The following is a 136,655-nucleotide window of genomic DNA, read 5'->3' as shown; positions in this document are numbered from 1 at the left end:
AGAATCTCCTCTCCTCCACAGAGTGCATGGGTGCTCGTGTGTATGTGTGTGCGTGTGTGTGGACATTCATCTAAGGGACACTATTCAGTGCTAAGCATTTTGACCTTTGCGGCGCAGCCAATCAAACGCCTGAGGAGCACATTCTCTGGCCTTCCTCACAGTTCTGGAGCTTTCTCTCTCTCGCTCACACGTCTCAAAGTTCAAACAGGAGGCCCCAGGCGAGGACCTTTCAACACAACTGATTGACTTGTAAGTGGCCTGGTTGCCTGGGGTGGGGTGTTGATGCGCTAACCGCTCTTCTCCTAAAAGTTAGGGCAATACTGGCAGTTAATTCACACATAGCATCTGTGGTCTTCCTGCACCAGTCAAAGAACCATCTTTTAAAACACTAGGAGTGACCATCAGGTCAGCACTGCAAATGAGCACCGAAAGGAGCACTGAGAGGATGGATAACTGATCCACACAACCCCCCACAGCCTCATTGAAATGCTGTTCTCAGGGAGAGTTTAACGAAGGGATTTGGCCTGTGAACTTGGTAAACAAAAGTTTAGCACTGAGGAGCCAAAACCTAAAGAGGACTTCCTTATTGACCATCACCGCAGGCGTGTTTAAAATACTGGCCCGGGTAACAATCAGAGACATTCCTGGGCTTAACCAAACCTTGTCAGTCTTAATTAGGGGTCCACTCTGAAGCTAGGGCTTTTTGTGTGGACTCACTGCAAGCTCCATAATGGTGTTAATGAGAGGAGGGTCTGTTCTGGGCAGATTAGGCTTCAGAAATGTGTGGAATGGGCAAACTCTCCCTCCTGGCACCCAGAGGACTGGCCTAAGCCCACCAACCCCCCCTCCCCACCTACCCCCCACCCCGTTGCCCAGCAATTACCTCCCCCACTGACAGATAGATAAAGGACGCTGGAGCATTTCCACGTTCGTTCAAAGAACTACAAACATGGAAACCAACACCATTCACACAGACATACACCAACACACAGATGCACACACACACACACACATAAATGTATATTGTGCAAATAGCAGGAGGATGTCCACACACAAAAATATTTCAAGTTCAAACACACTACGCCACCATCGGATAGTTCCCACCTTCCCACCACTGGCAGTTAGCACTGGAATGCTGGTCTGGTCCAGATGAGGGCCCGAGCCGGCCCCGAGTCAGCCACCAGCTGATGAAGCCTGGGAGCTCCCAGTGAGGACTTTGGTTTCCCGTCACTGCCATCGCTTGCTTTTTCACCTTTGACCCGGCAGGCTGTGGGGACGCGTGGGTCTGGCCAGCGTTGGTTACATGTCAAGCTATGTTAGCGGAGGTTGGAGAGGCCATTGGAAATCAATCGCTTCCTCCCCCGGTCCTGACTGAAACTATGGGATTTTTCTTTATGCCTTTTTCCCATCCGAATGATACCATGCCCACAATTGTTCCCATGTCCGGATCCACACAACAAAGACCTAGACCACTGGCCGTGACAGGACGTGAAATCAATCACGTGTCCACCAGGCGTCCACTACGCTCAACAGCCACAACACAGAAGTTTGATCATGCTCCAAATAAGCCTTGCCATACAGCCATACAGAGTAACATTCATTTTAATGGGTAAAACCGCTCACGAAAGAGTAAAAACTAATACAGAAACACAATGAACAATGACTTTGAACCATAAAACTGAGTGGCAACAGTCCCATATGCAGATGAGAATTCATTTCTTAAAAGCAGATTGTATTGTGTTTAGGGGGTGGAGGGCGCTGTGGGGCCATTAGCATTTGCATCAGAGTGGGGTCTGTATGACACTGGATCCGGTTAGCCGTGTTGAGTTTGCATAGTGATGACCTGGGCACACTCCTCTGAGGATGCCCCTATTGTGTTCATCTGATTTCATATTCCTGTGCCGATCCCCCAGCTAGTCTTCTCCATCTGTTGATCAACAACCAGAGCAGCTGGTCTGACACCCCGTCCCCATCAAAAAAAAAAAAACTCACTGTAATTTTATTCCTGTGTGTGTGTGTGTGTGTGTGTGTGTGTGTGTGTGTGTGCGCATGTGTTGGTGTTTCTGTGTTTGTGTGTATGTGTGTGAGCCAGTGCGGTAATCAGGGCTGCTCATCTGATAGCCTTGGCTTGGTCATTGTCTGCAGAGAGGAGGGACGTAGGGGAGGTGTGGTGTGGTGGGAGGAGGGGCGAGAGAGTGAGAGGGGACTATCAGACTGTGACTTAATGAGATGACATCATGGTCAGGCACGATTAAATGGCCTCGTTGTCATTCAGCGTGATATCAGACTGGCTAATCTGGACCAGCCTTATCAGCAGGGGGACGAGTGATGCTCTCCGTGCCAGACGTCGCTGCTGCTGCTGTGGGAACCTAGCGCGCGCACCCATCCACCCCCCCCCTCCCCCAATTCCCCACAATCCACAGCCCCCACAGCCTGCTATAGATAGTGCTATGTGCTCCATCAATAGCAATCTTGGTGCTTCCCCAAATTTCCCCGTGAAATATGTTTTTCTGTGAATATAACAGGGTGGTTAACCAGCACAGAAGCAGATGTGCCTTGGGTGTGCTGCTATGGGACATCTGGCATTAAACCACAGCACGCCCATGTCTAAACCTACACCCATCTTTCCAAATATACCATTGAAGATATGAAGAATGTGGACATCGACACTATAATTTAAAGTCTTATCAAATTAGTAACATTTCTTATGTGACATACCACACATTTGGAGAAAGAGTAGAGAGGGGGAGGGAATGAAAGAGGGAGAGAAACAGAACTAATCGTATTGGAGTTGCAGTTCAATTATTTGTTTCACTATTCAGGGAAGGGGGCAAAAGAGAAGAGAGAGAGAAACAGTCAGCAGTAGACCCCTGACAATGCAGGAGTGGATGGGTGAGGAGGGGAGAGAGGAGAAAGGGAACCCTAATCCCATTTCGGAGGGGGTCCTCCCTCTCTGTTCCGCTACTTCAGTGGGGTCCAAGTGGACACTCTGTGCTCAGTGGCTGCTCGCAAACCAGGCTTGGTGCTGTCGCCCCCGAGTAGGGCAAATAGGGCCCTGCACAATGCCACTGACCAGAGTTTAATTGCTTCCTGTGGTAAAATGAAGGAGGGCCTGAGCTTAGGCCTGTGTGTGAACAACAAAAGGAGACAGACAGACAGCCAGAGAGTTACAATGTGTGTGGGAGAGGGAGAGAGAGAAAGGGAGAAAGAGTAAGAGTGAGAGAGAGAGTGTGTGAGAGAGGGAGAGTATGAATGGACAGAGCCTTTGACTTGACTCTCATTAAGCCTCATTTGTGCAGACCAGAACACCCACGTCCTCAACACGATACTGTGCACGTCTCCTCACTTTCACCAAATTCCTCCTCACTTAATCCCATTTAACTCAGATTAAAGAGAAGAAAAAAACACTACATAAAAACGACACCACAGTCCATTCAACTCCATTTAACAACACGCCCACTGTTAACTGCACCAAGTTCATAAACCTGCCGTGTTTCTCCAGCAACAACAACAAGAGAAACCAAGGAGCTCTGGGGGAGTATAATGCCAGAGATTATCCTCTCTCCATACCGCAGGGCTGACTCACAGTTGTTCTACAGCCATGTTTCAGAAAGTGGGTCACAGAGGTGTGTTGAGAGAGAGAGGGGAAAGTGAGTGATGAGCGTCGGTTGGGGGGGGGCGTCTAGTTGACTCTTCACAATGCGAGTGCACTCACAAAGGCCGTTCTGTGCGAGGATGCTCACTATAGATTGGCCGTGGGGGAGGGTGGCTTGTAGTACTGTTCCTACCCAACAGCCCTTGTGGCAGCACGGGCTCAGGAGGTAAAGGGGTCAGCTGTCAGTCAGCAGGTTTCTGGTTCAAACCTGCGAGTGACACCAGCCACCCCGCACACAGTCTGTTCAGCCTCCTACCCTCTGGAAGAAGGTATAGGAGCCTCCGTTGCCGCACCACCAGACTCAGAAATAGCTTTATACACCAAGCTGTCAGGAAGCTAAACTCTCTCCCCTCACTCCCCCCAGCCATATCCGTCAGTCTGATACGAGGCTGAAATCCCCCCCCCCCCCCCCCCCCCCCCCCCCCCCCCCCCCCCCCCCCCCCCCCCCCCCCCCCCTCCCCTACAATAACTCAGGACTCTGCAACAAAACTGTCCCTTGCACTTTTATCACTTTACCACTTACTGGTATACTTGCACTGCCAATGTAACAAATACATCTCACAGGATGTCTTTTTGCTGCCTTTTTTTTTTCACTACCATAACCTCACTTTAAAGGAAACTTATGCTGCTGTACATGTATCTGAATGTTTATAACTATATGTATATGTATATCTATATGTCTTGTCTTATCTGTTGTTGTGCGTGTGCACTTATATGTTTCACCGTGGGAGAGTGGGAAACGTTTTTTTCGATTCCTTTGTATGTCTTAACATGCAAAATAATTGACAATAAAGCTACTTTGACTTTGACCTTGCCTGATTAGTCCTGGAGCAACAAACTGCGTCAAGTTGGTGTGTGTTTAGAGACTTTCCTTTGCATAGTGCTATTTGATGCTGCTGTATAGCCAGGCATCAGCAGTTTGGTTTAAGGCATCCCTTGTAAAGAGCTTGATGCGATCAATTATTTCTGCAGAGCTATGAAGAGCTACGAAGCACAAGCTTTGACTAACCTCAGATATGAGAATATATGGAGGGACTTACAGCTATATAAGATAGTTGAATGTAAGTCTGAATGCTAAGATAAAAAAACATGAGACTTGTCCTACCTTTGAACCAGAGCTGTTATTCCACCTATTCCACAGATCTCCAAGTCAGTAAAAGCCCAGCTAAGCAAGAGGACACACCTGGAGAGGGATACAAAAAAGAACCTAATTAGACGGCATCATGCACAGCTATTTACTTCCAATGAGATCTTGTGATCCTGTAAAGTGATATTGCTGTTGGTATTACTCTTACTCCATCAAAAGATGTTTTAATTGTAGTTCGGGAACGAGTCATTATGTAAACAAGAAGACTCTTATCTCAACTGAGGAAGTAAATGTGGCAGTTATGCTCTGCCACTGCGGGCCTAAGTGACCATTAAGCTGATCCAGTGCCTAGACTGGAAGTAGCTGCTCTGATAACAAGGAGTCTCCAACTATGCCAAAAGGCATTACACAAAACTGAATGGACTTCAGGTAAGCTGGATCCTTCCTGCTTCCCAGAGATAAAAGACACACAGAAAGGATTCTTTAAGATGGAAACACGTATGCTGTGTCGGTGTTTAAGCCATAATTGATAATGACGGTTATGACTGCTCCTCAAGGGTCTTGGTACTTGGTGTTCATGTCATCCTTTCTGAGGCCCCACAACACACACACACACACACACACACACACACACACACACACACACACACACACACACACACACACACACACACACACACACACACACACACACACACACACACACACACACACACACACACACACACACACACACAGAATAGCATTATACTGTATACTAGCATTCATATAAAGAAACTTACACAAATAAATTGTGTTCTTCACACTAACCATCAAGAAAGCAAAGCAATTTCACTCTATGCATAGCTTGCAAAGTGATGGACTGAGCCGTGGTTAATCTATCTGCATCTCCCTGGCCAATCAAGTCCAGGCAACATTTCTTAAAAGATTAGCGGGCATGAAGGGAGTCGGGAGCGCTGTACAAAGGAAGTCAGATGAGTATGAACAATCACAAAGACAGGAACTGGCCTTTTCCACAGGTATTATTCTCCACGCACTGACAAAAACTGAACAAAGGGGGGGGCTATGATCTAAAGTGACACCGAGAGTCATGGAGAATCGTTAGACAAGTTCAGCTTCCCAAATGAAGCATGGAGAGAGGGGAGGGGTTGGTGGTGATAATGCTTCACACTTCAGTGCGCAACATCCTGAACACACAGAGGAGCCAGTCATGGAAGAAACACATACCCTCACTAACACACACACACACACACACACACACACACACACACACACACCCCCAACAGCAACATCCATACGACAAAGTGGAAGGTATTTTGAGGCCCAAAACAACCCTGACTGCTGCCGGATGTGTGTGATGAGACGGGGTGTGTGGGGGTCAAAAGGCCATGTTGCTATGCTATCATTAGTCTGCCCCTCTAAGGGTTAAATGTGTTTTACTGTGGTGGTATAGAAACATCATACACACACAGCAGGGAAGCTGCTCGCTTACAGTCGACTGTCCTCCGGGGGGGAACAGACATGGGCATTGTGGCTCTGTGTCAATGTTCTCCCTCATCAAAGCCAGAAGCCTGCATCTGATCCTTAACACCAATTATGCTGCGGAGGAAACCGATCGCACAAAAGAAACTTAACCTCAGGGGGCCAAATTGCATCCGATGCATAAAAAGGGGCTCAGAGTGCTGGGGGAACACGCAGCAATTTTTGGCCAAATTGTAGGGAGGACAAAAAAAAAGTTGGACTCTGGGGTTAGGAGTTTAGGCAGAGGACACGGGGGCCTGTAGGGCACGGAGCGGGGAGTCCAACGTTTTCAAAAGATGAGCTCACTGGACGCGGCGTCCTGAGTGGGCAGCTCCAGCCGGAGAGGAAGCAGCGCTCGACCTTCATGCCACAGGAACGCCTGGGAATGGGTTCAGTGTGTGCAGGCACTGATCAATTTGGCCGTAACACAACCCAAATGCAAATGGTGGAACCGTCCTCCCAGGCAGTGTGTGTGTGCCAAGGCCTGCAGCGGCTCCAGAGTTAGGGGGCGTCTTGCTGTGTTTTCATCAGGTTTGCAAACATTACCTCACACTTGGAGAGTGATGTGCATCACTGGGGCAGGCTCTCCTGGCAAGGGCCGAGGTGGAAGAATTTTTAATTAAGCCATCTCACGGCGGGGGCTGTCAGAGGTCTCAGGTCCCGTCCACTCCAGCTCCAGAACAGGATATTCAGTTAAACACATGGGGAGCTGGGACCCCACAATGCAGCAGTTTCTAGTCCGGGCTAACAACTTCAAGATAAAACCACAATCTGACTGAGGTCAGATAATGACACTTCATGCATACTGCAATATGCACATTGATGAATGTTCATCGGGGCACTTTCTGTCCAAACCGTTTTGCAGTGTGTAACATATGGATGTGCACAGACACACCCTAAGTGTGCATGGATAGAAGCCACTGAACCATGCCGTCTACAACATCTGTATTACGTGCTGCCCCAGCTTCATTTTACTTAAAGCTCTTAAATAATAGTTTCTGCTTCAACAGCTCTTCCTTGATCCTACAAATATCAGATGGCTTAGTGATAGTGTATTCTTCACAAACTTTAGTTAAAGGTGCATTATGGAGTTTTTGTCTAGCAAACTAAGCAGTTAAAAGCCAACAGACTTGGCTTGGCAAACACCAACAGCAGCACAATTGGCTCTGATAAAAGCTAGCCACCTAAGTAATTTGGCAATATATTCATTAACATCGGGCTGCAAAAGCTATTCAACAGTTTTCCAATCTACACAGTGAAGAGCCGGGATGGCTAGATGGACGGACAGATGCGTTTATCTGTCCTTTACCAACATTTCAGGATGCTATAAAAACGAATTCCCTATAAAAACCTACACAGGTAAAAGTATAATATGGCCTTAAATTGAAAGGCTATTCCAGATAACCATTTCTCAAACAGATATTTAATTGTATAATTTATTGTGTGTAGGCCTGCATCTCTAAGGCCCAAGAAAAGGGTGTATGGAAAATGGAGCCGTCATCGGGCACAGCTGAATGTGTCAGCACCCCCTCATCACACCTCGAGGACCAGCGCATTTGAATAAACAAAGTAGGCAGATCTCAGAAAGATACCTTGGAGCAGTAGCTGCCTTTGTTTTCTTTTCCCCTCCACTCTGAGGAAAGGTGGTGACATTTCTCAGTAAACACAAATATGCGTTGAAGACAGCACGCCAAGAAGTGCATCCACACGGAAACTAGTTGCCTAGGTGAACCCGTCCCCTATTCTTCAAACAGAAATATGAGAAGGTCTTGAATTACGGCCTAGGCATAGTCGACAGCACCAGTCAGCTCAAGCTGACACGCACGCACGAACAAACACACAGACACACACACACACACCTATGCTGCCGAAGGACTCGCATGTAGTCATGCATTTTCATCTGGTCCCAAACAGTGACAAGAAAAGTCATGTAAAGATGAATATTGGAAGCCTCATGAATTCCATGCTGAACAGATAAGAATCAGAAAATCCATTTTTGCAGAAAGAAACAGAGGCACAAGCACAGGAAGCATTTGGGTAGATAGAGATCAAGGGGTGGAACGCCAAGGCCTTAGGCAAGTAGGCAAATGTCCATTAACGGCAGGCAATGAAAAAGACTTTCCATTCTTCTGCTCTGCCCTACGTCTTCATACGCTCTAGGCTTATACGAGTTGGCTCGCAGCCAAAATCATCCACACCTGCTACATTTTCTAAAACACGCACGCAGGCATTCCATATGTGTCTTGGTGAGATGCGTGCCGAGGCAGGATTTCACAAGAGTACAGCAAAAGCAAGACCTCAATGTCACTGGGAAGTCAATGCCTGACTGTAAACAAGGAAAGCCCAAACCACAGCAGGAAGCAATTTACGTGCCCTAATTATAAGAGGAGTCACAGTATGGTGAAAAGCTTGGCCCCTATAGAGGAGACTGTTGTGAAAATAAAATTAAGTAAAAGCATGTCAGCCTACTGAGCTGGATAAAACACATTCAGATCCCATTTTTTAACAGGACCAGCCACTGGAAATATAGGCCAGGGGCATCCTTGCACTCTAGATCTTGATCAATGCCATGCCTGCACCACTGACATCCATCATCAAACCCCATGGCTCATTCTATGAACAAGGGTTTACTTCAGCAACCCCTTACAATAGAGACTTTCCATCCGTGCTGTCCTCGTACTGCACAGCATTCATACTGTGGTTCAATTGTCGTTCAAATCCCTGAGAGAAATTCCCTGGAACATGTAAACACCATTAGCTCCCCCAAACCCAGCCAACAGCTGCACACAGCCATGCAGAGCCCCAAACAGGAGTTGGAGGACACGCATCCAGAGGCCGTCGCATTCTCCATCCTCCTACAGCTCGTTTCAGTTTGAGTTCAGCCCCACATGGCACATTTTACAAGTGGCCTTTATGATCGGCGGGGGAAATGTGCAGGGCACCCGTGAAACAAAGGGGGCGAGACCGAGGGCCTCCACTGGGAGTGAGACTAAATGAGGTATCAGCAGGAGGCAGAGGCTGCTCCAGGGAGCTAAAGGCTGCAAAGGAATAATAAGAAGGAGCATCTCGGGCACACACATGCATTTTTTATGGTTTATGTGTTTGCTCTGCTCATGGTCCTTGTATTACACATTAAAATACACAGCATACAAACACAAGCATAAAAATGAAGTAAAATTTAATTCACAAAACAAATTCACAGACATAAGTAAAAATACTAAAACCCAACAACTCAACATTTCTCAAGAACAAATCCCTAGGTGTGTCTACGACCAGCATAACAAAAAAAACACTTATTAGTAAAATACCGTAGATTAGCTCAATTAGCTGAACTGAATTAGCTCAAGATGCGCTCTCCTCTCCCTTCAGCTCAAGCTTAAGATTTCTTTGTAACAAAAGCAGAAACAGGAGCGGTAGAGACCGCTGAGGCTGGGCAGTAACCCACCATTACAGAGCGCCACCACCACACCACACTCAGAGGGGTAACCTGAGCAGGGCAGTGGGGACTGAGAGACACTTCCATTTGAAATGTGAGGAGGCCAGTGGGCCGAGCCCTCAGTGCAGAACTTGGCTGACTGAATTAAAGCCATGTTCATTCTGCAGAGGCCACACCTCAGAGAGAGAGACAGAGAGAGAGACCGACAGACAGACAGACAAAGACGACAACAGATAATTTCACTGGAAGGCATTCACTTTCTAAAATGTATTCATTCAGTAAATGTCATGAGGCAGAATTTGGACCTGTTTGATCTTGCATAAATTATGCACACTGGATTCCATAGCAAATGTGACTTACAGTTGCCTAGCCTTCCAACATTGTGGAAGAATACATTTTCATAACTGGCTTAGTAAAAAAATAAGAGAAGGAGTTCCTCATTCCTCATAACCTCATTTTTGACAAGGAGGATCAGAACGGGTCTTCTAAAATGTGAAAGACTGACAAGGGACCCTTCTTTGTCTTACTCTTAAGCCATTTCTCCATTGCACTCTGCCTCAAAGAGCTATCAAAACACTCAATTATAACAAGCCTAGTCAAGCAGAGCACTCCAAACTTTCCCAGGAGGCATCTTTTCATGCTGGAACTGAAAAGCAGTTGATTTTCTGTGGTCCTCACAGCAGTCCTGATTAGCCTGGGCAGAGACCCACAAGGCCTACAGTGTGTGCCCCTGCCAAACACACACACAAACACACACACACACACACACCATGGGAATGGCACAGCTGTACAACAGTGGGGCATTTCTCCTTGAGAAAGATACGCTATTAAAAGCTCCTTAGCTTCTCTTCTCCACTTGCCCATCACCAACACATATCCGCTCCACCACTTACTGATGAATAAATCAAGCGCGCAAATAATGACTTAACTGTGTACGTCGACAATGAGGGATGGTCTTTCAAAAGCCTACAGGTCAGAGGGCAACGCACACATCCCACAGGCCTCGGGCTGTTTGCTCTGGTTAGACAGGCACAGGGAAGCAAGATACACCTTCATGAGTCATAGGTGGAGGATGCAGACTTAGAGAGGCCGTAAACACATTTAACACTCACTAACAACTTTAATAGGGGCTACAGGCGTTACAAGATGAAAATGTCAACAGTGCAAATACGGTACACATCCCATTAATTACAGAGACAGACAGACCGACTATCAGGCATTCTTTTATACACACCAATGTTTTGGAGGACCATTGCATGACATTCAGCAATTATTGTGACCAACGCAGAAACCTAACACTACACAAGATGCGTGCAACTCTGCAGCTGAAGTGCAGGCAATGTGAAAGGGGATGAGGTGCTAAAACCTAGCATTGAAAGAGTTAACCTCCATCACGGCGAAAAAATGAATGGCACGTGATTCAACTTTCAGAAGTCTCCAGAAGTAAAGGCTTAACATTATGAAGAACAAAAAGCCTCTGTGAGTGGTCCCAACACATTGACAGGGTGGGTGTTTTCTGCGCTGTGGTAATCCCGGCTGCAAAATGAGAAGGCTTCACTCATTCAACCTCTGCAGTCCATCTTCAAGTTTAAACATGTGCACCTCAATCAAGTCCAAAACCCTTCAACATGCCCAGTAAAAAGTAACTAGGTCAGGATAGAAAAAAAGTAGTCATGAAACATATAGAGCCACACACTGGAATCATTGTTGCAAGTGGTAGAGATGAAGCCAATCTGCTCTCCTTACGTTCGTTGGAACAATGTTGTTGTTGTGTACAACATAAGGAGGTTTCCGATGGAGTTAAATGTAACTCTACATTCACTTCGGCTTACAAATCCCTAATGCACCAATTTTGTAGATCCACAAAAAAAAATATAAAAGCAGAAATAGTAACAAAAACAGAGAGGGAGACTGAACGTGTGTGTGTGTGTGAGAGAGAGAGATAGAACGCTCTCATGTCAACAGATGTGACTGACAGGGACTTCTCTCATTAAGTACTACCACTTCGACTTCAAAGGCAGCTGGGCCAACAGGCCCCTATTAGGCTAACAAAGGGGATGTCCCCTTGAGCAGAGGAGCATGGTGGGCCGAGCCTGACGTCACCATCAGGGGACACGGGGTCAGGTCAGAGCAGCGGCTTTAACATCAGCTCCAGGCTCGTGACAAGGACAAAGATGGGTAAAATATAACACACACACCACAGTAATGGTGGGACCACCAAGTCTTCAGCCCTAGAAGACCAGGCCTGATGAAAACTGATGAGCTGACTGACGTTTTGTACTTGTGCCAGATTCCTATTGCCCCAAGCCTCTAGCAAGTGGCTACATGAAGAGACATTGAGAGCAGACAAGGAAAACAAGTTTGAGAGGCACCCCAAAGTGAAACTCAATGCCCAGATTAAAACGGTCACTTCCACACCTCCTTTTCCTGGAGAGCAGCCAAATAATGCTCCAAGTAGACTACATTCAGAAGCATACACACGCTTCACGACATAGAGGCCCCTGTCTAGTTCTAGTATCTGGGAGTCGAAAACATAAGAGCTTAATACTGTCTGGTCCTACATTTCATCAGAACCCCTATTAGCATTCAAAAATGCAATCCACCAAGTGCATAAAATAGGACTGCATTTCAAAACATAGCCATGTTAAAGCTCACATGGTCAGTAATGTAAAGATGGTTCGCCCAGTCCTTCGTCTAATGTCCATGCCTGTCTTACGAGGGGACAAAAAAAAAAGTTTGCCTTGTGAGGGCAGCGCAGCCTGTGCCCTGAGAAACCCGAGTCAAGCTGGTGAGTGAAGGCCCGCTGCTGAGAAACAATGGAAGCAATTGGAACTCAGGCTCTGGGTCTGTGATTCTAGAGAGGCCCTGTTTCCAGGAAAGTCATATCTGATCTTTCATGGCTAATTTGGCAGGCAATTACCAATTTGCCAAATTTCAATGAACTATTCCTTATGTATGAAAATCTCTTGATTGATTCCTCTGATGAATAACTTGGAGGACCAAATATTTAACTCGTGGAGGACCAAATGTTTACAGCCTGCACAATTAATCTGATGTTATACTTGAAAAGGCTGTATATGTGCATTTTTTATTTTACAGACATCCCTAACTAAAAATCCCAACACATTTCCCTCCTCCTCCCTGTCTTGGAGGATTTTTTTCTGCCCATTTGCAATCTTCTACATCTTGCAAACATTATTTTAACAAGATGTTTAAGAATCGTGCCAGGGCTTTCATCTCTAAATAATCGCTTCCGAGTAATTCTGTAAATACTCCACAGTGAGACTGGCCCCCATCCCAATGAGCTTGGACTCATTTCCAGCCCTGCAGGCCCATGCTGCTGCTACCACTTCCACCGCGCCATCCAGACCAGCTTTGATTTTTTTCCCCCTCTTCAGCACTCTCTGCTTAATCTGAAGCTATTAGGTCTGAAGGGAGTCGAACTGAGCTGATCATAGCGCTAGCTTTCTTAACCCTAATGGGTGATAATGCCACTTTATCATTAGAGCGTTCCACTAAGATACAGCCAAAAGGGATATAACCAGTAATGGGCCAGCCAGCCTTGAAGAAGCAAATCAACACCTACTAATGGCAGTAGTAAAAACAATGCCAAAAGGCTCTTCCTAATTCAACTAAGTGTTAACAAACGGGCTCTGTTCAAATGCATTCAATATGGCCTTTCATAAGTGTTGATGACAAATCAGTACATACAACTATATCATTTCCATGTACATTTTTGTGATCGCTAAGATGACTGTGGGCTCAAATGTCTCTCCAACGCCTGACATTTTAAAACAGTTGTTTCCTTCCATCCAGTCCCTACCAGTTATCCTCCTACTACTCTGGATCCAAATCCCCCCGCATGAAAACATTTGCCCAAATTTGCCTCTGTGTTCAAGGGATTACTGGGGTTGTGGGGATGACCAGGGGCAGATTTGCAAACAGTTCAAACCAAGCAGCAAAGTGGAAGTAATTTCCTAAAAACAAACAGGGAGCATTCAGGTCGGATTTTTACAGCCTGGGAGAGACGGAGAGGGGGAGAGATAGAGAGAGAGGTGGAAGATGTGACGGGTTCCTCCAGAGGAAACTGGGCTTTGATCACTCAGCATAATGTGGTTTCTCAATTAGGTGTAAATTGTGAGGCGTCAGCCATATGCCAAACTCAAAACACATGCATGACTGGCCGGCAAAGTCCTGGCGAAGCCTAGCAACTATTAGCCTGTCCTCTCCATTTTTAAACACACACTCAACTTAACACCTGCCACCTACACCCGTCAAGTACAGAACTGTCCTCTCTTACACCCCTGAAAGCAACTTGATATCCATGTTTAGCACCATCATCCAGGTTAAAACATGTTTACATTTACAAATAAAGATGGTTTTACAAACACAAATGCTTTTACCCAGAACCAGATTTAGTACTGCTAAGATATACATTTAGTCAGTGTGGGCATGAACATGGTATTGCCTTGGTCTGTGTTCTAGTGTAGTTGGATGAGCACACATGCTGCCATCAGACCAACAACAAACACAAAAATTGACAGATCTCTTTTAGACACAAGGCTTATTAAGGTAATGTCACTCCATCAGATCATACGATAGAACTATGCCATAACTGCACACTTAATGTTGTCCCCTACGGCCATGCACTTTTTCCTTACTTGACATGTAGGCATATGAACTTTTAGAAGTGAGCATGTAGCCCACATCACTGGCTTAGATCTTTCAAGGCCACCCAATGACAGCCACAACTTGCAGAGGTCCAACCCAGAAGTACCTCATGCAAATCTCCACAAAAGTGGAAGCAAGATTAAGGAGAGAGCCCTATTGAAAAACCCAACATCTCTTCTGTGGCCTTGCATTGTCCATCAAAAGTGAGTCCTCAGGCAAAACCATTTTTCAACATTGCAAAAAAAGCCTTCAAACCAGTCTTCACTGTACAAGAACAAGAACCTTTCTCAGACGGCGACTACAAAATCAACACCTTGCACTGTGGCCAAATCCAACGCTGACCCTTCACATCAGATGTCCACCCTTCACATATTTTCAACAGCTCTCTCCTCCTTGCCAATAGATGGTCTCAGTTTAAACTTGCGCATAAAAAGGGGATTGCTGGGTAGAAAACTGTGGGAGCACAGCCTGAAATTATGTCCTGTTGAAATGCTTCACGGGCACATGCCAGAGGAATGCCCTCTACAAAGCAGCCCATTCCTAGGCGTCTGATACAGTGGCTTTATTTTCACCTGGGATGATATCTGAGGGTTGTTGAAAATCCCTTTTTACTGGGACATAATGAGGCTTTTGTTATTGTCTCGGATATTTAATTTGAGTCCATGTACAAGCTCCCTGGGATGCGCAGGGACAGTGGCGGTGCCCAAAACAATGTGAGGTTATAACGCATAAACTTTGGGATATAAACCAAAAAATAACCCTTAGCTTTAGTCTCATGGGTTACTGTGTCTTGGGAGAGCACAGTGAAGTCACTTACTCATAAATCAGTATAATAATTATAATTACAACAAAACAGTTCTTCATATTGGGATAAAGGTCTATACAATGAAAACCTATTACAAACACAAATAGATCATTAAAGCATCAGTGACAGACAAATTAAAGTTTCTAGACCAAAGATGAGGATCAGGACTTTAAACAAGGTGCAGCTGCCCAAAACGTGTCGTGCAAATCAAACCAAATGGCCTTGTACAAGTCATTATTGCTACTATGATACGGCAGAAGTGAAACAAAAATGACGCACGGGCCCTAGCGCGCCGTTTCTCACCGGAGTGGATAAAGGCAGCTCGCAGCTTACTCTCAAGAGAATATCATGGCGGTGCCAGGTCAAGTAAAACTACAATGAAGTCGTGTGTATGTAGTTCACCCACCTGTAGTTTCTTTGTAAAAGTATACGTCGCTCAAAAATATCCAAGCAGCAATGTAGATTAGCGGGAGCATTGTTTGGCAGCTAAAATGCGTTTATATATTTGTTTTAACATGCAGGCTATGACAAATTAAAGTTTTCGACCAACCCGTAGGCTAACATATGTTCCCAGAAAGACTAACGTTACCATCGTCCAATGTAGAACACACCGCAGAGGTAACGTTAGACTATGTTGCAGTGTTGTCGATGTGCAATGTACAAGTTACCAATACGTGAAGCTTCAAGTCAAGCTTACAAGTTACCGATGAGTTTTTCTGCCGCGCAGGTGAATTTAGGCTAGCTAGAAGCCAGAGTCATATCGCTCATTAAAAATATTGTCCATTACGACCGCCAGCGAGAGCTGACACAGTGCTGCCAAAGACAATAAATAGGGATTTTTTTCCTTTCGCTTCTTACGTGACACAAGCCTTGCAACTCGTGTGAATTAATAATATTGCCGATTCACTACCGTGAATAGCCACATGTGCCACTCCATGATCAACATATCTTATTTAGCTTGTAATATGCCCACGACAAATACAAAAAACAATGTAATGATTGGTTTAGCTACGTAACAAAACATTTCACTGAACATTAGAAAGACCTTAACTTACCTCCAATTACAATTATACCAACTCTGCAGAACTGTGGAGAATAGTTGACGCAGCTTTCTTCTCCAACTTTACAGCCTTTTCAAGAGGCGCAGTAGCCCTCTAGTATAGTGCTAACAGGCTTTCATGAACAATGTAATGTTCGTAATCTCACCAAACTTGGTTATTGCCCTGCTATCTAACTATCTTACCCTTCGTGATTCCCCGGATTCTTCACTAACTAGAAGCTCCTCCACTATACGGTCATGCGCACACAACACGCATGGATGGCTTTCAGTGGAACACAATGGATGTTCCCTGACGCAAAAACGTGACGTGCTAGCAGGCACACAGGTAAGGTATACACCACCGTGCATCTGGGCTGTCAAGTTGACAGTGCATGTACCTAGTGGGAGACTCATAATTTCTTAAAGTTTATAAATGTGTTAATTTATTAGTTTATTTTACCAGACTTGGGTATTTTTATGCCCACTTTTTATGCATTAAATAATGCAGTACTGACTATGTGGAGATTTGTCTGTTGCCCTATCTATCAGTTGAGGCAACTAGACAGTTAAAGAGTAAAATGATCACAGTAGCATTGCATGTTGATCTTTTGTATGACACACACAACCCCCACCCCACCCCACCCCCCAACATCTTACTCTATTTGTATTAGTCAAACAAGATATGATCTAGAATGCCGCACCCTTCTGTGACAAACACACATGAAAACTCCAATGCAGTGGCTGTGCATATGATCTGTTTCAGACTTTGTATGTATACCACTTATGTGCAGAAAGTACGGTGGCACTGGAATGCAAAACATAAAAACAAAAAGAAAACGTGATAACAAAGCCCTTTAAGCCCTTGCAGCCTCTTGCTCTTACCAAGTGACGCTAATTAAGTATGTGAGGGTTCAGGGCTTAGGCCTGGGGGGGACATTGGGATTGGGCCTTTGTGTCTGTATGTTGCATCTGCACCTTAGGAACAAACACAGGTTTTTGTATACTGTATCTGCACTTCAGGGCTGCAAGTTTTTTTTGCCACTGTAAATGATCCTAAATAAATCTTCATATTTTGTTGTCATGTTTTTCTCAATCAGAGGTCTTTACATGTCTCTGACATTCTTCATCTTCCTTCTGCACATACCAACGTAGTCCCTCACACATCATCTGTTACTACATTACTGTAGCACTACCTGAAAAAAAAACATTATAGCTGAATGAAGAAAGCTCTGGTTCCCATAATAGCTGATTATGTTAACAGATATTATTCAAAACAGAAGGATTCATTTTTAGGATCCCAAACCAAATCTACACACCACACCATTGAAGTCAAGGTGAAGCATCTGGTGAAAGATCCAACTAAACATAGCACAAAAAGTAAGGAAATTTGTGTTTGGTAGATTATTTCTTTGTTGTAACAATGCTTCTTGGCAATAAATCTTATACCGTTGGAAAGCCTGTTTATTTCCCTTTTAAATGGTGCCACATTTGTAAGGAACATGCATTTGTGGGATGAGCAGCACAGCTGAGTATGTGGGTAGCGCCCAAGCAAAATGTGCCAAAATTCTCCTATTCTTCTGTTAGTATTCACTCTTGTTTTGAGTTGTTTGGTGGATTGGATGATTGAACTCTCGATCAGTAACAAGGAACAAACATGACATATTGGCAATTTTACACTTTATTTATGTAATACACCATCAGGGAGAGATTGGAATAGCCTGCCATGAGTCCAGACCTCAACCCAATTGAACACTTGTGGGATCAGCTTGGGCGTGCTGTACGTGTTAGTGACCAACACAACCACGATGGCTGACCTGCAACGACTCCTGGTTGAGGAATTGAATGCCATCCCACAGCAACGTGTGACCAGGTTGGTGACCAGCATGAGGAGGAGGTGCCAGGCTGTTGTGGCTGCGTATGGATCTTCAACCCGCTCCTGAGGCTCCTGAGGGTGTATTAAATTAATAAAGTGTGAATTGCCAATATGTCTTGTTTGTTCCTTGTTACTGATCGAGAGTTCAACCATCCAATCCACCAAACAATTCAAAACAAGAGTGAATACCAACATGAGAATAAACTGTTTAGCATTGGCAGAGAATTTGGGCACATTTTGCTTGGGCACTACCCACATAAACAGCTGTGCTGCTCATCCCACAAATGCATGTTCCTTACAAATGTGGCACCATTTAAAAGGGAAATAAACAGGCTTTCCAACGGTATAATATTTATTGCCAAGAAGCATTGTTACAACAAAGAAATAATCTACCAAACACAAATGTCCCTACTTTTTGTGCTATGTTTACTTTACAAACCTAGAGACACATGAGGTTATGTCTGGCATGTCAATAAACTGAAACTTCTGGGCTGAAACAAAAATTTCAACAGACTGCATACCTACTTACACTTCAGTTCTGGACTAACCTTAATCCTTGCCAGGGAAACCAGATCACTGTGTCAGGAGGCCGCCTGACTCCATTCCTGGAGGGCAACAGTGTATGAGTCTTGGTCACACCTTGGCACTTAATTAGCAGGTAAAGTAGGATAATTGAGAGAACTGAACTAACACCCAACTGGTTTTCCGGCTCCTAAGCGGCACTACGTTGTGCATTGTTTCACAAAAATAGTATGCTGTCAATTCAACATTGCAATTACATTGCGTTAATCACTAATATTGAAGTGGATTGTTGTTCAGGTCACATTCTCATATAGCATGGTTGGAATGTATGCGCTTGGTGGAACGAAGTTGTGAAATTGTAGCACAGATTCATATCTTTGATGATGATTATGACAACCATCGTTGGTACTTGATGAAATATCTTACAATTTTAGTGGGATGACTGGCTACAAAGAGTACATAACTAGGAAAGCGGATTTTTCTCGAATCAGGTGTTTCCGTTATTGGTATGTACTGCCTCCTTGTGCTTACAAGTGGTAACTATAAGTTAACCGGACAAACTTGCTAAATCAAACCCAGTCATTTTAGGGCTAAGTTATTCAGCATTTGCCCCAGAGTAGCCTATTAATTTCTGACAACACAGTTTCATTAATAAAATCTTTTACAATTATATGAATTAATGATGTCAGATCGTCAAGAAAAGTATGTAAACATCATCTAAGGACAACACGCTCAGTCTTCCGCATTAGCATTAAAAGACAATCAAGTCCAGAGTACTTAGGTGTTTAATATTGTTCACAGCGATGTAACTGTGATGTTGGGAATTCACACCATAATAGTGCTTTAAAATCATCCAAAATATTGAACTTCAACACACCATAACCTAGGTGGCCACGGGCCTCGCGCTCACACGTGGGCTTAAGTTATTTACATGCGAATGATGACACAGCAAAATGCTTGCTCACACGCTCGGACGTGCCAGCCTTTTTACTTAGCTAATTACAAGCCTGAGAGAACCCATTATACGTGCACGACCCCAGCCCCGCTACAGTATCGGTTCTATCACAGACCATGGTTACTCGCTGCAGGGCAAGCTGGAGCTGCAACTTTCCACCGGCCACACCTCTACCGCACGGGAATCTGGAACCTTGATTGGTCCAGCGTTTTGATACCGCACCCCCACCCCCCATCCGTTAACAAGTTCCGTGTTACTAGTATTTCCAAACTCAATGACAGAAATCGTCTTCCTTTTTGTAGACTTTGTGAAGACAGCAGCACCGTGCCCAACTTGTGTCCAAGATGTCAGACAGGGGGTCTTTTGATACCAATGTGGTAACTCTAACACGATTCGTATTAGAGGAGGGAAGGAAAGCTAAAGGTACGGGAGAATTGACAACACTCCTGAATTCAATGTGCACAGCCATCAAAGCCATCTCCAGTGCAGTCAGGAAGGCGGGGATCGCTAATCTGTAAGTATTACTTTAACCACAAACAAGCACTCAGGACAACATGATCCTCTACCACTTTTCTGTTGGTTTAAACTATTTTGCAAATACATCTGCAAAACTCGACCAAAGAAAACCCCGTGCACGACGAACGATTTATCTTCGCATTTCACGTAGTGTTGTCTTTGATCAAAAGTGAACCAAGTTTGTACGTTTGGGTTAGACTGATTAGTCACGGTGCTGCTGTGTTCCACCCACTCTTGTCATCCTTAGTTATGGCATCGCTGGAACCACAAATGTGACAGGGGACCAGGTGAAGAAGCTCGACATCCTCTCTAACGACCTGGTTATTAACATGATCAAGTCGTCCTTCACCTCATGTGTGCTTGTTACAGAGGAGAATGAGGAAGCCATCATCATAGAGCCTGAAAGCAGGGTAGGACTCAGGAGGGGATCTCAATGGATCAAGTACATGGGAAGAGTAAAATAACTTCATTGTGAGAATGCTTTGATTCTTAATTAATGCTACGGTCCATTTGGTGGTTCATAGGGCAAATATGTGGTCTGCTTCGATCCTCTCGATGGCTCTTCAAACATTGACTGCCTTGCTTCAATCGGTACCATCTTTGCAATCTACAGGAAGGTAAAGGCCATGCATTTATTTCTCTAACTGCAAAAGATTAAATCTGCTAACAGTGGTCTGATGCATTAATACGGACGCCCTCCATGATTTCCCCAGAGCTCTGATGATGAGCCCTGTGAAAACGATGCCCTGCAACCTGGCAGGAACATTGTGGCGGCGGGGTATGCACTCTTCGGCAGTGCCACCATGATGGTGCTCTCTACTGGCCAAGGAGTCAACTGCTTCATGCTGGATCCAGTAAGTCCTTCTGGTGGTCTGCGGTGGGGTTATGTGTTTTGGGATGATTTTTACTTACTGTGCATTTTAAAACAATCTTTCTTTACAATGCTAACACTTATTTTATGCAGAGATGTGTGTTTCTTTTTTCTTCGGCTGTTTTCATAATGGTGACTCGAAATGCTTTTGCAGGCTATTGGAGAGTTCATTCTGGTGGACAAAGATGTGAGAGTCAAGAAGAAGGGAAATATATACAGCCTGAATGAAGGATACGCCCAGTACTTTGACCCGGCAGTCAAAGAGTATTTACAAAGGAAAAAGTTCCCTGAGGTAGGCTGTTAAACAAGCATACTGTATTGTTTGAAGGACCTATCCCTATCATTATACTAGCTCCATGTCAATTTTTTATAAGTATTTTTTGATTGATTGGTGAGTGGTTTCTTGTATTTAGTGCATGTATAGTGCTCTGTGACTTGACACTGCTCCTCTCATTGACATGCTGCTGTTCAGGATGGGAGTGCTCCATATGGAGCACGGTATGTGGGCTCCATGGTAGCCGATGTTCACCGCACTCTGGTATACGGAGGAATCTTCCTGTACCCAGCCAATATGAAGAGCCCAAAAGGAAAGGTATGAGGAACAGGAAGTGGTTGTCCTCAGCAATCTTTTGTTTTTGTTCCTTTTTATTCTTTCGCAAGTCATGTTTGAATGGAAGGTGAACGGGATGTTCAGGAAAGGTTGTTGGCAGAAATCAGTTTCCTTGTTCTTTGCTGTTCTTGAATGACCGGACTCTCAGAAACTATGACTGAAACCTCACCTGTTTTTGTTGTGTATTCCAGATCTATCTAGTGTGACCCTAGTCCCATGTGAAGAAATCAGAATTTAAGGTTCAGAGTTAATAAGGATATGCCTTAGTCAATATTCAATGTATCTTATACCTAGTTGTAAATGTTACTTTTATTTGGAGATGTGTAAAATGTAAAACTTCTGATGTGTATTCTGGACCTGCCCTGCGTGAGGCGTGAAATAGCTATCACTTCCTCCCCGGCCAGGTCATAGTATCTGAGGTGCCTCTGCCTCATGAATAGACAGCTTTTGAGTTCTTTGATCATGGCTGGAGATCTTACACCCATTTGCTCTGTGTGGGCAAATGGGTCCTAGACTTCATGACTCCCAGGTAATAATTTGATACATATTCATGAAGGGATGGAGCTTATGGGGTGACACCCCTTGTTTTAGGAAAAGGATAAAGTCTGTATTGTCACAATGGCTGACAGAAGAGAGTAAGGTGAATCCTTGGAGTGAAATCTAAGTCTCTCTCCTCTGGTGTACATCATTGCAAGATTAAACCTGAATCTTTGGCTGATCATACCTCAGACTGTCTCTGATATATGGTATAAAATTAATACTATCACATGTCACTCAGTGGTACAGTATTTCCTAGTCAGCCAGCAGAGGGCTCAGTGTGCCATGAAAGCTCTTAACAGGTTTGTCTCTCTCTCTCTCTCTCTCTCTATCTCTATCTAGCTGAGGCTGCTGTATGAGTGTAACCCCATGGCCTTCATCATTGAGCAGGCCGGAGGCATGGCCACCATCGGGGACATGGATGTGCTGGACATCCAGCCTGTGAGCATTCACCAGCGGGTGCCTGTTGTGCTGGGCTCCCCTGACGATGTGAAGGAGTACATCAACATCTACAAGAAACACTACCCTTAATGAGTGGCCGCATTGAAAACGCTGACACCAGAGACCAATAGGAAATCGACTGAAGAAAAGGCCAACCGACCCACACTCCACCTCACACACAACACACACTGGAGACCAACAAGCTAACTCCAAGCATTATTGACCAGACCAAAGATAATAACTCAGCCTGGACCAGCACCTTGGAGTCAACTGGAAGGGCACTGTGAAATGTTTATTATTATAACCATTCCATCGGAATCAGGCTGTAAGAGTTGACCACAAAAAAGTCTTCAAAACTAAATTACATCTTAAAATGATGAGGATTGCACACATTAAAGCCTGAAAGTCTTTATACGACATGTGTTGTGGCTTTGACTTGATTTTCCACTTCACACCAGCAGGATTGAGTTAGTGAGTGTCATTTGAGCAATTCTATTTGTGATTTGTATCTTTATGTAGTAACATTCCAGGCATTTCCTTCAGCATTGTTATGGTAACACAATACCCCACGTTCTCCCTTCTCCTATGTCTTTACTGTTGTTCACACACTCCTGCTAAACACCCCTCCCGGAACAGCCAGTCTACGCATTTCAAGAAACACAGGTTTCTTCAGTGATATTGATCTGCTAAAGGCTGATTTCATGAATTTCAGGGGCTTCAGGGACCCAAACAAAGAGGGAGTGGTCATTCCTGGTGCAGCTTGTTTTTGTGTTGAAATAGAGCAAGTTGCTATGCTCTGTTCTACATGTAGTTCATAGTTCATCATGTTGCAAATATAGCTGACAGCATTCTCATGAACATAAACGCAGTGGGTTCCCTAGTATCATATTGCATGCACAAAAAGACATGAAAAAGCCAACCTTGTAAAATTTGCAATAACTATAGTAACAAGGTAGTGTTATTCCGTAAACCAAGTTTCTCCAAAACCCTTACTTAGCTAGCATGTGTAGTTATATTAACTTGCTGATGTAAGTTTTGCACAGAGCCTAGAGGGTGACCAGTGTGGCATGTGACAAATGCAAGTGCGATGGAACAAATGAGAAAACAACATAACAGTATTTGAAGCAACACTGAAATTGATTGAAATAATGATGAGCCTGTATGGCAGTAGCACTACTGAGTAACCCATGAACTTTTTGCTGATAGTGATCCCTGAGTTGTTTAATATAAGTCTTTAAACTTAGTCTAAAGCACACCTTGTCTATACGAATGTGGACAAAGACTTCTGGTTGTTTACTGTAAACCCTTCATGAAATTCTTGTTTTTATGTGTTTGTCTTCCGCATCTCTGATCTTTCACCTACTAGCAAGCTGTCAGGAGAGAGATAGTATGTTACTGCTTATGTCCCTGAATCCGCTTACGGAGGTTTTATGTAGGACATATCGTCTGGCGTTTTATCAACAAAGCCACCATCCAAGAACCACTTAAAGCTATAAAAACTCTTTAGCTCTACAAGACACCATTTACAGTCACAAGGACGCTTCAGAAAGTCTCTGACAGCCTTCTTTATGAAAGTGTATGGAAAAATGGGTCATTCAGTGCCATTTTCAGTGCAATACAGATGACCTTATGTATGGTGCCCATTTAGATCCCATGTTGGACATAATCTAGTCAAGAAAGATGTACATTTGAGTGTGTTGTTTTCATTGGCAACGGTCTTTGTGAAGCAAAGGTGTGTTTTGTGAAAAATGTCTAAATCTTCTTTCTGCGATCAGTGTGGACCATCACTAGGAAGGAAAGTAAAATGGTGGCCGATACAGAGAAATGTTCTGTCCTTTGAGAAAATAACATCTGACTGCGCTTAGTAAGTTCTGTTGATATACTTGACATCTATAATATGTAATCATATTTGCTTTAAATTGTTTAGATTTTACACGATGATCTTTATTACACAGGAGGCTACAGTGCACTTCATAGTGTGGATGGTCTTTATGTAGAGAAGGTGACCTTTTCTTAAAGGTCACGAGAAGTACATGAAGGTCCTTTGACATTTGAGGCACATTTGGAATGCTTGGAGCTGTCTTTGTGTGTTCTGTTTTAAAGTCTTTATAATTGATCCAGCATGAGAAATGTTGTTTATTGCAAAATTCAATTAGGCATTTAGTTGGAATGTTTATACCCACATTAATAATGTTGTATACTAGAAAATCTCATCTGTTTTTGCAAAGTTACATGGATGAAATCATTTCTCCAAGACATATACCGTATCTGTTTTCTGGTCAGCTGGTTAGTGTCGGCTGCAGGTTATTTTTTTATGACAGTGTTTGGCTTCCAGGTTGCAGATCAAATCCATTCTCAACAACTGGAACCGATGAATTTCCCTAAACTACCTTTCGTTTCATGGTACCAGCCACACACGTAGTAGAATCTCCCAGGCTGACATACCCTGGTTGTGTCTCATTGGTGGGCACTGCCAGCTCTGAATCTGTTACCCGATCCTCCCCAGTTCTCAAATATAACCCTTGGCCTTTCTCCATATGCTATGCCTGTGCCTCAGATACTAGCTCTCTTCCAGTTGCCTTCCCTCTCTCACTCACTCACGCCTCGCTCAGAGACCCACTCACACATTCTCTCCAGGCCTACGGACACTGTCTCGGGCAAACCAACACCAAAATGACGGATCAGTCTATGTTTGATACGGACGTGTGGACCCTGACCCGGTTCGTCATGGAGACGGGACGAAAGGTTAAGGGTTCGACTGGAGAGCTCACCCAGCTGATCAACTCCATGCTGACGGCCATCAAAGCCATCTCTTGTGCGGTGAGGAAAGCGGGCCTGGCTCACCTGTAAGTCTTGCTGGATGGGGTCAATCGGCTCAGGGGTCAGGAGGAGTGGGCAAGTACAGGAAAGAGAGCTATGGAAGAATTTACAAGTCCATGTGTGCATGCATACTCTTTGGCACGTAATGTACACTTGCTCATACACTTGATTTCACATGCTGTGCAATATGGCGTGTTAGTAAAAGGGTAGAGATTGGGTGTGTGCTCACTTAATATGGCCTGCAGTCCTTGGTGCACTATCGCAAAACAGCGTAAGAGTCTTGTCATTATGTAACTGGAATGACTGTAGAAGAATGATCCACCCCTTCATGCTTGTAGTCCAGGCAAAATAGCGTTTTACGACAGACTAATTGTAAAATATTTTTTTTCAGCATAGATCATTTCTATGAGGTGTCCAGAACAACATACTAAAAGTCCTAAGAAATCCTAGTTGAGGAAATATGTTTAATTCTCATCAATCTGAGATGTGTGCTAATAATGCATGGCAAAAATACACCTCAAAAATGTATTTTTTTTCCTTTACTCCTATCAAAATGAAACTTTACACAATGAAAGTACCCATGAAAAGTAAAACAATTTGTATTACAAGTTTCTTTTGAAATTAATTTGTATATGCAAATGAGCTATACACTAATCGAATATGCCCAAAATAGCTTAGGCTTATTTTTTTCCTTTACTCCTACCACAATAAAACTTTACATAGTAAAAGTATACATGAAAAGTAACTTTTTTTGTATTACAAGTTTCTTTTGAAATTAATTTGAATATGCACATGAGCTCCACACTTATTGAATATGTCCATAGGCAGAAACACCTTCATATGTATGACAAATACATCGGCCCAATCTTCATCCAATCATCCTACTGCCAATGGGAGATGGCAATGCTGCTTTTAGACTGGCCTCTAACCTGAAAACTGCCTGGCTTGGTAGTACCTGCCAGGGGTATGGTGTTTCTGCCTATGCAATTAGGACATATTCAATAAGTGTGATGCTCATGTGCATATTTAAATTCATTTAAAAAGAAACTTGTAATACAAAAAAAGTTACTTTTCATGTATACTTTTACTATGTAAAGTTTTATTGTGGTAGGAGTAAAGGAAAAAAATAAGCCTATTTGGATGTATTTTGGGCATATTCGATTAGTGTATAGCTCATTTGCATATTAAAATTCATTTTCAAAGAAACTTGTAATACAAAATTTTTTACTTTTCATGGGTACTTTCATTGTGTAAAGTTTCATTTTGATAGGAGTAAAGGAAAAAAATTACATTTTTGAGGTGTATTTTTGCCATGCATTATTAGCACACATCTCAGATTGATGAGAATTAAACATATTTCCTCAACTAGGATTTCTTAGGACTTTTAGTATGTTGTTCTGGACACCTCATAGAAATGATCTATGCTGAAAAAAATTATTTTACAATTAATTCTATTATTGGCTCCAAAAAGGGTTAATTTGCCTGGCCTATTGTTGGAATACAGTATACAACAATGTCAACAGAGAGAGTACACCCCTGTGCAATATCACTTAAATGTCAAATGATTAAAAATTGTTTCAGCTCTCAAAAACATTTCTAAGTTGAAAAGTAGTTTATTTAAATACAGGCCTCAAAGTTGAAACTCAATGCAACAAAAGTGAATGCAGCTGTGATTCAGTTAGAAAACCTGTGATCTTTGAAACAAAAATTGAGTACACCTGTGATTTCTAATTAGCCTAATTGACCGATCGCCAGGGCCCCGCCCCCTTAGTTACTGTTGCTATGTCCGACACAATTCCCGGAACTGTCAAGCCAAAAGCCATGGCGAGTACGGGGACAAGCGCTATAGCCGTCAGTGTGAGTGATGATTTTTGGAGTAATACCTCCACGATATCCTCCAGATCAAGGCAAAAGGGACTGCAATATGCAGTGGAAGGATATACCCAAAATATTAAGATCAACAACGAAGTGGACACAACAATAATCGAAGCAAATGCATACAGGTCTCAATGAAAAAAATGAGAAACCCCACGACCTCTTCATTAAATGCAACCAGCACAGCCTTGTAGACTAGTCATGTTATTTCACCACTGGGTAAGATCTGTATATAATATTTCAAGCTAGCTAATAACCTACAACGATTCTTTATTCTTATTATTTATTCCGTCTCTGGCGAGAGACTCTGGAGGTAGCTAGCTAGGATGGTGACAATCTAGAGAACGGTACAGTAACGTACCAGTGTGTAGTGATAACTTGCTTGTAAAATGATGATCCTGATGTAATGCTATGGCTTTGTATCAGATCGCCAGGTTATTGCTCTCAGGTTGTGCCTTATGCATACCTTGGGATACTCAGGAGTAGGTTGCCCATTCACAAAATGCTACAAAGATTAAAATAAAAAAAACTTCATAATGGCCTTTTGTTCAACATTGATACAGTATGTTAAGCTCGAGCTAGTCTCTCCAACTATAGTGTTAATGTTAAAATCAAAATGTTAATGTTACCGTCTGTAAAATTGCAAGCTGAGCTATCCTAGCTAGCGATGTTAATGTTACGTCTGTAAAGTTGCACGCTGAGCTATCCTAGCTAGCGATAGCAAACGCCAGCAGCATAAATACAAAGTGTTAGATAAAAGTTCTGTTTAATGTTGTATCAAGCATAAATACAAAGTGTTCGTTAAAAGTTCTGTTCAATGCTGGCGTTTGCTATCGCTAGCTAGGATAGATCAGCGTGCAATTTTACAGACGGTAACATTAACATTTTGATTTTAACATTAACACTTTAGTTGGAGAGACTAGTTATGTACGTGTAGTGGTAATAATACAAGTTGTCATGAACCATAACTGTTTGGGGATGTTCGCTCAACTAGATAGTTAGTTATCATACCTAGCGATAGCGTAGTTCGCTAGATAGATAGCTATCTGCAAGCAGCTTCATTTACTTTGGAGCAGACATATGTGTGTTTTTCGGTATATTGAGTTGGGAGTGGGGCCTCCCACACTGTTTAATCCACCGCCGGCACCTTTCCTCCTGTGTTTTGGGCTTTGGAAATGCGGGGGGAAAACGACGCATCCCTCTAATCTCTGTATCAGAGCTACAAGTCCCGTAGGCACACTGTTTCACCATGCTGCTCAGACCTCAAAGTTGTCGGACCTTCTTCTCTTAGTAGCGGTTGCTAAGGTATGATTGGATGAGGGCCGTTCTAGGGAGGAGTTTCGCGATCGGTCAATTGCATGAACATGATTATAAAATGACCTGTGAACACCAGAACTCTCAGTTTTGGACCTATGAGCTGTCTACCTAAATCATAGTTCTACATGTAGAAGATTTTTCTGGAACTGAATAAAATCTGATTGTGAATCTTCGCAAAGATAGAAATGGGTACAGGCAGATCAGTGACCAACTGAAAATCTGTTGAAACACAGTTGCAGCTGTAATCAGGAAGTATAGCATGACGCAGTGTGCTTCCTCTACAATCTAGCTCTGAAAAACTTGCTGTTTCTGTGACTGCTCAGACAGTGCGAGGGACATGCATAACGTCCACCTCTATGGATAGCATCCAAGTGAAAAAAAACCCTGCTTGCTTCAGCACAAAACTGCAAGATTGCGAAAGAACATGAAAAGTCTGATTAATATAGGAAGCACGTTCTTTGGCCAGATGAGGCCAAGATAAATTTGTTCGGCTCAAATGGGGTTCAGCATGTTTGGTATGAACTTGGCCAGGGCTACCACAGTGAATGCCTAGTCCTGACAGTGAAGCACAGAGGTGGGAGTGTGATCTGGGACTGCATGCACTAGAAGACGGAATGCCGGAATTATCCTTATCCTTTTTTCAGTGGGAAACTAACAGCAGACTAACTTTACAGTACTTTTACACATACTGTATAATATTCCTAAATATATAATATGCAGTGATAAAAGTACGGCAGTAAGGAGTTTTGGTCAAAAACTAGTTATTTAAAAACTTAACCCTCCTATTATGTTCAAATTTTACTCACATCTATTATGCTTGGGGTCAATTTGACCCCAGCAATTTAAACCTCCAAAAAATGATTATAATATTTTTTACCCAAGTTTATGTGTCAGGTACTTTAGGTTTGTTTGTTGACTACCTAAATAGCCCTGAAAAATAAAACAATACCCCCACCCACCCCCCCTTATACATCCAGAATACATGTTACGCTACTATGGAGAAATATGCAGATCACTATCAAATCTCACTGATTGACTTAAAATTGGAAAGAGATATCCTTCTGGTGTTTTATGGCTTCATATTATTTCTAAATACATTTTGTTGTTGTCTATAACATATGGAATAGAAAACTATTTCTGTTATCAAGAATAATAACAATGTGATGAAAATGTTTTATACAATCAAAACAGCCTGGGGTCAAATTGACCCCAAACAACACCTATGCGTAAAGCATGTGTACAGGACATTGAAAACATATCATCATGTTCATTTTGTGTTTACCCAGTTGTTCCCATTAGATTAGGAAAAGTCATTAAATATGAAGCAAAATAAACGATGCCAATCATTTATTTAGAGACGTTAAACATTGAAAAGGGTCAAATTGACCCCAAACATAATACGAGGGAAAAAACCTTGCGAATACCTCCAACAGCCAAGCTGGAACTGTTTAAAGCTTGCTTACGTGCAAGCTGGTGTCCTTTGGCGATGTCGTGCTGTGAGAGCGTGCATTTCAAAACACGTCAATATCCGACAATACTTTAGCTCTAGTGTTCATTTGTATGTTTGTATACATTGTGTCTGTGTGTATACATATATGTGCAAAAAGAGTTCACACTAATTAGGCTATGCATGGTCAACACAGGCCTTTTGAATTGGGCCTAAGCGTATTTTAAGTGTGGGGGAAATTACGTCTATACCATTAATGCTTGTGGATATACCAAAATACAGGCTGACAAGATTACTCCCAGTCTCCAGAAGCTTGGCAGAAGAATATCCAGCATAACAGTCCATAGCACACTGCCAAAATCAGTGAAAACTATGACCTGTCTAAGTATGTCACCTAACTTGAATCGAATAGAACACCTTTGGGAAATTTTAAAGAGAAAGGTAGACCTCCAGCAAAGAGCTCCTGAAAATAATTGTGTCTGAAGAATGGCAAAATATCTCTTCAGATTTTGTGTGCAACACTGGTATCCTCCATGCTGAGGAGGATTTCCTGTCATCAAAAATAAAGGTGGACAAACAACGTTTTGAAAAAAAAAAAATATTTGAATCTCAGTTCCTAAAAAGGTTCCTACTGCAGGGCCTCTATTTTTAATATAGTAAATCTAAACTGTTTTTACAAAAGAGCAAATACCCTACTGTTCAATTTTGAAGTAATGTAATCACTGTAAGGTGATACTATTTTGAATAATTTGACATTTAAGTGGTGTGCACTCTCTTCTGGAGGTACTCACTTCTGTTGTATTCTGTATGAGCACGAGTGTGGTCTATTCTTTGTGTCAGATTCCTCAGGCAATAGCCAAGCTAAGATGGCCGAAATAGAAAATATACAAGTACACATAACTGGCTACACTCACGGACGATGGAAACCCTGAGGGGGTGCTTCTCTGCAGACAGGTTTTGAGACCTGACACAGGCTCTATTAGTGTCCATCACTGGCCCTGCTGTTGTGCAGACGTCTGCTCTGTGTCTCCCGCTCACCGCATCTCCCCAGGCAAGGCATCGCCGGCAAGACAAACGTGACGGGCGACGAGGTGAAGAAGCTGGACGTCCTGTCCAACGACCTGGTCATCAACATGCTCCGGGCATCTTACAGCACCTGCGCGCTGGTCTCCGAGGAGGACAAGGATGTTATCATCATTCCAGCCGAGAAGAGAGTAGGTTAAAGACTGCATGGCCAAATGCTGGGGTTGAATGTATGCACTGTATTGCATATAACCTTGTGTATATTTATGAATAAAAGTGGGCTGTTAATGAATGAGTAAATGTGGTTAGTTCTGAGGAAAATACGTAAACAGGTTTTGGAACTGAAACAGTAGGCAGTGTATTTTGTTGATTGTTCTAAATAATTTTTTGTTATTGATTTGGCACCCTTCATGGTGCACGGTGAGGGCTGATTCCTCTCTAAAGCTCTTTCTCACACACAGGGTAAATATGTGGTCTGCTTTGACCCACTGGATGGCTCTTCTAACATTGACTGCCTGGCATCAATTGGCACCATTTTCGCCATCTACAAAAAGGCGAGTGTGTTGTGCGGACACATTCTTATCACATCACAGTTTAAGAAGGGCTTCATCTCGTGCTGATGCCAGATGTTCACATATGATCCTACACTAAATCATTTACACCACAACGAAAACCATGGCTCAAACTGAAAGCAATATTTGCATTTTGCAAGATGTAAAAAAATTACTTGTTGAGTTAACGTTGGCCATTGTTGTGCTATTGTCTCATGCAGATTGACGAGGTAGATGTCCTGCTATCCAGCAAAAAAGCATCCAGACTGCTGGATAAGCACTGTTCTATCATTGATTGATTGTATTACTTTGTAGTAGTTTTCTTTTCTAAGAATCTTCTTAACAAGATGAAACACACAATACGTTTTAAATGTTGGCCATGCCTGGATTTTGTTTCATCGTATAGCAGTATATGACTACTATAACTGTGTACCTGGGGCCAGGGTCTGTTAGAACGGTTTCTCTGCATGGGATAGAGTGGGATGGAATTTGGCTCTTGGGTCTGAATTTACTACAGAATGAACTCTACATTGCAGTAACTTTTACTGACACTGGATGGCGATATTACTTTAACAATGGCGTGTTCCTCATGATCCTTAACACAATGGCAATATAGTCTTCATTTTCTTAACAAATTCAGTCGTAAAAACAAAAGTGTAAAAACCACAAAGAATGCACCTTTGGTGAACAGTAACTGTGCTATGAAAATGTAGTGTGCTTTGTACTATTGGTTGGTTCACTTTATCTGTATTATACCTCCAGGCTTCAGAAGGAGAGCCCACTGTGAAGGACGCCTTGCAGCCTGGCAACCAGATAGTGTGTGCTGGCTATGCCCTCTATGGCAGCGCCACTCTGGTCGCCCTAAGCACTGGGGCAGGGGTCAATTTCTTCATGCTGGATCCTGTAAGTATACATTCGGAAATTAACAAAACCATCTCGCCTGTAGTGTAAAATCTCTGTTGACAAGGCATTAACGTGGGACTGGGCAGAGTTTCTTGAGTGCCCTATTTTAAAAGAAATCAATCATTTACAGTTTACACAGGCCAGAAAAACTTGGACTGACCTGAAATAACAAAGCGGCCTTATTAAGCGTGAGTGCGGTTGTAAAACAATTATGAACAGTACGGTGACGCACATTTTAAGGAAGTTGTAAAAGGAAAAGTCAGTTTAGCTGAATATATCTTTCCTTTGGCTTATACTGTATATCCAGATAACTGAGTGCTCTGTACAGGTCCAACACAGATCAATGGAATCGCATCACATTTGGGCCAGAACTATTTCACTGGCAGCAGCGAGTGAGGAAGTTCTTGTTCCTACATAGAGTGTGTAACTGTGCCTTGTTCTGTCTCACAGGCTGTGGGTGAGTTTATTCTCACTGACAGGAATGTTAAGATCAAGAAGAAGGGAAAGACCTACAGTGTCAATGAAGGTTATGCCAAGTATATGGAGCCTGCTGTGAACGAGTACATACAGCAAAAGAAATATCCACAGGTATGATCCCAATCTCCCTCTTACAGTCACAAACACACACACACACACAGAGGTCAAGCTCTTGTTTTTGATGTGTAATCATAGTGTGTTAACTCAAAAACTAGCTCTCAGCCTGCTGACACTAAATCATGGATGTCCTCCTGTAGCAGATGTCACATGACTCACTATGAGTAGTTGACAAAGCAGTTGTTTTGCTAAGCTGCAGATACAGTGCAAACTCCTTTAATGCACTGGATGGCTAATTCTTCACGTAAGCAGAATTAGCCAATAGTGACAAATATATAAGCTAAACCTCACATGACAGGTTCTTCAGACAGACTGACCTCGGCAGGATCAGGCAGGTACATGGTCAGCTGACCAGAGGAGTGGTGACAGCCTCGAAAACCAGTCACAGTCCTGTCATTGACTTCCTTCCTCAGGAAGTCTGCTGCCGACGGCAGAAGTGGAGGGTGGGGGCTCAGACTGTGATCAATATGGAATCTATAGGCTCAGCTAATCCTGCAAACTTGCACAAACCAGTTCTGTCACATGTGGCTGAACCCACGCAAAAGGGAGGCCAGGCTGCTAATTTACAGCAACTAACAAAGACTGATGGTCCATTGCACTTATCAGCTGTAACAGATTCTTAATTGTATGGTTGTATTTGTGATTCACTAATAGAAGAGGACAGACTGTTAGTGAATACCGACTCCCCAAAAGCATCTGTCTGGCATTTTTTTTTGTTTATTTATTGTTTTGATTGAGCATTTTGTTTTTGTCTGACGTGAAAAGCAATAACTGATTGGCCTATTTTTTTTTAGATTGCAATGCAGTTACACAAACAAACCCAGCCACCCACCTACCTACATACACACACACACACACACACACACAGAAGCCAGAGGAACCACATGACATCGTCACCATGACTAAGCAGCACATGACTCAAGCTCCAGCCAGTGTTCCTGTCACGCTCTGACTGATTCCCACAAATCCCTCACAAATGAATCTACTGAGTACACACTTGCTTATCAATCTTCACACTTATCACACACACCTGTATACATACTATAGAATACTTTGGTTTCGCTGCTGTAGCAACTATATGTTTTGTTTAGTTACTTTTTTTTTTCCGAAAGCAGTTCCTTGAACCTTGATCCCAGAGTTATTTGTCTTTCCTGGAGGATTAGATTGAAGTGTCTTATCTGTCATGTCAGCCTGTTGATACCTTTTACCACAGCCATGCTAATGTTGCATGGTGCTGCCTTATGCCCTTGGGCACTGTCTGTACTGTGAGCTAAATGTATTCAAAGAAGAAATAGAACTTTCTAGAACTAAATAGAACTAGATTTATAGATTGGCACATGATTGGGACTGACAATGCGCAATTTCAATGATGTCTGCCTGTATTGCGAAACATCGCAGAGGAAAACATGGCACTCTTGGTCAATTTAAATTCAGTGCATAATAATGCAGTGCTTTAAATATTGTGTGTGAATCAGAAAAATAGTCATATTGAGGCAGACTTTAATGCATGTAGACTTCTAACCATGCTTCTGCCACTCCTAGGATGGCGGTGCCCCATATGGCGCCAGGTATGTGGGGTCTATGGTGTCGGACATTCATCGCACAATCTGCTATGGAGGCATCTTCATGTACCCTGCCAATGAGAAGAGCCCTAAGGGAAAGGTGAGACTGAGATTCCTGTTCATCATCCATTATGTATGGTTATAATGAGTGGTTTGTGGAATCTGTTGTGCTATGCAAGCTAATGCGACATGACACTGCACCCCACCCCCCTGTCTTTGAGCAGCCTTTCTTTGTGCTTTACTAGTGGCATGAATACGTAACCAAGTATAGCCAAGAAGAACATCCCTATGACATGATGCCTTTGTCAACCAATCCAGTTCTTCAATTTAGTTTCAATGTAGTTCTGACCAAAACAAAATCTGTTACACACCAGTGTGACCAGCATTAGCGACGGAAGCTGATGTGTTACCTCAGCAGTTAATTACTAGGTCACTCAGCAGAATGACTGGAAACAGGGATTTGAATATCTCACTTTTAAATCTCCAGATTTTCTGTTTGTGTGTGTGTGTGTGTGTTGAAGGAAGGACCTTTATGATTTCATTGTGTTAAATATTTCACTTAAACAAAGCAAAAACAAACAAAATTAAAAAAGAAACAAAGGATACTAGCAGACTTTAAACTGGAGACACCTACCTTCAATTAGAATTTAACTTTATTAGAGGATGACATTTGGGATAACTACTGGATCCACAGTATTCACTTGATCCTCCAACATTCAGATACCGTATACTTACAGTGCCTTGCATAAGTATTCACCCCCTTGGATTGTTTTACCCTTTTATTGGTCTTATAAATCAATCATCAATATAAGTTGGCTTTTTTGACAAAAAAAAAAAAAGAAAAAAAGCCTTCTTTAATGTCAAAGTGAAAACAGATTTCTACACAGTAAAGTCAATTAAATAAAAATATGTAATGTAAAATAAGTGATTGCATAAGTATTCACCCCCTTTAAAGTGACTGACCTAATTCAACAGAGGTCCAGCCAATTGGTGCTAGAAGTCTCACAATTAGTGAAATGGCGATCAGTGTGCAGTGAATGTGTCTCAAGTGATTGTAGTATAACGACACCTGTGTCTGGAAGGTCCATTCACTGGTCAGTATTCAGTAATCAGTATTCCTGGCTACCGTTACACCATGAAGACAAAAGAACACTCCGAGAAACTCAGAGAAAAGGTTATTGAAAAGTATAAGTCAGGGGAAGGATACAAAAAAATGTCCAAGGCACTAAACATCCCCTGGAATTCTGTTAAATCCATCATCAAGAAATGGAAGGAATATGGCACATGTGTAAATCTGCCTAGAGCAGGCCGTCCTCTCAAACTGAGTGACTGTGCAAGAAGGAGACTAGTGAGAGAGGCCACCAAGACACCTATGACTACTCTGAAGGAGTTACAAGCTTCAGCAGCTAAGATGATAGAGACTATGCATACAACAACTGTTGCCCAGGTTCTTCACCAATCAAAGCTTTATTGAAGAGAGCCACTGTTGAAAAAAACCTCATATCAAATATCGACTAGAGTTCGCCAAAAGGCATGTGGGAGACTCCATGGTCAAGCGGAAGAAGGTTCTGTGGTCTGATGAGACCAAAGTGGAGCTTTTTTTCAACAGTGGCTCTCTTCCATAATATTGTATAATACTGTATATTATACTTATATGTTTACAGTATACAGTATACTTTAGCTTTAGATTTGTTTACAACAAAGTTTCCTTTAACAGTGGAATGTATTAGGCAGGTGTACATTTTTTGGAAAAAATATTTGAAATGGGAAATATGATAGGGGTAGTATTTTTAAGTTAATGACTGAATCTAGTGTAATTGGGAAACATTGACTAGGTTTAAGTTGAAATTGAGGAACCGCACTGAAATAGAAGAATTCGAGACTGAATTGACATTTCTCATTATTTTAGGTATTCATATTTTATATATCATACATACTTATGCATCATACTTTATAGTAACAGAGTTACAACAGAAAAAAACACTGTTGTAGAGCTACAAACTGATTACCTAATTGACTTGGAAATAATTGTTGAATAGAATTCTACAAATTTGAAGTTGATTATAATACGCAATAGTAGTTCTGGCTTTCAATTTCCTCTTAGTGACAAGTATGCAAGGCTATCTGAGTGGGTTTGTTTGTTGGTCGAGTTGTCCTTACTGACCTCACAGTGCCCATCAAATGAGAATATGATGCAATACAGTCTAGCTTGGAAAAAACAAAACAAAACCCAGGTTTTAGTGTAATAGTTAACGTTTGGTAAATGAATGTAATTTTTGTTCGAACAAAATTGTAATCACAAATTTGGCTCACCAGAATGTGACATTGTTGCAATAGTTTGTTTGTCTGTTTATCAACAGGATTACGCGAAAAATGTGACATTGTTGCAATAGTTTGTTTGTCTGTTTGTTAACAGGATTACGTGAAAAAAACTACCAGGCCAATCCCTTGGCGGGGGTCTGCTAGTGCCCTTCTAGTTGGCTAATATTTTGCACCATTGTGAAGTATTCATGCGTGTGCTGGATAGCTGAAATACAACAGTATAAAAAAGTATAAAACATTTATATTTATAATAAAAATACAACCAACAAGCTTTAATGTTTAGAGCTATCTCACAGCATATCAGGGATACTAATGCACTACACTGTTTAAATGTTAAATGGGTTTTAAATGTTAAATGTTTATTTACACTGTTCCTCAAAAAAGTAAACATTTCAATTACATATTTTGTTTCTTTATTGTCTGTCTTTAGTTTTGTTCATAACCCTGTAGACAAGTAGACATATTTTCTGTACATCAAGATGAAGCAGCCATAGTTAATAACCTGTAGGCTACATAGCTTTATACACTGAAAACCAAATGTGGTGCTCTGGAATTAGCAGCAAGTTTATTATTGACCGTAGGCTATGGTTGTCAGCTTATCTATTCCACAACTTATCTCCTCAGCAGCAGAAGGCTGATTGCGTGGGCTGAACTTGCAATGTACAGTTGTACTTTCTCTCTGTGACACTTCTCCTCAATGTGCTCTCCTCCTTTCAGCTGAGGCTACTGTACGAATGTAACCCCATAGCCTTCCTCATCGAGCAGGCGGGAGGCATGGCCACCACAGGGACCCAGAGGGTGCTGGACGTCCAGCCCGAGTCCATCCACCAGCGGGTGCCCTTCGTGGTGGGCTCCCCGGATGATGTGGAGGAGTACCTGGCCATCGTCAAGAAGCACCAGAAGTAGGGAGGTGGAAGTGGCAGTGTGCGCATGCCCCCTGCGCCTCAGGCCCCAGTCAACTCAGCTTAGGTTTCATTTCAGCTCATCTTGTCACGTGCCAGTAAATGCTACATCAGGGACAATGTCTGCTTTTCAACCAGAAGACCAAAATGATCATAAACGTGGGAAGTCATGAAAAACACATTTTTAAGTGTTAAAAAAAGGATGCACGTTTTATGTCAGGTCAGGAATCGGTAAGGTGATGGCAGCCAAGATTAGACCAGACTGACTGTCAACATCAACAGTCTTGTTTTGTGTCTGATTATTCATGAGTTGTCATATGCAGAAGCATTAATAAAAGATTCCAATTAACAAATATATGGAAGGGGTCATGATGAGCAAAATGAAGCTGAACACTCAAAGGTGTTAGTAGGTTTCCCAATCACTGATTTCTAGCCACAAATATTTTTTACACTGAAAGCACTGCTGCACTACTGAATGTAAAACAGAAGTAGGTACAACAAAGTTATGTAAAATGAGGTCACTTTAAATTAATGTTCTTCACGTAGCTGCATTTTTTTTTATGAACGGCTCATTGTGAACTGGGGCAATGTGGGTGGGTACTTTTAGTCTCTTAGAACACGGAGTGCCCTCGCACTAGATGTTTTTGCCTCTCCCTCCCTTTTTAAGTAGATCTGGGTGGTATTCCAAGTACGTGGTTTAGTGACAAACCTGGGTAAGTTCACTCAGAGTAGATAGTTAACCTGAGAGAAGAGCCCTGTGGCTTTGTTTTGCTAGGAGAATGAAGCCATAGGGCTCTTCTAGTTTTTTTTAAGAGGGGGGTGTTGTGTCAGCTGACTGCTGAGTCAGCGTTGGCCTTGAAGCAGACACGAGGCTGAGAGTAAACACAGGATCTCCTTCCTGTCCAAGAGCCCACCCACCCACACTCCAGGCCTATCGGACATTGTACATTAAAAAAAAACCAGGAAGTCCTTGCCAAAAGGCCGGGACTGTGGTCACACCGTTTCCTATAAGCTGCAGCCTGGCCCCTAGAGATTGTAGTCAGGTACACAGCTGGCCAACCACAATTTTTGGAAAGAACACTTGAGGAAATGATCTGGCCTGGGTAATTGAAATATCTGAAACAACTAGAAAGGTACTGAAAGATCTTCTTGACAAATGCTAAAGAACACACACATTTTCAGGTTTTATTCGATCTTTAAAACATGATCCTCTAGCATGATCATTTTAAAATATTCATACCTTTCATCTTCAATGCTGATATTCATCTGATATTTCCATTTCTAAATTTGAGTGGAGAAAGTAGTCCACAAGGACATTTACGCGTTCATAAAACCACAGACAAAGAGGACTGAAGTTTTTAAAACTTTTAATCGACCGTGCTAGGAGGTAGAAAAAAAAAAAAATCAAGTCATACACAGGCCTAAGACAGATAAAAGACACTTCTGAAATATGAAGTACACATATTTACACAAACAATTTATAAAACCTAAAATTCAATGTAGCAGAAAATGATCGAAAAGAATGTGAATTCCCTCAATAAACAGAGTTTTTTTTTCAGATATCAACCCTCACAGTAACCTGCAGGGCTTTGACTCAAACAGCAGCCTTCAAGGCTGTAGCACAAAACATGTAGTTCACATCTCAAATGGTCTGCTATTCCCTTACATAGTGCACCTCAGTCCAACACCTTTGAACAGAACTCCCATATATATCCACTTAAAAAAAATGTCAAACACTGATCTTCATGAGCAAGCCAGGCAGGACACATTAGGGGTCCTTAAAAATTGGTAAAAGGTGGCGGTGTGATCCGTGAACTCTCTACATGAGTGGGTAGCTGGCTGCCGTGGCGATGCCGCAGTGGTTTTTCCGGTCCTTGGCCATGTAGATGTAGCCCGCGTCACCCCACTTCTCACTCCAACTGCAAGGTAAAAGAAACACAACCAAAATCCAATGAGATGCATGACCAGGGCAATTTTCACAATTGGATTTTAAGTTAAAAACATATGATAACTGAAATACAAATGCATTTCTAAAGTGCTTGTTATACCTGTTCTTAACAATCCAGTACTTCTTGCCATCGACATCTTCACCCTCAAAACCATAGCCAACTACCAAAACACCATGGTCAAGCTCAGTGCTGCTGCACTCCTTGTCATAGTAAATACCTGCAAAAGCACACAGTACACATACAAATATATCATTACACATAACTTCACTGACATTTACAGAAGTTTAATCAAAGCACAAATATATTCATGGATAAGAGTTGTGTCTTATGAAAGACACCAGGCAGCTGTGTGCGCCAGGAAGCTGTGACGGTCACAGTGACTTCATGCTGTGCATGTTGCTGAAGATAGAAATGTGAGAGTTCCTCACCGGAGTGGTAGAACTGGAAGGACTCGTGACCAGCGTCAATGGCCACGGACACAGGCCCAACGGCAGCGACGGCCTTCATCAGTGCCCGCTCCTTGCCACTGGGCACATCCACAAAGCCAGTGTCGTTGGCAGAGTTGTACTTGGCATCATAGTGGCAGGGCTGATCATCCTACAGCAAACACAAAAAAAAGCAGGTAATTTAGCAATAGTAGTACTATTTGGCATCTTCTAAACCAGTTTAATACCCTGATCTTTTACATTGCATTTATCCTGCTATATTGTAAGATATAATAGGATTTAGTAATGTAGTTACCAGATATGATGAAACTAAATGAAACACTTACAGTGCCAAGGTAGGGGTAGCCATCCTCAGAGTCCAGGCCACCGTTGTCCTTGACGTACTGGAAGGCTTGGTCCATGAGCCCGCCATTGCAGCCCTCGTTGCCCTCCGGCCGGGAGCAGTCCACCAGGTTCTGCTCGCTCAGGGACACTAGCGTGCCAGACTTCCTGAAGAGCTGGCCCTCCATGGCTCCGGTGGTGCTGAAGGCCCAGCAAGAGCCACACTCTCCCTGAAGAACAAATGTGAATGATTAATGCACTTGCTAAACATGGGTGTGGTTCTGCAACAACGTAGGCCTAGAAAGGAATGAAGATCTGGGTTTCTTTATGTTCCAATGTACCTTGATATCAGAGTTTCATAGTATGCACAGTTATTGGTACAAGGCCTATGCAGCCGCCCCGATCAAACGCTAACAACAACAAAAAATGACCTTTAAAGCTTTGACCCCACTATGGGTCTTACGTGCAATATCAGTGTTGCACGGCGGGTTAAACATTTAACGCTGTTGTATACATTTTGTTTCCGTGAACAGACTGGCCAGACCGGTTTAGTCATAGAGACTGCCATAAACACGGCTGAGCTCTGAACCTGTTGACTGGTGTGCTTTATGTCCCCGTTTAAATTTAGCTGGGGGAGGAGCTTAGTATGCTCTCTCTGTATGGTAGGGACACAGAGATAAACAGTAAAACATTGCAGTGTAGAAGTGCGTGTCGGCTGGCCTTACCTGATCCTTCACTGGAGTCACGTATCCCAGATCCCTGTAGTCAATCTTTTTGGGGAGTTCAATAAAGTTGGGCTCCAAGAACAGGGATCCCCTGGGCTTTGTCTGTGCCTTCTGTTTATAGCCGTTCATGACCTGCCTGAACTCCTCGTGGGTCTGCAGTAACAACAGTCAACTTCTTGAGCAACTTACATTCCACAACTAAAAATGTCAACATATCAACGCAATATGGATTTGATTAAGACAATTATAACAGTAAAACTATAATATGGCACAGATCTGTCTTATAGTCAACTGTTGCAAAGGAAGTTATTCAGCTTTCTTACCATGTCACCGAAATGGTTCATTCCTAGACGGTAAGAATGTTTGCCCATGGAGTGGTCAAGGTTGTGCATTTCAATCTTTCTCAGGTTCTTCTCCCACACCATGCGCCTCCATCCTTCTTCCTTCTGTAGGGAAGATGTGACACTTGGCAACCAAGTTCTCAAAAACAACTCATATCACACTTGATAACACATAAAAAAAAAAAACGTATTTCCTACCACATGATATCCTTTAGTGTGGTAAGACTTCCATAGGTCCCAATGCTCATCAAGTTCCCGATCAAAGCTAGGGGCAGCCAAAACGGCGCTGAGGCACAACGTGAACACCGCCAAGTACATTCTTACAGATCTGATGAAGTAAAGGAACAGGTCAAGATTTTCTGCTGAATCACACTACAGGGTGTAGATGTTCCTTTCAAACATATGTTAAGCCAACCATACATTTTCAATCTAGCTAAAATGGTGTTTTCGCAAAGGATTAATTTGTGCTTATTTGACTACTTCAACAGAACTTAATTCAGCGTCAACTCAATTTGTAATGAGGACAAACTGTACTGCATTCCTGGCCAGGGAAAACAAATGGAAGCCTACTGCAGCAGACGGGAAGTCGGCTAGCCTAGAACAAATATAATATTGGCTAACATAACGTTAAAAACAACACAGCAGTCAGATAATTGCCTGGCAAAAACAATAGCAGCGTAGGACCGTTATTCATCAAAACACTTTGTAAACTATTCTAAAATAAGATCAATGTAACGCAATAGGCAGCGAGCAAGATGGTGTGCTTTGTTTCTCCCAGTCACGGGATCCGGGCGGATCCAGCCATACAGCTGAAACGCTTCCAAGAAACAAAACAAGGCCAGGAATTCGGAAGACTAGGAAATCGAAAATAAAAGTGATACCACGACAATTAATAGGCCTACATTACTGACTCCAGGTTCCTGAAATTACTAAATGGGCAACGACAGGCGGCCACAGTCACAGAATTGACTGTTGTTTTGGCGAAGTCTTCGAAACAAGTATGACGACAAACCAAATTATAATCCTAATAAAACACATATTTTTTTGCATTTTAAAAGCATTTTAGAGATTGTGATAATGTTTGTTATGTGTCCGACTAGATGCACGGCGACGGATTAAATACTGAAGTAAATGCAAATATGTTTACCCTAAAATACAAAAGTGGACGACAAAAAATACAACTCCGGAATGTAGCCACAACATAAATGTAAAACTAGGTTTGGTAAATAGTACGACAATGCAGTGTCTGATGCTACTCACCTCCAAGCTGAGAAGTCAACAATATTTGAAATGGCAGAAAATACACATTTATAAAGCTGTTCTCACGAATAAATAATCTGAAATATTCTCATTGGTTGGCTATTGCTTTGTTGGTCCCGCCCCTGTGACGTCATACTAGCATGTGATCAGGTAGCACGTGATGCTGCTCCAGTATCACAGCAGCACAAAGAGTTATCAAACTTCCCGTGTCGGTCTTATTTGCATTCTGCTGATTTAATTTTTTCTCAGGCTTACTTGTTTAGGCATAATGAGTCCCATGGTTCATCAATTCCCTTTCAGAATTAAAAAAAACAATGATCAAAAAAGTTCTGCCATGTTTTTGTTGTTCAATCAATAAGTTACTTACATAAAGGCAGTTACAAAACAAGCCTGTTGTCAGGAATGTGAATCAATTCAACATATTCTTGATCTTTAAAAAAACAAAAAAAATCAATCCTGACCACAAAACAAAGCATTAAAGTGAGTGCCGAACTTTAGTGGTGGGTGTGGGATAGGTACAAAGGTTTAGCAGCCATTTACCTGTGCTGTACAAGTCTCGGCAGTCACCTGACAATCATATAACTTGTCTAGTACCGCTTTCAAACTGAGGTCCAACCAGGGATTATACCCACATAGATTTTGTGGGTTCCTAACAGCCAGGGAGGAACAAATTAATCTTACTGGTTGCAAGTGACTAGTGATGGGAATTCTGGGTCTTTTTAGTGAGCCGGTACATTTGGCTCTGCACAGCAATAAGAACCAGCTCTTTCAGCTCCCAAAAGGCTCTGCATTTAGTACCACTTCTCGCTTTCATAATTCAGGCAAATTTAGCAATGTCTTGAGCTACGATTGGTATGCGTGCATGTACATCTCTTAAAGTAACACTATTCAACAATTTGACCCTTTATGCGGTATGGTTTTATAGGCAACTAGTTTTGGTACCATCCTCAAATTCATTTTGATAGCATATGGTCATGTGAATGACAGATCAATCCCTGTCTCTTTCCCAATAGCCATCCAGCATATGCCCTTTGTAGTTCTGTGTTCCAGGCTGGAACACCCTGCAAAAAATGGAAGAAAAGATTTCACAGCATTACATTGCCAGCTATACTGCCAAAAAGACATCAGTTAGTGTGTTGGCAAGCTTCTATCAGTGTCAACTGGGCGGTTGGTGGTATTTGCAAGGTTTTTGCATGCCTTTTAGGTAGTGACCTTGCTAGGTTTGGAACAGAACTCCTTATTGCTGCTTTAAATGATTCAATTAAGTTATACTAAAGCTTATAACTTCCAAAATACCATTATTTTACATAACGTTTGGTATTTAAACATTAATGTAAAAATATCAAACACTCTTACACATCTGTTGAACGTTTTATTTATTATACTGAATGTTGGTGGCACTCACATCAACACAACATTTAGTCAGTGCATGGAGTGCCAGAGCAGTGTGGCGAAGAGATCATTCCATTATTCTGTCTTCTATTACTTCACAAAAAAATAAAGACAAAAATAAGAAATGGGCTCTCAGATGGGAGCCGGCTAATAGAGCTGATCTGTTCGCGACAGACACATCACTAGGATGCATACAGGGTCTTGACATAATTGACACAGGTTTGCCATTGCCAATAAACAAAGGTGAGATGCTGACATTAATGTTTTCAATGGTAGTAAACCACGATTGGATCAACATGGAAATCTGGCAAGAATAAATGTGTGGGAGCTCTTGGCTGTGTGTGGTGAGGAAGAGATTGTGATGCAGATGACTGAACGGTGAGGGACAGCATTGTCCATGCAAACATAACAAGGCTGCTGAATCAGAGAGGCATCTGCCGATCACAAAAAAACAATCTCAAACAAACTAAAGACACTCAAGAACGAGCAGGGCAGGTACCAGAGCTACGAGGAGCTTCCGAGCTACCAGCTGCTAACAAGATATACTGATCAAACAAGATACTTAGCCCACCGTGAAAACATAACCTTTACTTTCTAAATGTTTCAAATAATTTGGCAAAATTCACATTTGTCATGTGCAGCTTCTTATAATCAAGATCATTCTGTATAATGTTCTTTTTTAATTGCCTTCTTTGCAGGATTTTCATAATCCTCATATTCGGTCCTGACAAATATAAACAGCACAGTTCTGCTGCCATTTCATTGTTTTCGATGTGCCTAAAGGCCTTATTTGCCTCTTATTGAATCCTTCACACTTGATTATGAAATTAGTCTTTGATGGGTACATTCTGAGTCAAACATAGTTTGACCAAAAGAAGAGAAAGGTAAACTAATGACTGTAGAAACAGTCATTTTCTACAGTTTACTTATAGTTAATGAGGTAAGCAGACACAGGTCTATCTCTATAGGGATCTTTTCCAAATGGAGTCATCTGATGCCATGTTTCTGCCTGATGAGATGGTGTCTTTATTCACATAGAGAAAAATGAGTGTCAGAGTGAAAGAAATTCATCAGGCCATCCTCTGGCCACTGTGGGAGGACAACAAATCATATTACAGACAACATCTGAAGATTGTCCTCCTCATTTGTTGTGTTGTAGACACTGAATATGACGTGTCAAAACCCACCGCCCATTTCCAGCCTGTGAGTTAATTGTTATGCATCTCTACTGGGTTGTGACCCAATTGAATTGTCATGACCGGGGATTAACCCGTGTTCACCGACTTGGTTTGAATTGACAAAAGAAGGCTTGAATGTTGGTCAAATAGCCCCGGTTCAAAAGAGGTATATCATAGGGGTGTCAGAAAGGCCTGCCTTCCCTCCTACCTGTATTTGATTTTGCCCCTCCCGTGATTAGGTCTGAGAGAACAGTGGGCCTGATTACATCCTTCAGATGGGTTTAGGTAGGATCATTTCTATTGTTTTAATGAATCACAAAGATATTATATTGTTTTCCTCCCTATTGAAATAGGTCCCAATTGCTGTAGAATTATAGAAAAAGGGTACATTTTAAATAATTGAGAAAGGAAGCATCTTCATTGGTCTTGATTACATAATCTGGTATTTCCAGTCAATCAGTTCTGTAAAATTGCGTTAAATCAAACCAGCGATGCTGTTTGAGCTCATCTCAATGTGACTGCTGTGAGTAGTTGTCACACAGACATTAGATGAGTCAGAATAGTCTGATGAGGCAACATTTGTGAAATAGCACGTGGAAGAACCCTATAGACCCTATAGACACTTTCAAAAGGCAGCTATCTTTTTACCAAAGCATTTTATTAATTTTATTTGGCACTATTTATTTCTCTGTAACTTGAATTTTATCTTGCACTATTTTTACTATTTCTCTGTAAAATTGTTTTAAGGGTACCATATCACTGTCAGAAACAACATTGTGGCTTCAATCTATCTCCTGTTTTTCTCAAAGATATTTCGCTAACGAATTTTCGAAAGTTGGTGAGAGAACTATGAGAAATGAGAGATAAACCGGCAGGAGGTGTCAAGAAAGGGGACAGATTAAGAGAAGAGTTTGTTTTGCTGCGCTGTGTCCAAACATGTGCTGACTTGCACAAACCCGGGGGCTGGGGAGAGGACAAGACATGCGAGGGTCACCCATATCCATAGAATGTGCTTTGCTGTGTTTGTTTCCTGCAGTGTAAACTCTTGCAAAAGCCAAAGATATTGCTATGACTAAGGGGGCTATTGATGAATAACACTGGTTGGTACATCTCTCGCTCACACACACACACACACACACAGAGAATTGACTATGTAGCATTTTTTGACTTCATGAACACTTTTAGATTTTGGGGTCATTAGATATGCTTATATCATGAACATATTCTAAACGGATACAAATATTTAGTGATACGTCATATTTTATATGTTAGTCTTTGAATCAAGGAGAAAAATGTGATGTAAAGAATTTATTATAAAAATGTACTACACGTAAGGAAGTATTAAGGAAATGACATTCTGAGACATGCTTTAAGAACATAATATAAATAGAACAAAAGGTCATGTGCAAAGAGATGACTGTACAAAGACTTTTCAAATACAATGCCCTCTTTTCCCTAAAAAGGACATCATATGGCATATGAGCCTCGCAAGGGGAAACAGTGAGAGAACCACGGCTGGACAAAGAGGGGGGGGGGGAAACCAGACACGAAGCAAGAAAGCTCAGTAATAACATGTATACTCAATCACAATACAAAAATGTGCCTTTTGGAATGAGAAAACACCATTCGTTTAGTTCCCTTTAAGATACATCTTTTTTTTCCCCAGCTTGGCTGCAGGTCAACCAGATGGACAGTGGCCTCCCTCTGTAGAGCTACCCAAATTCATGGGTTACTTTCAGGTTAATCTTCACAACCAACCTCCACCTGGTTAAACGTTCTTTATGACAAGAACTCGTGGCATTTGGGTTTTGCCAAGTTCTTTTTGCGGCTCAGTCCAACTGTCCGAATCTTCGGCTGAAGTACATTCAATTTATACATTTTCATTAAGACTACTCATATGGAATGATGGGAGGATCTGGGCTTCACGGAGCACTGTGCAGAGGATCATGGAGAGGTGAAACAACTGGAGAAGGCCACAAGTTAGTCACTGAACAATAAGCTGAAGGATCATTCTCCCCTGGAAACTTCAGGAAACCGTTTCCTCTGACTATGGATCTGCTATGGATCCCCTCTCCACAACCCCCATCTTGCATGTAACCGACGGATGTCCATTTGATCCGTGCACACAACAGTATCACTCTCCGCTACTTCCTTAAATATATGACAACATCTGAACGCTGCTCTAATTCTCATGCTCTCAATATAAAAAGGGCTTAGTTTGGTTTATGTCCCATCGCAAAAAAACACAAACACAGACACAAAGGTTTGTTAGCTGTTGAGTCCTGAAAGAGATGCAACAGCTATTTCTACCATGGACAACCTTTTGAAGTTTTTGTTGTAAAAGAACAATAATCCCTCTAAACCCACGATAATTACGTTATTCCGAGGGAACAGTAAATAGATAATCTTTACTAATCCTCTTAATCGTTTATTTCAGCGGTTTTAATTAATTTGTCTTCTGGACCTGAAAACTTCATCTGGCTGGCACATGGCTTTACATCATTATTGTTGGTATAGAAGCAGTTTCATAATTTTTTCAACAATCAAAAGTACAAACTACCCCTTTAAAATTTCTGAGAAAATAGCTAGATGTTATTCAGAACATGCTTCTTTAGACACCCAAGTCAATGGAAAGTTTCATGTTTTCTTGGTGACAGAATGGCTTCATTTTTCTGGTAAGAGTCCAGTTGTGGTGAAGGACAAGAGTAGGCACGTGAGCATAAACTGTTGAATAGTTAGCAAGTCCAAAAGCCACTCGAATCACTTTGCAAAAACACTGATCCAGGGAAATGCAGTCACTGGAGCATTTCATTAATATTTGATGTTCTAACAGGAATCAAGGATCAATCATTGAGGAACGCCCAGGCTCACACTGGGATGAGCTACTTGCATGCTCTGACGCATCAGTAAATGTGGCAATGCCTTGCTGACACTTAAGCCTGAGCATGACCTGCTCACATCACATGATATCACTGTACTGTTGAGCTCTCCTGAGTCACGAAAACTCTTTTTTTTTCTAGAGATAGCTGAGTACATTTCTTTGAGGTGTTCAAACGCACAGAGATGCAAGATGGCAAGTGTTGATTTCTGCCCTTTATGTTTTGTCACGCCCTGTGCTATAACTGGGATGTGCTTATGATGTTACCCTCACTACTCTGCCAGAGAGAAACGCGGTAACAGTCTGGCCCAGTTGTCTCTCAGTCCCGGGAGAAACAGATATTGTTTACTTCATGTTCAACAGCTAATTGTTTTTTACAGAACAGAATAGTTTTCCTCTCCACATCTATCAGCTTCTGAGTTTCTTTCCGAGCTAGCTGAGCATGAGAGCACATTTATACAGGGCCAACATTCTGATTCCAGAACTGGATTCCTGTACAATAACATTATGGATCATTATGGATCATGATGTGTCACAGATCTTTAACTCTCTTGGCTTCTGATAGCACTTCTGCAAACACAGCTAAGTGTGTCACCTGGGCTAATTCTCTTGTTATAGAGATAAACTAGTAATGAGGTTTTGTTGCATGGGCACAAGTAACAGCCATTCTATGCAGAGTAATACAAATAGCTAGCTGTTTTGTGGAGGTAGAGGGTGGGTCCAATTCGTAGTCTAAAAAGGTGGTCCTTTGACAACAGCTTGCCATTGAAAAGGCACTCAAATGTCATTCTATTTCACATCTCATCTAGCCTCGGCTAGTGCTCTCAAGCATTTCATTTGCCATCGTTTTTATTATTAGTACACACTTACAAGAAGGTAAATTGTGAAAATAAAGTTCATTTTTAAAATGTATGGGATAAATTGAGCTTGTCAGAAATCCTTTGGGAATACAGTTAAAGTTTTTTTTTTTGCTTTTTATAGTTTTAAAAGTATATTTAGAAATATAACTTGATGAGATGAATATATTGATAGAAATGACAAGAATAGAGGGGATCAACAGATGTGCACATCCTCTCTATGAGATGTGTTAGCCAACAAACATTTAAAAACAGTAAGGGCAGCAGTTTGAATGAATACAAAGCATGGAGAGTCTTCACATACTCATTCCTTCATTTATAAGAGAGCCAGGATGATGGAGGCCTTAAGAAGTCCCTATCCTGCTCCATTTTAATTGCACATTTTGCTCCGACTTTTCTCCGTCACACTCCTTTCCTCCATCTCTCTACCGTGATATGACGGAGCTGATGGAGTTGTAAGAGGTTCCGCCACCGTTGCAGACGGGTCCATAGCCATTGGGTATGGCCAGCGTTTCGGGGCTGACCCTGAACACGGGCGCCCCCTTGAGCAGGAAGTCAGCTGCGTCACGGCGACCCAGCTCCCGCAGCTTGGTCATCAGGACGCCCACTGTGCTTTCAGGCCTGCGACCCCACTCCTGCAGCAGCGCAGAGGTGGGGCTAGGGGACGGTGGCGAGGATGAAGAGGCTCCATTAGGAAGACCGTTAGCCATCGCCATGCTAACAGTAGGACTGGAACCGTTCCCGGACGAGACCCCACTGTATTTAGCTACTAGCTCGCTTAGGCCCAGGTTCATAGCTAGCAGGCACCAGTCTTTGCCGAGTGCATCGGGTGGGTCCAGCATGCGGCACAGCTTCCGACGAGCCAGCAAGCACACGTCCAAGATGTGCACGTTGGCCCCCAAGCTTCCCTGCCGGAGGACGTCCGTGCATCCGAAAGCCAAGATGCTGCTGAAGCTCTCTTTGTAACCACCCATGGTGTTGGTGAGCCAGCTCTCGCGTTGCGCCTGTGCTCTGTAGAAGTCTTTGGGCTGGTAGATCATGACTGGGCCGAGGTGCTCACGCAGCTGCTGGGGGCTCAGGTAATACTTCACCGTCAGCAGGCCCGGCAGAGTGGTGGCCAGCAGGCCCTCTGCAATACTGCAGATGGTGTCCAGCAGAGCACAGCATCGAGCCCGCTCCGAATCTCGGCCCCGGATTTGCACTTCAATGCCCTGCCCATGGTTGACCAGCAGCACCATGGCCTCAACACTTTCCAGGGACACTTTAGCCCCATTGGTCCAAAGCCGGACATCATCGCAGACATTGAAGCTGCCTGCTTCTGCTTCCCCTCCCTCTCCGTCTGGCCTCTGCTGCTGCTGCCGGCTCCAGCGGCACAGGTTCACCTGCAGCTTGTGGAAGAGGCCACAGGGGAATGGCGCCAAGTGCTCAGCGGGCACGAGCCTTACCCCTCCATACACCAGCGCGTCACACACCCCGCCCTCCTCGTCATCGTCTTCCTCTTCGGTCCAGGAGCGCTGAAGGCCACTGGTGCGAATCAGCGCCGGCACGTCCACCATCCCCTGGGTGCTGAGGTCGCGGGCGCACACGTCCATAGCGTCCAGCACCTGTAACATCTCGTCGGCATCGTCCCCCTCGGCCACCAGGGCCTGCAGCTCCTCCAGACGGTAGCGCCCACGGTAGTGGTGGATTGCCTTGGGCATCTCCACCGAGAGGATGCGGCCCAGCACCGTGCTGCAGAGCCAGCGCGGGTCCAGCAGCACCACGTCCTGCACGGTCTCACTCTGCATGATGTTGATCTGGAGGGGAGAGAGAAAGAAAGAGAGAGAGGGAGAGGGAGAGAAAGAGAGAGAGAGAGAGACCCATGAATGACAGTGACAGACTGGAGGCATAAGACTTGAGTTGAGTAGAGGACACATGAATGGATGTGGGTTGTATAGTTGTAATTAGTTTATGTATACCAGAAATGACACAGGGAGTTAAAGACACTCTTTTATTTCTGTTTAATTGGAAATAACAATAATAACAAGGTAAAAGCAAACCTTTGCACCTAATATTAAAATAAAATGCTCTCTTAATATAAAAAAATGAGAATACTGGAATAATGTAAGAAAAGCTGTATTAAAATTATGGACAAAATGTACAAAACAAGGTCATGTAAGACTAAAGCCTGGCCAAATGGATTCCAGTAAGCATTCCACCTCCCTGAATCCATCTGGTATGTGGTAAACAAGTTCCATGGAAGTGGAAATTGTTTACAGATGAACCGCCATTACCAGTTAGTGTAATAAGAGTGACACCTTGTGGTACACACACACACTTTGTATGGGGAAATGCAGAGACTCTAATGCTCTCACCTCTCCCATGCTGTGCAGCTGTGAGGCGATCTTTCTCAGGTCCTCCTCGCTGACCAGCGGGTTGATCTGCTCTTGGACGTCCAGCACAAACTGCTGCCAGGACATGAGCTGGTTGGGCCCGTTCAGCTTCCTCCATGTGGGGAGCACCATCAGGATCTTCTCAGACAGCAGTGTCATGGGACCACAGGCCTGACAGAGACAGAGAGAAAGAGAGAGAGAGAGAGAGAGAGATTATTACCTTTCATTATTTGTATCAAACAGTTCATTGTTATGTGGTGATATAAGGGACGTGGTACTAATGTAGAACGAAATGTGTTGCAACAGGAAGCTCCAGTTGACTGTATTACAATATTCTTTTAATTGTAACATTTGTGAGTATAGGCTTAACTGTACACTTTTGTATAGCTTCCGATAAGAAAAGAAAACCCAAGACATTTCCTTATTATCTCCTTAGCATCACCTGGACAACAATGTGATTAAAAGTGAGATTTAGGCTTCTGCTTCTCAGATCTCTATTTGGACCAGATTTCTCCTATGGTGTTAAAGGAGAGATCGCAAAAGGGGCACAAATCATGCTCAGTGTTTACTAAATGTTTAGACTCAATATTACCTCCTCTGTTTCTCTGTCAAGATAATCTTGGTGTTTGGGGATGAGGCAAAGGTTTTCAAAATAAAGTGCATTTAACTAGCCAAGAATGACAAGAAGACTGTTCAAAGCTGTTAAGCCATCCCAACTATGCGCTATATAGTTCTGTGTTTCAGGACCAATGGAAAAGTCTTACATTATAGGAAAATGTAAGAAAAAAAAAAAAACATTTACAGCACAACATCGCTAACTATATCACCAAAATATGCCAGTTAGCATATTAGCAAGCATTTATCAGTGCCAACTCGGCTATTGGAGATGTTTTTGCGGGCTTATTAGGTAGTTAGCATGCAAGTTTCGGACAAAAACTCCACAATGTTGCTTTAAAATGAATTCCAGTGTCAGAATGAGAAATGACAGTGAGAGAAAAAGACAGATGTTAGAGCAAATTGAATTGCCATTTCAGAAGCCGTTCGAAATGAGACCAATCCACCAAGAGGAGCCTGCAAATCAAAACAGATGGCAAACAATGGGGAAGAGGACAGGGGGCTGTTAAGGTGAAAAAGACAAGGGTGTAAGACAGTGAGATGAGAAAGAGAGAGGATGGCGGTATAATAACATTGCAGATCTGTGATGAAGGCAGGATGAAGGACAAACACATTGTTACACACACACACACACACACTGAGTGAGGGAGAGAGGGAGGTAAAAAGAGAGGAAGCACACAGATTTGAGAGGGAGAAGAAGAAGCATATCTCATTAGTGAGAGAAATGCCAGTTAGCAACTCTTGAAGTAAAGTGTGAAAGGAAATGTATCAGTGAGGGATAGGGAACAGCAAATGAACAGCAAGTGAGAAGAGAGAGAGAGAGAGAGAGAGAGAGAGAGAGAGAGAGAGTTGGGCTGCAGCTGTGAAAAGCACTAGCCAAGTGACTTCAGACTGAGAGAGAAAGCAGAAGATTTGAGTGGTTCAGAAAACTCTACAGAAAAACATTTCACACAACAAATCCCTAGAACAGAAAAACACTTAGCGCTCCACTTCCACAAAACTACTGCTGTTACTGGGAGGGAAAATACAGTGTGAAAAAATATGCCAACTGTGAGTATGAGAAGCTTTGTTGTGCTTACATTAGACGTACGTACACCCGTGGGTGGTGTGAATGTGAGTGTGTGTGTGTGTGTGTGAGAGTGTGTGTGTAAGTGTGTGTGTGAGTGTGTGTGTGTGTGTGTGTATGTATGTATGTTTATGTATTAGTGAATGTGTGTGTTTATGTGTTAGTGAGTGTGTGTGCGTGTGAGTGAGTGAGTGAGTGAGTGAAAGTGAGAGTATGGTGGGATGTGTCTTGGCATGTTTTTACTTAACAGAGGGTCTATGTCAGATTCACTGGGCTGTGTGAAGACAACGTGGAGCATGTCAGTGATTGTATATCACTATGTGTCATTACGGCCGCGTCTGCACTGTCTGCACTGTCTTCCCAGTCTGTGTAGCTCCACCCAGGTCTACAACACCTGATCACTCCTTAATGAGGCGCACCTGGCCCAGGAAAAGGAAGTGATTTAAAAACCTCCTGTGCCAACAGCAGAAGAGAGAGGTTTCTGGCTTGGGGACTGCTTCCTTTTATTTAGTGTTTCTGTTGACTTTTGACCGTTGTTTGTAGTCTTGATATAGTGTCTTGGTTGTTGTTACATGCGTTTATGTAATACATCCGATGGCATGGGTATTTCTAAAGGTGTCTGGGGAATTTTACTTTGGGTCTGGCTTGGGGACTGCTTCCTTTTATTTAGTGTTTCTGTTGACTTTTGACTGTTGTTTGTAGTCTTCATTTAGTGTCTTGGTTGTTGCTACATGTGTTTATGTAATACATCGATGGCATGGGTATTTCTAAAGGTGTCTGGGGAATTTTACTTTGGGTCAGTGGTGGAGTGTTGCCGCGTGTGTATGTGTAAGTAATAATAATAAAAATAAACACACTAGTGTGTGTGTGTGTGTGGGTGTGTGGGTGTGTAAGAGATGCCTATGCAAATGCTGTTATGTTGATACTGACTGATAATTGTGTGTGTACCTTAGGGGTGGGTGATATGGACTTTTCAACTGTATGGGTGGTAATCACGATGAGGTCCCTAATTACTAGCACAATTGTTAACAAAAAAAAAGGAAACTAAATCTTCAATGAAAAGTCATCAAAATAGCTATCGGCCCTCAATTGTCTTAGCCAGAAACACTAGCCTGGTAATATTTTCTGTCCTGAAGGATGTCCTGGTGCATGTTATGACATTTACTTATGGAAACATAATCTACTGACGATTTAGACAATACAGTTAAACCATTTTTCCAGTTAAATTTCAAAACACTTAATTTCCCCCCTAGGAACAACTACTGCAACAACTGTGTAGGGTTGTGTCACCTGGTAGGGGTGGCTAGGCATTTAGCATTTTTTTCTCCGCATTCAACATGACAATCTCACAATGACAATCTCATAACATATATTAAATCCAGTCATTTCAAAACCAGACATGGGTAAGTGTGTGTGTGTGTGTGTGTGTGTGTGTGTGTGTGTGTGTGTGTGTGTGTGTATGAGTCAGCGTAGAGTGATAACTCACTGAGATTATGCTATTGCGTAACTCGAGCAGCAGGTTTCTCAGCAGTTTCATGTCCTTGGAGTTGGAGGCTCCTGAGTCCATGATGAAGAGCTTCTCCGCTATCCACAAGTCATTCCCAAACCTGCACACAAACGAGCACAAGCACAGACACAAGACACCACACAGTTAATGTAAAACACTCATATAGACAGACAAAAGTACACACACACACACACACACACACACACACACACACACACACACACACACACACACACACACACACACACACAGTTAGTTGTATGTCATGGAACAAAATTAGAACTACTCTGAAAAGGTCACCTGTTTCTGACTTCCTTCAGCAGTGACCTCTCCTTGTCGTAGGCAAACTCTCCCCCAAAGGTGCGGGGCAGGTTGACTATATCGGCGTGGGTGGCCACCAGCACCACCTGCAGGGGGTCCTTGATCTTCCCTCCGAACACTGCGGGGAAAAAAAGCGGAAAAGCTTAGGGTGAGTTTATTTATTTATTTGATTCCCATCACACAAGATGCAGTTATCAAGATGGAGTTAAAATCAGCTCACACAGATTATTACCCATTCTACCTATGAGGGTGCAGAGCCACTTAAGGACGGCACGGGCAGTTTTTCCACCAACACGACTAACTGTGGTTATAGACATGTAGAATTTCACTGCAGTTGTCGTCATCGTTATCTATAGCTATGAATGTGCATGTCTGTACTTACACAATGAACCATCATTTAAGTGAAACAAAAGGCAAGCCAGGCTGGAGAGATGATGAGAGAAAAGTGCATGAGTGACAGAATGACATGAACATGCAAGCATGCACACACACACAAACACACACACACAGTGATACACACAGAAGACAGAAATCCAACTTCAACAGCCACCACTCTCGACTATGTAAAGAGAAGTAGAGAGACAAGTGTTATAGAGAAACAAGACTTTTTTTTTTTCGAAAAAGAGAGTTAGCTCAGTGAGAGCAGAAAATGGAAACCTCCATGAAGGCAAAGTCCCCTAAGGTCACAACCACAGTGAAGCATCATGCAGCTGACCTGACCTGACCCCCTTTTCCCCCCTGTCTGTCTGTGCATGAGTCAGGGGGCTAAAACACATCCGTTTGAATCATGCCTCCCGATGTCAAGGCGCACGGGGCTTCTACACACGCGAGGCACAGTGCCGCGCAGCGCTCTGAGAAGTGTCACTGACGGTGGCGTGTCAGAATGGATTCGGTCGGTCCCTCATGCGTGAACGAGAGGAGGAGAGAAAATATCGAAAAAACGCCGGCGGACGACTGCGACGGGAGCCTCCCACGCAGTTATTGAGAGAAGGACAGTGTGGGAGGAAGAGAGTGAATGCAGAGAGATGGAGGGAGATACAGAGGAGGATGCAGAGAGGGTAGAGAAGAGAAAGGGGGGAGGGGGGGCAGAGAGGTGGCGATAGCAACAGAGAGCAATTGTGAAATGATTTGTTTAGAGATTTGTGTCCCGAGGGGAAGAAGGTGAGTGACAGGCAGCCGTGGCTGCAGAAGCATTGGGAAGGTTCTCTCGCCCTCACCTATGTTCTCCTCGGGCACAGTGAGGGCCTTGAGGACGTTGAGCCAGAAGGTGATCTGGTTGAGCTGCGTCTCGTACGGCTCCTCTAGACTGAAGAGCACCAGGTGGACGGCGGTGTTGTCGTTCGCCGCAAAGTAGTCGTACGAGCAGTAATACACCGGGTTGCCAGAGAATTCCCACACACTGAAATCCCCCACTCCTAGAAAACAAAGAGCAAGAAAAAGTTCTCATTTTTCCTGTATTCCAAATATGCCTCCAAACTGATCTTGTGATATAAGTGCATTGACAGGTCATTTTGATGAAGCCAAGTAATTGTGTGAAAGATTGAAAAGGAGGAAGAAAATCTAATGACACTTCAGTGGAAATAAAAAAAAAACGTAATATAGCTCATAATCATAATTGTTATGGATGACATACTGCACACACACACACACATATATATTATATATATATATATAGTGGTAGCACAGATTAGCATTGTATTAACTATTGGATTTAAGGAGATAGATCAGTCTGTGTCATTGAGCAGAGGCTGTAGACAGCACTGTAGATGGCTGATGGGGTGCCTCACCGTTGACATTGCCGTTCTGGATGTCGATGGCCTTGGTGGCCTGGTCGTCGGCCGAGGACAGAGCGCTGTGCATGGGGCTGAACACCTCCAGCACCCCTTTGGTGAGGCTGGGCTCGAACATCATGCTGCGGCTCCGCACGCTCACATTCTCACAGCCCGGGTACAGGTTGGATATGCTCACAGAGACTGGACATAGCAAACACACACACACACACACACACACACACACACACACACACACACACACACACACACACACACACACAAAGGAGGGGGGGCATTAAATCAAATAGCCACACATTAGACATTAAATGCATTCAATTAGGCAGGACTTTATGCAGACATAAAAAATGATCAACATGAGGCGTGGTTCTAATTTTGGCCACAAGGAGGAGCTGTTGTACCCTGCAAGTGCAGCATAAACACTAAAAAACTATATTAACTACAAACTCTGTCAAACCACTGGGAAAGATTGGCTTGGCTTGTGTCCTAAGTGTTACGACACTGCAGATGTTGGGAGGGTGGCAGATCATGACACATGAGTGTAAAAATGTGTTTCATAACACAATCATGTAAGACCACCTTAAACCAAGAGAGAGTTTGGCTGAAATGATTACTTACACAGTATTGTATTTTGCTTAATCCATACATACAATAGTCTTTATATAACTGTATTGTATATACAATAGCCTAGTTCTTGCTAGTAATTGCTCCCCACAAAAGCAAATTAGTCTACCTTGACATCCAATAAAACATAGAATGTGTTGTCTGTCCCTCTCACAAAATTTCAGCATGTGTTCACATTTATCTGCATCCTCACACATGTTGGGTATTTTAAGGCTGAGGAAAAGACAGGGCTTTTTAAAGAGACGTGTTGAGGGGCACTGCTGCTGACAGCGGCCTGGGTTCTGCATTCCCCTTCTCGCCTCAGGAATGTGTTTGTCACACTGCGCTGCGTATTTCTCGCTCATCAGCTATGCCAAGCAGCGCCTCCGAGAGAGAGAGAGAGAGAGAGAGGCTACGGCACGACTCAAAGAACTCTGTCGAGCTTCATCAACGTAGAAGATGGCAACAATCTCTGGTAGACATCTATATGTTATACAGAGGTGCAAAGAAACTAAGATTAAAGAGATAAATTGACACAAAGGAAGGAAAGAAAAGGGAAAAGAAATAACAGGACAGACAGGAAGAAATGAAGTAAGCGAGAAAGGTAGGCCAAGAGAAAAAGAGAGTTTGGAGAGAGAAAGATAGGGGGGAGAGAGAGAGAGAGAGAGAGAGAGAGCTTTTGACATGGACTGTCTCCCCTCGATGAGCTCTGAGCAGTTGAGAGGTTTAGGAGGGCTGCCAGCTCTCTCTGGAGCCAAAAGGAGGTCAGACAGGGCCTGTGCCAGGGAGATGTCCCTCACAGGAGAGGAGATATCGAACCAGAGATGCATGCATTAGCCAGCACAGTCTCAATCATCGCTAATACACAATCGTTTTTTTTTCTCTTTTAAACTCATAGGCTTGGGGGAGAACCTGAGCTTGTAGCCACACAATTGGGTCAGTGAACTGAACCCAATTACCTCCTGAAGTGAAGCACCTGGCATGGAGGGGCATGTGATTGGCCAGACTATATAAGTGTAGCTAGCAGGTCTGAGTTACAGTTTGATAATAGCTAGCCTGCTTCAAATAAACTATTTGTGACATTTGTGCCAGTCCAGATGGAGGGAGCTGCTTTGGGGGTGTTAGATGTGCTGGGCTCTATCTGTTGGTGGTTTGTGTTTTGGTGCTTTGAGCATACCCGGGTCTAAATGGTATTTCTTGGTACTGTGTGCTGCATCTGGAGAATGCCAACATCTTCCTGTGGATCAAACTGGTAGAGCAAAGTGCCAACGCCATTTTCATCAGCAGATATGCTGCCTGGGTATCCAAGCCTTCATCTAGTTGGACATGTGTAAATTGTGTTGTATGAAAGCATCTGCAAACTAAATGAATGTAAAGGTGAGCGCGCTCTACCTGCAGGTTTGGAGTTGATGGGGGAGGCGGGGTGGCGGGCGGTGTTGCTGAGCCGGGGCCTCCGCCTCCTGAAGAAGCTCCGCAGGATGCCGCACTTGAGGGACTCCAGCAGCGTGCTCTTTCCGGCACCCAAATGTCCGAACAGCTTGAGCTTGATCCTGGGTTGCGCAGTCTGCGAGGACCGCAGCTGCTGGATGTAGCCCACTTTATGGTTGTCCTGAGGGACCAATCACAGCCATTTACATTTCACCAGAGCCAATCGCAAGAAAAAAAAAAACACAGGCGTGTAAACCTGATGGCAAAATGCCGAAAAAGAATACTAATCAGATTCAGAGTGCCTCGTGCCTGGGAAACCTTCTGACAGAAATAAATTGCATTTAGTCAAGGTTATCATTTCAAGTAAGTGGAAGAACTTAATTTTTATGGATCAGGTTAATCTCGAGGCCATTAAAGCTTATGAAATGAATGCATTGTGGGAGCCATTATTTTATGACGCCGTCGAAAAAGCAGACGAGACCAATTAACATAAAAAAACTGCACAGGCAGAGCCTAATTAACCAGATGTGTGATTGGGTCAGACAGACCCCCACCCATACTCCCACAGCCTAACTGCACTCTCCTGACCTACATAGTGTGTTAACAGAGAATTTAGAATGTCTTCAAAACCATAAAGAAAAATGAATTGGTAAAAGATGTGTGAGTATGGGTAAATAGGTATGAGTCACCCGCCAATACCTGAGAATGTTATAATATATTTATTAAAATACTGTAACAATTATAATTGTGAAAATATAAAACCATTAATTCTGCCTGTGCCAACTGGGTTTACAACTGGAATATGCATACTGATTTAGACAGAAAATATGAGGACATGGACACTCATTATAGTTGGACTCTGCACACACCCTATACTCTCCTTCTGGTTCATCGTAGGACATGACGTACACTGCTGTGATCGATAAAGGCATGGTACTACACAGACCAAAGAGAATGGCAAATGCAGAGAGGACACACACACACACACACACACACACACACACACACACACACACACACACACACACACACACACAGACACACACAGAGACACACAGAGACACACAGAGACACACACACAAAGACACATAGAGAGAGGGAGTAAAAGGTAGATGGCTTCCTCACCTTCTTTAGTTTGCTCAGCAGGAGTGCGATGTGCTCGTGACCCTCGGCACCGGCCAGGTCCTCCGCTGTCTTGCCATCCTGCGTTACAAAAAAAACAGAGGAGGATCATGGAACTGGAGCAAACAGATAAGGAGCCTGAGAGAACATGACAGGACATGCACAGAACCGGAGAGGTACATGAGCAGCGGGGTCACTCGGGGGAAGCAAAAACAAGCAGAAGGAAGGGAAGTCATCTGGCCATCTGGAGAAACATTAAAAAAATTCAAGCTTAGCACTAACTATGGCCATCAAATGCCATCACTGTACTGAAACACACACACACACACACACACACACACACACACATACAGAAGATGGCACATCCGTGGGGCAGCTCAGAGTTAATAACGTCTTGAGTCACATGTTACAGGGTGAGTGACAGGTCTATCAGACTCACATTTTACTTTCTTCTCATGTCTGCTAGGACCTCCTGCACTGTAATAGGTGCTGCCAGAAATGTGCCAGTCTACTCCCACCACACACACACACACACACACACACACACACACACACACACACACACACACACACACACACACACACACACACACACACACACACACACACACACACACACACACACACACACCTCTCCTCTCGGCAGCCCAATCACCTACTCGTGGGATTGCTGTTGACTTGCTGACGGAGCAGAGGCATACGAAGGCCCTGCGCTCACAGGAGCACAAGATCATTAGAGTGTGAAAATCCATAGACTGGCTAGAAGTGTGGGAAGGCCATTACAGCTCAGCCAGACAGGCAGGCTTATGGTGATGATCACACAGAAAATAGTCAATTAATGATGGCCTTTCACTGAAACGCGCTGTACTGGAGACCACTGTGCATGTGAGCTGTGAATACACACACACACACACACACACCTCACCACAGTTTTCATTTTCATAACATATACAGCATAGACACATTGCAAGAATGTGAACGCGCGCTCGCACAAACACACACATCATCATCCCCTCCACATACACACACCTCACCACCTTTTTCATTTGCATAACATATACAGGCTAATCACACTGCAAGGATGCGCGCACACACACACACACACACACACACACACACCCGAGACCACAGGAGCACTTGCTAACCACAAAATGGTGTTTCCCCACTGAGAGTTTGCAGAGCGACCCCACTGAGCCAATCTCACTCAGCACCACATCAGACATGCTGGCGCTGCAGTTAAACACAACTCACACACAAGGCAGGATGTGGTGGGTCCCACAGAGGTATGATCCTCCCCCCAAACACACACACACACACACACACACACACGCGCAGACGCAGACGCACACACATACACACATATACTCATTACACATGACTGGACCATATACACTCATCTATCTGTGGGAACATGCTCATACTCGAATATTTGAAGAAAATGACACACTCACACTGATATTCACACACACACTCAAATTCACAAACACAGTGTTTGGATGTTGTCCAAACACCCCCACACACACACACATACACACACACGGATAGACATGTGTACGTGAACAAGTCCATATTTGCTAGTTTTCATATAACCACACACAGAATCATTTTCAACAAACAAACACGCACACTCATGTAACAAATGCTCATACTCACCAGACCTCAAACACACAGACATACACACACTCATAATCACTCACACACACGCGCGCACACCAATATTCACACACGCCGAGGATGAGCAGCTAAAACAGTGAGGGGGAAGGGGAGTGGAAGAGTGGAGGGTAAAAGCGAGGGAGCGAGGGAGTGAGAGAAAGAGAGAGAGCGAGTGCGCGGTCGGCTCATGAGTGGAATGTAATTACCCGCGTGTGGTAATGAGCGTGTGCCATTACGCAAAACAAGCTGCTGCCCGTCCCCGCGCCCCGACCAAAACAGCTGCCACCACTGCACCCCTCTACTTGCCATTCCGCGAGGCATCCCTAGCTTTTTTTTCTACCCTCCCTCTTTTCATCCCTCTCTCGCTTTTTCGCCTCTCGCCTCTCTCCTGTTGTTGTTTGCCCCTCACAGATGAGCCCATTTGTCACCATCTATAGATTTAGGAGGCGTTCTCTTTCCACGGTGGCGGGGGAAATGGAGAGCATCTATTTCCAGGGTGAGTTGAGAGCACTCCTGTCCTCACCGGCACTAAACTCCTACAGTCTGCTGACAGACTGAGACTAAGGGAGTCATCATCTGTGCCCCGAGATGTGGTTGCTTTGGCCACAGCGAAACATGACAGCCTCAGGGCAAGACAAATGAACATTAATATATAATATATATATAAAGTCATGTGTTATTATAATGAAAAACTATTGCCATAAACACTTGAAATGAAGGGAAATAAAAACAAGATAAAGGCTATTAGAACCCTGCCACAATTCATAGAGATTTAGTTCAGCCATTGTGAGTGCATTACTATTTCAGAAGGTGCAGACCTTGCTGCCAAGAATGAATTATAGATCCTCATAGGGACCTTCTATAATGTACATGTATAGTGCATCAGCCTTCATGCAATATTAACACGGCGGGTGGCAGAGGGAAAAACCACTGATTCCAGCTGCTTCTGAGGACCCGGTCAGTCAAGACAGAGAGTAACACACACATGTAGACACCCGCACGCCCACACACACACACACACACACACACACACACACACACACACACACACACACACACACACACACGCACCCACACCCACACAGCCTGGTGACCTTTGTGGCCAGAGCAGACATAAGGATGAGAGTAAGGTGAAGGCTATTGATTGGTAATGTTCCCTTGTCTGTTCAAACCCAAAAGTCCTTCACCTTCTCCCCTCCATCACCCCCTACCCCCTTCCCCCAGTGGCCCTCTCCCGTCTCCCCCAGTCACGTTCAGAAGTAACACTGGAAGATGGCACTCTTTAAATTTGCTTTCTGGGGAGGGAGTTGCTTTCTGGGGAGATGGAAAAAAAGAAAGAATTGCTGTTGGCTGAAACACATACACAGGAGCAGACAGTCTCTCTCCACCTCTATCTCCCCCCCCCCCCCCCCCCACACACACACACAAGTTGACAGATGAAAGAGGAATATAAGACAGGAAGCCCATAACTGCAGCCAAACTGCAGTCAAAAATCTATGGTGGAATGTACATATACAATAGGACACACACATACACTCCCCCTCCCCCTCTCCCTCTTTCCCTCTCTGCAATGACTCCGAGCCGTGAACGATCAATGTTTTAGCAGATCACATTCACTGTTCAACTGCTACTGTTTACTGTGCTTAGAACTCCATAATCCAACCTCCAGAGGATGCCAATCGAATGGAAACGCCACCTCTGTTCTCATTCTCTTCTTCTCAGACTGTGCACACACTCTCACAACATGGACATGGCCATGAATGTTCCCACACCAGTAAACAAATGGTGTTTGAGGAGAGGAAATGAAAGTGTGTTATTAGTCTCCTCATGCACACTAAATCAACACTGCATCTGTGCGGTGAGTCACTCCACGCCCCTGGGGTTTCTTTCCTATTATGTCTACATAACAAAATAGGGAATTTACTAGAGCACAGTGATGCCATTCATGATTCAATATCTCTCTCTCCCTCCACTCTTCCTTTTACTATTGATCATTCTTACCATCTTTCTTTCTTTTACTATTGCTCATTCTTGTCATCTTTCTTTCCTTCCCTCTCTTGTCAGATTTAAAAATGAAGATTACGCCCATGACATCCCTATTGATATTGCAGGTACAACTGACATTATAACCTGGATGTGTTGTGTGAGCGGAGATGTGTTGAGTGAGGGAGTGCGTGATTGTGAGTGTGTGAGTGAGTGACTGAGTGTGTGAAGGAGTGAGTGTGTGAGTGCATGAGTGAGTGCCTGAGTGAGTGTGTGAGTGCGTGATTGAGTGAGTAAGTGAGTGAGTGAATGAGTGCGAGTGAGTGAGCGTGAGTGTGAGTGAATGAGTTTGAGAGTAAGTGCGAGAGTGAATGAGTTTGAGAGTGAGTGAATGCGAGAGTGAGCGCGAGAGTGAGTGAGTTCGAGAGTGAGTGCGTTAGTGAGTGAGTAGTGTTTAAGGAATGAATGGCGGTTACATACGTTGGTTACAGCGTCTGTGTTGGCCCCGGTGACGCAGAGGTGTCGCACCACCTCCAGAGCCCCGCTGTTGGCCGCCAGGTGCAGAGGGGTTCTTCCGGACTGCAGAGGATCAAACACAATGAAAAGCACCCATTAGCATGCACACCCACACACACACACACACACACCTCTGTCTTCATCTGAGTGAGCTGACAAAACATTGTGTATTTTTTGCCAGACAGCATTCTTTGCTAACTTTTAATGGCCCTGTCATTCTGTCTCTTTTACTTTTGTCTCCTTTTGTCTCCTCCTCTTAATGTCTCTAACTCTGGGGGTAAACAGAAAAGAAAAACTGCCTTTAAGTTTGCTGAATCCTCGGTTCTGTCTGCAGCACAACTCTCTTTGCAATAAAGGGGTGCTGGGGGTTGGGGTTGCGGCCATGTTTCAATTTGGATCCTGGAAGGAGGTGCTGACAAGTCTGTTTCAAATGGCATCGCCCTTCTCGACGAAAACTAAAATACCGAATGACGGACCATCCATCTTCGATAAGAACCAGTGTGAGCTCCTGACAAATGCGAATGCCACTTCAGATACGTTTTTCAAGCGAAACGCTGCAGATCGGAAAAAAAGACATTTCGGTGATGTTCGGAACGACAATCAAGCTCAAACCTATTATTTTTCGCAACCCAAGCACTCTTTATATTACTCACTGGGGCGAGGCTGTGGGGCAGATATGGAAGGCCTGCTTACAATGCATTATCCCCACAGGGGGTGAGAGATGCCAGAAGACAAAAGTGTTTTTTCTGATGTGCTCTCTCTCTACTGCGGATGAGTGGGACTAAGCACTCCAATCACTGCCAGACCGCCAGTGCTACTGCAGAGAGCATACTATCATTTTCAAGTGGAGCATTTTTGAGTTATCTGCACATGTTCTAATCTGAAAATGAAACTTTATTTGACTCCATCTGAAGTTCAGAGCACTCACAAGGAAGCATTTATGCCAGCTCCATTTAGCAAGTGTTGCTTTTAGGATGTTTTTAAAATTGATCACCAAAAAGACATCTGTGACAAGGAACATAAACCAAAATAAAAGTTTTACAGTGAGAGCACCAAAAAACACAATCTCTTTTTAACACCGACCTGCTCTGAGATCCTGTTGTTGGCTTGCCATGCCATTGCCATGATACCCTGATGGGAAGTGGTGACTCACCTTGTTGGGGATGTCCAGGTTGGCCTTGGCAGCACAGATCGCCATGGTCACGGGCAGGTTGCCATCCTTGCAGGCGATGTGGATGGGGGTGTTACCATGGCGATCCTGGTGGTCGGCGGGGCAGCGGTGGGCAAGCAGGCATCTCACCACCTCCACCTGGCACCTCCGCACAGCCAGGTGCAGCGCACTGTGACTATCCTGCAACACACACACACACACACACACAGATGTGAACATGGGATAAATATAAACACAAACACATTAAACCAACCAATACATACATGCTCTTTTCTTTCTCACATACACACACACGCACGCACGCATGCACGTGCTCACACTTACACACATGCAAACACACTTCTGCACATAAAAGCAAACACATCCATCACTAAGCAGGCACAAATGTATTTCTTCATGAGTAAATGCATCCTTAACCATACACCAATGCACATTTACACACTATTTCCCAGTTCTACCAACTCCTGCGCACATGCACACACACACACACACACACACACACACACACACACACATTTAGAAACACACTGAACTCAGGGATAATGTCCAATTATCCCTGCTATTGGTTAAATGTTTACACATAAAGTATCTTAACTAGGACAGGGTAGTTGTGATAGGTCCTATAAGGTCTTCTATATCTCAGTAGCTGACAGTTGATTATCCTCTCAGCGTGGGAGGTAAGTCTTCATTAGAGTCTCTCTCTTTGTGTGTGTGTGTGTGTGTGTGTGTGTGTGTGTGTGTGTGTGTGTGTGTATATATAAGAGAAAGAGAAAGAAAGTGAGAGAGAGAGAGGTGTGAGTATGTTTGTGGGAGTTGCCTCACACCTTTTCTTGAGTGTGTATTCACCAGTGTGTGCATCTGTGCTGTAGGTGGATGGAGGTGGACTCAGGGATGGATTAACGAACGGGCCTACCGGGCCCAGGCCCAGGGGCCCATGAGCTCAGGGGGCCCTTAGGCCAGAGCCTCTGCGTGAAGTCGCTGTTATGTATCTCTTATTTGTGGTTGAAAAAGGTGTATTTTATTCATTTGCTAATGGCTTTAATTGAGTGTACCTGTGCTGTGTTAGAAAAAGCTAGATTAATGCGACGGTGATCAAGCATGACTTTTTGGGAGTGCTGAGGATACCTTATGCTATATATTCCCTCAAAATGGCAAACCTGTCTCTGTCATGGTTTTCATCATTTTTAGGGGGAATCGTCAGTAGCAATCTATAACAAAATTATACTGTATGCTTATCATACATACACCATAGAAACTATTAAAAAAATGATTCAATTAAATGAATATTTTTTTATTTTCTTTGTTATTTTTGTCATATACAGATATGCAATGATGATTGCTGGGTAATATGTATCTTGTTGTCCAATTTCAAGTCTTTATTTGATCATGTGATGAGACGATACGATATAGCTAGTTTAGGCGCAGAATCTGAAAGTCAAGACCTACAAGCAGGCACAGTAGGCTACACCTGCCGGACGACGCCTTTCAAACATAAAAGTGGTGCTGCCCCTCAGGTAGGTCTTAATCAGTTTCAATTTGGAAAAGAATCACTCGGCCTGTCACATGTAATGTCAGAAACAATAGCAGGGCAGTGCACACCTCACCGAATTTGGATGTTACAGAGTAAACTTTGACCTGTTTACTTTCCCAATACAATAGCCAAAGTATCTAATTCGACCGTAAAATCCAACACATTGGTTGGGTTTGTGTGTGCGTGTGCGTGCGTGCGTGTTTTGCGGGCGCACAATTATTTTTTTCGCGGAGGGGGGGGGGGGCCTTCAACATGTCCAGGCCCAGGGGCCCGTGGTTTCTTAATCCGTCCATGGGTGGACTGCACTGTGTAAGTTAAGATAATGTGTGCGTTCACGTTTCCTTGTACCGCCATGCATCTTTGTTTATATGCATGTATGAAATAGAGACATATGAAATAGTGTGTGTATGCGCATTTGTACTTCTACGCATTTATATAAACACACTTATGGTACATATGTTTGTTTGTATTACCAAAAACACCAAAATGCATCACTATGGTGGAGGCAAAGCTTGCCCTGTGCTCCAAAAGCTGGTCCACAATGGCACTGAGCATATGCGTGTTATAGGTGTATATACCAGTGTGTGTGTGTGTGTGTGTGTACATATAACTACATGAGTATGCTTCTCTGTGTGTTACAGACACACCTCGCCACTGACACTAGCAGCTAGTCAACAGTGTCCCAGAACACATATTTGTTCTTATACTGCGTGAGCGTGCGTCACTGCGTCACCTTGTCGGTGGCGGCCAGGTCGGCCCCGTGCTCTAGCAGGCAGTCCACGATGTCCCTGAAGCCTCGGGCCGAGGCCGTCAGCAGGGGGCTCTCGCCTTCGCGGTTGCGTGCGTTAACGTTGCAGCCAGCCTCGCAGAGGGCGCGCGCCACAGACGAGTAGCCGTGCCACGCCGCGCAGTGCAACGGCGTTTCCTGTTCCTGTGGCACAAAGAGGAAGAGAGAGAGAGAGAGAGAGCGAGAGAGAGAGAGAGAGAGAGAGAGAGAGAGTAAGAGACATTGGTGGGCACAGGAGAGTTGACCTCGGACCTCAGATGCAAGCAGCCCGCGCGGTGTGTCATCATCTCACGCGTGGGATGATGGCAGAGTTGCATAACTCAGGTATGATCAAAGTGTGATGACATGGTAGAGAGAGAATGCTTCGGGTCAGGGAATCAATTATCTTGTCTTCGCCATTTGTTGGTGGATCTACAGCATATATTATGAAACGCCGAATCGTGTTACATTTGACTGTATTTACCTCTATAGTTCAATATTTCTGTCTTTCCTAAATGGAATTAACCCCAGGGAAGCAGGAGCATTTATATTCCTCCACAAACAGCAAGTGCACAAACAGCTACTTTTAGTAGGACCGCCAGCCCCATCCCACCACCCTCCCCAGTTTGTGGTTGTGGTGAACGGAGGTCGGCGTTGGGGTTACGTACCCTGTCGACCAGGTCCGGGTGGGCATGGATGCTGCAAAGGTACTGCACCACGTCCACGTTTCCGTACCGTGCAGCAACGTGCAGCGCTGTCTCGCCTGACTGGAGGACGGGGAAAAAAAAAGAGGGAGGCAGAGAGGAGGAGGTGGAGGACAAGGAGAGGTTAATGAGAGATGGAGAACGGATGGAGGATAGAAGAACAGGAACACATAGATGAACAGTTTCACCTGCAGGCCCTTCAGTACTGGGGAGAGAGAGAGAGCGCTGATGGGCACGCTAACTGCTGCCCTTAAGTGCTAATGTCAGTCTCGGAGGAGGTATGGAGGACAATTTACATCCCATAATGAGGTGACAGTCTTCGACAAAACGCGTTTGAGCAGGTTCTGCCGCAGCTCCTGCCAACCAGGTTTTGGAAGGCCGACTGCATGCACGCACACACACACACACACACACACACACACACACACACACACACACACACACACACACACACACACACACACACACACACTCGCGCACGCACGCACACACACACAAACTTCAAACACACAACACATGGAGACGTGCACACATGCACACTCTTCACAGACTGCATCGCACAGCCCGGCGCCGTAGCCATGGCAACTATGAGCAAGCGAGTGTGAAGAGTGGCGAAACTGTGCTGGGCTAGAGGAGGAAGTAGAGCTGACCTTCATGGAGAGGCTCTGAAGCAGGCTTTGATAGTGGATTGTGAATACAAATGCAAACAAACACACACACACACACACACACACACCCACACACAGGTGTATGTATGTGCTTGGCTTGTTGAAGTTAGTGTCTATGTGCAATTGTGGTTTATGAGGGTATCTGCATATGAGACAAATTGTATGTGTGCTCATTTGTGTGTCTGAGTGTTTGCACATGTGAATGTGTGTGTGCACGTCTGCTTGTATGGGTGTGTGTGTGTGTGTCAGGTCTATTAGTGTGTGTATGTGGATGGGACATACCTTATCTTGGGTGTCCAGAGGGCACCTCTTTTCATGGAGGAATTTCAAGGTATCCGTGTGGCCATGCCTGGCTGCGTAGTAGATAGCGTTTGCCCCCGACTGGGAGACCAGGGGAAAGAGAGAGAGGCATTTCTCAAGGCGCTTGTAATGCTCACATAGATAAATAATTTGCTCCATATTCCATTAAGGACTCTATTCTAATGCAATATTGAAATGGTGAAAGGTAATGGGAAGACAGGGAACATGGGGATAGGGATGTGTGTATGTGTGTGTGTGTGTGTGTGTGTGTGTAAGAGGGTTGCACCTTGTCAAGAGTCTGGATCTCGGCTCCTTTTCTAATCAGCACATCAATGATCTGGATGTTTCCGCAACCGGCTGCAATTAATAAGGGGGGCGTTCCATGCTGAAATATTTTAGCACACACACACACACACACACACACACACACACACACACACACACACACACACACACACACACACACACACACACACACACACACACACACACACACACACACAAAAGAGAGAGAGAGACATATCAGCAAAGGAGTGCACTCATCTCTTGATGATGACAGTCTCATCATCATCATCATTAGGTTCAGAAAATGACTTTTGGAGAAGAGGAGAAAAAAAAAAAAAAAAGAGTGAGTGAGGGAGAGGGAGTTTGATTCCCACACAATTAGGGTGAAATCGTTTATGATCATCTACACAGCGGAACTTAATTGCTACACTGCAAGTTCCCCATCTCACAGTGGTGGCGTAAGTACTGACAGAGGAGACAGGAGAGAGAGAGATGGAGAGGCAGCAAAAGAGAGAGACAGAAAGGGAGGTTCAGAGAAAGACAAAGAGAGAGAGAGAGACAGAGAATGAGGTGGTGAGAGAAGGAGAAAGAGAGAGAGAGAGGCAGAGGGAGAGAGAGAGAGAGAGAGAGAGGTGTTCACTCAGACAGGCTGGGTCTGATGCGGTTTGCATAGAAGCATGAGCTATGGGAATGTTCCTCTCACACACACACTAACACACACCCACCACGCTCTCTATTTCTCACTAGAAACACACATCTCTCAAACACACACACACAGCTGGATGGGTCTAAGCAATCAGCGGAGAGTTTGTCCTCCTCACTTCAGCGAACAGATTACACTTTCATGGACGCAGCCGCCACCCCACCCCTACCACCACCACCACCGTTCCCCTCCTCCCTCACATCCACTCCTCAAAGGCAAACACACTCGTAAGTGCCCAGAAGACGGCCATTTGCGCCTCCTGCAGTGCTGTCGGCTCGTGGAGGAAATCGCACGGATGATGCCCAGATTTATTCCTCACATGCTGTTTTGAAGGCCTTCACTGTTTTCAATCTGTGCTGCTTTTAAAAAAACAATGCCTTAATGAAATAGGATATCCTCCCATCTGAAAAAACTAAAAAAACATACACCCACAGACGAGACATACTTGCTAACGCAATGACTCTGTCTCTTCAACAAAAGAATGCTTTTAACCAATGAACATGATTTAAGGGAGGGCATCTTGACACTCTAATGTAATAAGTGTGTGAGGAAGTTAAATGGATGATTTACTTTCATCACTGTGAATAAGGCTTTTGTTACATGAGGGCAAAGGACTGAGAAAGCACTCACTAGGGTGGAAGGAGTAATATTTTTCTCTCTCTCTGTCTCTTTCCATCTTTCCATCGCGCACCAATAATGCTAATGTGCATTTGATTTAGTTGAAGAGGCATATGTGTGTGCTTGCATGCGTGCGCGTGTGTGTGTGTGTGTGTGTGTGTGTGTGTGTGCTTGCGTGCGTGCGTGCGTGCGTGCCTGCGTGTGTGTATAAACACAACCTATTTTCTCTCACTCATCCTTCCGGCTCTAACCTTGTTGGGCTGGTTGATGTCATAGCTGGTCAGGGACCCCAGAAGGTGCTGCAGGCCAGGCACGTTGTCATCATTGATGGCATGAATGATAGCCTTCATCACAAAGGAGTCTTCCTCATCCTGTACAGAAAAAAAAGAATGTCAAAAAAACAGTTCTGCAGTCGCTGTGCTTTTCATCTGTTGGTTGCATGCTTTGGGTGATGCAGGTGTATTAGGTTAACGGGAGACCACAGTGTTTAGGTTACGGTGATGAATCCATTGTGGGCAAGGTTGACTACATGAACTGGAGCTTTTGGACGACAACTGAAAGGCACTGTGTTCCTGCCAAAGTAGGTGTGGACATGGAGTACTCCAGTCACGTCTCTCGACAGACACCGATCGGGGAAACAACTGTAATCTCTTTAAACAGGCGCGGTGTGCCCGAAATCCTCTTACACTTCACAGTGTGACACAATGCCGCCACGGCAGCAAACAAACAGCCAAGCCCTGGCTAATCCTATTGAATAATGTAGAAGTCTGCAAAGAAAGTGGCATTTTTTTTTTGCATTTGTTGGGTTCTTTCGTCCCCCGCAACTAGCCCCCCCCTCTTCGTTTCTCTGGCTCTCACTGGTCTGTTGCGGTGTGAGTGGCTGTGACAGCTCTGAGTCGAGGCCCTGCACGCTCAGCTGCACCGCTGCACTGAAGTGGCCACGGGGAGAGGAGAGGAGACAGGAGGAGAGGAGAGGAGAGGAGAAAGGAGCGATCAACCCACGCGGATCTGACAAACCCACTGTGGAATGTTCCAGTAGCAATGCGACTGCTGCTAGCCCAGAGAACCCCCGTGGCTAGGAACACACATGCGCACATACACGCACACACACACGCACACGAACACAACAACCCACAAAAAAACACACCCACACACATGCATACAGAGAGAGAGAGAGATAGAGAGAGAAAGAGAGAGAGGGAGAGAAAAAAAGAAAACACAGACAGAAACATACACCAGAACGCATGCACTTTTCCCAGAGCCACACATACTCAGAGATCCACACAGACACACATATCACATACTCCCCTCACTTCCGCACAGACACACTCTCAGACCACGTGGGCATGTTTTGATGGAACTGCCACTGGGTTAGATTACAAGGATCAAAAGGCAAGTGGGTCATACTAGCGGTTGAGATCTCTAAAGCACTAGACACAGTGGCAATTACACGACAGAGGGGCAATCTCCCACTTTAATGGCAACATTCCCCCCACAATTCTCATCTGACACACAAAGAGAGAATGTCCTTTACTGCGACCGGACCTCCTCTTTCGAGTTCACCTCCAGCAACACATGCTCGGCAGAGGAAGACCTTTTAAAAGCCACTTGGGGCATTAGTAGTGGCTTAAAAAAAAAAAACACATCTGACAAAAAATGGGGTTTAGCGCTTGTTGTCTCGGCAACGGGTGATGTTCACACCCTTTTCCTGTGTTCATAACAGGAAAACCACATGTTCTCTTCTCCCCCTCATGTGAATACAGTGAGAGAGAGAGATGGGCTCACTGGGTGGCACGCAGGTTTGAAAAGGGAGGTGGTGGGGACACACAAACAGAGGCTGTGCACATTAGAGATGTGAGGGACATCCACCATCTCTTCATCTGGCTATGAAGTCACTCAGGAAATGAGTTGACCTCAGGCCAAACAGATACTATCAGTTAATTCAGTCTCTTGGCTGTGGCAAAAATCAGTTTGAGATTGAGGTTTTAGATATTCTAAATCATCATTATTAACATATATAGTCACAAAATATCACCAAAATCAAATGTATTCATCTCTCATCTCTCTCTCAAACTGATTATATTTTTAGCCCATGGAAAAAATGGTGAACTGCTCATGTACATGTAGTTTGAGAGGGGGTAGAAGTCACAAAAAGATTTCTCTATGTCATTGGAGCTGCACAATAGAGGCACTGGAAGTTCCGATTTGGCTAATCATTAACCACAAATCCAGGGGGCCTTAGAGGGAAACTGGCCAGCCTTGTGTACTTGTGTGGTATGTGTGTTTCTGCACCTTCATTTCCTGGGGTTTGGAACTCAAAACAAAGCCTGCATTTTATAACTCACTGTGACCCTTGTGTCTGTATTGAGTGAATGATCAAAAGCCTCAGGGGGGGGAGAGAGAAAAGTAAAGAAAAAAAAGCCAGCATTACAACATTTAAATGGAATTAAACATTCAGGGATTATGTCCACACCTCTTTGACCATTCCAATAAAGACTTGATTGCCATCATTGGTGTATCTAGTGGGTTTGCCACATGTAAGAAATATATTCATTTAATAAGATCGTTTGCTTTCCCTGTGTATGAACTATCCCTTTGATAATGACTTCAGCAGAGTGTGTGTCATAGCTGTGGCCTCCGTTATTTGGTTTATGGGCAGGTAATTGGGTCTAATGTGATAACATACGTGGAGTCCCAGTGTGTGGCTAGGCCTCTTTGCCCTTTTGCCTTAACAAAGGTCACGTCTTACCAGTGTGTCGTCACTGCGCGCCACGCTGATGTTGCTTCTGGACAGGAAGGAGCGCGACAGACGGTTACACAGTGAGATGAGCCGCACGGATTGCTGCGGAGAGAGAGAGAGAGAGGGAGGGGGGGGGCGGGGGGTTGAGGGAAATAGTGTTGCATACAGAATGACATGAGGCCATGATTCAGAATAACACAGCACACCCAATGGGAACAGAAGTATAAATGAACAGACCGGATTTTAATCCTATTATCCTTCTGAATAACACAAACTAACAAGTTTTTCCCCCTCAACCACTGTGCCTGGCAGCTCTGTAAATATGTATGAATCCTGCTTCAGCATCAACATTGTGGCTCAGTGACATTGTGGTGTGATTCTAGCGTGTTTGAGCAATGCTTGACAACCATCAACTAGATCCTCTCTAATGAGACCACATTTTGAGCTCAATGCCTAGATTTTGTGTGTAACGGCAGTACTAGTGTGTGTCTGTGTGTGTGTGTGTGTGTGAGAGAGAGAGTATGTGTGTCTATGTGTCTTTCTGTCCATCTTTCTATCTTTCCACCCATCCTTCCTGCAATCACTTGTCACGTACAACCTGTAACTGGAACACTGAGAAAAGAAATCCATTCCACAAACTCTCTAGAATCAATGTTCACTCTGAAGGGTATTCTGCAGATTTCATCCACTGTGTATTATTTTTTCTGAAGTGTACAATTTCTAAACCAATCACTATCCCAAGCATCGAGAAAACCTTGAAAGTACAATTGTATGACGTCAGTGGGATCGAGCTGAAAACACACCTTCCATTTTCTCCGGGCTGCAAACTTCTTGAACTTCTCCATATTCACTGCAGACTCCTTTCTGCTAAGTGCCTGTTGTGTGTCCTTTGGCTGGAACAGGTGGGGGGATGGGGGGCAGACAATGAGATTCAACACTAGGAAATCGTTTCCTTTTCAAAATTATTTTCATACAACAAACAAATGACTCAATACACAAACAACCCAGACCTTGATCCAGGGATGCTGAAGGCTGTCCTGAATCGTCATTCTTTTTCTGCAGGGTAAGGTAAGACAAACTGTAAGAATTGTACTTTTTACATTTGCTGTTTGTATTAGAAAGACAAAATGCAGTGGGCAAGTTGTATTTAAGAAGAACAAAAATAACACTGATTTTGGATTCTAGTGACAAACACCTCACAAAGGTAGTGAGATAGGACCCGTGAAATATACATTATGTAAGAGGGAGCGGTTGTACAGGTTTCATGTCCAGATTTTCTTTTCAGCACATCATACATTATCAGCAGACAAAGCATTATTCCCAGGCGTGATGCATTTTTTAAGAGCACTGCTGTGTGGGCTGGCCTTGCCATTGTGTTGTAACGAGTGCAGCCAGCTAACTTCCATGTTCTTCTTCCCCGTCAACACCCTGGAGGAACTGACTGAGAACGACAGAGTCGACCGACTGGACGGGTGACCGGTGAGAGATGGCACACCACAGTCTGGTCTGCGGGGGAGCCGACGCAAGTGCACAAACCAATCAGGAAGTGCTGTGGTCAAAGGCTTTCATGGACACACTCCTTGTTCCTGTTTGGCTGCTTTGCTGTGCGCAGTATCTGTGTGTTTCTCCTATTTAGTGGTGTGAACTTCGTGATATGGGTGATTACACGCTATATCACACGCTGCTGGCTCAACACTTTCACTTTTTAGTGGTTTCCTATAGCTGCCTCTTTTAAATGGCAACTAGTTGTTTTTACAGTGGTTTTTTACATGGTCAACTCAAGAGTTAATCTCTGGCCTCAAAGCCAATGTATTTGGTGGGAAGGGGGGGGGAGGATCTTACTTGGGATCTTTGATCAGCAGCCTATTGATGAAGTCTTTGGCCAGGGTACTGGTGTTGCTGAAGTACTCCTCGTCGAACTCATAGTCCACCGCAGACACGTTGGCCAGGGTCTCCTGTTTGTTGTCTCCGAGGAATGGCGATGCACCACTCAGACTGTTGGGAGTGGGGAGGGGGGGGGAAAGGAAGTGTTGTGATCATTTCCCTCCTTTGTATGCAGTCATGTCATTGAGCTTAAGTAAGAACATAGGCCATGTAGGATCGTAGCCATCATCAATCTCAACCTATAATTACCTACAATTTAATTATAGAAATCCAACTCCCAAGGGTCCACAAGCGAGGCCTTTTATTAAAGTGTGACTAAATAACTTGCGTCTGTGTTTGGTCAAGATGGCAGAATATCAAGTAGGGAATTACGAGTCAAATGCAAGTGAGTAAATCCCAACTGGCTCGTGCACAATCTGCCCCCGTCTGTGCTTTGGTGTTTACTGTACGGCAGGAATTTTAAGCAGTGTGGGGGGGGATTTGCCCTGATAAGCATTTTCACACGTCCACGGCTCAACACCGTTCTTGGGGTTAATTAATTTCTTTGTAATAAAAGAAAGACTCATTCTGGTGATGTTCGCTCTTGGGCAGAGGGTCTGTGTGGAAATGAGCGCTGACTCTGGGAAAGAGAAGACAACTATGGCTTTTCTTGTGCTCCCTCTTGGACTCCCCCTTATCGCCGAGGCGACTAATTAAAGAAGGTTCTCTGCCAATCGTCAGTACGTGGCGGGGGTTAAGCGAACGCAACTCCTTTTTTTAGTTTTTTTTTGCTGAAATCTGCATTTCTTAAATTATGGTTGCGTGGCAGCTGCAGTGAAGAATCACACAGCCAATTAACTCGTTCGACCGTGGGCAGAGCACGACAGGCATGAATGGAGGGAGAATGGGAGGAGGAGGAGGAAAAACAGAGATGAAAAGAAGGGAAAAAATAAGAGGGGGAAAAACACCTGAGAAAAAGAGCGTGGATGGTGGTGATAATAGCCTGATGTCAGGCACTATTTTTACACAGGCGGTGAGGGTGGATGGGAGGAGGGTCTGAAACTACAGAGACATGGAGACGCCAGGCTAAGGAACGACCACAGCTCAGGACCCAGGAGAGGGGGAGGAGAAAGATGAGAGACAGGACAAATGAGGAGACTACATGATAGAGATGTGAGAAAGATGGAGGGTGAGTGGGTGGCATGAGGCAGACAAGAAGTCTGGTGGCAAGAAAGAGAGAGAGAGAGAAAGAAAGAGAGAGAGAGGGAGGGAAAGAGAGAGAGAGAGGCAGGAAGAAAATTCAGGAGGAAAGACAGACAGACAGGAAGCTTGAGTGAGAAGGAGGGGGAGAGGACAGAAGGAACATTGGACAACAGGAAAGAGGAAGCGATTAATGTACAGCAGCAGCTCTGTGAGGAGCAGAGAAGTGGGAGGAGGGGAGAAGAGAGGGAATAAGGGGGTGGAGGAAGAGGAGGATAAGAAGGGGGTGAGGATGTGGAGAGATGAGAGGGAGGGAAGGGTAGGCGGAAAGAAGAGGAAGCTCATGGGCATTACAGGGTCATGACAAGGCCAAGGGGTGTGTGAATGTGTGTGTGTTTGTTTATGCGGATATGAGACCAGGCAACCGAATGCTTATCGTCAGCAGACACCTGAGAGAAGAGGCTCTGGTTTTCCTCACCGGGCTGACTCCTCCCTCTGGGCTCTTATCTGCTAAACACAAAACTGAAGCCCACAGACACACACAGCCCTACTTCAGCTCCGTCAAGAGCACGCACAACACACACACACACACACACACACACACACACACACACACACACACACACACACACACACACACACACACACACACACACACACACACACACACACACACACACACACACACACACACACACACACACACCCCTTCAGATCTAATAGCAGCACACAGACCCACTGCTCCCTTTAAATCCATCATGAATACACACCAACACTCAGCCCTCCTCCTAGCCTGTTGAAGGGCTTGGGCCTAGGCTGAGTGATCCGCTGCACACAGGGCAACTTTAGAATGGCCAGGGGGGGAAAGAGCCTGAGTGGACCCAGCTATTAGACACGGCACCAATACTGCATCAGCATGGCAATCAATGCTTCACTTAACCCTCCCTCCACTCCGTGGGAACCCCCAACAACACACAGCAGATTTTCCATTTAGGGAAAACAACAAGTGGGCACATGCACCGGCAATGTAACCACCGCACTAAAGACTTTCTCCCTCACCCCACAAATGATTTACAGCTTGCTGCGCTGCTGCTGATCATAATCGCGCGTCGAGTTTTATTTCCCTGCTTTGTATAACGGCACCACAATTACGCACAAGGCTTTGGTCGTGGAGCCAATTGGGAGATGCACAATACACACGTAGCTCACACGACGCACTGTGCTAAATCATTGTTGCTGCTCCAGACATGAATAAATGAATACTTACAGTATGTAAGTTATCACGCCGACACTCCTGCGATGCAATAAACAAGGGAAGAGAGAGAGAAGGGAAGGAAACAAACAGAGTTAAATGGAGAAATGATAACACATGAGTAATAGCAGTGAGTGAGCGGAGAGAAACATTAGCACAACATTAGCACTCACCACATGTCTGCCTCCAGGCCAAGGGGCTCGTAGTTCACCACTTCTGGAGCTGTGCAATCACACACGCAGACACGCACACACACACACACACACACAAAATAGCTTAGACAGTTACATTTGTTAAACATATGAACATTTCAGGCTTCATGAGTCTCAGATATTCTATTTATAGCCTGACAAAGAGTCATAAATCTAGAAAGAAATGACTAAATAGACGATAACTGCCTTTCATATATCAGTTCCAATTGTGCTTCATCTAAATATCAATGAGGCCCCATGTGCCCTCGGAGTGGCTGCTTAGGGAGACAGTTAGGCCGTCTGCTGCGTGTTTGTCTTCTGCATATTTGGTGGCCCCTTGCCACTCCCGTGACGTGCCATCCTCTGCCACCTGGTGCCCTCCTGCTCCGGGGCTTGTGACAGTAACTGAATGGGCATGGAGCGGGTGGATGTAGGAATATTGGGACAATGGGGCCTGTCTATGGGGCAGCTGCCTGGCCCAGTGTCTCTCTTCAGTTCATCTGCAGGACGATTTGCGCTGGAGTCTATTATCTCCTCTGTCTCATTGCTCCCCGCTGGCACCACTGGCCATGGTTCAGAGAGGGCTAGACGAGGACCGCCAGAGAGAGAGAGAGAGGGGGGGGGGGGAGAGAGAGAAAGACAGAGAGGGATGGAGAGAGAGAGACAGAGAGGGAGGGAGAGAGAGAGACAGAGAGGGAGGGAGGGAGAGAGAGAGGAAGGGAGGGAGGAAGAAAGAGACAGAGGGAGGGAGAGAGAGAGAGAGGGAGGGAGGGAGGGAGAAAGAGACAGGGGGAGGGAGGGAGAGGGAGAGAGAGAGAGAGAGAGGCAAAGGCAGAGTAAAAAGCAAGCGAGAGAGGACTGGGCCAAGGGACCACTAACTCAGCCGCTTAATTTGGACTGATTCTGTGGAAGTATAAATGGGTGCCAAACCTGATATACAACCTTACGAAAGTGTTCATAAATAGATCAGAGCACACTGCCTGTCAAATATACTGCTTTCCCCCCTAAAAAGTCATGTTAGTGGGAGGATGCCCTAAATGCTCTAATGGACTCCTAAGCTTTCCTCATGACCAGATGATCAGTGGAAGCCACTGACCTACAAACTCCGGAGTTCCGAAAATGTTTTTGAATTCGTTGCCAAAATCAATCTTGTGGGCCAGACCAAAGTCAATGAGCTTAATGCGCGGGTGTGGTGCCGAACGGTTCAGCAGCATGATGTTCTCCGGCTATGAAGGAGAGAAAGAAAGAAAGAATGAATGAAAGAGGGGGAGGGGGAGAAAAAGACAGGGGAGAATGAGACAGCAAAAGAAAAGACAAAATGAAAAGGGTATTGGAGAGAGGGAGATGGAAAGGCATATGTTAGTCATTGAACAGGGTCAGGAAATAAGCCATCACGCATGGAAATCACATGCAAACCTGAGGAAGTGTTCTCTAGAAAGCAATACTCCAGCCAGGTCTCACTGCAAGGGCTCCCAAAACACAACTTGCATGGAAATTATGCTTTCTTTTTCACTTATTCTGTCCTCTTCCACCTATTTTGGCCCACTAGACTGCTTTCAAACATTTGAGAGGATATGGCATATAATCCTGTGTAAAGTTTAGGTAGAAAACAAACATCTCTAGAAGATCATAATAATCAATTAGATATGCAAATGTGTGTTCACCTGTATTTTAGGCCATTTACAGTTCGTCTTCTCTTTCTCTCTCTCTTTCTCAAGAATTTGCCTCGTTACCCGATTTACCTGTTCCATGACCTAATTACGCTAGCTTTGGCTCGCTAACAGGGAAGTGCTGCGCACCTGACCACAGAGTGCAGATGAGCGCATTACACAGTGGCATGTTTCAGTCTGACTCAGAAGCACATAACAATGTCAAGGACAATCAAAGATATAGAGGGATAACATGACCTGGTGCCAGTATTCTTATTGATTTGTTGTGGCTGGCTGGTTGGTTTTAGAGCGGCTAATAACTAGCACTGAGCAGCTGCATAGATGTGACTGCTGCGCTGGTGTGGTGGACAGGGGTTATGAAGCTCACCTTCAGGTCAAAGTGGGCAATGCGTTTGGCGTGCAGGTAGAGGACCCCGTCCAGGATCTGCTTGAGGAACTCGGTGGCCTCCTCCTCTGTCAGTGACTCCTTCTCAGCCAGGAAGTCAAAGAGCTCTCCGCCGGCGACACTTCAGGGGATCACACACACACACATATCACAGAGGTCAAGGGTCACCAGTCATCCAGTTCAGATAGGCAGAAGCACTGTAACTATAGCCCCGTGTTTGCTCAGGAAAAGTAACTCAGTACAGAGTGTCAATCAGATCATCACACGACATCTACAAACTGCCATGTCTGTGCATGAAGCAGTGGCTTAGTCAAGGAAATAGAAATGCAGCACGCAAACTGAAAAGCCTAGTGTTAAGACTGCTGAGCTAGAGCCTTAGGGGGTCTTTCAACAGAGATGCAGCCAGCCCATCTGATTACAGCACACTAAGTGCTAAGTCTGCGGTTGACGGACGGTCAGTAATCACTGGTTTCATATGTTCCTGGAGGAAGCTTCTGTGTGTGTGTGTGTGTGTGTGTGTGTGCGTGCGTGCGGGTGTGTGTATGTATGTCTGCAAGTGTAAGTTTGCATGTGTGTGTGTGTGTGTGTGTGTGTGGTTATGTACATGTGTATATTTATGTGTATGTATGTGAGTGTATCTGAGTGTGTGTGTGTGTGTGCGTTTGTATGTACAGTATGTCTAGGGCTGGGTGGCCTTTTGGGGCCGGATCGTGGGCCTGTTTATTTAGCGGGAGGAGAAAGCTGTGTGGCAACATCGTAATAAAGCTCCGATTATAGAGCCGCTTGACTGGGCCCAGCCACGGCCACACAGCAACACAGCCACACATCCAGCCCAGCTGCAATAACAATCAGCAGGCAGAGATGTATCACTTACCCCCTACACAATAACACCACACACACACACTCACTCACACTCTCTGTCTGTCTCTCTCCATCTCTTTCTCTCTCTCTATCTCAGACACACACACACACACACACACACACACACACACACACACACACATTGATGATGCTTTGTAAGAGCAGGGGAAAAGGGTGAAATATAGAATAACTGAGAACAGAGCTGTGAAGTGGAGGATCTGAACATGAAACTTAAACTTGTTGAAATTCCAGGCTGCAGCACTGTGGTAGTGCCTTAGGGGCACTTAACCTGAGCCAAAAAAAATGGCAGCGCACTAATGGATAATATGTTACAAAATGAAAGCTGAGAATAACAGAAAGAAAACCTGCCATGGGGCTGTCCTGTTTAACAGTAAGCGTGACAGATCATGACATGCCAGACGACAACACTGAGGGTTGGGATTCTTCTAATCAAACAAAGAAAATAAACAAAGGACTACACAATTATTCTTGTCATGGAAACCACTGTTTGGGAAATGGTGGTCCCTGCTCAAAACCACAGAGAGTGATACTAACAGATTTTAGTTTCAAGTGAATCCTGTTGATACTGTTCAAATGACATGGACATCCGGCCCATAACAAGGAGGATGCAAGACTGAAAGTAAAAATGACTTTCATTAAAGTGTTACATAAAACAAGAGTGCTCCTTTCAACACCATATTCTCATGCACAACAAACCCGAATCGTGTTTGCACGACAAGCACGGTACTAATTCTTCAAACATGATTATAGAATTGGTAAGGATTACACAAATGAATGAATAAATCCATAAACTCAGTTCTCTCGGTTAACTCTGTTGTGTGGCACTGGGGTCAGTCTCTGTTTAACTTCCTCGACCATTTCTGTGACTTGCTTCCAACAATCCCCAAGCCCTGCCCCCCCCCAACATTTACTTGCCTTCACACAAACTCAACACACACTTAGAGTGTCAAAAGGTGTTTAATGCTCACAGCACTCAACGCTGCTGACATGGAGGTTAAACAAGGAACTGAGTGGGCCGTCTTCGGTGTTGATGTTGTGATAAAGAGAGTGTTCACAAGCTCACCTGGCCAGACCGGTTGGGCCACCGTTGTGCGGCGACATGTGTGGCTTCAGTTGCAACACTTACAGATGACTCACTCACATGAGATGTGAGACGATGGCAGAGAGCCGGCGTTTATGGACAAAGACTGAGTGACAGCTAAAGCTCCGTCTGTTTTTAATACTTCAGCTTCAGCACTGCAATTATCTGTCTACTCTCAAAATATTGCACAGATAACCTAAAAACACACCAGCTCACACCACTTCCTGAGTAGGCCTACAACACTGAACAGCTTTGGTTCCTCTAATTCATCACCACAGTTCCTCTAGCTGAAAACCCTATTCCTATCCCTGGAAGCCTTAGTTCCTATAGCATGAAACCTTAGTTCCTGCAATTCAAAGACTATAATGTACATTGACCCTGGGATGAAGGTGCTCTTAGGTGACACTCACAGCTCCAGGATGAGGATGACATCAGACTTGTTCTCGAAGACGTCGTGCAGTGTGATGACGTTGGTGTGCTGGATCTCCTTGAGGATGCCAACTTCGCGCTCGATGTCGTCCTTGGAGACCCCGCGGCGGCTGGACTTGCTGCGCCGCTTCTTGATGAATTTGGCGGCATACTCCGAGCCCGTGCTCCTCCTGCGGCATTTCCTCACCACCGCAAACTGACCGCTGCGGGGAAAGAAAGAAGATTAGTCAAGTGTCACACACACAAACACAAAACACACACCACACACACACCAGACACACAAACCACACACACACAATTAAAACTCCAAAAGAAAAGCCAAATGGTTTAAGTAAGGTTATTGCCACCATACACAAACACCTGTAAACATGCATACACACCATACAAAACTCTTTGTTGACACCATTTCCCCTACAGAACACAAATAAACCCTGCTCAGTCCCCAAAAAATGACACCTGCTATCTGTCACAACTGTTAGTTAGTTCAAGATTCAAAATCAAAGAGAAGCTAACTACATCCAGTGGGATTGGCTGACAGCTTGCATTAAGGTGTGAAGGAACAGTGGAAAACAGACTCTCGCTAAATCAGCAGAGCCCTGCAGCTTGCACCAGGCACTGTGGCATAGAGCAGTTAGCACAGTGTCCTCTCTGAGTCAAGACTCTGAGTAGCTGTACGCCATCCAAACCCCAAGCCAACGGTGGCAAGGACCTGCGGTGACCCGGGCTGCTCCAACGTTGGGAGATGGCGTGTCATTCTGGCACCTGTCACTGCATTGCTCGTCACTGTGCTCCTTCTCCGAGGGCTATGGGTAGACATTGTGTCCTCCTAATGCTTGATCTTAGGGGGCGATTTAACCATGTTTGTCCTTCACGCTGTCTTATGAATGCAGAGCAAGGTTTAAGCCTGTCACTACACGCATGTTCCATGTAACAGGTGAGACTGTTTGAATGTCCTCTTCTATCTGAGTGCTCCCCTGTTCTCCTGGTTGTGCTGGCTCATCATGTCTTATGCTTTCAGTGGATGGACGACTGAAAACTTTGCCATGCCAGATTTCATGAGAAGGTCATGAATTGCCGGCGCTGGCGTTATCAGCCAACAAGGGCGCTCATGCTGGGCTCTTCCCTCATACTTCCCTTCAGTCGTGACCCTGAGGTTAAGGGTCCTGAGCAACACACCCCCACATTGCCACCACTGGGCTTATTGTTTTTCTTACTTCCTGTTTTTTGTAACTCCCCACTTCCTCATTATAGAGCAATGAATCTGCCTTCGTAGACACTATCACAAACACATTGCCTAATGTACTGTACCTGCAATACAAAAGTGACTTGCTAAATATAAATGTCATATATAAATACTGACACGGAGAAGCAACTATAAGACACAACTACAGTACGTTCAACCACCTACAAGATCATAACTACAGGGGCAACGTAACACACAACCAGATGAATGCTAAGGCAATTGGGAGAGGATGCTGCTCATCGTGACCTTCTGAGAAGACAAGTGCTACTTAGACCAAAGAAAGAAGGCATAACTTCCACAATGGGGAGAAGCAAGCCGTCCCGTGGAGTGCTGTTTTCTCATGCTAATCTGAGTTACAGGGCCTCCATTCATCCTGCTTCTCACCTTTTGTCTGTCAGGCAGCAATCAGGCATAGAGACAGATACAGATACAAACAGGCCATTTGCATTTTATCTGTGGCCTTCTGAGCCTCTGCATAGGCAGAGGAGCCTGCATGCCAATGGGACACCAGAAAGAATGATGAGAGACAGAGAGACAGAGAGACACAGACAGACGGAGAGTGAGAGGTAGAAAAAAAGAGAAAGGGAGTTAGAGAGAGAAGACAGAAAGAGAGAGAGAGTGAGAAAGAGAGTGAGGGAAGGAGTGAGAGAGAAAGAAAGAAAGAAAGAAAGAAAGAAGGAAAGAAAGAGATGCTGTCACGAATTCCCCTGAATTCTAGTTTGTTTTCATCTGGTTTGTGTTCATGTATTATCATCATCTCCTGTCATTTCAGATCCGGCTACGCCCACATGCTCGGCAATCTCCTCATCTCTCTCACCTGTTAATCTCCGCCCATCCCTGCACCTGCAGCTCATCTCCGCATTAGGTTCTGTGTATTTATACCTGCCCACTATCATCTGTTCTTTGCCAGATTGTCTTGTGTGTTTTGCCAAGCTTTCCCGCGATTTGTATGTTAACCATAAACCTGATTACCCTGTGTTTAGACCTTGAACTGTACCTCGGATTCCGTTTTCTCTGCCTGCCCCTCGTCTGACTTGTCTGCTGTCTTATCTGATCTCCCGGTTTTGACCCTGCCTGCCTGTCCATCGTTTACGGATTACTCTGCCTGCTCCTTGTCGGATGGTTTGCTGAACGGGCGGATCTCCCGGTTTTGACTCTGCCTGCCTGTCCCCCGGATTACTCTGCCTACTTCCCTGTTGTATTAGTGAAACACTGGGCTGATGTCCAGGGTTTGACTCTGTTGTGGTATAACGAAGTAAAAGAACGCAAAACTACATTCTGTGTCTGTCATGCTTTTGGGTTCCTATTTTGTCTGTACCTGAAAACGTTACAGATGCCCAATGCTCTATGTGGTAAAACCAACCAAAGCCATACAACTGGACACCTATCAACATGGTGACCTGCTCACCATGAGTACTCGTCATGGTGCAGAACAGAAATCCCTGACAGGCAAGCACTTCATCTCAAGGCCAAATTAAAATGAGAATCAAAGGCAAGAGTGCTGTTAGTAAAGTCACATGTGCGACATTGGCCCATTTGAAAGGGCTGTCTGGTGGTGGTAGAGATCCAGGCTGGTTAATCAGTGCTCCAGGAAGCAAGCAACTCAAAGCAGGGCCTTTGGCATACATACAAGCGATTTTGTCCGTGACCGCGCTAAATGAGTGGTGGGCATGGGTGCTCAGCTGTGCCCATTTCCATGGCAGTGTCAAGCGAGAGGGGGTTTGTGTGTGTGTTTGTAGGGGGTGTGCTGGGAGCGGAGCTCCTCCCTCCACCTTGTCGCCACCCCCCCCCCCCCATGGAAATGCACAGTCCTGTTGTGCACTGCTGGTGGCGTCACTGAAGGACTAGCTGGCGGACGACAAAAAAAGGCTGGACTTGACTCACGCAAGGCAGTGTGTGTGGAAAAACCAGAGGGAGAGAGGGAGGGAGGGGGAAGGAGAGAAATAGAGAGAGAGAGAGATGGGGAGAGAATATGAAAAAGAGAAAGAGATGTGCCCATTAGTAAAGGGTACAAGATAGCAGGTTTTTAGTTTTAGACATAAAACTAAGGACAATAGCTTGTATGATTCTGCATGATTCTGCAAACTGCTATATCTGCACTACTCAATGCCAACTGGCTCCTTTCCAGTCAGTGGTTTGGAAAAGAGGTTATACTATTTTGCTTATCATTTGTATATCCCATTTCATAACAAACAATGGTTTTCCATTCCCGACAATAGCTGACCAGCAGACGCAGATATATTCTCAGCAATACTTCAGCAAATCTTTTGTAGATTAAGTTCATCTCCTTCGCCAACCAGTACAGCCAATGCTTACAACAATCCCATTTCTCAGGAAGATAGGAAATAATGGAAACCTCAGGAAATGCCACCAGCGAAGCGTTAAGGCCCCCACAGCCGATCACATGACCATGACTCCATCTCCATCCTCACGGCTTTACATCGTGTGTGTGTGTGTGTGTGTGTGTGGGGGGGGCCGGGGTAATCCCTGCGCGGGGGGAGCTCATCATAATCAAGGCTTCCGCATTATCGTGACGGAGTTCAGCCACGACTCCCACCATTCATTAGAAGGAGAGGGAACCCAGCTCTGACAGATACGGGCCGGGTTTGGACCCTGGCCGAAGCCAGACTCGGACAAGATCCAGTCATCTGGTTCATCAGGATCCCTCAGACACCAATGCGCTGAGGCAGAGCGCACACGGAGCAGTGCTTACACAGAGCACATACTAAGGGTAGGCTATAAGAAAAAGCCAATGTTGTTGGTTCACTGAGGGAGAAGAAACAACAGTGGAGTAATAGAGTTTCGCCACTGAGGCAACGCTGCTAAATAGCACAAACTCACTTTCAGGTCGTCAAGTAGACTCAAAAGGGGTATCCCCCTCACAAAGGGAGTTTGTGGTTTGTTTAGAGGCATATTTCAGACTTACACAGAAGGAAGTCCGCCCCCCTCCATCCCCCACACCTTTGCAGTTCTGCTGGTGGGATCCCTTTCCGGGGGAATCTGCACATGCTCTGCCTCCTCACTCTGACCTCCTGAACAAACACTGGGAGCATGAGGGCATGCAGGCAGGCAGGCCTGGTAATTATGCTCGACTAAATAAGCATCTGGAGACAGAAAAAAAAAAACTGTTTATTTTTACTTGCACCATCAGTGAACAAAATCGGCATGAGTGTGTGTGTGTGTGGTTTACTGTTTTTTTTTTTTCAGCACTTGTTTTCCTTTTCAGCCATGCTGGTTCAAGGGATCAGATTCTCATTTGTTACTCTTTTCTTTTCTTTGTGTGTGTGTGTGTGTGTGTGTGTGTGTGTGTGTGTGTATGGGGGGCATCAACCTTCTGCCCACAGGTCTGAAAGAAGTGAAATGGGATGCGAGGGAGTGGTGGGAAGTGAACTGATTTGAACTGCCAGCAGCCCCCCCCCCCCCCATGTTGTTTTCCTTGTACCTATCAGAGGCCTACTCAAGAGGTCCTTAGGCATGGAGGAACTAAAACAAGAGATTTGCATCACACAACGCAAGTGGGAGGAGAGAGAAAAGTGTTGGCCGTATTATTAGGGGTTTGTGGATTGTATTTATGAGTCTCTCTCTCTCTCGCTCTCGCTCTCCCTCTCGCTCTGTGTGTGTGTGTGTGTGTGTGTGTGTGTGTGTGTGTGTGTGTGTTTTAGTTCGCTGTGGGGGCCAAGGTATTTATGGTTTTATGGCACCCATCCGCGGCCAAGCTTCTATTACAGGGGATCAAAAAAGACACAAGCACACCAACACAGACAGAGATACAAGGCAGCCGCCTAAATCTCTCAAACACTCAACCGTACTCCAGTGGAGTCTAGGGAGCCAGGCCTGGGGGGGGGGGGGTAGTCTCATCGTTTTCATACGCCTCTTCCCAAAACACACTATAATGACACTCAAGTTAGTGCTGGAACAATGGGTGTGGAGGGAGGATTGGGACTTGGGCTCACAGTTTAGCCTGCTGCCAGCCAATGCAATTATATCCTGTGCATAAGCAGTGCATGTCCAATGTCCCTCTGCCCATCCTACTGGAGGCTCCTGTGCTTTAACTGTGCTGTTGTGCAAAAGGCCTCTTTCACAGCTGTCTCACTTTAAAGGTTTATTTTTTTTTGTAAACCCTTCAATTATGACAATTGACAAATACTGACAAAAACACATTTCTAAACCGAAAAGGTTAACCACTACACTTCAAAGGATAAATACAAAATGCCTGAGAGAAAGAAGAAGAAGAAAAAAAAAAGGATGAGTGTTTAAAGCAGGTCCTCCACACATTTTAAGACTGTGGGGGTGGATTCTCAAGTAATTGCGAGCAGTCTGGGCAAAAGCTATTGTTAAGTCCCAGGCAATCACAGGCCCTGCTGAAAGACCCAACTGCACTTGCATTCTGATTCCCTGCGGTACCGTGGGTAGATACGCACACAGGTGTTCCTGTCAGGGGCAGAGGCTTCAGAGCACGAGAGGCTCCTGAGTGGAGGCAAGGCTTGCTCTGAAAGGGATTTAGTCATCATGGGTCTACAGCACCCACACCTGACCAGGGCCTCTGCCCACTCAGCTGCCATCAGGAAGGTTTAGTACAGCTAAGACTGAAGAAGACAGACAGACAGCCAGGCAGACAGACAGATAGAGAGAGAGAGATAAATAAATAGAGAGAGAGAGAGAGAGAAAGAGAGAGAAAGAGAGAGAGAAAGAGAGAGAGAGTGTAATGAAAGTAAAGCCAGAGAGGGAGTGAGGCCGAGTTCAAAGAGAGTGTTCTCCCTTGCAAGACTGCTTTCCAATAAAAATTCAAATTGTAGTCCTGGGCGAGAGAGGCGCCTTGAGAGGTGCTCTGTACTGCCAGGTAACCATCACTGACAGCATTAAACAGCCAGTCCCTCCTGTGATTGGCATTTAAAAGCAGGTAGGGATAAGGGCTTGGAATGTGGAATAAGCCCCGTGAGGGCGGCGCAGATATCTCCACCACTCGGACCACAGCTAGCTCTTCAGAAAGCAAGCAGAGAGAGAGAGAGAGAGAGAGTCCTGTTTCACATTCCCACTTCGCCGCGGTAACCGGGTAACCATAAGCATTCCGGTCAAGCACCAAATTCTACACACGACTACTATTTAAAATACTTAATGCTAAATACACATGTACACGCACGCACTCACACAGACACACAGGCACACGCACACACACACACGCACACGTACAAAACACACACACACGACTACAGACCAAATATAAACACACACAGACAAGAGAGAGAGAAAGAGGTAACCTTTGCCACATGAGCACAAAACAGCACTAGAAGCAAATCAATCAAACACTTTAAAATCTGTAAAACCCCTAGACATAAAAGGTCATTTGAGTTCATTTCTATAGGTCCTTTAGGGTCATACACTGACAAGCACAGAGATATCTGACAGTATATGACTCCCAGAAGCTAACGATCTGCTGTAATAAAATACACCTGCTGGTGAATCTGTGGTGTATGGTGGCTGTCTGTGAACGTGTGTGTGTGTGTGTGTGTGTGTGTGTGTGTGTGTGTGTGTGTGTGTGTGCGCATGTGATGGGGAGGGTGTGATAAAGATTGTGTATGTTTGCACAAGTATATCTGTGTGTTTGTAATTGTATTCTTGTATAATAACAGCTGACTGAACAGAAGTGAGTATGTTAGTGCATGCATGTGTGTATGTAAGTATGTATGTGTGGCTGGTTGGATGAGCGTGTGTAACAGTATGCTGGATGAGTGGTAGTAGAACAGACCTGAAGTGGCAGACACACAGATCTGAGAACAGTGTCTGAATGAGATTTGTCATTAGCAGAGACAGGGCGACCCCCAAAGACACCCCCATCGCCCCACGGCTGCTGTTGTGGGGCTGGGGTCTCAGTGGGAGTGGGTAAAAGCAGCTGGGGGAGAGACAAGGGGGGGGGGGGGGGGGGGGGGAGATAACCATCCTCCTAATCTTTGGCCTCAATCCTGCCATAATCCAGCACAAAGTATGACTGATGGGTGCATCAAACGCACTCTAATTCTGCCTAAAATGTCAGCGTGGTGAGCCCATGCCATGACTCCTCCCACTCTGTCACACCCCAACACAAAGACATAACCCTACTGTCCACAAACTTTCCCTCATTGGTCGACTGGAAATGTTGATGATGCGATGATAATGTATTCTTGTTCACAATACAACTAGTCTGTAATTAAATCTCCACAGCTTCTCAAGGCAAAGGTAAATATGAACACACATCACTTTGTGAAGAATGGCCTTCTTTTAATTGGGTCAAAAGTGCTGCGTCTGGTCGAACTGGGTCCGTTTGGGGTTTGAGACGTTGCATTTAGATTCAGAGGGTGTCCTCTCATCTCTCAATCTCCATTCAACACGGCTGGCTGGCTCATTCATGTGAGTAATTGAAAAATAGCGAGGAGCGGCAGGGGTGGGGGTGGCAGGGGGAGGGATGGGCAGAGATGTGACAAAGATCCTGCACAATTAAGCGAAGCCACACTGGTAACAATGTGGGTGGCTGAGGGAGCCGTAGCACAGCAGCAGCAGTACCAGTGTTCCACGCCACGCACGGTTCTAGTGCCCACAAGAACCCAACCTCAAGCCCACTCCACATCTCTCTCTACCATTCACTTCCTGTCTCATCTTCACTGTCAATAAAAAAAGACTAGAACCCCCCTCCAAAAAAAAGAATGACACACAGAGGCCCAGAGAGATTGATAACCAGTTGCCACACCACCTTTTGTCACGCAGTGCAGCTCAGTTTACAGAGTCACAGGGTTCATGCGGAATGAAGAGGAAAAGAGAGGAAAGACAGCATTCCTCTCACTCATTTGCACAGGACCCATGTTTGCACCTCACAGGAGAGCCCGGGTGTGATCTCACCTCGTGTCGGGGGCTGACGTCATCTCAACTCCCGAGCAAAAAGGGGAAGTGTGAGAAAGAAAGAGAGAGAGAGAGAGAGAGAGAGAGAGAGAGAGAGAGAGAGAGAGAGAGAGAAAGAAAGTGAGAGAGTTAGAAGATGAGAAAATGAGTCGAGGAAAAGCTGGGGAAGGGCTCTGCGGGCCTCACCCCACTGACGAAAGCTCACAGCCACAACTCGGCACACTCAAAGGCTGGTCGGGGGGGATCTCGGCTGTAGCTCTGGAGCCGAATCAACCCCGCCAAGCTTCTGAGGAGCAGGTGTGAAGGTTCTACAGCCCCTAGCTTCATCTGTTCCATCTAAAAATCCCTGCTGCTCAGTCAAAAGCAGTCCCAGTCATTTCATCCACTGAGGCTCATTGTTCATCGCACTATAAATGAATACAATGTAATAGGATTAAACTGAATTATGATATGATATGATATTGACTGAATTATGATATGATAAATGATTAAATCAAATCTGGTACAAATTACAGATTATATGGGTCTAGTAATATGAATTAAACGTGAATCTGCAACACCTCAATGCTTACAGTTCATCATTGATCCGACCATGGCTCATGCAGTCTTTTTGTGTTGGTTCTGGCTACGTACACTTCTGGGAGGGTTTAACGTGGAGGCACTCCTCTCTCTGTTGTGGATTCTTGAGACACAAACACTAGTGTACATTTCAGATCTGCATGCGCAGACCCGCGATAATAATAATGGCTCCGCGTAATCTCGCTGACTGCGTCTCGACCCCTGAGGTTCAGTGACAAAGCAGCTTTTGTGCAACACTGCCATTGGCTCACACACCGATTCAGAGGGCTGCCAGACTGTTTAAGTCTGCCACGGTATTGCTCTGCTTTCTATAGCCGGGGCGAAATATTACATTACACACAGAGAGGTGTCTTATGTCGAGCATTAGTTCATAGCCTAATCTGGGCTGATCCGTTAAACAAACAAGAAGGATGGTTGGAATTATGATGACAGTGCCTTTCATGAACTGTTCCCTCAGTTGGATGATATGCTCAGATCTCCTGCACTGCACTCTTTTGCAGAGAGCAGACACCTGGGAGTCTCTCTCTCACTCTCTCGCTTTCTTTGTTTCTTTCTCTCTCTCTCTCTCTCTCTCTCTCTCTCACACACTCATACTCTCCAACTCTCTCTCTCTCTCTCTCACACACACACACACACACACACACACACACACACACACACACACACACACACACACACACACACACACACACACACACACACACACACACACACACACACACACACACACACACACACACACTTAATTGGAGAATATCACAGCAAGCTGTTCAGTGAGAATACACAGTCTGATAGGACTCATCAAAAGCAAGCAGTTGCAGCATTGGCAGCCACCTCCTCTGGGAGTTACTTTGTCTCAGCCAGAATTTCTCTCATGACTTTTCAAAGCCCAACCCGGCTGATAAGCTGAGCGAATCTGTGTGACTACCGTGGGTAATGTGTATCAGGGAGGCCTGCTATCATGCTGTTGGGTGTGTGTTGCTCTGTTTGGGCGGCTAGATTGCAGTGCATTGGGCATTATCTCATAGCCTAAGCAAAGATACCCACTCAAACATTTTCTCACCAAATTCAAACTTGTGCTCTGGGAATGTTTGCTCATTTACTACCACCTTTCAACACACACACACACACACACACACACACACACACACACACACACACACACACACACACACACACACACACACACAGACTGTTTGCTTATGTTAGGCCTCTTTCACAATAGCTCCTCATATGGGTAATTATGTTTTATTTACATTTTTTTCCAACAAACTGACAGGTGCCATTCAATAAAACAAACAAAATAATAAAGGCGCCCAGTGACAGATGGTCTGCATGTGTGCAAAAGATGTCGATATGTTCTCTGTAAGTGTGTGCGTGTGAGTGTGTTTGTGAGGTAAGCAGTGCGCAGGGTCACGTGAGGATCAATAAAGACATAGAGAGAGATCACTCAAACAGGCCCAAAGGGAGACAATGATCGAAACCAGCCTGGCTGTCCTAACAGGGCAAAGACCTAATATTATGGAAACATGATCCATGTCATTTGCCAAACCTGCCCTCCAAAGTTTTCATGAAAGGTTGGGAAAATGAACGGTGCACACACACAAACACACAGACACACACACACACACACACACACACACACACACACACACACAGACACAGACACAGACAATGTGTCGAAGGCCTTACCCTGGTCCAAGAGCCAGCTAACCCTGATGGTTCTCGAGGTTAGGGCATGGAGACACTGGTGAAGTAAGACTTCAGAGTGTGGTCACAGGCAGTCAGTGTTTGTTTGCAGGACGACACGCAAAAGAGGCTCTGCACAGCAACTTAGATCAAATGGCTGCTGTTGTGTTGCAATGCAGGGTTTCGATTTCTCAAATTTTTACTTCTCCCTTATGAAAGAAAATACTGAGAAAAAACAACAGTGAGATGGATCATTGTTGAGCACTGTTCTTTCGGTCCCTCCCCCACATGCCGTTGTCAGACATCAGACTTAATTACTGTTCCATGAAAAGTGCTCCAAAGTTATTTAACTGACAGGACTGAGGGTGGAAAGAAAGTAATGCCAGATGCATGGGTATATGACATCTTACATGGAGAATATTATATTTAAATATAGATAGATAAAACATTTTGGTTTGCTAAGTAGCTCCCCATACTTGACACAACCCCACATTTTCAGTGTCCCATCCAGTGGGACACTGGTCCACTCCTCCCATACCGCTTCAATTCACTACTGCTTCAGCAAGACAAATGCAGGCACACAAACCCAATCCGAGGTCCTTGTTTTTAAAAGGTTACGAAAAGCTGGAATGGGAGCCACTGTCGGGGTCGGATGACAATACTGTGGGGCTAACTCTGCTGATGGCTTTGTGCTCAAAGCAGGGATTTTCTTCCTCCTGGCAAATTGAATTGTGTCGGCCGCACATGACCCAGTCTGCTGGCTGCATTTGGCTGAGGCCGAGAGGCCACTGCAGCATCTGCATTCCAAAATAAATAATGAAATAAATAAACAAAACGTTAATGAAAAAAAAACCTGCCCATTACTCCAAATGTCCCTCGACTCCCTCCCGGGCACGATGACCCAGACGGAAACACTGAAGTGCATTCACTTCTACCAGGGCTGCAGTTTGAGAGAGCTCTTTTCCGACATGACTGACTAAATAGGTTTTTCCTATTTTTTTTCCATAAGTCAATGCTGTCAAATGTAAAGCCCATGGAGTGCATTATCAGCTCAGTGATGAAGACACAACCCTGGCTTTGGACACAGTCTGACTCTTGCACAAAAGCACTTCCCCATCACATCTCTCTTGCTTAAATTCCTTTTGTACAAATGTGTAAAACGTCCTTCCTTTTTGAGGACACCAAAACATTTTCTGTCTTCCACACAATGCTTTTCTCAGCTCAGTCTAATTGCACTTTTGATTTCTTATTTAGCCATGCTTTCTTTTTCCTGTGATGTGTTTGAATATCTAGGAAATCCTCACACAGCTGAAATGTAACACTGTAATAATATTCCTATTTCACAACACATCTGCAAAGGCAAAATGCAACAGCACAAAACAGAGCACGCAAACAGAAACCGTGACCGTGAGAGTCGTGATGTGAAGACTGCCAAGTGGCAATCTATAAAACAAACATGGCTTAGGAGTACAAAACACATACACACACACACATACACACAGACACACACAGGTGGGCACAGTACTGCAGATCCTAAAAACCCTCTCTTAATTAGATGTGCATAATTGTGCTTGGTAATGCCAGTGTGAGTCAGCCTGTGTTTATTAGCTGAAAATGAATGTGGGTGGACAGTTCAGAGACATCCGAGCCCACTAATCTGGATCAGCCTGGAACCCCACTGGTTACGCAACAGCTCCACAATGGTGCCGCTGCCGCATCGCGCCAGAGTAACCAAGGAAACAGCGCTACCACCAGCCCAGATGCACTCCCAAGATTTTAGCCGAGGATACTTGGGGCCAAACCGGTGTCTGGAGTGTGTTTGGAATCACTAGGACTTAATTCTGCTAATGCTTCTCTAAGGGTGGCTGTGTTTGTGTGTGCGTTTGTGTGCGTGTGTGTGTGTGTGTGTGTGTGTGTGTGTGTGTGTGTGTGTGTGTGTATGTGTTTGTTTGTTGTGTGTGTTTGAGTGTTGAGTAACAGTTGAGTAAACTTTCAAAACAAGTGTTGCAAATGTTTTTGCCTCAATTCTCCCCCTAGCCACAAGTAACATTCTTGTGTTAAGACTGAGGGCAAGAGAATGCAGACAGGGCCTCAGCCTTCACCCCTCCTCCCTCAAAGTCTGAGCTCCATAAGCATCAATTCCACTGCAATTACCACAGACTGACTTGTATTCATAGTCACAACACTGCAGACAATATGCTGGAGGGAGGGGCAGTGTTTTGGGGTGAATATAGTCTTTTTTTTTTTTACCTTTTCCTCTCGTCAGTTTTTTTCCACTCCAGGAAATGAAACTGGCTGTCTCAGAACACCACTGTGGGGTCAGAGGTCATATGAGAGAACTTCTGTATGGACCAATGGTCATCCTTTCATGTGCTTGTACCACTTTTATCAGAACTTGATCTCCAGGCAGGAGTAAGTGTGTGTGTCTACAACTTACTGAGAAGCTTAGTTTAGACACCTGCAGTCCAGTCATGTTTAGTTGTTTACTCTCCCCCTTGCCCAGCAACAGAGCAGTCACATTGTAAAGCTGTTGGCGCACGTTATGTTCCTCTCCCAGCTCCCACTGTTTGACTGTCACTCATCTGTATGCATAGAAATCGCCAGAGCCTGACCACACCGACACAGATAACGACACATAAATAACTAGGAGGGCACTCTTATCCAAAAATGCCCACTCTCGCAATGTTAAAGAAAGTGGGTTTTTCCTTCTGACAAACAAATCAACCAACAAACGGCAATGAAAACATTGATTTTATATTTGATTTGAAAGAAATCAAACACACCACATGAGAAGGAGAGGAAAATAAAAACATTACAGCACAATATTTGTGTTTTTCACTAAAGGTGGCGTTTGGAATGCATGATGACGGAATGTAATTTACTCCTTTCCTGAGGATTTAAAGACTACAAAAGCAACATTGTGCACTAGCGGCAAGTGAGGGCAAGTGTGCAGACCGGGGCTAAGGTAATGGAGTTCTTGGTCAAACCAGTTCAGGGGGTGAGGTTGTGTGTGTGTGTCTGTCTGTGTGTGTGTGTGTGTGTGTGTGTGTGTCCATTTGTCTTGTAATCAAATAAACGTGACTAATGGTAGAAAAACACAGCAGGAGATTGTTCAGCAGTTTCCACCCGGAGGTGGAGGGGTGGTGGGTGAATGGCCACTCTGCCTGTCACACAGTCAATCAGGTCCCATTAAGCAGCGCGGGCCTAATGGACGGAGACCTAAGGCAAGTGAGCCCAACTGATATAAACACAAGCATGCACGCACACACACACAGTACTGTGTACACACGCACGCATATACACACATGTGCACACACACACAGATAAATTGGCAGTTCCCATAGCAACCAGGGGGGGAGGATAACCTGTGTGTGCGTCTCCAACGCCCCCCCACCCCCGCACACCTTGTCCTACCTTGAAAGGGCCCCTATTTGGACTGAAACTGACATTCACCTAGTTTCGAGGTGGCCTGCTAACTGTCAAAACATGTGGGTCGTTGGCAAAAAAGCCCTTGCAGGCTGGTTTCATGGCATTTTTTTTTTTGCTGACTCTGTCCACTCTTTCACTGTCTACCTAATGTAAATATGGGTGACGAAAAAAAAAAATCATTAAGATTTATCATTGTATCATGGTTGAGAACAAGCATCACCTACTGCAAAACTGTGTTTGAAGTCAGCCATAAAAAATAAGCATCTGAGAAGTATACAATACAAAGAAAACCACAGAAATAGAGCTATGGTCATACATTTCTGGGGTAACCAAGGGGAAGAGTAAAAAAGAATGGACAAATAGGGAGGGTGAATAATAATGACATAAAAGGAGTGTAAAAGCGTGCCGCTGTCAAGGAGACACCCTCAAATGAAGACCACAGCGGAGAACCATGCCAAATGCTGCTGAGATCTACTGTGCCACAAAGAAAACTTGCGTAACTGGGGCGAAAATACCCTGAGATCCTGCCCAGCCATGAGCATGGCAGTAACCAGGCAACGACAGCACACTAAGATAGTGGCAGACAGGCAGCGGAACAATGACACTCATAGCATATTCAAGAACCATCTCCTTTCTCCTTCTCTTTCTCGCTCTCTGTCTATCTCTCTCTCTGTCTCTCTCTCTCTGTCTCTCCATCTCTCTGTCTCTCCATCTCTCTGTCTCTCTCTCTGTCTCTTGCTTGACAGATGAATTTTAATACATCTGCCAGAGGAGTTAAAGCCACTATCAGGGGAGGTGTGTTTGCCTTGGTTTAAGGGGACTGTAAATCACGTGGAGGGTGGGGAGCATCAATTGTGACCGAGTGTGTCAATGATGTCCAATATACATCACTCTCTTGACACCTGCTGAGATGCTGCCTGGCAGACCACATGAGCAATCAATCCTTTCACTGGCAGCCTTTGTGTACGAAGAATATAAACCTTGCGTCGCCAGCAATAAAATAGCCAAGGCATAAATGCAACTCTTCTGTACACTGGGAGATGGATATTGAGAGGCCATATCATCATCGGTGACACACATAGAGACTCACCCCCCACCACCACCACCCCCCTGCAGTCACCAGCTGCCAGCAATATATAGGCAACATGGACTAAGCGGAGACGTTGCAGAGGAGGGGAGTAAAAGGAAATGTCACGGGGGGGAGAGGATTACCTCTGACGGAGCACCTCCAGCACCGCTGGGGCTACATGTGCGATGATCTGAGCCCTGAGCCGAGACGGGGGAGATTACCGTTTCGTCCTTGGCCATCAACTCCAATGATAATATTGGGTCCGGTGATGCAAGGGATGAGCCAACAGAAAACAGCAAAGGGGGCTTTAAACAAACAAATGGGATGTTTCAGTAGGACTGCAGGTTTTAAAGTGCTGCATAATGACCGTTTCAACAGGTGACTGGAGATAGCACAACAGACCAATATCTATGGGGGATGGGAAGGGGTTGGTCATTGATCATATTGGCTGGCTTGCTGTGTGCTCACACAACTCTGCTGAGTCATTGGTTTAGTTAGCAGAGGCCTAGAAGAGAGCTGAGAGTCTAGTATGTCATTCATTAGAATAATCCACCTGAAGAACTAGATTCACTTCTGCAGGTATGTACTACAGAACTAAACTAAACCAAAGGAATTAGTCACCGTGCTGCTTATTGGAATCTCTCCCTTCTGCATAGTGCATGGAGTCTATTAATGTCATGCAATGGTGTTAGTGTGCACTTATGTGACATAAAAGCATGAGAAGAAAGACATGCCGCCTCAGTTTTATGTCTACGTTTTATGATACTGTTGACTGATAATAACACAGGATAATCCTGGATAGACAACAATGAGAACATGGACTTAAGTCCTACAGCACGAAGTGCCAAATGTGTTTAAGGGGTCAAATCATGCTTTAACAGTTACACAGTTAAATTCCTGGATAAAGAGTGAAATGACTAATGCCCATTAAAGAGCATACAACAAATGCTCTGTTTTGCACACAATGGTGACTACATGGCAGGACATCCTCCCTATGCCAACCACGCCTGGGATTGAGCCTCTGACTGTATGGTATAGCAGCAGCAGCACGGGGCATCCCAAACGAGAGCAGGGGTGGGTAGGCACGACACATCCCCCACCACGCGCACCCCAGCCCCCCCCCCCATATCGACCCCCCCCTACATAGACACACACACACACACTCTCTCTCACACACACACCCTCCCATCCCCTGCATCCCCAGCTCACGCCATCCTTTGTTACCGGCGTTCCATTTGTCAGAGAGGAGTGCGGGTGCAGACAATGGCCGGCACCCTGGGCTTTGATTACACAGTGAGTTTACCCCGTCAGCCAGTGCACCTCTGCTGCCCAGGCTCCAGTAAACACCAACACACGACGTGTCAAGGTGGGGGGAGACAAGCGCGCTGGAGTCGGGATGAGGGGGCATATTTTAAGGGCGATACAAAAATCAAGACAGTGTTTGTGCCTGTGATTCAGTGTGTGTTTGTGTGTGCGTGTGTTTGCAAGCATAGAAAAAAACAGTTTTTGCCTCTCTCTCTCTCTCTCTCTCTCTCTCTCTCTCTCTCTCTCTCTCTCTCTCTCTCTCTCTCTCCTCTCTCTCTCTCTCTCTGTGTGTGTGTGTCATACAATGGGCCTCTGTCTGTAAAGCAGTGGGCTGAAGCATACAGTAGTGTGGGCTGCTATAGTGGACCTAACCTCTGTACATGATGACCCCCCCCCAGACTAACAGCTTTGATGTAGTTTTTTTTCTTGAGACGGCAGTCTGCACCGTGACTGTGTGTGTGATGCAGCGTGTGCCTCGGACAGACAGGATGACTCCACAAAGAGATGATGATGATGAGGAGGAGGAGGAGGAGGAGGAGGAGGAGGAGGAAGAACGGTCTTCGGTCTGCTCTTTCTCTCTCTCACTTTCATTCTCGACTTGCTTGGATGGGCAGAGATATCACTTCACAGTGAGCTTGTTTTCACTGTCTCACATTCCATCATGTCTTTTTTTTGCTATCGCTCTCTCTCTCTCTCTCTTACACACACACACACACACACACATATACTCCCATCAATCTCATTAGGCGCCACTCAAAGCTTAAAGGCTGAACTTTCTGCACAAACACTCCTGGTGTGGTCTCCCTCCGTTAAACCATTACATGGGATTTCTGGGCTCGAGCAACTTCAAACAGGGATGTTCATTAAAGCTACACGCCGTTTTGACTTTGACAACACACTCAGATCACTCAAAGCCCCCGCTTTGATTTCTCTAATTGTACATGGATAGGGAGAAGGAAGTGAGAGGAGAGGAGAGGGGGGGGGGGGGGGGTAGCTTGTGGTTGCGGGGGGTAGGGTGGGGGTGAAGATGAGTGATGAGTTGCTGTCGTGACAGTTCGGTGCAGCAATCCAGTTTCTGCCCTCCTCCACACACACACACACACACACACACACACACACACACACACACACACACACACACACACACACACACACACACACACACACACACACACACACACACACACTGTATTGTGAAGGAAAAAAATCTAGGTCACTCTGTGGGAAATGTGTTCTGCATCTTCGCATACTATTACGGGACGGTTCCAAGGCATGGCATCCAAAGTTTAGAGAGGGATAGATTCCTGGAGAGCTAGGCTCTCCGAGAACAGCTTGCCTCAAAGCAGTTCACACACTGACCCTGAATATTGTGGCATGCATTTGTGTACACCCTCCACCCTCCTCAGACCGCTACCCTACATTTTTGGGGGCTGAGCAACATGGGGGGAAAGATTGCAGCAGTGCCGCCCACCCCTCCCCGCCCTGCCCCTCCCTTTCCAAATCCTAGCACCCATGGAGGAGACACAAAAGAGGAACCAATTAGCAGTGAGGAGCCAGTCTTCCTCATAGCCTCAGAGACTTCTACTGACACTGTAACACAGATATCACTGCTGAATAGGGCTTAAACAAGAGGTGTGTGTCCCGTGTGTGTGTGTGTGTGTGTGTGTGTGTGTGTGTGTGTGTGTGTGTGTGTGTGTGTGTGTGTGTGTGTGTTTTCTTCATCCTTTTTTCATAATGTCACTAATGACTCCACCAGGTCTCCTCACTGGCTTCTTTGGCACTACTCAGGAGCATTAAAGGAGGTGTGCTCCAAAAGGGCGGACTGAGTAAACATTTCTGCAAATGTCATCCACATGCTGCCAGCTATCCAGAGGGCCCTCCATGAACTGACTGGATACAGCAGAGGGGCATGTGTTGAACTGCTGCATTCACGTGCAATAATGACTTGCTGCTGGACTGCGCAACCTGTTCCCAGGAGCATCACTCCTGCGTGTGGCTGGTGTGAAAATGAAAAAAGCATTTTGAGGCCCTTTTGAAAATCACTGCTGGAACCAGCGCAAATGTAGAATTCTGACTCCCAGCGGGAAAAAAAAGCAAATCAAAATGTTTGGAGACCTAGGTTGTCATCACAATAAACACACACACACAGATGCGCACACACACACACACATACGCACACACAAGGACACACATACACAGATTTCACTCCAAAATGAACCCTCTGTGCTGTTCTACGGCAGTGAATTTCAGTTGCTGAGGGAAGGCCGTTGTGGCGTTGCCAATTTGAACCAACACACCCCATTCAGACCCAGTCTCTCTTTATGCAGACCACCCTTGCACCAGACTGGGGCAGACAGGGGCAGAAATAAAGAGGAGCTCTCTCCTTCTCCTCCTCCTCTCCAGCTCCTTCTCCTCCCCTCGGGCTCCCATCGACTGGGGCTGTGTGTTTAACCCCCCCAGCCTGCGCGGCACACAAGCCTGCCTCTGATGTGGGCCCATTAAACGCTTTCAGAGCTCAACAAGAGGCCGAATCAGTTTAGCCACCCACCCACTACACCCTTACACCCTTACACACACACACACACACACACACACACACACACACACACACACACACACACACACACACACACACACACACACACACACACACACACACACACACACACACACACACACACACACACACACACACACACGGCTTAGACAAGGCATCAAAGAAAAGGCAAAAAGAGTGTGTAAGGGCTAAGAAACACCCTATTTCAAGACTTGAAAACACTAAGACAGGTGAAATAATGAATGTAGCAGCTGGGAAAATTCTCTTAAACATTTAAGGCAGGAACTCAGAGGCTCACTACAAAATTCACTATCCTTTTCTAGATTTATTTATTTGATATTTCCAACGAGCTCTAAAAGCATATATTTCACAAGCAGCGCTGATTTCAATAACAAGTTTGCAGAGACAGACAGACAGACAGACAGACAGACAGACAGACAACCCTGGTCCACGTAGAAAGACTAACCACATCCTTCTCTGTGGATGCTTAGCCAGCGCTGTCTCTCAGTGATCAAACACAGGAGACATTCATGCTTTGATTTACACCCAACAAATGGGACCGGCCTAGCTGAACCGACTAGCCTCATTAATGCTAATCTATTAGAAGTGCTGCGTCGTAGCAGACACACAGCTAATGTTCCCATCCATCATCCAAGGCCAGCGCTCAGAAATGATTACGGTCCTAGACCTACCTCTAGTCACAAACCGAGGAGAATGTTATCCCCCAGACCCAGTGGTGACCTCATGGCACACTTTTGCAAGCCATTTGATCTATTTTTCCTCTCCAGTATGTTAAGATTAACGACGAGTCATTGCGAGGAAGGACTGTAGGAGAGAGCAGTGAATTCTGAGAATCATGACAGCAACCTCTCTTCTGAAGTCGAAACCCTAAGGATGTCAGAGGAAATCGAAGCAGGCTTGCCACAGATGCATTAGGAGATGCGCACACCTCAATAATCAAATGAGTTATACCCAGTCAGTCTTGGCTGGTTTAATAGCCCTCGGTTTTAATGAAAACATGCATGACTACAACCAGCGACTTTTATTCCGCATGAACGGTTTCCTTTCCCACTCCAAGTGGGCAGGGCGCCAGTCCAAGACAAAGTCGGGGGTAGAATACCAACTGGTTAGAAGCTTTTTTTGCTCTCAAGTGTGCAAAAGAATTAGGAAACAGGTCACACTGGCACACAAAAACCAAAGATAGGCTGATCAGCAGTGATATAGTGTGGGTAGGGAGACTGTATTGAAATGAGAAGACAGAAATGCCTTTTCTTCTGACCTTCTTCTGACAGAGATTGCATGTAGCTTTAGAAAAAAAAAGAAAAACATACGTTCCTAATGTCATCAAATTACACCTAAGTGGACATTACACCTAAGTGCAATATCTAACAGCATAACAAGCAGACATATTTTACAGGCACAAGGCTAGCAGGGATCAATAATCAATAAATAAATGATCAATATGCAAATGTCAGTCAATCACACAATGGTGTACATAGTGCATGATCAATCCTAATTTGAATACTCACACATGAGACATCTCAAAATGTCCTACTCCCTTAGCCAGTTCCCACCCCACCTCACGGTGTAACCCAATCCACTTTATCTACCACAGTTCTTCTCCATTACAACTAGTAAAATGCAAAGCTTCACAAGACTAGTGACTAGTGCATATAGTCACACAGACAAATACACAAACAAAACACACACACACACACACACACACACACACACACACACACACACACCACACTGGAGAAGCATCTTACTGTTACCCAATGCTAATTTGAGTGACACTCACACAATCAATTTAATGCAATTGACATGCAGGGCATGGTAAAATCCCTGATACATTCAGGAAACACTCTGTGGTCTGAGGCACCCCAAATCACAGTCCTCTCGTGTTCCAATGGGTAACACAATCCAGCCCACTATAAAAACCCAAAGAGAACTGTCCATCCTATTGTGTACAGCGACTGCCGGCAAATCACATGTCTACCATGCGCGCAATATACAAGGAAATATCTAATGTTGGATCGACCAAAGAAAGATTCTCACAAAGATTACTCTCTAAAGTCATTAATCAACACAGAGGAGAAACTTGTCATGGCAACCCAAATTATTCACATCAATCATGTCTGCATGCTTTATCAGAACCTACAGCAAAGTGCTCAGCATTGCTTTCTTCTATGCGGAAAGACTTATATGCATAGCGAACACCAAATAATGTCTCAGTTCCTGTTCTTTGTGTTATCTTACGGCAGTCGACAGCCACCAATTCCCACTTTAATCATACGATATCGTAATAGATATCATTCTGCACCCCAAAATCCGCACACCACACCCCGCTTCCGTCGCCAGCTTAACCAAACAGAAATGACTTAATAGTCACATACCTTCCAAGCTCTTCTCCAATTTCGTACTGTTCCTCTACATTTTCCTGTTTAAAGACGGTCATGGTGATGGGCGCTTCCTGCTCCCCGGGATTCCCAAATCAGCGCCCCCCGCTTTCAGCAACCCATCTCTGTCAACCTCTTGACAGTTTACGGTGGACCCCTCTCATGTTTGCTCTGCAAAAGAGAACAAAGGCATGGGCGTTATACGCTGAACTCGAGTAAAATTGTGATTTCAACAACACTAAACACAAGTACACGCATATGGCAGCATTTATTGTTGCCGTTAGTTGTGTACTTCAAGGTTGGTTTAGGAAAGAAGCAAGCCGGGTTGAACGCACTTCAGGCGAGCTTCGTTCACGACCACTCAGTCACTCTAGAGACAGATATCTCAACTCACGAGTAGAACAGCTTTACGGCACCCGAACCGATTTCAAAGTTGACATATTAAGCATTTTTAAATTAAGAATGTATCAAAAGCCTTTAGCCGAAACAGAGTAAATAAGCAGCCCAGTTAAAAGCGTGGCGTTGCCTAGAGAACACGGACTCTAACGTAAGGCTCAGTTCTTTGTGCAATGTCCGGTTATATTTACAAACAGAGCAGGTGCGTAGCCCATCAAAAATATACGGCAATATATTCTCAAAAAGGTTAGCGCTATTTTGAAAAACAATTCACATTAAATATAGTAAACCTGATGGAAGTAGAATCGACACCGTTCTCCAGTTCCTTTAGCACAATTAATACTACGTTGTCGCTATCTAGGGATGCATACATATGGACAGTATTACATTTAAAAGTACCTCTAGCTCCCTGCAGCCGTCAGTGTCCAGGTAGCAGGTGAACTCCACTGCAAAGCGTCAAAAGCAATGACCGCTCCGTGCGCCACATGAAAGTAGATTGTTACAGGAAATGGGTGGATTGTAACAATGTAGCCCTACTATTGGTGAGTGCGTGAATGTGTGTGCCGCCGTGTGTTGACAAATGTGTAATGCTACACCAGTGGCGAAATGTTTCCGTCTCAGGGAGGCGGTATAGAGTGGATTGTCGAGAGGAAGTCTTTCCCATGAAGTAAGGTTAAAATTTCAAGAAAATCAAATAACCACCAGTATCTTTGTATTGGCAAACATGAAATAGTCGTGAGTAAAGGTGTTCTTCCTTGTGTTCCCCCAACTTCATAGTTTAAAAATAAGTCTGAAAGTGTCAAACCAATAAACAGTAGTGTCTGTTTCATAGTGCTTCTGTTCTGGAGTGATAAGGCTTTCATTACACACTCAAGAAGAACCTCAAAACCTTTATCATACAGATTTCCCATCTGTCTCTCCAAGTAGGAAACATACTTGTGCACACAATAACAACAATTTCTTATTTCTTTTCTTCCAAATGCTTTTGCAAATTCATGCAGAAAGGCATACAATCGTCTGCTGTTTAGTGTTACTCCCCCAAACATCTTGGTATCTATTCATTGTGTAAGTCATGCCATGCAAATGGGATCAACCAGTTATCATTATGTGTCAACCACATGCTTCATCAGTTCCAGTGGCATGGTATTTTTGGAATGTTTTTCAATTCAAACCTTGACTGTTTACATGTGATTGATGAGGATTTATTACATTTGATCAAAGGCAAAAAAAAAAGGTGTAAATCCTCATAGGCCACCAAGCCAGAGTGGATGTGCCAGGCCAGCATGAGGGAAAATCCAATAAACAGTGTGACACTATATCAGGTTGATATAAGAAGGTGCATGCCAAATGTTGTACTATATGTGGTCATTTGGGTGAATGTAAACTTTCTCCACAGCATTATGTGTTTTTGTTGATCTATCTATTTTACTTGGTACTTTACAGTATTCCGTGAAAAGTTCTTTTCTACTGTAAATTAAGGTAAAATGTCTATGATCATCATGATTGGATTATCAAAGAATTTATGTGGAATGCAAGATTGTCTCATTGTTTCTGAATAGGATTTGCAGATATTTTCCAGTCTCGCATGGGATTTTTTTTTTCATCCTGCTACTATGTTCCTCAACAATCACTTGGAGCTTTGATTAATTTAAATTATTGTCAGTGACATAGCATTCAGCTTCCTAGAAAATAATGTTGGAGGCATGCATTGATCTGGTATGGTGATAAATTACACTTCCAGGATATCATTTTATATTGACAACAGTAGTTTGTCTGTCTTGGTTATAACAAAAGGACTTAGATTTCAGTGGCACTGACATATTCAATGACATCATTATTTACTTTTGAAACATTCAAGCAAGTTGCAGGCTTTTGCAGGTAATCCATTGTGTGGTGCTGTTTCTACGAATAGTTTCGAGAAATGCACTTACTGTTTTGAAAATGTTAAGGATGATTCGAGAAATGTACCAAAGCAACTGAGAAAAACTGGATTGTTCAGTCACTTTTGGGGAAAATGGAGGCCCCCCTCTATGTTATTCTCAGCTTGCTGGTGTTCCAGGGGATGCATGACGCCGTTGGCGCCAGTTACATGCTCGCCCGTTGGCGCCAGTTACATGCTCACCCGCTGGCTACAGTTACATGCTCACCCGCTGGCTACAGTAACATGCTCCCCCCCTCTCCTGAAACATGTAAAGGTTAAATCAACATAACCCACAGCCTGGCGCTAGGCATGCCAGGGGGTCAGGGCTAAGGGTGTCAGACATGTTGCGTTTCACCTTGACTGAGCACTTACAATGCCAATCAGTGGTGGCCTTCCCCCAGAAGCTGATGGAAGATGAAAGGGCATCCCCTCACTGTCATGTTCAGTAAGCAAGCATCCCACACACAGCACTGTGCCTTGTGAGAGTGGTCATATACCGATATTGATTGGATTCAGTCAATATCAATGTGAATCTTGAACAGACAGTTTTATCCTTGCTTTAAATGGTACAAGAGGAACAGATTATCGAGTTTATGAATGCATGTATTTTAAAAGTTGAAGTGAAGTGAAATATTTTTTTTTTCTGTGTCCAGGCCTATCATAATTAAATAAATAATAACGACAATGAAAATAGTGCTTCTCAGTGTCCTTGTGTGTACATTCAATGTGTCGAGATTATTTGGCTCAAGTGTTTTTTATAAACAAATGTATACATTTATGTAAATATATTGACAGACATTGTATTGACATAAAATAAATGCATGTAGCACATTTACACTACCAATAATACAAATTCTATGTCTACTGTATATGGTATCATAATGCAATAGCACCATCTTCTGGTCATAACTTAAAATGCAGCCTGCGTGCACTGTGGATTGCTTCTGATAACAAGCATGATGTGCATCTCCACTAGCACGGTTTGCCATCAAATCTGCATGGTGGCAAATGTCAAATATCATTAACAATTCTGAAGAACATCATCTGTTATTGAGGTCTGATATAGTATTCACTGGTATTATCAGTACGATGTATGGAGTGGGATTTTTAGTGAGTGTGTGTGTGTGTGTTTGTGTGTGTGTGTGTGTGTGTGTGTGAGAGAGAGAGAGAAAGAGAGAGGGAGAGAAAGAGTGAGGGAAAGACAGAGACAGATGGAAAGATAGACAGGTAGAGTGAGAGAAAGAGAGAGATGCTAGAGAGGCTGAGAATCATGAGTGCACAATTATGTGTATGCTCAGTGCTCTTGTGTGTGGGCGTCTGTGTGGGTGTTGCCAACTTCCCTTAGCGGCGCTTGACAAGCGGGTAAGTCCTGACGAGCACATGTAGGTGTTGAGTGAGTCAGGCTCTCTGCTGTGGCTGAGCAGGTCTGTGTGAAACGTTAAATCTGTGTTTAATTGCACACAGCACACACAATCATGTCCTATAACCCCCAATTACCTAACATATCAATTAATCATCTCAGCACCATGTTTCTCTCTCCCCGTAGTAAAGATATGTTTGCAGTGATACGTAGGCGGGATGCTCCTCTGTAACCAAAACAAACATGACAATTGCGCATTGTCTTGTCATCCTGTTGTCAATGCCAGAATCCCCAGTCATCGCTTTGATGAAAGGATGTCGTATCGTAGTGCACTGACATGTTCGGCAGCGGTAGTTTAATGGCAATAATTAAATCCCAGTGACTTCAGTGTTGAGTGGCGGGTCTGTCATCACACAGCGCTGCTGTAGGCCGGTAGCTGGGCCAGGCCCTGTTATTACGTTTCTACACTGTTCCCTCTCTTCGCCTGGCTCCCTGCCTTAAGGACAGGGAGCCGGGCGATTACAGCTGTGTGACAAGTGAGTCATGAAGTCTTGAAGGCTTCGGCTGAGGGTTTGCTGGGCATCAAGGAGAGTACAGTTTTGAGGTTGTTTTTAGCATCGAGGATAGAGGTTTTCATGACTGGACATTTCCACACACATACAAACCAAACCTCACACTACACACACAGAGAGACACACACACACACACACACACACACACACACACACACACACACACACACACACACACACACACACACACACACACACACACACACACACACACACATCCACACATACAAACAAAACCACACACACTAATCCCACTGTATTTTCCTGGGGACCATGTCCTAAAATACATCTTGCTTGATGTAATTTAGAGAGAGGGTAGTAACATGCTTGTAGGTCCTTCCAAAGATGTTAGTTACAGTGGCAAGTTACAGTGGCATGCAATCTGTAACGTCCGGTCATGACAAGCTTGTCCCAGTCAAAATTGAACATACCACCGGACATGCCACAAAATGCAATGGTATGTGACAATGGCACGAAAACATCATAGTAGTTTATGCAACAATTTATTTCTGGTATTATTCCACAAACAACAGTGATAAGATGACATGCCACTCAAGGTTCCCACCCCTATTGTCAATGTCCTAATGAGCAAACACATTTTCTGTAATGTACTGTTTCATGCATTGACATTCCCATAATCATTCCATATAAATAAATCCTGCGTGTATATGGCTTATGTTTTGTTTAAACACAATGTATTGAGTCATGACCCGTGACCTAAATCAAATCTGCTGATTTCAAAGTAAACTGTGAGTGTATATCCTGTTTATCCTGTTCACCTCAGTGGTTAAGAGCAGTGCGGATATGGCGCCCTCTTGTGCTTGTGTTTGAGGTTGCGTGCTGCATAAAATGAAAACTGCATGAGAAGCCAAGGTGGTTTATGTATGCTATGCACAACTCAAACATGATGGTGAAGGCTGACTCATCCCTGGAACAATGGTTATTTTTTATTTTATTTTCAAGATGTAATGAGAAGTGCTATGCAGAAAGAAAATTTGACCCAAATAAAAGGGCATGGCTAGTGAGGCAGTCTGGAATACAGAGACTATTGAGCAAGCTTGGCATGGGATCTGTACTCCAGAGACCTTTCTTAGAAACTGCCTGCTCCGTCTTTTTTACCTCTGAGGGTTTGGCTAATGTTCCTCAGGCCTGGCAGAGGTGGAGGTTTGATTATTGGAAGGAGTTTGGCCTACAGCATCTCTCTTTTATTTTCTCTCAGTTTATTCTCACACAAACACACACACACACACACACACACACACACACACACACACACACACACACGCACAAACACACACAAGAAAGCATGAAAATGCATGCACACACACAGACACACGCACGCACACACAAACAAGCATGCATATGCATACACACAGGCAGGCGGACAAACACACACACTCGGATACATGCATACACACATACTCCTCATTCTCCAATTTATTTTTTCTTTCCCTCGCCTGACTTTGTCTTCTTCCTTCATTAGTACTCTCTCTCTCTCTCTCTCTCTCTCTATCTCTCTCTCTCTCTTTCCCAACCATCAATGTCTCCCTCCCTGTTTGCTATCTCTCTCCCACACACACACACGCTGTATCTCTCTCCCTCTATTTTTCTCATTTTAGTTTCTCATTCTTGATCCTCTCTTTCTCAGTGTTGTTCCCTGTGTTGCCCTGTGAGCCAGCTGTGTGTGGTCTTTGTTGCTGCTTTGTTTAATTAACCTGGAGAGACACAGGCTCCCTCACACCTGCTTCCCCCCCCCCGTCCTCCCCTCCCCTGTTCTCCCCTCCCCTTCCCATTCAGTCCAATGGGCAACACTGTTTGTCTTGGGCCTGCCACCAAACCCACAGGGAGTTTCTTCCAGCCCAGTATATCTATTAACGTAACCTAATTCAATAAACTGTCATCGCCTACAAGACATGATTGTTTAACTGGAACCCAACAGACACTTCTGCTGATAAATTAAATCATGCCAGCATGAGTTTTTATGAAAAGAAAAAAAAACTGCATTGACAGCCCAAATTTAGGACTTTAGACACAACCAGAAAAATGTAACACACTACCATAACACAAAACCACTTTGTGCTAACACAGCCTTTTTTTGAGTGTGTATTACGACCTGCTGTCTTGTGTGTTTGTGCACGTGTGACGTTTGATTTTGGAGAAAGCCTGACTAGTTGCAAATAGAGCGTGAGTTTTGAAGATGGCAGAAAGTGGCGTGATAAACTGGCCGGTTCTCTGCCCGGTTCGGCACAGTCAAGAAGACGTTGATTATTAGGCTGAAACAAAGTTTATGTCCTCCAGTCAAAAGAATATCTTTGTGGATCATCAAATTCAGTCTTGGTGTAACATCAGCCCTCTAATCCAATCTTCTCACACACATGCTTGAAAAACACGAGCAGGGGAAGTGCATTACTATGACTGGAGGTGGGGGAGGGCGGGGATGGTGAGATAAGAGGGGTTGGCATGTCGGGGCTCGAGTGCCCCTGTGTCGTTTGGCTCATTAGCAGGGCACAGGTGTGGCCATAAATCACACTTGTTTTTACAGCTGCTCAAAATAAGAAAATACCCCCTCCCCCCAGTCCAATACCTTCCATTTGATACATTTACACACACTCTCTCTCTCTCCTACACACACACACACACACACACACACACACACACACACACACACACACACACACACACTACCCCCAACACACACTAATTATCATGACCCATCCTCCGTGGACCACACCCCTTTAATTTATCCTGCTTGATGCCCTGCAGGAGTGCGAACACTCATCCTATTAAGAGAATGTTAGGTTTCGGCATGTCTGTCACCCAACCAGTCATCTTCCTACATGCAGCCTTGTGTTTGGGGCACCCAGGTTTCACACTCTTCTCCCACACGTGACATGCCCTCCCCCTTCTATCTCCCAGAGGACTAACGCATTTACAGTTTTTCTTGTCAGTCGCTTAGGTGCATTTCTAGAATCATGCTTAATCATTTCAAAGCAGTAACAACATTTCTCAAAACGATTAGTGCAAACAGCACCACACAATGTATTACTTGCAAAAGCCTGTAACTTGCTCAAAATCTTCAGGTTATGTCTCAAAAGTAAATACGTATGTCAATGAACATGTCAATCTTGTGTCCTTGTCTACAAACAAAACAGTCAAAATGCTTAGTCATGTTGGCAATGTAATAGTGAACCCTTCACTTAAGAAAAGATGACACTCCCAGTAATGAATATTATTTTGAGGCCACCAAACCATTCCCTGGTGGTTTTATGTGTGACCAAATGACCACATTCAGTAATCTGGCATGTAGTTCTTTATAAAACCTCTTACATTCTAAGGGATGAGATCCCTGTAGATGATTCCCAGGAAGGAAAGAATGTGTGCTTTAAAGCTCAATGGTGAAAATGTGACTTAATAAATCTGATCTGAGAAATGTGCAAAAGCAACTAATACAAACTCTAAACATGTATGCAGTATCTCAAAATCTGGATTTCTGTCACGTAAAAACCATGTACCATCATACCAACAAATGTATCATTGCATTTCTCATATATAATCGCTGGGTTTTGATTATAAGCTTGCTCATTCCGTTGTTGTATTATCCCCAGAGTGCATCAGCTCTTTTGGCAGTTGCAGGTAATGGTACCATGCATACAAATGTAGTCTCCCATGTGGTTACGTGACACACAATCTTGGGAATCTTGCTATTTTTAAGAGAATACATTTTTGATTGACAACCAATTGAACAAATAGTATTAGCTCCCGGCTTACCAAACGGCATATAGTTTGTACTGATTGGTTGTTTCTAGACGAGGTAGTTTCCCATGCCCATTGTGCAATAGTCTGTTCACCCATAGCTCCACAGATCATCAGGGCTTTCTCTGCATGAGATCTATTCAACATATTTGTATTTTTTAGCAGATTTTTTTGTTTACGTCATGAGTTTTCCACTTTACACAATAATTTACAGCAATGTTTTATTAGTCATACTATATATTATGTACAGTTACTGTTTTCTGTTTCCTTCCTCTTATTTCTTATGGATGTTAGGGCAGATGCCAGTCAGCAAGTGCCAGCAGATGAGACATATGCCACTCCACCAGCACTACATGCAGGTGCTTCCTCTCCAGCTTCCCACAGTTGTTGGCAATGGTCGGATTCCCCACCCTCCCCCCTCCAGCCGAAAGAGCAAGTCGTTCCACCACTCCTGCTGCTGTTGCTGCTTCCTCAAGGCCTAAGACAACTAGAGCGCTGGCCACTTCACCACCACCTCTGTCTGAAGCCATCCACAAGGGCTACCACCAGCACCTTCTTCCCTGTCTGGCTCCTCTTCCAGCTAAACAGACACATGGGCCACCGAGGAGGGGTGGCATGATGCAATACTAATGATAATAAAAGTTTTATTTTAAAAGAGCCTTTCAGGAAACCCAAGGTCACTTCATATACAACAACAAATACACAAACAACAGAGAAAATATGTCACAGTAAATATGCCAGCCTTGTGAGTTTTTGAAGAATGTGTTAAACTTAGATAGACAATAGATTCAGAGTAGAGTAGAGTAGACTTGCTGAGGAGGATTGTGGCGTGTAGATTTCCAGAGAGGTCGGCACACATTGCAATTCCTGCAATTGCTCCTGCTGAAATAGGAGCTACGATGACATCCACGATGGATGCATCCTGGATGCTGAAGAATGACACAGTGGTGCAGGAGCTTCACAGGAGCAATTTAGCTTCCCAAAGCCAGCAAAGTTCGCTTGTAAAGTGTTCCGCCATCCTCAACCCAGCAGGTCATGCAGAGCCCCGTCGTTTCTGCCTCTGCCTGACTCGGAACCCCTGGTATCCAGCTGCACACTCACCAGGATACAGCCCTGGCGAACTGTTCCAGCTGTTTTTCAGCAGCTCCAAAGTGAGCACCCAGATGAGGCTGTGTCCTGATGTGGATCCACCAGAGGTGCTAAAGCATCCTAATCTCTGATGGCCTGAAATCTGCCGTGCTGGATGACTTTTGGAGGAATCACCCTGTGCATGGTGACATCTGCGCTCGACATCAGATGCATGGCAGCAGCTTTGATGTCATCGACGCCACCCTCCACACCAGTGACCCAGGTGAGGGAGTCCTGGCTACGGTGTCCTGCTCAGCTTTAGCCCCTCCATGACCAAATCCTCAGAGCGCCAACACCTCTCCATTGATGAGAGAATGGGGGCATCAAAGGAAAGGCTTGGCCTCAAACAATACAATCAGAGCAAGCCAATAAGGTGGGGCATCAAGATGTTTGCGCCCGCTGACAGCCAAAGTGGCTACACCTGCCATTATGCTGTTTATGAGTGGAAGGCACACAATAACAGTGGCAAGGGCTTGAGCTTTGGCATTGTCCCTCTTGCACCCTCTAGACATTCCCTTTGTCCTCTGTTTTTTTCAGGAGTTGCATGTAAAACCCTATGGAGCCTGTGGCACAGTAAGGGGGTTAAGGAAAGGATACTCGTAGACAAAGGTGAATGCGCTGAAGCCCAGTGCATCTAGAAGCGGCATGCGATGGATCCGGGATGGCCTCCTACTGTCCGTGAAGTGGAAGGACACACGTGATGTCATGATGTGTTCAACCATTCACAAGGCCTACAGTGGGGGAACCCTGCAGAGGCATGTCAGTAGGGAAGCTCCTGGTCAGTAGTGACAGTTCCGACTCTGGAGTGAGTACTTGAGTGCAACAAGTACATGAGTGAGGTAGATCTCTCAGATCGATTGATGAAATATTTCAACATGGCTCAGAGGACCTGACCGTGGTACATGCAAATGCACGTGCACTTTATGGACAACGCCTTGGTCAACTCTTACATCCTCCACACGGGGTTGCCTCTGGCTAAGCAGCAGAAGCCCCTCACACAGAAGGAGTTTTTGGAGAACCTACGAGTAGATCTGGCTGCCACCAGCGCTTCACCGGCCACTCCACCTGCCGCCACATCTGCAGTTCTACCTGCTGCCACATCTGCAGCTCCACCTGCCTGCATTGCAGCAGCCTCAGCATCTTCCACCATACCTGCAGCAGCAGCAGCCTCAGCTGCAGCCTCTTCCACCATACCTGCAGCAGCAGCAGCCTCAGCTGCAGCATCTTCCACCATACCTGCAGCAGCAGCAGCCTCAGCCTCAGTATCTTCCACCATACCTGCAGCAGCAGCAGCCTCAGCTGCAGCATCTTCCACCATACCTGCAGCAGCAGCAGCCTCAGCCTCAGTATCTTCCACCATACCTGCAGCAGCAGCAGCAGTATCTTCCACCATACCTGCAGCAGCAGCAGCCTCAGCCTCAGCATCTTCCACCATACCTGCAGCAGCAGCAGCAGCATCTTCCACCATACCTGCAGCAGCATCAGTCTCAGCATCTTCCATCACACCAGTGTCAGCCTCCACAGCTCAACTTCACAACATCGGGGCAGTTTCAGATGTCTCCAATGATCCACGCATGAAGGCCATGCAGAGTTGAAAGTAGTGTGCCCTCTGCAGGACCAACAAGTAAGGGGTAGACCTTCTGAGAGACACTAAGGGTGATTTAGGGATGTGTTCTGGGTTTTGTAGTCCCTGTTTTGTATACAGTTTGCACAAATACACATTTCCAGTACTGCTTGGAGTTTTTTTATTGTTTTGCCTCCTACAATCTATCCCCACATCCATGCCATAGGAGGTGGTAACAGGGCACAATGGCATTGTTTTCTTGCAGATGGGGCCCTGGCACAACTTCATGAATAAAATCACCAAAACATAATGGGTGGTGTGGATGTCATATTTGGATGGGTCAGTATGTTCCCACTGAAAATGCCTTTAGTAACCATGCACACACACACACGCAACATAATAAGCTTTATTCATGAATTTCAAGTGGCTGGGTAAATACACACAGCACAACCAATTCGATATTGGTTTGGTTTATTCTTATAGATCCCTTATCAGGGTTTTTGAAATGTATTATATAAAAAAGAAAGATGTAAAAGGAAATGAAAAGAACAGGAGATGGAGCTGTTGAGCCAGTCCTTCTCACAAAATTCATATAACATTAGTTACTCAAATAAAACCAAAATCAGTGTGGATATCTTTAGTTGTCTCTGTACAGCCAAGTAGCCTCTGGTTGGCTATCCCACAGACCTCAGAAGCTAGCTACTCAAATAAACAAAAAACAAACAAAAAATCAGTGTGGATATCTCTAAATCTTAAAAATGACAGTACAAATAATCTCTGTACCGTTATACAGTATACAGTTACAGTACAAAAACCCTGATCAGAAAAATACGGCAGTGGCAAAAAAAAGAAACACTTACATCATGTATACCATGAAACATTGCCGCTATTACCATTCAGATAACCTTGAGCCCTTAGTGAAGAATACTTATTTTCACATGAACAAACTAGTTCATTTATTTAGGCGTACCACGCTGGGATCTTTAGCTAGCAACCACGCATCTTAGAACAATCAGCCACCATCTACGGTTAACATATAAAAAATATAAACTTAAAGTCCCAATCACGTATTGAAATATAAACAATCTTATTTTTTAGTAAATGTATACACTTAAAAAGTATATTTGAGAAAGATAGTTGGATTTCGTTAGGACCATTTCTCAAGGTCAAACTCTCGATCCAGTGTCGCAATGATGTTATACTGCGTGCACTTTTCTTAAAGGGGCCTTACCTATTATCCTGAGCGCAGTGTATGTGATTCAACTCAACACATTTCTCATCACCTGGCTACATTCATAACTGTTTTTAAGAGGTAAAGGTTCTTTGGAGACTCCAAAAGGGACTTTGGGGACACCTAATGTGACCCCATAGGAAAAAAGCTTTGTACTTTTGCACACCATTTGAGATATGCACACCAAATTTTGTGCCAATACTGTCACAGGTGAATGGACCTGTGGATTTAAACGTAACCAAGATTTGCCTTGTGAACCATTGTCCTTTTTGCCTTTTTCTCAGGTTCTTGCTACTTACTTACATGTCAAATATTGAATTTAAGATAAAGTCTTTTGGAACAACAAAAATCTCAGGTGTCTACCAGGTGTCTACTTTAAAATGATTCCAAAATCATAACTGCTATGTGTAGCTCTGGAGATACATGATCTTGAGCCTGAGCTGCCCAACACAGTTAGAAATAGGCTAAAGGGTTAAAACCCAGTTAGAGGCCACCAGGTCCTTTACCTCCCTGAGGCCCCCTTATGTCAACACACATCCATAAATGCAAGAAGGCATTGCATAGTTTTGCATCCAAATGACATACAGACCTATGGGTACACAATATGTTGGGCTAATAAAGCATGGAAACACACACACACACACATACACACACATTCACATTCCCCCCACCACCCCACAAACATACACAAAACTGTCAGTCAGTTAAATTCGCATGAAACCTTATGTGACCTCCCATACCTGTCCTGCACTACTGTGTGTGGTTGTGTGAGGACACAAAAAAAAGAAATAAAGCAACAGCAACTGGAAACGGCACAGTGCAGTGATTTAGGAGACTGTTATCAGAATGTTATCTAGTTATCTAGGCTCTGATTCAACTGATTGCAGTTGGCGGCTGTGTGGGGGCGTCTGAAGAAGAGCCAGTGGTGGTGTTCGCCAACTCCAGCCCTGAGAAACAGGAGAAGAATGCAGAGCGAGGCCCAGAGCGTTGTGTTTCAGACATGTTAAAGCTTTTACCCGCCTCACTCCTCTGCTTACCAGGAGAGCTCGGGGCTGCCAGATTTGTGTTTCACTTGGAATTCTTTCGCTTTCATTATTTTAATTAATGATACTCCCCTAAACTGAGCTATTTCAGAAGTGGGTGGTGTTGCTTATGTGCCTAGTGAAGTCCATGCCATAAATCTGGCTACAAGACGAAACTTTGAATGGTAATTTATTTCTTCATTTCTCAGTATCAGTGATTTCAGTTTTTCAGCTGTAATAATGAGCGTTGATCAGCAATTCAGCAAACAAATCTGACTCTTTAGAGACTACATATCTGCGAAATAGCACATATGGATAAACTAAAAATATGAATGCTTTTGTAAATAAACTATATTCTTTGTTATGCACTGTTATCATAATTTGCCAGATTTTAAATCAAACACACAACTTCATTGATTATGTAATATGCTTGGGGTCCTCAGCTGCACAGAGTGGTAACACGACAAAGAGCCAAATCTCTTTAAACCTTAAGAAACCATGCCCAAGCTAAAGCGCATACTACACATTCAGTAATTGCATGAAAGCCATTACAAATACCTGACTTACTTTCACATGCACTGGAGTAAAAGTAAATGGGGGAAATGAGAGGTTTGGAGCCAAAATGGCCCCAGAGTGTGGCCCTACCTTGTTTTGAAAGGTTCTTTTTCAGGGGATTGGAGGGGATGAAACGGCATGGTGGTGAACCCCAGCAGGGGTGTGGACGCATTCCCCCTCCCTTCACAAGCCCCAACCTACCCCACCCTCTACCCTCTACCCATCATCCACCACCAAGTTCTCCCACGGCGACCCTGTCATGGAACATTGTGTGCTGCCCGCCAACTCTGTGATCGACCCTCCCAGTGCACCTCACCACGTCTGCACACATTAACCCAGGGCTTTTGGAGTCTGTTCAGCAGTGGGGCTGGGGTGTTTTCCCTAATGGTATGTGTGGAAACACTGGCTAGCCTCACAGTAGGAAGTTGAATGCTGGAACCAAGGAGCCCTCCCTCTTAAAAACATCCAAAATGTTTGTAGATATTATACAACTTCTGCAAAAATGAAAGGGACAATCAAGTGGTTTTGTGAAGCCACAGTGGTACAGCTAATGCTGGAAATGCTGAGTGTATAGTATTCTGTACATAATAATGAATTAGCTTCTGGTGGTGTAGGTCAGTATGCAAGCAAAGGAGCACTTTAAAACACCCCACCCCCTACACCGTGCAGAAGTGCTAGCTAAACATGGTTTCACGTCAATTTACTAAAAAATACGAACTAGATTTCTTTCCATTCCACAAAAAAGGTCAACACATGGTTACAAAACAACAATCCAAACCTGGGTATGGAGAGAGTGTCTGTGGTGGGTTGGTACCATGAGTTGAATCGGGGAGCAGGGGGTGGGGAGCGTCGACCCATGCGGCACAGTTCAGCGGGCACACTGTTGAACCACTCCTATATCTAATTAACTTCATTCTGCCCCTGTCAGTGATTCCAGTGTTCAAAAGCACCGTCACATCCAATGGGATTTGACACCGCTTTCATAAAATCTATAATCTCCTCCAGAGGCGGCTACTTGCCCCCTGTGCAACTGCAAAATCCCTGCGCTGAGCTGTTCGGCACTAATGTGCACAGGGTGGACGGCGGTGCCCAACCTTCTCAAAGTTAAATAACACCTGGAGCCGGCCATGAAGAAACCACATGGTCTCATGTTTTCTTTGATTGGAGTCGAGTTTTTGTATTTCTAGTCGGAGCTGAGAACCAAGGACAGTCACCAAAACCAGGCCCTGCAGATGTTGAGTTTTATCATAGTTTGGATGGACTTTCTTTTCTTCATGTTATTAATACGCAGTGTATAATACTGCACATCTGTATATGGCAAGTACCAGCATTCAGGAACTTGGCATACACTAATCATATTTTAATGGCCGAATACCAAGCAAACTCATATAAAAAGATGAAAAAAAAGACTTGGTACAGTCAATGGGGCCTGAACAAAAACAGAAGATGAGTTTTAATGAAGCAGAGGTTCAAAAAGCCTTACTGCAAAATCCATTTGGGTTTCTCCACATTTCCCCCTCCGATTAGCGGTGTTTTATTATTGGCCCGGCATCCATCCGAATGAAGGGGGAATAATTTCCCTCGATATGCCCGCATGCTCTCAGTGGAGTGTTTCAATCAGGAACCCTATTATTTTTAAACGTTCAATCTCACCACAGCGAGATCATCAAAGGAAACAAGAAAGAGAGCAAATTAACAGAAAGGTATTTAGCCTTTCTGAGAGACCCAAATTGGAAATCCAACGTATTTATGAACCCACTGTACATAATTACGGCTTTTATAGCTATATAAACTATTATGTTACCTTGTAATTTGATGGTTACACACATAGCAATTTGGAGACCTTAGCTATGCTTCGGCTTTGTTTGTTTGCGTATTTGTGTAACAAGTTATGCTTTTCTGAAAACACGACTGTGTAATTTTCACGGGGTGTGGGATTTTTTTTTTTTTCCTGTAGACCTAAAAAAAAAAAAACAGCACAGAGCAACATGAGTCACACATGTGTATTTAGGCACGCTAACGACAGCCACTCCACTTCACATCTTAGAGACCAAGTTGTTGTAGCTTTTTGCACATTGCTTTGATTTCCGCGTTGGACTGCGCTATTCTGTCATCGCGGCGCCTTCTTAAATGTACAGTTGTAGGCCTAGCATGAAATGGAGTTCCTCAGTGTGTTAGACTTCCGAAATAAAATAACCTGCTAAAGGTCTCCTCCTAGCACCATTCAACATTCCTGCAGGTAAGAAGAAACAACTATGTTACTTGGAAGCATTTTTTTCAACAGGACCAGGGTTCTGTAACTGTTGGTAATTATACCTTTCCATGTGTAAACAGCAAACTGAGGCAGGTATTCCTTCTGACCTGTGTCCAAGAAGTCTCAAACACTTGGTCAGATTACACCGGGGCTGGTGCCTTTCTGGGCTAGGTGTGGGAACAAGAATCAGATGATTTGTCTTGTGAGCGCCGTTGTGCCACCACTGAACCCTGCAGAACTCCAGAACCAAACACAGGGAGCAAACACAACCGCCAGACCTCACGAGGTGAACTCATTCCCAGGATGCACTGGACTGACCCCCCCACCTCTATTTATATCCCACAGCGTCTAGCCGCCAACAAACACCTCATTTGGCCATTATGAAAAATGAACCTGAACCTTAGCCCCCCACCAAGACTTGTCATGTTTTTCTTACTCATTCTCCTTTCAGTGATTTTTCTTTTCTTTCTGTCTTTTAAAAAAAAAGAAATGCTGCTCTGCTCGCTGTTGTGCCAGGCACCCTGATGGATGTGGATAGAGTGGCAATTAATTCTAATTTGATTTTCATTGTCAGGCACCAAGGGTGAAGGCCTCTGAGAGTACAGCTGAGAGGAGGAAAATGTTTACCAAGCCTAGAGTAGGGACGGACACACACTCACACACTCACAAATACAAGTACTATGCAGACATACATACACACAACCTATGGTACATACACAAAAACAACCCACACACACCCGCACACACACACTGTGGTTCTCCTCACGGTACCACCAGACAGAGGAAGGTGGTCTTTTCTCAGGAGGGGTACAACTTATCATCAACCTGTGCCCTAATTGAAATAATTGCCTTTTAAGTGTAGTCCAATTATTGCTCTAAGTGAGGTCCCCAGTGGCCCCAGGATCCATGCTTTCGCAACTCAGAATTGAGTTTCTGGGAATTCTCCCTCTCGTTTAGCTGATGGAGTAATTGTTCTTAGTCGCAAAGGGGAAAACATTCCAGCTGACATGAAAAATGAGTGAAGGAAATGGGCAAGCGTAGATCATATGATCACCATCATTATCAGCGAGCACATTTATCCAACATTCTCATGCCTTTACTCCGTCATGTTTACAGTTTTATCCTAATAGATAAAAGGGTTAGATTAAATAGATAAAAAACATGAACATAATAATCAGTAAAATTACATTTCCATAATACTAGAAAACACATAAAAAACACATATAAGATAATGCAATAATATCAATAAAATATACAATTATATTGATCTCCATCAACATCACCACTATTTTATCATAAAACAACAAAATGCTTTTCAAAATATGCAGTGTCAAAGAAATAGTAGAAGAACCAACATCACTAACCTTATCTGAGCATGCACAATAAGCAATGAATAAAACAGATCAGTTAAAGAGACATAAAAGAATACCTTTATGAAATAAAATCAATAAAACTAATGATATTATTCATATAGGGCCCATACATTAAAAAACAGCTCAGACACCATCTACCTAGTCTCCTGCAGATGATGTCACTTCCTCAGACTTGTGTGTGTTAAAACTTTGCCATTTGCTCAGCAGTCAGCTGACATGTTATTCTTTAAATCACCTGGGGGCTGAGTTAAGTTTTTTTCTTTTCCCTTTTTCTTTTTTTACCCTAGAGCTGAATCCCTGAATCAAAACACATATATTCTGTGTGGTCTCCCCTCAGTCAAATACATGAGCAGTTTGGTAAGATTGTTTAATTATTAGTTAACCGACAGAGCTGCTGTTTTCCCTTCAGACTGACAACGGCTCCTGGATTTGTTTTTATCTGTATCTGTCGGTTACGGCAACAGAGATGGACTAGCCACACCGGCAAAATACAGCAACATAACCTGCGTCTGAACCCTCCTCCTGTTTGCCCATGGCTGACTGATGTCTCGCTGCTTGACAAACGTGCGCTTGCTCGCTCTCTCGCTCTCTCAGTCGGTTGAGCCTTCGTATACATTTCATAATGAGGGATGAGGAGTCGCTGACAGACGAGCAGGTATCCAAGAATATTTCACTTTCCATGCCAGCAAATGAGCCATGCCCCCTCTCCAGAAGGCACGCTTTAGTTTACACATCCAGGATCTGTCAGGTAAAACAAACCAAACAAATATCTGGATTTGGTGAGTTGATTAGGTGAGTCATGACATGGCAGCTCCCCATGGCAATCCCAGAAGGATTAAGTGGGTAAATAAAATGTTACAAGCTTCAAGTGTTCAATCCCAAACAACTGGAAGAAGATAATTCCTAAAAAAGTCTATTTGCTTTAGGGCTAAGGTTAAGTGGTGGAGTATATTGATACAGTTACAATGTATACATATTATACCTACATGTCATTGTAACATTCTATTCACTACACTGTTTCACCTCATCCTAGATACTAGAAAGTCTTTACACCTTTGTCTACGTAAAGTAGGCCTACAGTAGGGTATTTTACAATGTACTTAACATTGCTAGTGTGAATGAAATAATGGCATGATGCTATTTTCTGTGTTATAAAAGTATGTTTTTACTCCAGGGACAGTAGGAAGAGCAACCAAATTTCATCATTCTGAGCAGCCAGTTTACATTAGCTTTAAGTGGCTCAACATTTTATTTGTCCCTATAGAATAGTAAAAACGTGATAAACGTGATAAAACCTGTTACATTAAAGGGGATAAAACGTGCTTTAGTTATTCAAATTAAATACATTTTACTACTACTGCAAACATCCAGACCTATAGTCATTCTTGTATACCAGTGACCACTAGGGGGCGTTCAACCGTAGGTTACTGTAATGTAAAATACTGCAGATCAAGGGGTGGCAGTGTTTGGAAAGTTGTGGATCTGTTAGATATTTAAGATGATAGTCAACTTCAACAGACAAATATGGAAAATCACTTGTAGTTTACATCAAACAACAGTGTTAAAAAGCTAAAACTGGCTAAATCAAATAGTTTCATAATAAAATGTATTTAAAATGTATCAAAACAGCCTGCAAAGACTTCAACCAGTATTCATGTGAGCAAGAGGAAACTACATGAGAGACATTAGTCATAGCTTGGCTTTATCTTTATGAGAGGAAGTACATCATAGCAGCATAAAATCCGTAGGGGTTAAAACTATCTAATAACTCATAACTTCATTAAAAACATACCACACATGTTCAGAGATTGGCCTTTATAAGACTTCAGTTGTCTATAACATCATGCTATGTTGGCTACAGGAAAATAGCAGTCCTCTATCTCTGTGTTCCACCAATGTCCAGTAATGACCTCACAGGAAAGAGACATTAATGCAGCTGCGAGGTCGATGAAGTGAGCTGGAGCCATAAATCTTGCCAGGCTCAAGGAGGTATTTGGTTACAGGCTGAGTGACAATACTTCAAAGGGGCCCCCATCTTAAAATAATCTTGTGTTCATTGACACAGTTTGGGATGGGCAGCTGTTTCACTCGCTCTCCCTCCCTCTCTCTCCCTCCTCTGCTCTCTCTATCTCTCTCTTCCTCTCTCTCTTTATCTCTCTCTCCTCCTCTGCTCTCCTTCCCTTCCTCACTCTCTCTTCCTCTCTCTCTTTATCTTTCTCTCCTCCTCTGTTCTGTCCTTCCCTCCCTCCCTCTCTCTTTCTCTCTTTCTCTCTCTCTCTCTCTCTCTTTGGCTATAGAGTAGTGGTCTGGCCCCTGAGGCTGAGGTCAGTGAGCCCCTCTGACACTCTGGAGAGGAAAAGGTGAACAGCCAGCTGGTGTCAAAGCTGAAGGGGCTTGTGGGTTACAAGGCCTTTGGCCCAATCCTTTACTCCACTCTGCCAGCAACAATGAGCGTGTGTGAATGACAGGCTGACATGGATAGAGGAGCAGAGAGGAGGAGGGAGAGAAAGGATCGAGTAAAAGGGTGGGGGGTGGGATAAGTGTCTGGTAAAGTTGGTAAAGATAGTTATTCTTTATGCTAGTTTAGAAAGAGCGGAGAGGTCTTGGAAGGCTTGTCAATTTTTTTTGAGTGTCTAATGAAGCTCAGATAGACAGCTGGAGTGCATTGGTTGTCGCTGGGTTTCTCTTCTCTCTCTCTCTCTCTCTCTCTCTCTCTCTCTCTCTCTCTCTGGTACGATTGAAATCATCGCTGAGTTTTTAATTCACTTGTCACGTTGATGAGGCACAGAGAATACACATGGTGAAGGTCAAGTGTCAGCGAGTTTGTTTTCCTCCCTGAGATAAGATACAAACGCACACACGCTCACACACACACATACGCACACACGCTCACACACGCTCACACACACACACACACACATTCTCCTTCTGGTGTTTTTTCGTGTCAGAGCCTAATCAAGCCCAGTCGTGTGCAGCTGTCTTACTTAGCAAACAATGCACTCAGTGAAGGTCACACTGCGGTGCTTCACTTTGCTTGTTTTCATTTCCCCATCTTCCACATAGTACTAGCACTAACTTATCTTAAGGTGTATTGACCAGGCATCTCTGTGTCCCCTCCCCAGTGGTCCTTCTAGCTAGCCTGAACATTAGCCCCCAGCTCCAGGCACACCCAGGGCTCCAGGACCAGTAGCCCTGCCCCGGCTCTGGGTGCTCCAGGGCTGGATCTCTGGAGGGTAGGGGAGGCAGCTGAGCTGAGCCTGTATGAACAGGCCCCATCGCTGTAGCAGCTAACACAGATATCAGAGGCAGGCCAGCATGTGTTTTCTTCAGCTCCACGGTGGAGCCTTCCTCTCCCTCCCCCACCCCCTCCCCACCCCACTCCACTCTCCACCTCCAGCCCACTGCCCCACCTCACCCCTCCCTTCCTCCTGTCTTCCCTGCCTTGACCCTCTCGCCCTTGCACCCTGCAGGCGTGAATCATCAGACATGCACTCACGTCTCTATTCAGACAGCGCAGTATTTCACCAGGGCCTCTAGCATTTCCTTACTCGTGGAGGAGAAAGAGTCAGCGAACTCTCCCTACCTCTTCCTTTCTCTCTCTCTCTCTCTCTCTCTCTCTCTCTCTTATTCCCTTTTTCATTCAATGTGTGTCTTCTTCTCTCTGTCTGTTTCTGTTTCCTGTCAGATTGAAGCATCTGGTGAGCATGCAGCCGTGGAGAGGAACAAACAGGGGCTGGCCAGAGCGGTGACAATTTTCCACCACAAGGTTTTCATACTCTGGGGGGGGGGGCTTCAAGTCTGCCGGCTAAGCTCTTCTTCAGTCATTTTGGTGTGGGGGAGTAAGTGGGGAGTGGGGCGGAGGGTTATGCGGTCAGAGACCTTGAGCGTGTTGTCTGGTTATGTTGGTGGTTATGGTTATGTTGTCTGTTTGTGACGAGTCTCTCGGAGAGTGACATTCGCAGTCTGTTTCGTGTCTTGTTTGCCCCATATCACTTCATATGCTGTTTTTGTTTTTGTTTCTGATGGGGGGGGGGGCTGTGGGAGTGTCTGATCTAATCTGTGCTGAAAGGGTAAATCATTGTAAACCACCGACGTTAGCAGAAGAAAACAGAGCTTCCTGTCAGAGTCGATGCCCTTAGCGGACATTTTTTATGGCTGTAAGGATCAACATTTTTTATATTAATGGCTTTTCCCCTGTTCTCTCTCTATCCTACTGATCATACGTTGAAATGCATGGCAAGAGGACTTGCTTCTCAGACATGGATACCTCTGCCACAAGCCACTGACCACAGCTCCTTCATCCAGGGCTGTTAGATTATGGTTTATTCCCCGAGTACCTTCATTGCACCTTGCAGCCCACAAACACTAAATTACTTGTGTAACTGACAAATTTGGGGTTTCGCAAGAGGCTGTGGTAAAACATGACTGTTTACATGTGAGAATCCCACAGAACCACAGTCGTGTCTGAGCACCCTGGGAGTCATGCGCGAGCTTGAGAGAGAGAGAGTGGGAAAGAGAGAGAGAGAGAGAGGAGAGAAAGAGGCTAATGTGTTTACAGGGCTTTTCTTCTTGAAAAAGAGAGGGAGAGTGAGGGAATTTAGAGGATTTTTCACAGGTGCCAAAGCAAACGGGGAATTGCACTCAACAGCAGAGTCGGTTTTGTCACAGCTATATTGATAGCCACTAACCAACAACAAAAACATAACGTCACCATAGCAGCCGTGGATACAAGTGTTTAACCCTCTCTTTCACTCTCTTTTCCCAAGTTTGTCTTTTGTCCATACATATCTTCTTTTAAAGCAGAATGCTCCATGCTAAGAAAATTGTCATTATGGTATTCAAGAATCAGATGGCATTTGTAAATTATCCCCTCTTCTTTCAAGGGCAGATTACAGATTATTGGGCATAATCCAATCAGTCGCTGAAAGGCATTGTCTGCAATCTGCCACCATGTCATCAGTAAGGCAGCTCAGATTTCTGGGAACTGACTTAAATTTAAGACATTCTGACAGATATGTTTTGGAGACTGAAATATAATAACACACATGTTAATTTAATTTGAAAGTTTTTTCTTTTTTTTTGTTTGGTTTTGGGCAGAAGGGGACTCGAAACTCTCCCTAAAATGGTGAAGCACAGAAGAGGTCTGTTTCTGCACAATGGAAACGTTGTCTGAGTTTTTCTTTGCAGGCTTGAAGGAGATTTGTCAGAGTAAACAGCAGTTTACTGACACCATTGTTTCATTTTGCCTGCAAGAGGTACTGTGTTTGCACTTTGAGTTGCACTTTGCATCACAACGCTCCACAGAGAGATATGCACAATATCGAGAGATGAATTAATCTATGTATTTATCATATTCATAGGCATAGTGATATAAAACATAGTTACTGGAAAATAAAGGTCTAGGTTTACAGTGTATCGTACCTTACTCTTGTCAAACAAAGGGCGACATTTAAAACAGTCTTCAGAAGGAATGAGAGGCAAACAAAAACAGTCTGTTGGATCCGACTTCGTGTTGACTTTAAACTGAAACAACAAACAACCTCTCGCCAAAACGAAAACCCGCCTAAATTACATCTAAACGCAATTACCGAGGGTAAACGGAGAAACTGGGCGGATCACAGACCTGACTGTGTGTCTCTGTATTGCCGTTTCTCCCCTCCCCTTTCTGTTCATCTTAATTATCGTAATCCGTCAGGCCTGAGCCTTGCACATAGTCCGCCGACTGTAGCCGTGAAAACGTGCGAGGGCCAGGGGGGGAAATAATGACGCTTTTCCAGCCCCACAAGTGAACTTCACTGCCCTCCAGCTAATGTCCTCAGGAGAGGCCTCCATTTCCTGATTAAAAGGAGACATTGAGGCCTGACGCTGACAGACAACGTGAACCATTTAGTAAGGCCACACATGAAAGCAGGCTCTGATAAGCACACATAAGGCCATTTGTATGGAGATGCTGTAGCTTACCACCAAACACTGTCCCCATTTACAACAATATTAAGTCAAATCTTCTGGGCTTCGTAGCACAAAATGGAAATTGGGCATTGAGCAAAGTTTGGGCAAAGTTTGGGAATTGGGCACTAATTTCATAAGGCAACCAGCATTGTGAACGGGCTTTGTGCATCAGCAACTACGAAGTGACAATAGGCGGGGATACCTATATTTACAAATTTCATTGAAACAAAGCAAGGTGCTACCAGACATAAACGAGTTGGGTAATTTGTGGATGTGGCAATGAAGTCATTCTTTATCAGCCAATCGCAATGATTTGACCATACCTTAACATTCACATGAAGCTCAGTAATTGTTCTACAGTAGGGGAAACAACAAATGTTTATGTTCGTGACCGGAGTGGTTTACACCAGAGAAGAACCTGAGGTTCTTTTGCACGAGGTTTGCCTGACATAAAAGCATTTTAAATTGCACAGAAAAAGGTGGTGCTTTAAAGGAACTCATTTCTACATGGAACTCCCATGTCTGTGCGCGGACCTACCCATGTTTGTGCTTAGAATCTTGCTCATATTATGAAAGTAACACAAAAAATTTTTTTCCATTAAATTAGCAAGTTATTAAGTTATTTAATTAGCTTTAGGTCATGCGTGGTAGACTCTATAGAAATGAGGGCCCATTGTAAACAAATATTCTGCAAGTATAAAGGACCATTTATGTTAGTGGTTGTAAGTTCTAAATATGAAAGTAAATATATAAATATATAACTTCTAAATATCCAGATGGTAATACAAATGTCTGCACATTTTAAAATGTCACCAGTAGCTAAATATTTGGACGTAACTCCAACAAAGAGAATAGCTACGAGAGGTACTGTTAGATAGTGGAGTTCAGGCCCCATACCCCCACATGCACGGACATCTGTGCAACATCCTCTCAACTTCTTAATATTACCCAGCCTGCGGCGCGATTCTATAAGATTAGGCCACTTGATCCGGGATGTTGAAATATCACTGGCCACCCAGCATGAAGAAGTGTGACACAAGATAATATCAGGCCAATAAAGATGTTCTCACACACATATTCTCACACTACAACACAAAAACCTCTCACCGCAGACATGCACAATCACAATCACTCAGTACATACAGTGAAAACTTATACACTACTGTTGGTCATATTGATATCTATAAGATGAACGAAGAACATGAAGAATTTAGGTGGAAAGACTTAATCCATTATAATCCATCTAAATATTTTACATGAAAAAGACATTTGCAATCCACAGAGGATTCAGGGATTGTGTCCTATAACATTTTTACAGATGTCTAAACCAGTCAAAGGTCTTATACTTGGAGAAGGAACATTTCTTTTTAATATTAATTTATTTTAACCCTTTGAAGGAAAACAATGCTGAGGGTAACTATATGTCTGTTAGCATTGGTGTATTATCTTTAAGGATAACAAATGGCTTTGAGCACATACATAGAAGTCATATGCCAGCTTTACTGATGTGTGTAGCATGCATTTTTTCTTCTTCAACCTTCTCCAGGGACCCCTAAGGCCTTTGGTGGCATGTTGCGTTTTCAAATAATAGTTTTTTTGTTTGTTCTTGTTTTCTTTGTTCTTGTTGTTCTCGCTGATGGGTGCCTCGCCGTGCCTCGTCCGTGATGTTGTTCATGCTCTGACACAGTCGGGTCGGCCGGCCCTTTTTTCCGCAGTGGCCTGGACCCCGTTTTGGATCAAACCGCAGCGTCTGATTCGCCCCCATCGGCCACTCTGGCCCACGGTCAGCTGAGGGAGAGGAAATCTCTGCTCTCTCACTACACAAGCTGTGCTAGCAGTGCATTTTTTTTCTCTCCTTCTCTCTTTTTTTTCTTCTCCTCCTCCTCCTTTTTTTGTTTTGGCCATGGGCTATAGCGATATGGTCTGCTTTGCCAGTGGCAGGCCGAGGAGAGTTGCCGTGATTACGCTTGGCGTCATCCACGCGCTATCTCACGTCCTGTGTTGTAGAGCCAAAAATGTGCTAGCTTCGGCGGAAGACTAATGGGCCATAAACGCATGGCCTGGATGGGCTGTGCAAGAACTCTCATTCCACTGACAGTTTACTCAGGCTCCCCACAATTACAGCCCCCAAAACAAAGGCAGCAGCAATTTTAACTTGGACTTATTTATATATTTACTAAAGGAAGAGGAGTGTACAATTGGAGTGTGTATGTGTGTGTGTGAGTGTGTGTCAGTACATAACTTTGTGAGTGTGTTTTCCAGGGAGGAGAGAACATGCAAATTGAAACCTTGCACAAAAACTGTTCCAGATTGGCGGCGCAGGCCCACGGATGATTGGCTGCAGGCCGTCATGTGACCCCCCCTCTTCTCCTCTCTAGGCAACCCATCCAAGTCCAGAATGGATAATATTAAGTACGGGCCGAACTTGCTGAGCGAGCATCAAAAGCAACGTGCTCACACATCTACCCAATTTTATGATCAATGCCTTTTCATATGGCGAACACTTGAGCCTGGGACTGACAAGCCATATTTCAAAAACATCGGCGCTAGTTAAAAGAGTCGATTTCTTTCATCATTCCATATTTTGGCAAGCGATAAAAAAGGCCTCAAACATCAGTTAGGTCTTCGGGATGCACAATTCATGTGAGGCAGAATAGAATAGGAATGGAAAGCAGATGTATGAAGGGAGAAGTGAGGACGAGTCATCGCTAAGAGACATCTGGGGGTGTGAGTATACCGTCAGATAAGGCTCATACTCTTGACAGGCACTTTGATGCAAACCAAGCGTCCTTTCACTCCAAATCTCATTGTTGGCTGATGCCACTTCACCAACAAATGATGAATCCATTATGAGACATTACAGTTTTCATTACGACTTCAAGAATGCCTTTGGAGTTTATTGAAACAATCACGTAACAAATAACATAAGCTGCAAAAATGACACTGGGATAAATCCTTCATTTGATGAAGCTGATATTGGTTTTAGTATGTACTTTTTCACTGTGTTTCTTTCATTTGCAGTCCAGACACTGCATTTACCTTCATAGGCCTTGTGAATGATTGAAACCACATGAAAGTCCCTGGGTTTGAAACACAACACTTTGCTGTTTTGAATGCTACATGGGCGCATAACCTTTCCCCCTCATCTCCAAAATCACTGAAATTGAGCCTCGACTCAAAGACAACCTTATGTCAGCTGTATGCCTTTACCACAATACACCTGTAAAAGATTAAGTCCTGCCTCAGCTCAATCCATACATTTGTACTAAGACTGTACAGAATTGTATGGAGTTTGTGCATTTTATTAGCTACATCAAGGCTGCAGGAGAAATCATGTCCATTACACGAGAGAAGAAAACATCTCAAATCATTTTCTCACGGTCAAAGGCCACTCTGAATCCCAAGACAACCTATACAGACAGGAAGATTGGTGCTGCTGCTAGTGAAACTCACTCAGTTTATGGAGACTGACCTTTAAGGTCAGCTCTGAGAAGCTTAGCGCATATTAGGGAAGCATACTAGGGGCCAACACTCTAAGAATCTCTATGCATTAGCACCTAATATAAGTCAAGACTCACAGCTCATCTACCCACCTCCAGTCAATCAAAGTCACTCATTCCATTACGAAACTCTTCAAAACAAAGTATGGAAAGGTATGTCAATTTTTTGCAAAGGAAGTCAAAAACCAATCGACTCCTGAATGCAAATATAGCAGTATGCATAAGCACGGCAGCTGTTTGCATTCTCTTTCCATTCTCCAGGCTCTCAGAAAAACCTGAAACAGAGGCCATTACTGGATTAGCGCGGCAGACAGCCCCCGGGGCGGCCTCGCTCTCTGCAGCGTCTCTGTGGCCGTCACGTATTGTGGGGACGCAGGCAGGCGGGTGCAGGCAAGCGAGCGAATGCGGTGCATATGTGGCTGTTTATTTCCATTCTGTCATGTGTGTGTGTGTGTGTGTGTGTGTGAATCTGATTACAGGTCGCTAAGTCAATATTTAGCTTCTGCGGACAGATCGCAGGCGGCCTGTTTGTTTTTCTTTTCGCGTCTCTACATCTGCTGCCAATGTCATACGTGGAAACAAACGTGTGCCACAGCATACGACAGAGAGTGGAGCAAAAATGGAGGAGAAATGGCAGAAAGGGAGCCACAAGACAGAAAAAAAAGCTTTGTCGTTTTTTGTACAATACATACATCTGTATTTCATTTACATTTGTATTTCCAGCTATTTTTAGTGTGTGGTATACAGGTCACATACAGGGCACTGATCATTATGGATAGATCATTCCTACTCATATCCATCAAGACCTTGAAATGTTTTTTTGCACCATTGATACCTATGCCTTTTTTGTCGGTTCCATGGTTTTAGTGTTATGAAACTGTTAAAGCCATTGAAAAATATCAATGGATGGATGGAGTTATCTCCATCAACTCCGATAGCCCACAGCATTTTTCACTCGCGTCTATTTCTCCTTTAATCTTCAGGCTCATACTTAAACTTAATGTCTGCTGCACACCTACCAATACAACTCATTTGATGTGTATGTAGTGTCATCTATCTGTCATTCCACTACTTGGAAGCGCTTGTGGTAAACAAAAAAAATAGGCACCGGAGTCTACTGTATGTATAAACATCAAACACAACCTACAGAGCCGACTGGGCCACGGGATCTATGATAAAGCAGAAAGACGGAGAAGAATGCAAAGAAGAAAGCAGTAATTGCACTTCAGGAATGCCTGCAAAGTGCCGGTCGCGTAGGAAAACAGAGGAGAAAGTCTGTTTCATTACTGCGGAGCGATAGCGGAACCCCAGTCAAGCTGGGGCCTCGGCCCCTCGGGCCGCGAGGATTTAAGATTTATTAAAAATAGAGAGCAGTCTATTTCTTCCATTCCCAACTCCATTATGCCAAGAAAGCGGACCACACACACACACATACGCGCAAACATGCCACACGCAGACACACACTCATCCACCACACAAATTCGTCCATACATACACACACATGCTCACATGGATACACAAACACATACACACAATCATATACAGATCCATTTTATGATCATATTATTTTATTTTAGCTCTCATTTATGTTTGAATTCAAGCCTTAAAACTGTATGCAAGGATAGTTTCGCCAAAGACTTGTTAAAACAAAAACATCTGGTCCATGAGTTTTGAATATCTGCCCAATAAGAATGCAAAAGCTGAAGTTCATATCGGTCCAACAGATAAACATTCAGTAAAAAGATGTCCTCACACAGCCAGTATTGTACTTAAAGACAACACACTTATATTGGGGCCGATATACAGATGCATAGTTAACGTCATTATATTTTTAAAGCAAAAAAATGGGTCAGCAGTCTCTGCCATTGACATTAAGACGACTCAATGATGTGAGGTCTCAGAAGGGGTACAAGCAGACAGCTCACATGAATCTTCATTTTTTTTGGCAGATATTTGCCTCCTCAGAAGAGTAACGAAATGTGCACAGTTAAAAAAAAAACACTCTTCTCTGGGAAGTGTTCTGTATCCCAGAATGCAAAGTCGCCAGAGGGTGAAACTCTCCACCACTCTCACTCTCTCCCTCCCTCTGACTGTTGCTGTGATCGATAAGGGATCAACAAGCAGGAAGTACGTTTGCTGCACCCCCAAACTCAATTTTGCTGAAACTGAAACACATCTGGAATTCATTGCTTTGGCAAAAAAAAACTAAAAGGAGTGAATGAGAGAGTTAGACAGAGAGAGAGCGAGAGAGCGAGAGAGAGAAAGGCTTAATAGGGCTTTTTGCCAGATCCAAGTCTCCAGCCATACATTCCCTCTGATGGCAAGATAGTGGTGCAATTTGGAAAAAAGGCATTTCTGTTTTGTTTACTCCCTTTTTTAGAATAATAGAGCTCTTGTGTGTTTTGGGGGGGTTGGTGGAAATAAGAGGTTCACATGTAAAAGCAGATGCAGAATGTGTTTATAATGTGGCTGTGTTCCAACACGCAGTTTTCATATGCCATTAAGGGACAAAGGCAGTTTAAAAGCAGCATATGCTCATAAAACGAGCCTGAAGGAGAGACATTATGCCAAGAGCAAATAGTTTGCCGATAATAATAATAATGATGATGACGGAGCAGAGTGGCACCAGAGAGCTTTTGGGAGGATTTGAAGTTTCTGTGTCATCTATGCTGTAGACCACCAGAAATGAGAAATGGATCACTATGCTCCGTATCATTTTTTCCCCCCTAAGCTATCCCATCAGACCACATAACAGAGATGTGTGTGTGTGTGTGTGTGTGTGTGTGTGTGTGTGTGTGTGTGTGTGTGTGTGTGTGTGTGCGTGCGCGCGCACGTGTGTGTGCATGCATGTGTACTGTATGTGTATGGTTGTGTGGGAAACAATGTTAATTTTGTTCGGAAGGCATGTACAAATATTTTTACCACACAACTGCCTTGCTGTTCATTATGTGCTACTGCCTGGGTTAGACTAATAGAGATGCCCAGTCCTGTTTGTGTGTTAGAGGGTGTGTGTACATGTGTGTCTGTGTTTGTCTGTCTTTGTAACAGTAACAAAGCCACTTTTGATGGAAATGATTCTGTAAACCAACTCATTCATTAAACTATTTGCCCATCTTGTCTGCCTTCTTTTGATCAGCAAAGTCAACAAAAGCATGTTTACTGGAAGTCGAACTGGCATCAAGTATGCTAGCCGGGCCAAACCCACTCACCCACCCCCCCATTCATAATCGTTTGGTCATCGCGATTCAAGGCTCCAAATTGTTCCACCATTGAGACGCACTTTCGGATCAAAGCGTCCAGTCGGCAAAGATAACGCCAAATGAGAGCAATTTTGATTGGTGCCTGATTTTTGGGAAGCGGCTAATTTCTCTAAGGATAATTGCCGTGATGTCACGTGTTCACCACACTCCACGGTCCAGGCGCTCCCTCTCTGACCTCTCCGCCAGACAAACATGTGCCAATCCCCTCCGTCGCCCGCGCTCACTTTTCCCCACGCAAAAAGGACTGAAAGAAAAGCAAAACTTGGCAGACAAAACACATAACATGCCTGAAGCAGAAAAAGCCACTCCTCTCTTTTTTTTTCTCTTCACAGCCAATCGAATTGGAAACACAAGAAAACCTTTACTTTGTTTTTGCAAAGTTTAATTTCCTTACTGGGTTTAAGTGTTCCCAGCTGTCTCCCCCTGCCCTACGTAATACTTTTCTCTGCGGGGTCTCTGCCTTAACAAGGGTGCCGTGCTGTCCCGGGGTCCCAACATTTATTTAGCACAACGCACACTGGAAGATCAGTGTGCCAGCGAAAGGCAACTAAGCTTCGCCTTTAATAAGCTCAAAGACGGCGGGGGCTGAATTCTGCTTTCAGCGCCCCCCACCCCCAACCCTCCACCCCCCCGGTCCCACATCACCCCAACCATGTTTTGGGTCGAAGCTGCTACACTGCAGTGCATAGACCCCTACACAGATTACATCACGGGGGCCAAGGGCGCATGCTAAACACCATATTGTTTGAAGGCCACCCCCTCTGCCACAGAGAACCGCTGAGCCGTGGCGCTGCCCAGGTCATGCTGTTATCAGCGGCGTTTAGGAGACTTTCAGGGACTTAAATCCCTTTACTTACATGCCAAGTGTTAGATCCCATATTGTTTTTTTCTTCTACTTCTCTCTTTCCTGGCTCGGAGGATTAGTGCTGTCCCAGAGTAGACGGAGAGCAAAGTTGACGCGCTGTTTAATATTGTAATTTGCTTTGACTTCACCCTCTGTAAATACAGAAACTGTAGGGGATCGCATTTTCTATGAGTTACCCCGTGGCTAAAAACTGCGCTAAGTATCAAGTGACGGAGGGCTGTCAAGCTAAAGGGATGAAAACTGAATCTTAAGCACATTCAACTGTGTTTGAATGGGTCTCCCCCCCAGCCCTGACAACCCCTTGTCCTCACCACTAGTCCTGCACGCTGTATTGAGGGTTCAACCTGGTGTCAACCCTGTAACACCTGGGATTTCAAACAACTTCACTCTGTTTTGAGTTCATCAACCTTCGTCCCTCAACACAAAATGTGTTTTTACATTAATTAGTTACATTGTACATTAAATACATGAATTACATGTAATTCATTAATTATCAATTACATTAATACAGTACTAATTGCTAGTTTTGATTGTGAACTTGTTTGCTATGTAAATAAGTCTGTCCTCTGACTTCGACTCTCATTATCAAGTGGAGTATACTGGTACTGTTGAACAGCTTGTAGATTGTGTATGTGGGGGGTTGTGTTCAATTTATGTAGGGTTTAGTTCTGCGCATTGGAGGTGAATACCGAAGTGCTTCCGGCAATACACTTCAGGGATCATCAAGTTTGCTTGCTCAAACAGCTGATATAACTCATAAAACAAACATATCTTTTTTTGCGCCTGCTCTGCAAATTTGTCACAGTTTTGGCTATAAGACTCTCAAAACAAACTCTCAAAGCGGAGCCCGTCTGCAAGAGTGTGTTATTTATTTATATGTCAACTTCTGGCTTTATTAAAATGAGTAAACAGCCCCTTTGGTGTGTGACACTGGTCACTGGCCAATATAAATGGTTGTATTATGATAACAGCCCATTTCCTGTAGTTAAGGTTTTTGTTTAACATCGGGCCTATTCTCAGCCACTGACTGGCAGAGAGCAGAGGCCTACTACTGACAGACTCTTAACCTCAGCTGTAGCGAGCAAACCAGATGTGGCTTCCTTAAGCAAATTATTATCTGTTCCAGCGCTTGTAGTTCGGCTGCTAAGTGTTTCCATCTTATTTTTTTGGCAAGAACAGAGGACACATTCCAGTGTGGTAACATCATATTTTCCCTTGCTCAGTCACAAGGACTAATTATTTACCAGCAAGGAATTCCATTTCAAATGAAATTAATACAGGAATAGAATCCGGGCCCTCTCTACACATTTTTAGCAACATATAATATTATCCCAATACCAGATAATCAACATTCCAATTTCTTCTGAAACATACCAGAATATTGCTGAAGTTAATAGTCCTCAAAGATGTCTTGCAAAATTTTGTGGAAATACAAGTGTAAATCTTTGGCCAGATTCATAGAGCTGCACACGCACACACACACAAACACATCCAAACGCTTTCTCACTCACACAGACACAAACATAGACACACATACACACACACACACACACACACACACCCAAACTCTGTTTCTGTCTCTCTCTCGCTGTCTCTTGGCCTCAACTGTTCCGTTGCTTCCCGCACTACGCCCTCTGTGAAGAAGTGGGCATCTCAAATAACAAAAAAATGTTAACATTGTCTCGCTGGGGAATGGGGTCCCTTGCTCAGTGCCAGGCAGCTTCCATTACTCTCTAAGATCAGTTATGACTCAGCCCCCACACCCCTAATCCCCCACCCCACCCCACCCCTGCGACCCCAACCCACAGCTTGGTTAGGGTTTCATAATCTCTGCAATCATTGAGACTTACGGTAAAAGATATCTGAACGGCGCATGTGGCTGTGTTGTTCTCACCAAAGACCTACGGCTCGAGGAGTCTCCCTGCACGTGAAGGTGTGTGTGTATGTGTGTGTGTGTGGGTTCAACCTTGATGGGCCAGACCACGGGATTCCGAGAACTCACACATGTAACATGTTTTCACCGTGGTTACCTTCGACTTGGAGAAAGAAAGTCAGCGTTTTCACTTTCCGTTCCAAAGCACACAACGACGATCTCCCTCTCTCTCTCCTTCCCTACGGAGCTGAATTGTGGAATCGTGAAGATTGCTGCGCTGGAAAGCCACAGCCGCAGCCGCACAAAGGCCCTGCAGCAAAAA

General features: G+C 44.3%; 5 protein-coding genes across 7 annotated transcripts in view; 2 read left to right on the top strand and 3 right to left on the bottom strand.

Annotated features, from left to right (window-relative positions):
• The window catches only part of kank1a (KN motif and ankyrin repeat domains 1a), a 49,535-nt gene extending 33,071 nt beyond the window's left edge, over nucleotides 1–16,464 (bottom strand). Inside the window, exons 1-2 of the mRNA XM_031570612.2 lie at nucleotides 16,231–16,464; nucleotides 4,761–4,838 (exon numbers count right to left, since the gene is read on the bottom strand). The gene's annotated coding sequence lies outside the window, so the exon portion shown is untranslated. The remainder of the gene's footprint in view (nucleotides 1–4,760; nucleotides 4,839–16,230) is intronic.
• A 3,208-nt stretch (nucleotides 16,465–19,672) lies between these two features.
• fbp1a (fructose-1,6-bisphosphatase 1a) lies at nucleotides 19,673–22,956 on the top strand. Its single transcript, XM_012828638.3, has 7 exons — nucleotides 19,673–20,078; nucleotides 20,328–20,490; nucleotides 20,605–20,697; nucleotides 20,794–20,934; nucleotides 21,106–21,243; nucleotides 21,424–21,543; nucleotides 22,441–22,956. Exons 1-7 carry the CDS (start codon nucleotides 19,909–19,911, stop codon nucleotides 22,627–22,629), a joined length of 1,014 nt encoding a protein of 337 aa, XP_012684092.1. The 5' UTR covers nucleotides 19,673–19,908; the 3' UTR covers nucleotides 22,630–22,956.
• Nucleotides 22,957–25,090: 2,134 nt separating this feature from the next.
• On the top strand, nucleotides 25,091–38,210 carry fbp2 (fructose-1,6-bisphosphatase 2). 2 transcript variants are annotated; one of them, XM_012828636.3, is made up of 8 exons: nucleotides 25,091–25,385; nucleotides 31,050–31,212; nucleotides 31,483–31,575; nucleotides 31,794–31,802; nucleotides 32,335–32,475; nucleotides 32,926–33,063; nucleotides 34,612–34,731; nucleotides 37,671–38,210. In XM_012828636.3, exons 1-8 carry the CDS (start codon nucleotides 25,213–25,215, stop codon nucleotides 37,857–37,859), a joined length of 1,026 nt encoding a protein of 341 aa, XP_012684090.1. In that variant the 5' UTR covers nucleotides 25,091–25,212; the 3' UTR covers nucleotides 37,860–38,210. The 2 variants fall into 2 exon arrangements, with proteins under 2 accessions (XP_012684090.1, XP_012684091.1); XM_012828637.3 differs by lacking the exon at nucleotides 31,794–31,802 and having other exon boundaries at nucleotides 25,092–25,385.
• Nucleotides 38,211–39,205: 995 nt separating this feature from the next.
• On the bottom strand, nucleotides 39,206–43,016 carry ctsla (cathepsin La). The gene is made up of 8 exons (XM_031570611.2): nucleotides 42,898–43,016; nucleotides 41,836–41,965; nucleotides 41,620–41,742; nucleotides 41,297–41,449; nucleotides 40,577–40,801; nucleotides 40,233–40,401; nucleotides 39,904–40,021; nucleotides 39,206–39,774 (listed from the first exon to the last, which is right to left on the bottom strand). The coding sequence occupies exons 2-8, from the start codon at nucleotides 41,953–41,955 to the stop codon at nucleotides 39,675–39,677; spliced, it is 1,008 nt and encodes a 335-aa protein (XP_031426471.1). The 5' UTR covers nucleotides 41,956–41,965; nucleotides 42,898–43,016; the 3' UTR covers nucleotides 39,206–39,674.
• A 3,746-nt stretch (nucleotides 43,017–46,762) lies between these two features.
• Nucleotides 46,763–104,751, bottom strand: dapk1 (death-associated protein kinase 1). 2 transcript variants are annotated; one of them, XM_012828499.3, is made up of 26 exons: nucleotides 104,553–104,751; nucleotides 103,755–103,928; nucleotides 82,599–82,820; nucleotides 80,208–80,346; nucleotides 79,267–79,396; nucleotides 78,153–78,201; nucleotides 77,995–78,021; nucleotides 75,507–75,659; nucleotides 74,675–74,720; nucleotides 74,468–74,557; nucleotides 73,674–73,766; nucleotides 71,176–71,295; nucleotides 69,605–69,703; nucleotides 69,301–69,399; nucleotides 68,315–68,413; nucleotides 67,614–67,811; nucleotides 65,332–65,529; nucleotides 64,143–64,241; nucleotides 60,030–60,107; nucleotides 58,869–59,085; nucleotides 56,871–57,056; nucleotides 56,301–56,498; nucleotides 55,063–55,201; nucleotides 54,742–54,862; nucleotides 51,557–51,745; nucleotides 46,763–50,998 (listed from the first exon to the last, which is right to left on the bottom strand). In XM_012828499.3, exons 2-26 carry the CDS (start codon nucleotides 103,814–103,816, stop codon nucleotides 49,628–49,630), a joined length of 4,422 nt encoding a protein of 1,473 aa, XP_012683953.2. In that variant the 5' UTR covers nucleotides 103,817–103,928; nucleotides 104,553–104,751; the 3' UTR covers nucleotides 46,763–49,627. The 2 variants fall into 2 exon arrangements, with proteins under 2 accessions (XP_012683953.2, XP_031426470.1); XM_031570610.2 differs by lacking the exon at nucleotides 104,553–104,751 and adding an exon at nucleotides 104,152–104,302.
• Nucleotides 104,752–136,655: the final 31,904 nt, after the last annotated feature.

Source organism: Clupea harengus, chromosome 7, assembly GCF_900700415.2.
Source record: "Clupea harengus chromosome 7, Ch_v2.0.2, whole genome shotgun sequence".
In the NCBI taxonomy this organism is placed as follows: domain Eukaryota; kingdom Metazoa; phylum Chordata; class Actinopteri; order Clupeiformes; family Clupeidae; genus Clupea; species Clupea harengus.
The sequence above is the reverse complement of the archived record's forward strand: the minus strand, read 5'-3'. Positions and strand labels throughout refer to the sequence as shown.

Bases quoted from the DNA above. Each gene is read 5' to 3' on its own strand.
- fbp2 (XM_012828636.3), top strand. From the start codon at position 25,213: ATGACGGATCAGTCTATGTTTGATACGGACGTGTGGACCCTGACCCGG. The intron at 25,386-31,049 runs GTAAGTCTTGCT...GCATCTCCCCAG, and splicing joins AAAGCGGGCCTGGCTCACCT to GCAAGGCATCGCCGGCAAGA. The intron at 31,213-31,482 runs GTAGGTTAAAGA...TCTCACACACAG, and splicing joins TCATTCCAGCCGAGAAGAGA to GGTAAATATGTGGTCTGCTT.
- fbp1a (XM_012828638.3), top strand. From the start codon at position 19,909: ATGTCAGACAGGGGGTCTTTTGATACCAATGTGGTAACTCTAACACGA. The intron at 20,935-21,105 runs GTAAGTCCTTCT...ATGCTTTTGCAG, and splicing joins ACTGCTTCATGCTGGATCCA to GCTATTGGAGAGTTCATTCT. The intron at 21,544-22,440 runs GTATGAGGAACA...ATCTCTATCTAG, and splicing joins TGAAGAGCCCAAAAGGAAAG to CTGAGGCTGCTGTATGAGTG.
- ctsla (XM_031570611.2), bottom strand. From the start codon at position 41,955: ATGTACTTGGCGGTGTTCACGTTGTGCCTCAGCGCCGTTTTGGCTGCC. The intron at 41,743-41,835 runs GTAGGAAATACG...TCTTCCCTACAG, and splicing joins ACACTAAAGGATATCATGTG to AAGGAAGAAGGATGGAGGCG. The intron at 41,450-41,619 runs GTAAGAAAGCTG...TTGTTACTGCAG, and splicing joins TGAACCATTTCGGTGACATG to ACCCACGAGGAGTTCAGGCA.
- dapk1 (XM_012828499.3), bottom strand. From the start codon at position 103,816: ATGACCGTCTTTAAACAGGAAAATGTAGAGGAACAGTACGAAATTGGA. The intron at 78,022-78,152 runs GTGAGTGCTAAT...ATTGCATCGCAG, and splicing joins GGCCTGGAGGCAGACATGTG to GAGTGTCGGCGTGATAACTT. The intron at 57,057-58,868 runs GTAGAGCGCGCT...TGCTATGTCCAG, and splicing joins CATCAACTCCAAACCTGCAG to TCTCTGTGAGCATATCCAAC.